The 123,874-nt window shown below is 37.9% G+C and overlaps 4 protein-coding genes across 4 annotated transcripts; 1 reads left to right on the forward strand and 3 right to left on the reverse strand.

The window, feature by feature from the left end:
• Positions 1–11,073: 11,073 nt before the first annotated feature.
• Positions 11,074–61,514, forward strand: sorcs3b (sortilin related VPS10 domain containing receptor 3b). Its single transcript, XM_082143953.1, has 27 exons — positions 11,074–12,007; positions 30,357–30,424; positions 34,298–34,397; positions 34,500–34,658; positions 34,830–34,903; positions 37,355–37,419; positions 40,089–40,207; positions 41,754–41,843; positions 41,927–42,106; positions 43,005–43,151; positions 44,241–44,343; positions 45,413–45,489; positions 45,641–45,732; positions 47,654–47,761; positions 48,050–48,167; positions 48,598–48,731; positions 50,406–50,519; positions 50,781–50,952; positions 52,017–52,203; positions 52,488–52,621; positions 54,597–54,720; positions 54,879–54,991; positions 55,695–55,826; positions 57,165–57,264; positions 58,760–58,865; positions 59,085–59,320; positions 60,596–61,514. Exons 1-27 carry the CDS (start codon positions 11,420–11,422, stop codon positions 60,655–60,657), a joined length of 3,702 nt encoding a protein of 1,233 aa, XP_082000079.1. The 5' UTR covers positions 11,074–11,419; the 3' UTR covers positions 60,658–61,514.
• Positions 61,515–76,367: 14,853 nt separating this feature from the next.
• LOC309479016 (kelch-like protein 10) lies at positions 76,368–109,629 on the reverse strand (the record flags this gene model as incomplete). Its single annotated transcript, XM_082142861.1, has 9 exons — positions 76,368–76,491; positions 104,902–105,026; positions 105,148–105,239; positions 105,522–105,638; positions 106,192–106,341; positions 106,555–106,752; positions 107,262–107,681; positions 107,904–108,396; positions 109,583–109,629. 9 exons carry the CDS (start codon positions 109,627–109,629, stop codon positions 76,475–76,477), a joined length of 1,659 nt encoding a protein of 552 aa, XP_081998987.1. The 3' UTR covers positions 76,368–76,474.
• LOC309478972 (kelch-like protein 10) lies at positions 76,503–86,012 on the reverse strand (the record flags this gene model as incomplete). The annotated part of the gene is made up of 7 exons (XM_082142818.1): positions 76,503–76,635; positions 76,757–76,848; positions 77,137–77,253; positions 77,429–77,578; positions 77,792–77,989; positions 84,959–85,378; positions 85,593–86,012. 7 exons carry the CDS (start codon positions 86,010–86,012, stop codon positions 76,503–76,505), a joined length of 1,530 nt encoding a protein of 509 aa, XP_081998944.1.
• A 7,042-nt stretch (positions 109,630–116,671) lies between the features above and the next one.
• Positions 116,672–119,746, reverse strand: LOC309479017 (kelch-like protein 10; the record flags this gene model as incomplete). The annotated part of the gene is made up of 7 exons (XM_082142862.1): positions 116,672–116,899; positions 117,021–117,112; positions 117,400–117,516; positions 117,692–117,841; positions 118,055–118,252; positions 118,685–119,104; positions 119,327–119,746. 7 exons carry the CDS (start codon positions 119,744–119,746, stop codon positions 116,767–116,769), a joined length of 1,530 nt encoding a protein of 509 aa, XP_081998988.1. The 3' UTR covers positions 116,672–116,766.
• Between the last annotated feature and the right edge of the window lie 4,128 nt (positions 119,747–123,874).

Genomic DNA, 123,874 nt, shown 5'->3' on the forward strand with positions numbered 1-123,874 from the left:
AACATCCAACTCCTCAGAGCTGGACAATTGCAGTGTTGGTGCCTCCATCGGGGCTGAAGAAACCGCAGCGCGTGCTTCCGAACCCTGATGAGAGGCACTGGGTCTATCAGAAGGAGACTGAGATAAGGCAGAGCCCATCTCAGCATCCACTGATAGATCCATTTGTGAACCCCAGGTCTGTGATCGACGCCGTGCCTCGGCAGCGGCGGGACCAGAGCCCTGGGGAACGCGATCCTGAGCGCTCTGGAAGAACGCCAGGCGGGATCGGAGCGTACGCAAAGGCAGCGCGTCACAATGCTCACAGCCAGCACCCTCGAGTGCTGACTGGGCATGCTCCTCTCCCAAACAAACAACACAAAGGATGTGAGTGTCCCCACCCGTTAAATAACGCGGGCAGGGGTGCACACACAACGTATACTGCTGCTTGCTCGCCATACTGAATATATATATGATATAGACAGACAACACCAAATATACAGAGACAGATTTCACACAGAGCGCAACTGAAGACTCAGAAAGCTTTCGTTTTCTGTTTCGGGCTGGCTTTTATAGCTTCCTGGTACGTGACGTCACCCGCCTCTGACGTTCCGCCACACCATTGGACTGATTTTACATGTGCTTCAAGACGTCATCACGCAAAGCGTTCCCCATAGCGTCAATTTCGACGCAACGCGAGTTCCCTTGAAAGGGAACTCTCAGGTTTCATAAAAATATAGGCTCTATCAGTTTTTGAACTAAAGTCTTAAATGGTTTGGAACTACTGAAGGGTAAGTGATGACAGAATTTAGAGTTTTTGGGGGGAACAAATTAATAGAAAAACGTAGTGTTATGTTTAAAAAAAAAATTATACTTTTTTTACCCAGCTTCTTCAAGTTTCCATGGCGTGTGACATTTGGAACCTCATTATTTTGTGATGCTAGGTAAGAATTGTTTTAAATTAACGTTATTTGTCTGTGCCAGTCGTATTTTTGACACAAAGTGTAACAGCACGTCTTTTTCAGTGCAGCAACATTTGACCAATCAGAGCCAAGCTTTTCGAAGTCGAAGCAGACTCGAAGAGATGAAGATCTGCCCTCAGATGTTACTGGTAAGTTTTAGTTGCTGTTTGCATAAATAAATAGCTCACTGTTTAGTTTTTTCCTAGGTGGATAGGTCTAAAGTCTTTGATAAATCTGTTTAAAATCTATGTGGTGGTGACATTTGTCTGTCTTAAAACAACTATAAAACATTGTCCAATGCATCTAAAACACAATTATAACGTACAACATTATATTTCACTAAAATTAACCTAGGGTCCTTTGGACCATGACCTCGAGCCAAACACCTCTCTTTGACAAAAAGGGTAAATTTGAGATCGGCCTGTAATTGACTAATTCTGTAGGATCAAGTTGCGTTTTTTTATATTTTTTATAAGAGGTTAAGAGGACCAATTAAGATGGTCTTCATTAGGTTCAACACCTGTATGTGCTGCTCATGAAGAACGACAGTGCAAGTAAAACATTTTCCAATTAATCAAAAACACAAAAGTACTTAAAGTAACAAAAATAAATATTTCATCACCATCTGCCATCAAAAAACCATGGTACATGAATATGAATATGATTTTGCATCTGGTACTGTATAAGCATCTGATGGATATGGTACTGACACAATAAGCTGCTTTTTGAAAGCCAATTTTGAGAAACTTCTGCTGAGTCATGAATCGTTTTTTAGATGTAGTTTGTATTTGACAGTATGCGCCTGGCATCTGGTTCATTTTTTACCTCTCACTTTCTCTCCTCATTAACACAACTGCCAACATAGTTTTTTATTTAAATTTTTTTTAATAATAAATATTACACCAAATTACAGCAATCTATTTTTAATATTTAATATAAAAATATATATAAATATGAAGCTACTTTTGCCATGTAGTGTAAAAGGTTACTTTCTCTAAACAATAGCTTCCAGCTTAGTTTAGCTAATTTTTCTGTAGTTTAGTTGGTAGCTTAGTAAGCAAAATTTTGAGTAGCTTTCCCAACATTGTTGAATATATAACCTGGGGGTACACTGCATCTTATAAACCCTTTTTTTGTCCATTGTCATTATTTGAATGTATGGTTATTATGCAAATATATAGAGTTATGGTTCTTACAAATATTGTTGGTCTTTCAATAACAGAGAGGTAGACATCACTCTCTATTTCTCTCTCTCTCTCTCTCTCTCTCTCTCTCTCTCTCTCTTTTAATCCATTGCACATCTCATAGGCTCTTCTTTTGATTTATGTCTATTAAGGGACTCATATAGAAAACAACTTATTTATTGATTTGTTTTCCCAAAGAGCCAAAGTCAATCTGATAGTATTGATTCATGCTGTGCCTTGGAAAAACATTAGACGGCACAAACTAATTCACTTTATTCTATGTATCTGAAGAATAGTATTCTTTTCTGCCCCAAATGACACACTTATGAACCTCTGTCTGTCTGGAGCAAGTGCATGCGGAAGACTCAAAGAGAGTGAATGAAACTAAGTGGGTCAGAGAGTTTGTTCATTAACAGATGGTGTTTGCTTTCCAGTGGCAATAAACAAATGCACTCAGCAGAGCCATAAAGACCTGTGAATATTTGTGTGTGTGCAAGTGTTTGTATTGGTAATATGCATGGATGCCCGAATATAAATGAATAGGCTGCTCTCTGATTAAGATTTTGTGTGGCGAAGCTGCAGCTGTAATTGCAGAGCAAAGAAAAGAAGTGTGAGAGAGAAAGAGAGTAAACATTAAAACACAGAGAAAATGATTCCAAAACCCCATTAAAGACAAACCACATTGTGTGTGTAGTGGTCTTCGTTATTCATTAATAGTTAATTTGCCAGCGTAATTGTAAATGATGGTCTCAGACTGATTGTGTTTATTGCCCTCAAGATGTGTCACTGTTTTCATATTTAGTGAATTTAACATAAGATTTATTGTAAGAGGTACCAATGAGTTACTCTTATTCCTAATCACGTTGACTTGTTACATAATAAAATAAGACATTTTATTTATCATTTCACTAATTGCCATGACAATGGGTCAATACGTTTGGTGCAATTAAAAGTAAGTGTAAATGGAGCATCTTTAGCTTTTCAAATGACCTGACCTCTAACAATTAGGGAAACATCAGAATGAAATGGATCAGATTGTCTGAGTAATTTGTTCATTTCAGAATGTCTTCATCATTTACACTTCAAATGGAACACTTGATCGTAAATCTGTTGAGCACTTGATGTATTTCCTGTGGTTTTAGAAGAGCACAAAACCTTTAACCTCACTAATTGACTGGCTCTCATTGAACAGTTCTCAATAGTTTGTCTACGTGCAAGTCAAGCACTTTAAAAGGTTAGTTCACCCAACATTTTTATTTATCCCAATATAGCCATCCTAGGTTTATATGACTTTCTTCTTTCAGCCGAACACAAGTTATATTAAAAATGTCAGGACACTCCAAGCTTTTCCAAGCTCTTTCAAGGTTTATAATGGGAGTGAATAGTAACTGAGATTTTGAAGCCAAAAAAGCGCATTCATCCATCATAAAAGTGCTGCACACGGCTCCAGGGGGTTAATAAATGCCTTCTGAAGAAAAGCGATGCGTTTTTGTATGAAAAATATCCATATTTATAACTTTATAAACTAGAATCACTGGCTTCTGTACGCAAGTTTCTGCAAAAGAGTGATCTCTGACCCGACATATGACTTATTGACAAAATTGGAAGTGCAGAGGATAGAGCAAAACAAAACACTGGTCACGAATTAGAAGTCTAAAATGAGATTCTTTAAAGAGAAATGTCGGAGGATCTCAACTCAAGTTTGTTGCCCACCCCTTGAGCCCTATTTGCTTCAACCGCGAGAGGCGTCTACTCTCACATAAGCTCACGCTACTCCTACATCCTACGCCAGGACTCAACTCTCTCGTGAACGCACAGACGGACGTTACCGGAAGCTAGTTATTACAGTTTATAAAGTTATAAGAAAGCCTTTATTAACCCCCCCGGAGCCGTATGGATTACTTTTATGATGGATAGATGAGATTTTTAGGGCTTTAAAATCTGTTACTATTCACTCCTATTATAAAGCTTGGAAGAGCCAGGATACTTTTTAATATAACTCAGTTTGTTTTTGTCTCAAAGAAGAAAGTCATAAATACCTGGATTAAGGGTGAGTCAATTATGGGATAATTTTCATTTTTGGGTGAACTACTAACACTTTAAAGGGATAGTTTGGCAAAAATGGAAATTGTGTCTTCATTTACTCACCTTTGTGTCATTCCAAATCAGTTTGAGTGAATTTGACAGTTCTTCTGTGGAATAGAAAAAAGCAAGATGTTAGGGAGCATGTTCAAGCTGACTCATCTTCTACAGCTTTGTGAATGCCTTTTTTGATTAATTATTTAAATAATTCACAGAAAAATCTCTCAGCATATTAAACCTTGATACATCACAACTGGTTACAAGACATGTGAGCATTATTGACATCAAACTGACATGTAAACTCCATTTCTAAAACATCAGGGTGGAAGATTTCTGTTCACATCAGGGTGGATTAAATTTATGTCTGTTCATCAAATATCATATGGCTTCTGAAGAATTGTAATATAGCACACAAGCTTGACAGCATCCATCTCCATTTTTTTTTTTTTTTTTTTTGCATGAACCTGTGTCAAAACTCCTTTTGTGTACCACAGAAGAAAAAAGTCATACAGCTGGAGTGACATGAGAGTGAGTAAATAATGACAGGTGGGTGAACTAACACTTTAAGCTTCAGACTTTCACTTGAGAAAAAATGCTCAGTAATGTTGCCTCTGACACGCTATTTTCCGTTCTGCAACAACAAAGGCTTTTGTTGATCACGGTAGACCTTTTGTGACCTTGTTGGAGACTCTTGCCCATGTGTTTACCAACAAAATCTAGGCTCTGCATTTTAAAAATTCATCACGTCAAGAGTTTGAGACTCTTTGAATTGTCTTTGAAATCCGGAGATTTGTTCTGACTGTGAACATTACACAGATAAAGAGGAGAGAAATAATAAAAGAAATAATAAAGAAATAATACAATAATAAAAATAATAAAAATAATAAAAAACACTGCACAGATAATGAGCCGTAATGAACAAAAAGTACATTGTCTTCGTAAAAACAATTATCTAATGTTGCAACCCGGTATCACGACAAGACGTGAAATAATCACGTTGGTCCCCTTTGGAAAACGTGTAGATGTCACAGTTTAACGCCCTCAAACGTGAATCTTACACGTACCCTCAAACGTGAATCATACACGTTTGCCATTGAAGATATCTGTACAATTTCCTTACCATTTTATAGATTATAAATGTAAGATCCCTTCTACTCCCACACCTAAACATACCCATTTTATGAACAATATTAAAATGATAAAACGTATGGACAGATATGTGTATGAAAATTGCATTTTTATGAACAATATGGCATTAAAAGATAGTTTGAGCCACGAATCCTACCCCTAAACCTAACCATAACCATTTCTTAAAACTACCTAGGCAACAATTATAAAGAAAAACAACAGACAGACGAGTATAATCACAATAATTTATTTATCGTTCCTAATAACCATAATATACTAACCTTACAACACAACATCGATTCACAAAATACATCAATTTTATTAGCTTGATGTAATCCAAACCTTCAGAATCCATATATTATTTGCAAGAAAAAGATCCAAACTCAGCCCTTTATCCAGTAATCGTCATCTTGACCGTAAACGTCAAACCCCGCGCTTGTTATGAATTCAAATTCAAAAATTGCGCCCTCAAGGTTACTATGGTTACGGCAATATCAAACGCTCATTGGCTCTCGCCTCGCCTGCTTCGTCACAGATTACGTCATGCACATTCACATTTGAAATGAAGCGCGCAGCCCTCAGAGCGAACCGAACTACCGAACCGAAGACGGATTAACATTTTCATGGATTTGAATTAATAACTTAAATTCTGCTCTGTTACCTCATACAAAACCACTGCCAGAGAGGACTGCGACACATCGTCACGTGAACAACTTTTGGTACCGATTTTGACATTTTCTCAATAAATACATTATTGTGGATTATACTTGTCTGTCTGTTGTTTTTCTTTATAAATGTAGCCTACGTAACTTAGTTTTAAGAAATGGTTATGATTAGATTGGGGTAGGATTAGCAAACGTCCCGGGATAATGGTACGTGTAAGATTCACGTTTGAGGGTACGTGTAAGATTCACGTTTGAGGGTAACGTTACATGTGTATGATTCACGTTTGAGGACGTGTAAGATTCACGTTTGAGGGTACGTGTAAGATTCACGTTTGAGGGCGTTAAACTGTGACATCTACACGTTTTCCAAAGGGGACCAACGTGATTATTTCACGTCTTGTCGTGATACCGGGTTGCAAATGGATGATTCAGTTTAAGGACAGTCAGGAATTTCATTGCTCTTATCTCCCTTTCCTTTCCTTTTCCTTTTTTTTTAAATTATAAATATATCCAAACAGTGTGAGTGTTGCTGCTTCATTATGTCAGTTTCTGGTCTCTCTGTCTTTGTTGTCTGTGCAACTGAGAAGCCCATCCACTAGGACCAATGAAAGTGCTTGTGTGTGTGTGTGTGTGTGTGTGTGTGTGTGTGTGTGTGTGTGTGTGTGTGTGTGTGTGTGTGTGTTTTCCACAATACACACAATGGCAACTGCAGTGATAAAAGCTCTGCAGCACTCTCTTCCCAGGTGAAAAGGAAATATATTTAAATTGTGCTTTTTTAGACATAATATATTTAAATTGTACTATACTAAGTGCATATTAAATGTGTTATTTTGAAACAATTTCAAGTATATTAAGTGTATTTCAAGATATGCTTAAGATCAATTTTAAGCTATTTGCACTATATTTTAATATATTTAATTGTGCTTAAATGGAACCACTTCAAGTAGCCTACATTTAGTGCATTTAAGTGTATTTCTGCAGTTCATTTAAAATATACTTTCATATTTCCTGGGGGCGGCAGTGGCTCAGTGGTTCATGTAGATTGTCTACAAACCGGAAGGTTGGTGGTTCAATCCCCGGTTCCACCTGACCAAGTGTCGAGGTGTCCTTGAGCAAGACACCTAACCCCAGCTGCTCCCGACGAGCTGGATCGCCTTGCATGGCTGACACCGCCGTCGGTGTATGAATGAGTGAGTGAATGGGTGAATGTGAGGCAATATTGTAAAGCGCTTTGGTGGCCATTGGGTCTGTGAAAGCGCTATATAAATGCAGTCCATTTACCATTTACCATTTCTTAAACTAAATAAATATTTTTTTAAAAAAATAAATACATGAGTACATTACAAAAAGTATCTCTTGAACAAAATACATTATAACAAAGATCAGTAAAATGCTATGGCAGAGCTATATTTAATTTTTTTTTTTTGAAAATGTCAGTTTCATACGTATTACTGAAAAGTAAACTATGACTATTACATCACTAAATAAATAAGTATCACAATGCAATTTTCTGGGTTGGTCAAACTGAATGTAGCTGCACTGAAAAAGACGTGCTGTTACACTTTGTGTAAAAATATGACTGGCACAGACAAGTAACGTTAATGTAATACAAATCTTACAATATAATGAGGTTCCAAATGTCACTCGCCATGCAAACTTGAAGAAGCTGGGTAAAAATAAAAACAACACTACGTTTTCAATGAAATAGACCCCCCCCCCCCCCCCCCCCCGCCCCCCCATCTAAATTCTGTCATGATTCACCCATAAGTAGTTCCAAACCATTTAAGACTTTCGTTCATCTTCGAAAGAAAAACTGATATATTTTAATGAAACCCGATAGATTTATATCCCTCCGATGAATGATTCACCAAATCTGTTCACGTTTCAAAAAGTTGATCGCAAAAAACATCACCTAATCCATATGAATCAGGGACACTAAAACTTCACTAAAATTATGCTTGTGTTTAGCATATTTCTTAAAAATGTAACTTAGCGTAAATTTATTACCAAAGTACTTGTAGTGTACTTTTTAGAAATATATTAAAAGTATGCTTGTGTTTAGCATATTTCTTAAATGTGTAACTAAGCATATATTTATTACAAGTAATATATTTCTAAAAAGTATACTATGCTTGTGTTTAGCATATTTCTTAAAAGTGTAACTAAGCATACAGTAGGCTATATTTATTAACAATGTACTTCTATACGTTTTTTTAAGAAATATATTAAAATGCAATTCAATGTAATTTTAACGCACTTCAAATAAGCATGTTGGGAATACAAATGTATTATAAACATACTGAATACATTTAATTCTACGTCTTTTTCACCTGGGTTTCACATGTCTGCATAAGTGTGTGTGTGTGTGTGTGTGTGTGTGTGTTTGTGTGTGTGTGTGTGTGTGTGTGTGTGTGTGTGTGTGTGTGTGTGTGTGTGTGTGTGTGTGTGTGTGTGCAGGAGGAGACCATTTCAGTGTCTGTCAGATCTCATTCGGAGTGTCAGAGCTAACAAGCTCCTGCATGGACTGAGAACACTGCAAATGGGACACTGCCTGGAGGTTGCTATAGTCTTTGCATACACATGTGTTTGAATGTGCATGAACATACGTCAGTCTGAAGAATGTGACATTCAGGGTCTATATTTTGCAGCAGTATATTGTAAACTGTAGAGAATACTGTGTCTGTTTGTGTTTGAGTATGACAGAAGTGTGATATACTGAGGATGTGAGAGGACTAAGAGCTATGAGTCGCATATGATTTAAAAAAAAAAATTGTAATACCATTGCTGCTGGCGAACGAGTGGAGTATTCAAGGCTGGAAATCTGTAATCATAATCCTGACAGAGGCTGCCCTAAAGTAAAAATGTCACAGAAGAAGAGGTTACTGATTTATTTCCCTTGAAAATCTGACAAAGCATTGACACAGCAATAAGTGATTAGTGAAATGCCAATTATCCAATACATGCAAAACATTCCCGTCAGTCACCTTCACATTGCGAATACACCGGGCATTCCGCCAAGAAAAAGCTTGCTTTTAAAACACAAACAAATGATTTATGAAGACAACAAGTGGAAGGAATCACATTAAAAACGCTAATGCTGCAATTATTCATGCAAAATGACACACACCTTTAGCACATTTAAAATGTTCAGTTTTAGACAGAAAATGTTCTGTGCTAAGAGGTAGAAAGCCAGATTGTGAAATTGGGTGGTAACCATATTGAAAACTCAGGCAATAATCAGCGAATATGCTATTTCCCAAAAGTTATATAACTTTCAATATATATAAAATTCACCTTGAATGTGCTAATAAGTTAAATCAGGTCGACAGAACAGGTAGGTAAGTTGATGAGTTAAGACAGTGAACTGCAATACAGTTCAATAAATCTTTCTAGCGGTTAGCAAGGGTCAGAGTTCAGCTGAGAGGGCTGGAAAATAAAGCTATGGAGCTTACGTAAGTCCTCTGGGTTTTCTGTGATGGACAGAATAATATCCAGACCATCTTAATCATGGTCAAAAGAAAAAAGACCAGATATTTCTGACCTTCCTCATGTCAGGCTGAACATGCATGTTTGTACAGTATATACAGTATATATATATATATATATATGTGTGTGTGTGTGTGTGTGTGTGTGTGTGTGTCTGCATATTTTAACTCAACTGCATAAAGTTGCTTCAAACACACGCAACACAGAGGAAAGACATATTTTGCCCTCTCTCTCTCTCCCTTAATGTCTGTTTCTCTCTCTAATCATGCTATCGACAGGTTTTAAATTAATCATGAATGCAAATTTTCTTCATGCTTTCTTTCCTTAAAAATTTAAAATGCTCACTCTGTCATTCCAAACACACACATGAGAAAAGTCCCAATAGGTCCCAATGTACTGTGTTACAGTATAGCCTATAGGAATTTTCTATATTGATTTTTGCAGGTATTTTACCCTTATTTTGAATTACGTATTGCATTGTGTTTTAGGGTTAAAGTAAATGTCTGTAAATTTAACAGATTATGTCCTGGCAGAAATTGACCAGTACCTTTTTTGTTTGTTTTTCTGGATTTTTTTTCTTTCTTATAGTGTATGGAAGCCACATATATCTCAATGTACACTTTAAATGTATCTCTCTCTTATATCTGTGACTTTATTTCTTATTTTAAACTTTATCACAATTTAATATGTTAATTTCTGAGGCAGAAACTGACTTCTATACAAACCTGTGGTGATTTATTCAATGAAACACATAAAAAAATAATTTTTAAAGAATATTTTCCTTACAATGACAGTTTTTATAATGGCTACAAAAAAAATACAAAAAACAAAACAAAACAAAAAATCCACATGACTTATACATTCTGATGTGATTCATTGATCCTTATGTTGTCATGGTAAACATTAATTTGGGCACCAGTAAGCACCTTGATAAACTTAAAACTGGGACACTGATTACTCAATTTTCTGCAACACAATATCACACATTAAAACATCACTGGTGTTTATGAACAATATTGCTGTGCCATGAATATACTTTATAACAAGTATTGTTCTACATTTCTGTCTGAAGACTGAAGAAAACCTGACAACATTTCTAAGTGAACATATTAAGCAAACTAAATAAAATAGTACAATGTTTATTTTTGGTGCATTGTGGACATTTTTGAATGTGAATGTTGACTGAGTTGTTTGAAACACACCCCAAGTCTTTTAAAACTGGGAGGAACCAAAATGTAAGCTGTTAAAAATGATTTGCTCCACCGAAGCTCTGAAATCTCATTTGTATACACATTTAAAAAAAAATTACATTTAAATTCACTTTATTTTTTACATCATTTACGCCAAATACCATTGCCTGTGTGTTGAAAAAGTAACTCTTGAGTCTCCACTTTGAATATTCAGAACAGTGAAATTAGATAACTGCAGAAGAAGGAAATAATCTTAATTTCTTTAAGAACGATCAGTTTCACAGTAAATCAATTTTACTTCTACTTAAAAAATGAAGACTTATCAGTGGTTGTAATTTTGCTGTTTCTGTATTTAAAATTTGCCTCTCGGTGATGTGACAGCAGACGAGGTTATCTGATTTCCTGCTTACATATTAATATGAAAAGATGCCGTCTCGACTGCTCCAGATGTCTCTGCTCGCGGATACCCTCGGGGCCATCGTTATACCCCGCGCGCGCACCTGTCACACACTCTGCTCCCGAGCTCGGTCCAAGCCGGAGCGAGTGAGTGAGCGCGTGTCACTCAGCAGCTCCACCCCTCCGGTAACTACACCCAGCTCACATCCGACCGAACCCGCACATCAGAGACATTCACCGTTATACAGGTATCCCCTCAACGTCACTACCGTGGCGAAAAGTTATCTTAGGTGTTATTGTTGGGATTTTGAAGGAACTTGCGTGGACTTGGTAGGGTGTAAAAGGTGAAAATGAGAGTGAGGACGATTAAGATGACGGAGTGTAGCTGGACGTACTGGACGCTGTTTTTTCTCTGCGCTCTCGTGCCGCTCCCAGCGCGCGCAGATATCACTTGCACCTCGTGCTTAGCTCCAATACGCAGAAATGAGGCACAAGTGCAGACAACGGCTTTTGTCAGCCGTGATTTTGGAAGTGTACCGGACGGCAGCACTGATAAAAACTGGAAGTGGGGAATTGATGGAGCTCAACTTTCCCCTGAAGCGCACATAAAGTCTCCTTCTGTATCCTGGAGAGATACACCGGAGAACTTGCACGTATCCCAAGCGGAACGGACGAGCCCAGCTGAGGAAAAAGACGGAAAAGTTTATCCAACAAGGTTTCCTGAGGAAATCAAAGTAAACAGGAGGGAAAAGCGCAGTCTGTTTCCGTCTGACAGCGCGGCCGGTTCTCGGTTCGAGTTCAGGCGTACCGGAGGAGTTGACGGTTCCGGGAAGAGTCCGAGGCAAAATGAACCACACCTGATTACGTCCACCTTTGCGTTGTCTGGAGATTCTGTTCATAACCAGGCCATGGTGCTGTGGTCCGGACACAACAGCAGCGTGAGTTTAAACTTTATCCATGCTGCATCACATTTTAGAGAGCCATAATTATGATATAGGCTACTTGTAAAGTTAAAACTGAGCAAGTGGGTCATTTTATCTGTTGTTTTATTGTGACGGACTGTAGTTCACGCGCACGACTGGTGCTTGGCAGCTGCAAAACCGTGCACGCGTCACCATTTCTTTCAACCCCGCTCTTTCTTTATTGTAAAAAAAAAAGAAAAAAAAAAAGAAAAGAAAACCCTCTCTTGTGTGTTTACGGACAGAGACTGCAACCAAGCCGTATCATCCAAAGAGTCAGTGCAAATTCCGCGTGCATTTGACAGACCACGAATTAATCCATGAATGAAATCAATCAAACAGTCAATCTGTCTCCCCTTAGCATTAATTTCTTTAATGAATGTCTATTTTCCATAAATAATTATATTGATTATTGGAAGCCACTGGTTCTCATTTAACACCCGTCCATTCATTTTTCTTTTATTTTGATGAATTAAAGTATGTGTGATCATAATAGCCTCATTTTGCTTGTCATTATACTTTATCTGAAACTCTTTATTTAAATGGCTTGATGAAGTTTTGCATGGAAAGATTGCATTGAAGATTTTTACTGCGTGTTGTGTTGTTACTGTGCCTAATGATTTCATGTGATAAACAATACATTAGTTCTTGTTTTTAGTCTCCCCTAACATAGACATTTGCCCCTACACCCGATTAACCGTACTTATATGTTTACTTCCTTACTACACACTATGCAAAAAGAGTAGGATGCCAGAATGTGTAGTATTTATGAAACTGTAGGCTAGCAATACCCGGATGACCTACTGCATCTGCTTAGATTCTGAAGTGTGCAGCTAGTGGACACTTTTCTGTCCCATAAGTCCACAGGAGCTGAGAGAAGTAGAAATATTACAATAAATTGTCTCAAAATTGTGAGCCAAGTGCTGTAGATAAGAAAGTTGTTTCTTGTGGCTAAATTGTTCATATTTAACACCTTGTTTTTTGCGGGTGTTGTTAGTAAGTCATAGGTCAAAAGACAATGTCAACATGGTGGATGAAGTAGCCTATAAAGATGCAGTTTTTCTTTATCTGATCCACTGCATACTGAAAAAGTACAGGATTTCGGACACAGCTTTAGTCTGATTTGCCATCATCCCCTTTAGTGTTTGTTGTCTTCTTTATTAGGGCATCTGTTCTGGGATGCAGATGTTTCAGATGGACCTGCCAGAAATGCAGTTTAAGTGAACACAGTGTACAATTCAGAAGAATGAATTAATATTACTTTAATATGACTGTCATTTATTTGCCTGCTACACTTTACTTTATTAACAATCAATCTTTCATCAATAATCTATTTGCTGCATCTGCTAGAGACCTACATCTCTAGCACCCTGGGTCCTCTGCTTGTATTTCTCCATATGCTGCTGTGGTTTGAGTGACGCCTTTTTTTTATATCTTTGGTAACCCGAACTCATTCCTTTTCCTTCACAATTTCTGTGCCTCATCTGAAATATAAATGACTGACTCTGTCAGCATACTTTTTAGATTGGCAGGGTAATACCTGCAGAATTTATGTATGTGTGTGTGTGTGTATGTGTGTGTGTGCGTTTCTGCCTTCTGCTGATGCCATCGGTGTATCTTTTACCAAACCGCATGAGTGATGTTTTTGCGACGCCACAGATGCAAACTGAACGTCAGAGAAAAGATAGCATCCACACAAACTCTTTCTTCCTGTGTGTCACTATCTCACCCTGACATACACACATTTATGCATTGCACATAGACATTTGTTGTATTGATTTGGCACATTTGACACTGCTATACATAATGAAGCACCAAATTGTTTAAAGGATAACGCACTCAATAATATGTTAAAAAACATCATACACAATCATGACGTTAAATGAAAAATGAGGCCCATATGGTAGTTTGAAAAGATCCGTTTAGGAAATGATGTTAGCATGAGAAGAGATGACACCGGTAGCCTCTCAGCGGCAAGCAACAAATGAAGCCCTCTGTCATGCCAGTTTTCATCAAATGTGAAACCTTTCCTTTTGCTTCCTGTAGACACTCTGTCTTATTACCACACAAGTGATAAAGCTAATGTCTGGCCTTTCACACCTCTGTTGGACCTCACTCAATCCCTGACACACACACACACACACACACACACACAGAGTTATATTTGAACACAAGGATGCATTGGGCAATAATAATAATGACACTTTTTACTGTTACAGCCCAGCCTTCCTTAATTCTGCAATCTTAAAGGGATAGTTCACACAAAAATTAAAATTGTCAACATTTACTCACCTTCATGTCGTTCCAAACCCATAAGACTTTGGTTAATCTTCTAAGGTTTCTGTCCCTCCATTAAAAGTCCAGGTAATGGAAACTTAAAAAGATAATAAACGCATCATGAAACAAATCCATATGAAGCGGTCTAATCCAAGCCTTGTGAGGAGATATGATCGCTTTATATGATGAACAGATTCTTCAATTTTAACATAACCAAATTACATTTAATTTCATATTAGACAATGCAACATACATTTATCACTTAGTCTAATGCTTTCAGATATTAAAAAGTAATATATTTGTATTTAAATAAATAGATGTATTATATGCGCATGTATATTAAATGTAAGTATGGTCATTTCTATTGTTTACAGATATAAATTATCATATCATTGCTCAAACTCCTCTAATATGCAAAACTCAAATTTCATCTATGTGTGATGATTTTGCAGGGTGTACCAAATGAATGAATTTTGTGAAGTGAAGTGAACTTCAACAGATATCCCCTTCTTGGTGAGTAGGGCGCAGTGAACACAGATTAGGGACCATGCCATTCGCAGATATAGTCTGCTTTTTATGATGGTACTCATTTGGCAACTTACTTGGCTCGTGTTTTACGCCTTTCAAATAGAGTAACGTTTGCATGCAAGGATTTGCTTTATTTTGATGTTAGTGGCTTTAGCGACCAAATTGATCCACATCGTTCAGCAGTTTTCCTGAAGAGGAGTGAGTGTGTGTGTGTGTGCTAGAAACTGTGTGTTCTGCTGAAAGCATACTCTCTTAGGCCTAATGTCACTGAAAGCTGAAAGCTTTCACTTTTGATTCACGGCAACTGAGAGGCTGTTTGGCCGCTTTCTCAATTGTAAAAACAATCAATGAAAATCCATAAAGATGATGGAAATGCAAGAGAATAATTTTGCTGCCCCTGCAACGCCTGCCCTTGGGTCCTGATCCATAGTTTGCCCTCCAAAGTCCACGTTGACATTTTCTCTGAGAGGAGCCCCCGCAGAGCAAGAAATCATTGTAAAGGTGGGGTTTGTGTATTTCGTTGTCTAGACAAAACGGATCTTATGCAAATGTGGCTAAGGAAGCACATCTCCAGGGGAAGTCTCTCCATGGGAGTTTGATTGCGATCAAGCAGTGATTTTAGCATTTAAAAAAAACTTTCCGGCCTGCTGTGAGAGAATCGCAGATTATGGCTGTACAATCATAGGTTGCACAGGGTTTATTTTGTTTGCCTGTCTGTAGCGCTCGAGTTTCATGTTGATGCTCTGTTGATGCCCTACAGGAAGATAGCAGTCAACTATGTCCAAGTGTGGGCTTGTGCATGCGTTCGTGAAATTTTGCAAGGGTGTGTGCGCATGTGTTCATGCGAGTACACATGGCCTGCGGAGAGCATGAGGGATGTCCTTGAGTTTGGCTGTCCATCCAAATGTCTACACATCCTCGAACAATTTCACTCTGGAGTGACAGCCAAAGTGTGTGTGTGTGTGTGTGTGTGTGTGTGCGTGTGTGTGCGTGTGTGTGCGTGTGTGTGCGTGTGTGTGCGCGTGAGTGTGCGTGTGTGTGTGTGTTCTAGACCTGTGTGTCTTTGTGTCCTATCTATCTCAGGGCAGCAGAGTGGCTGAGCTTGTAGCAGTACACACTCTGACTCGGGGACACATCAAGCCTGGTTAGTTATAAAGGACTTTTCAATATTAGGGCGGTTTGAGAGGAAGTCAATGTTTTAGTTTTGCGGCAAGTCACTGCTGGTACTTCAAAAAAGTTTATTAAAAAAAGTACAATTTTTTTCAATAGTTAAAAAAAATATGTAGAACATTGGTGCACCAAGGCTGCATTTATTTGACCAAGAATACAGTAAAACAATATTATAAAATATTGTTAAAACTTTATATAATTTTAATATAATATATTCTGACCGAATACTTTATTCTGACATTCTGTCACATGATCCTTCAGAAATCATTCTAATATGCGGATTTGGTGCTCAAGAAACATTTATTTTTATCAATGTTGAAAAAACCATTGTGCTGTTTTTCAGGATGGAATAGAAAGTTCATAAGAACAGCATTTATATATAAAATATATATATTTTGTAACATTATAAAAATCTTAATTGTCCATTTTTATCAATTTAATGCATCCTTGCTGAACAAAATTATTCATCTTTCTCTTGCCAAACCTTTGAACTGTATATTAAAAATGTTTTTGTTCCAGTATTCCCTTTTCTTTCATTTGTTCAAAGATGATGAAAAATGAAAGAAGTTTCAACAAACTATGCTTTAATACTAAAATTAAGTTCTTGAATGAATGATCATGCAATCTGAAGTAGAGTTAGCCTACCTCTTTTGACATCCACCTATATGTTTTATATTAGCCACCGCCATAACTTCCCAAAACGTACTTGTCCAGGGGGGGATTTTACAGCTTCTGTCCATCTGTTTACAGACAGCAAGTCATATCCATTTACCTGAATCATATGATCAAGTGAATCTGCACATTAATTTGTCACCTAATGTGCAGAGCTGGTTGCATAACCTCAGGATTTATTCTCTCAAACCCTGAAATCTCATAATCATTATTAGAATCTACCAGAGCAATGCGAATATATTTTGTTAAACTCCATGTTTTACAGATTCATGTATTGTGTCACTTACTAATCATTTTAAAATCCTATGATTTATGAGACACAGCCATTCCAAAGTATACGAATATCCAGTACCAATATAAGTTTGAAGCTAAAATAATTTGTCATTTGCTCAGCACAGAGATTTATGGACAAATTCAAGAAAAAAAAAGAAAAAAAACAGCCCAACTCTTAACATTTCTGAAGCCAAGGATTATAAATATCTACAATTAAAAATTCTTCCTTTTGTCATTGTAAAAAATATTGTTGTAAAGCTTGGAAATCTTTTAATATTATGGTTCCTTAAAGTCATCCTTAAACCTAAATAATTAGACGTGTGATACTCTTGATCTTCTTTTGGTTATCCTGCTATATGCACACATTTGCAAAACTCCATCACTCAAATATTTGCTGAAACTCACAAATGTGGTGGTGATGATAAGTTCAGTCAAGTTCAAATTTCTGACTGTCACTTCTGTAAATGGGACTGCAGTACAACACTTTGTGCCAATTCAGTCATTTAAATCAAGAAGAAGTGACAACATGTAGACAACGTTTCTCAATGGTTAGTTGATGAATTTATGTATCTTAGGTATCTTCTAGTCATTGATTAGCATATTCTGTCTTGATAATCTATAAATCACGTTCCCGGGGGGTTCGTGATGTCACTAACCCGGGAAGAATGTCGTGTCGTCCCTACCAGCTGTTTGTTGTAGTCCTTAAAAAGCAATTTTTTAAAAAGAAAATATCTTCCTTTGCTTTGAACTTTGAGCAGTGTAACTTTGCAGATGTTGTTTATGCTCAAACAGCAACATTACACACTAACTAAAGTTAGAAAAGTGAAATCATATTCAACCACCCCTTTAAATTCGAGGTTGACCAAAAATGGATTTTCAGAGGTGGGAAGAACATCATATTTCTGATTTATAAGGTGACAGTTTTTAAAATCTGTACAATGAATGTGCTAAATATGTCCTTGGTCTTTCTATAGCCCTTTATACCGTGACAGGCCATGACAGAGCCTACAGAAGTGCAAAATGTATGAAAACTCAGGTGCAGTTACAACCAAAAATCACAATAAACCCAAATCCCAAAAGAATCCAGAAAAAAACAGTATAACTAGAAAATTTTACATTATATATGAATAAGAAAATGAAGCACAAACTGCTTAAATGACTTCAAATAACCTCTCTTCTCTTTTTTTTCATTTGTCAAAGTGAACAAGTAACTCAATGGTAAATCATGCTCATGTGGTGTTTTTTTATTCTATCTATATTAATAATTATGCAATGCTAATAATATTAGACTATAAAGAGTGATGGAGATTTATGTACTACATGTAAGATTTATGATTTTTTTCCCCCAGATGAAGTTGTATGTGCTGACAGGGCACATGCATATACTCTAATTTTCTTGGCATGCTTTGACTTTAATTTAGTGCGCTTGATGATTATCTAATCAAAATCACTAAATATGCATTAAAGTAACAGTAAAAATAAGAATATTTAGCTAATGAAAATAGTTAGTTAACGAAAAAAGAATGCAATATATTTTATAAACTAGGCTATATTTTATATTGCCCCTGAGTTTCAATTTGGGTCAATTTTAGTGGATATATGAAGTCAGTTTGGTCTTCTTTCTGAATGATCTTTATTGATTTAAAATTTAACAAGCTTATTTTTGTGAAATTTTTTGCTTACATTTTTTAAACTATATTTCTTTAAAAAAAACGCCATTATATAGAGACGTTTTCGACACATAGAGTTGATTAAGTGTCCAAATACATTTTTGGGGCCACTGTATATCTCAATAATAAAATGTGCTCAATAATAATAAGATACGTGAAAGCGCCCATGTACCCTTCACATTCAAATGTATGCAGACCAGTGACCTGTTTTTCCTTCCAATGGGATTCGCAGTGACGGATTTATTCATTATGAGCCATCCAGGCTTTGTCTCAGTACTGAATATTAATGAGCATGCAGATTAATTGTGGTCATTGTACACTTTCCAGGGATGTAGAGAGCAAGTGTCAGAAGTGACCTGAGATGAGAGATGAGAGCATTTGTCATTGGTCTTTAGAGAGAGTGTGTGTGATTCTGTGTGTGCAAGAGTGCTTGGGTATTGTGTGTGTGTGTATATGTGTTTGGCACTGATGTGTGAATGTCTTTGAGACCTGTGTGTGTCCGTGTGTGTGTCTAATTATTGGTCTGTAGAGAGTCAGCTTGTCTCTCTGTCTTTTTAATTAAAGGCAGAGGCAGCGGAGGTCGAGTGGGTATCCAGACTCTGGAGAACGGCTGTGAAAGACATAGAGAGGAGCAAAGGAAGCCAAAAAAAACAAAGGAAGTCAGATCAAAAAAAAGAAAGAAAAAAAAAAGCATAACATAGAGGTCACAGAAAATTTAGAGAGCAGGCTATTATAACCCAATTCTGCCACAGAAAGGAAGTGACATCACAGAAACGGTGTTCAGAGGCAGCAGAGATATGTTCAAGTCAAGTAAAAACCCTTCGGTGTCTTTAATGCTAATGATGCAACCTTTTTTTTTTTTTTCTTCATTCTCTTTGTTTTGACTTTGTTCAGATGGCAGCTCAGTTCAATCTATTTTTACCTCAGTGGCAAAACTTTCACTCATATTTCTAGCCCTTTAACCCCAGTGACAGCTTGTGCTAATGCTCTGTGTCAGGTCTGAAAAATAAATCTCCTCTAAAAGGCTATATCCTTTTAAAAATGACTAACACCTCTCTTTAACATTTTGTGGAGAGGAGCCATTAATATTTATCGCTTTATATGGACCAATAATCTCACAGCATGTTTTTCAGGGAGCTAAACAGCTCATTGTTTATCCTTTTAACATCTGACTTTTTATTAGAAGGCAAAATAAATAAATAATGATTTTCTTCCTTTTTTCTTCACATTTGTTTTTGCTCACTGTTCATTTGATGTGCTGCAAGCAGTCATTATAGAGGAAATTGTCAGTCTTGCTCTGTAATTTTTGTTGTTGTTTAAACAAACTAAAATGCTCTATAGATAAATATTACATGTAGGCTTTGTTACACAAGTAACTCTACACTAATACAAAACCATTAGGGGGTGCAGTTTACTTTGATTTTCCTTAAAATAAATAATTTCACTTGATTAAATTAGGAGCATTACAATATCAGTCTATAATTCAGCTATTGTACGCCTTATGAAAAGCATTGCTTAAATATTAAGTAGCCAGTTAAAGTGGTTTCCTTTTTTTAACCTGTATTCAAAAGTAATTTCAAATGTAATTTAGGCTAAATCTTTTACTATAGTTTTGCATTTTTAGAATACATAATTTTTTTTTATATATATAGAAGAACTGGTAACACTCTACAGTAAGGTCCCATTAGCTAACAGTTTTTTAATGCATTAACCAACAATGAGCAATTAATTTGTTACAGCATTTATTATCCCTTGTTAAAGTTAATAAAAATACAGCTTTCATTTATAGTTCATGTCACCTCAGGTCCATTAATTAATGGTAAAAGATACAAGTTTTAATTTTAGAAATATATATTAACATTAACTAAGATTAATGAATGCTTTAGACATTTTTTCAATGTTAGTTCATGTTAATTAATGTAGTCAACTAATGTTAACTAATGGAACTTATTGTAAAGTGTTTCTGAAGAACTCTAACACCATAGTTTAATATCAATATAATTTGATTATCTTGGCTCATGCATCAGTTTGGTTTAGTTTTTGTTTAAGTTTTTTCACTAGAAATGTTTTTTTTTTTTTTTTACATTAAAGACAGCACCACTTACTTGTGTGTTGGATTAGCATTGGCCTTCTCTGCATGGGTGAATAGTTGAGACCTGTATCTCATAGGGTTCTTCAGTGGTTTTATTATCTTTGAGGTGACATGGTCTCACAGGACAGACAGTCCTATTCTTGTGGACAAAGAAACACTCAAAAGCACATTGATTTTGTGAAGGAGAAAAGGCTTACTTCTTTAAAAGCAGATTCTATTTACTGCTTTTTTCTTTTACATGCAGATACACCCCCTATACATCAAATGGTCACTGAAGGCATTAGTCTGAAGACTAAAGGACTAAAATTGGATTGTTTTAAGAAAATCATTTTGACTTGTCTCTCTGTTAAACTAAATTGTGCATTTATTTACGCATTGTAATGGTCTTACAATGAAAATCGAATAAGGTCATTCCACTGAAGTGTAAAACCTGCATTCTTGTTTAAGCACTTATTCATGTAAGTGTTTTAACAATACATTGTTTTAAAAACAGCATGATGAATTGTATATTTTTAATGTTCCAAATTAAATTCCAATGCTGTATGATTGCCGTATATACTTTTTTTTAACTGAGGAGAACAAGTCTACATTAATGTCTGTTGTAATCAGTCGCATGTCACAGTGGTTGTCAAAAGAAATATTCAGTTGTTGGCAGAAAGGGTTGTTTCATTGTTTCAATGTTGTTCAATTGGGCAGAAAGAGAGTGAACACCTATAATCTATACATGAGGTGAGATAAAGTCTTCAGGTATGCACTGAACTGTATGTTAAGCTAAATTGTACAATTGTGAAGACTTCACTCTGTTGTTGTAAAAATTAGGCTAGTGCCAGTCCACCTTATATGCAAACTACACGCAAATAGAATAGTTTTGAAACATTTTAATTCTTATTTAGTCTTGACAAACCAATAACTCCAGTCCAGATCTCTGGGTTCAATATTAGTCCACTGTGTTTCGTTAGAAATGCCCCACGAAGAAATGTAATTTTAAGTCTGTGTCAGTATATACATATATAATCAAAATGCTCTTATGGGTGGTTAAATGTATAAGAAATAAACACATTCCTGTTCAGTCATACAAGCTGTCCTGTGAGTCCTGTCACATCACATGCTTTAGTTTACAAACATTGTACATTAGTCTAAAGTTAGTACATTTAGAGAATTATTGATGTATTTTCATATGTTTACTTAAGCTTTCTTGGGTAAACTATTTGTGGTTTCTCATTTTAGTTTCGTTAGTAAATCACGCATTTGGAAAATCCTTTCAGCTTTGTGTTTGTTATATATATATATATATTTTTTTGACAGATGATGTTAGAGCTATATTTTCATAAAGCATTTATTTAGCTGTCAACGAAATTTTGGATTTTATTTTACTTGTTCTTACTGGCAGTTTAATGTGTTTTCCCTTAATGGGTTTCCCTTGACATTTATGTACTTTTTTTCATAAAGTATGCATGTGTGCAGTCCTTGCATATGGAATACTATTGTCATTAGTATTAATGTTTATTGAAATTCAACTCACTGTATGTTGTTTGTTGACAGTGAAACGGCTCTGAATTTAATTAAGATATGGAGGTTTATTTCACGTGATACCTTTCTCAAAAATGAGTTTTAAGAGGACATCTGTGAATACACTATCATAAGTATAGCAAAACACAATACCCATACTAGCTTTATGATTTGTTTGTGTATGTATGTTGGCAGAAGCTCATGTGCCAGTAATTCGTCTGAAAAATGGAGCATGGAACATGACTAAAGATTCAAGGAGTTTTGCAACCAAAACACTTGCCCAGTTCTCTAAGCTGTAGAAGATCTAGAGAAACACTCAAAAATAAACTAAACAAAAAGTACAAGCACAAGAATACAATATAAAGGCGTATAACTGAACATATGCACAAAATGTCTAAGTTTGGTTACACATAAAGATTTATATATGTGTGTGTGTGTGTTTATGTGTATGCTTACATGAAGGTTTCTTTTTATATCATGCAGTAAAATAAACCTCCCAGCTGTTGGCAGCGTTATGAAGGCTGCTGCCCTCAGCAGAAACTTTGTGCACAACGCGTGTATGTGTGTTGTGTATGAATGTGTGCGGAAATGTGCACCTGCTTGCGCTCTAAGTGAGGATCATCTCTGAGGGATATCTATGAAGGTCATTTATATTCATACATGTATATTCATATGCAGATGTGAACTTGAGGATTAAGTTTAAGGAGCGGGATAATGTACAGAGTTTTATTATGGTCCTGTGTGGCCCCCAGGCCTTCTGTTGAATAAACACAAAAAAAGATCCAGAAGTGTGTGAAAATGATTGAAATTTCCAGCGAGGCAGAATCGAGCTATGCAATGATTTGTGGTTTTTCCAAAGGCAAAGCAGTGAGCATTAATAAAACATAAATATGAATAAGTATTCTCCTTTTCTAGGTGTGTATGTATGTGTGTGAGAGCACTCATCTTTCGCTTATTTGACTGATGAGAAAATGCCTCTCGCCCCAAAGCGCAAACTCATTCTTGAAATTCATCTATTGTGTATATTATCCCCATAAACTCTATTTCATGCTATGAGTGTCTGCAGTTCTAATGATGCTGTGAGAACTCTGACATAGTCGCAAACACAAAATACAAAGAGTCTTTCATTTACCTTGATGGTTTATCATTAGAGTATGAGACCCTACAGCCCCAAATAAACCACTGGACACAAACATGCACTAAGATTTGATTACTCCCGCTGAATTTATGATACTTCCATTCAACATCCCCACCTTTTTTATTGTAATACTATATTCAGATATATGAAGCATACAATAATACAGCTGTCTTTTATTAAAATAAACCATTTAAAAAAATCAATTCTACTTTTTCATTCCATCCCTTCCCTCCATTTTGCAACATATTTTAATGCCTTGAGGTTTATTGATTCATATGGCAGCTTCTAAACACGATACTCAGAGAGCAATAGAAGACAAATTGAGGAGGAAACACCATGAAAGGGAATGAAAAGAGAGGGTAAAATGAAAAAGTAAGGAATGTTGGATTGATATTCAGCACACTCCAAGAACACATTGAAACTGATTGTTTCAATTCCACTAGAGCTAAACTGATATATTATACCCCAGTCTGTTCATGATCACTGGATTTATGAGAGAATAAAGATTCCCCCGTCCTTTGTTTTTTATTTAAATTGTGAGCATAAATTTCAGTTTGGCACTAACTCTGCGGGTATATTACAGTACACAGAAACAAATTAGTGCCAAAAATACTGAGATATGAGCTGTGAAGTCCACCAGAGAGAAACAAAAGTCACAATGTGCTGCATGACTCCTTTGAGAGCAGAATCGCAATGAAAGTGCCTCTTTGCTCTGCCGAGAAAAAGTATTGCAATGGAGAATTCAGTGTTCTATGGGTTCTGTAGAATGTTCAGTGCTTTACTTGGAGAGCATTGAGCTGTAGGAATACCATTGGAACAATGAGCAGGTAGTTCCATTTCATTTCACCATTTTAATTGATTTCATCGGAGTGTTTGAGTGCATTTCAGAACATATAGACTTTTTAATCATCTACCCGTGTTAATGTGATTTTGTTCTTTAGGGTTTCGGAAACGGTTTTAATTATCGGCTTCATCAAAATTACCACTTAAAATGGGTCTTCATGTTTACTTGATTTGTTGTGTGTGCAATCCCAGATTGCCGCTGTTTGCTCACAGGTATGCAGGTGGTATTGCTATAGGTTATTTTATTAAAAAAAAAATCCTCAAAAAACCTGCTGGTGAATCATGAACCTCTATAGTCTGTTTTACTCTCCAATAGGGTTGATTGTTATACTGGCACTAAAAAAGTAATTTAGCACATTTCGTTACCTGGCTCAGTCAACAATGGTCTGCTCTTTAGGATAGTTTGGCATTTCAGGCATTGTTACTTGATTCATTAAATGTTTTTTTTATTTTTTTATAACGCATTTGTGTTTCAAATCTGACATTATAGCTGTTTCATTTTGTAGTTTAGAAATAGAAAAATGAAGGCAAGTAGATTACGACTCTGTTTACAAAAGACATGGATCTAGGGTGACCACCATCAAACACACCAAATGTGGGACGATTATAAGTTTGTGTGGGACAATGTGGGACATGTCACCAACACTAAAACATAACCTGAAACTGTTATGTCTATCTAACTTAAGAATATATTAAACCAAAAACCTCATATTTTTAGAAAGGATGTGAATTAAAACAACCACAGCAGGCAACAAGTTGATAAATTCTGTTAAATTAAAATTTTAATTGACTGAATTATCCATTTGTTTTCTGACAGGGAACAGTGTGTGAACAGGGGTTAGTGTGTGAACTAACACTTAATTTTTGGGTGAAACTATGAGATTATTTATTAATTTTTGACACTGAATCTCACGAAATATTGACTTGAATATATCTGACAGTCAGAGCTTGGTTTCATTTCAGTGGTGTCCTGAGGCTGTTAATGCGATGCTTAAGATGTTGATTTTGTTGAGTTGCCAGAGGCTGGTATTGTACTGAAGCCAAAATTTTGGTATTTTGATGCAGCCATACCCCCCAGTTCATGTAGTTAAATCAAGAGTGTTGTCATAGTCTGGCGTTTTTTATGTTCTGTGGCTACAGGGAACTAGAAAACCTCATAGGCCTTACTCTAAGCAAGAATACCACATTCTATGGCTACAAAAGAAAGATGGAGAAAGTAAGACTTTCAGTCAACAAATTGATTTAAAATGTCAACCTGTCCCATTCTATGTATTATTTCATTTTTAAAAAGTTACAGCTTAAAAGCTGAAGTTTACAAGTGTATCATGATTTCCCATGAGTGGATTTTAAAAGGCTTCTGGTCCTCTTTGAGCATAGCCTTGAGTCTTCTTTAAAATGTCATGGTCCACAACAACATAAATAAAACAGAATAATATTAGTAGGGTGGTCACTTGGAAAACTGTAATCAATGAGGAAACACTTTTACTGCTAGTTGTGCAGTTGTTTTTGCCGTAAATAATAAGAATATTATGGTTAATGGGTCAAATATGTAGGAATTTGCATTTTTTTTATTTGCGGGGAAACATGCAGATTTCAGATCTCTAAAGAGTTGATTAAAATATGGCAAAATATGTTCAATTGAGCATAAAGTACTGCATTTTTACTGGTTTCTGAAAGAACCATCAAATTAGCCAAAGTCTTTAATGAATGAGCATGCAATGTGTGTATGTTTTAATTCTGCAAAAAATCTGCAAATGTTTCTGTGGAATTCTGCAGGCGCAGATTCTGTACCGATTTACTTGTGATTAAAAAGACTATTAAGACCAATTAAGCATCATTGTTATTCAGTCCACTGGCTACATGTTATTTTGGCTAAATGAAAATACATAAACAGAACGGATTTCAGATCTTAATGAATACTACTGAAACATGAAACTGAATCATTCTATTATAATTAAATATATAATCACACATGTAATTTCACTCAAACATTTTAAAATACTGGGCCCCAGATGAAAGGTTTATTAGTGTTTAATGTTTAAAAATGTGGACTTTATAACCTTCCAGGCTACTTAAAGGCAAAACGTGGTTAATATTAAATTCAAAACAATAAACATAGATCATGTTGTTTATGTTTTTTTTTGTTTTTTACTATGTACATCTAATGTCTTTTGTGCAATATGAATATATACATACATACAGTACACTTTTAGATAGTCATACTAGAGGTGTTACGATACCCTCATGTCACTATCCAATACATATCACGAGACTAAACTCACGATACTATATAATTGTATATAATTAACAAAAAATGTACTGTTGATTAAAATGCTACATTTAGTATTACAGTGGGGGGTGGGGAAATAGGGGTGAGCGATATCACGATTTTTGATTGTGGACGATTAAACTCACGGGATACTGCAATTCACAAAAGTTAATTATTTGCATGTGCTTTAAAGCCTTGCCGGTTAAACATTTCATTCGCCCGCTGATGCGCTGTTCTAACATGCGCTTTTTTGAGCGCATACACCCGAAGTGCACATATGCACTTAAAAGCCTGTCAAACAGCGCCTGATTGCTGGACTAAGTTATCTTTCGAGTCTTATTGGGTTAATACACTCAAATACACACAAGGTTTACATAATCACAGTTGGTTATGTCTAAAGTCAAAGCAAATATTTGAGAACACAAAAGAAGATATTTTGAAGAATGTGGCAAACTAAACATTTGCAGCCCCTTTGACTCCCAGTAGGAAAATATATACTATGGAAGTCACTGGGGACCAGCAACTGTTTGGTTATCCACATTCTATAAAATAACTTTTATTTTCAACAGAAGAAATAAGCTTATTTGGGTTTAAAACAACATGAGCGAGTAAATAATGACAATTTTCATTTTTGGGGGAACTATCCCTATTAATAAAACAACAAAAAACAAAGAGAAAACCACTCACTGCTCTGAGAACTTTAATAGTAGCTTTAATAAGTATCAATTTATAATTTATACAGTGAAGTCTATGTAGTGTTTTATTTTTATATTTGTTCATTTAAATTCTGCCTGAATGCTTCTGTTAAATTCACCTACTGTAGCTGAAAAACAAAAGCACTGTTTATTTCATTTGTATATGTTGTGTATATGTAATGTGTATCTTTGGGTGTCCTTAGCCGGTGTCTGTGCCGGTGTCCGTGCCGTTTCCATGTCCGAGTCCGTGCCGGTGACCATGCCGGTGGCCGTGGCCATGCCGATGTCAGTGCTGGTGTCCGTGCCGGTGTCCGTGCCATTTCCGTGCCGTTTCCATGTCCGTGCCAGTGTCGGTGACCGTGCCGATGTCAGTGTGCTGGTGTTTGTGCCATTTCCATGTCCATGCCCGTGCCTGTGTCCGTGCCGGTGTCCATGCTGGTGTTCATGTCGGTGCCAGTGTCTGAGACACATAATCGTAGCTTTAATAAGTATCAATGTGTAATTTTTACAGTGAAGACTATGGAGTGTTTTACTTTTATATTTGTTCATTTAATTTCTTTCTTGAAGGCTTCTGTTAAATGCACCTACTGTAGCTGAAAAAATAAAGCAGTTTATTTCATTTGTATATTATATGTTGTGTATATGTAATGTCTATCTTTGTTCTTATCTTTTAATAAAGAAAATAATGACAAAGATTTTTATCTTCGCCACTTTGGCCTAAATGTCTGCCATTCTTTTTTTATTTTATATTTTGTTACCTTGTTAGGCTTTGTTTTTAAAATAGGGACATTAGTTTGGCTGTAAAGCTCAGTCATTTGCAAAATAGTAAAACCAACATGAAAAAGAATCATGATAAAATCGTGAATCATGATTTTCCTGAAAATAATCGTGATATTATATTTTTGCCATATCGCCCACCCCTAGGTGGAAATTAATAGGCTTGGGTTTAGTGTTGGTAATCCAAAGCAGAGGACAATATTGACACCAGAATAAAAATGTTCATGATTCTGAAGCTGAAAATACAGAATTATTTTAGACGATTATGCTTGCACTCTGTCACTGACTAGATACAGTATATTTAAAATAATGTAGGCCACTTTTTACTAGAAACATAAGACATTTGGCATTATGAGGACCCACAAATTTCCCCCCATTGCATTATTATACATTATATTCAACATTGTATATAGTAGTTTAATGTAGTACTGACACTAAAACTCCGTAAACTTGAATAGTTTTCTCACACAGTCATTTTTTTTATTTTGGGTGAACTATACACAATACAGATTGTCACTATCCACGATACATATTGTTGCATTTTTGTATTGCAATATATTGTGACATGATATATTGTTACAGCCCTTGTTCATACTGTTTTTTAATGTTCGTAGGCAACAGAGTAAACATCCATTTTGGGGAAATAAAATAGTTCTTAAAGTGATTTGTCTTGCCATTTCAGTCACAAAAGCTGTAAAAAGTATTGTCATCTTCCTCTGGAAGATTCATCAGCTATGTTAGTAGCACTATACCATATGTTCTTACTCCGACTATTGTTGATTTCACTGCTACTTGTTGTCACTGTCAAGTGAGCAGCCTTCAGTGGATACTGATTGGTCTTTGCAGGAGTTGTTTCCATGGTATCACGCAGAGCACAACAAAATGGCCATACACAGCACTATAAGCTGCAATTTAGATAATCATATTTCATGGTAAAATGCAATAAAGTAAATGAAATAGATACGGAAATTATGGAAATGGAAATGTTCAGTTGTAAGATTCAGCATGTAATACGGATTTTATGACATGCCAGCTCTAGCTGAAAAAAAGACAGGAATGTTGAGTCTTCAACAATGTTGACATGTTTCGCATGTAATGAAACATTTATTTCAGAGAGAACAGAAGGTAGAGGAACAAAAGATGAATGTAATGGTGAAGCTTTTTCATGTATTTGAGGTTAGAAGAATAAAGCCACTGATCAGACCTCAGCACATTGACTGTAATATGACAGTAAGTCATTCATGTTTAAACTGAATCTGATCTTAGCTTGAACATGAACTGATCAAACCCCCCATTTATATGCAAATGTAATTAAATCTGCATTACATCCCTGCACATATTATTGACCTCATAGAAACGGACAATAGAAACCTCGACTTTGAAATTAATATTCATTTTTAGCCCCATGGACACGGGTCTCCCTCTCTCTCTCTTTCAAGAAAGAGATGTAATTAGTTCCAGTATCACGGTGGTTTTGCTGGTTCAGGAAGCTGAGTGAGTTTGACTGGGGTCCTGCTCTTTCAGATATGCTGTATTTGGATATGCTAATAGTTTGTCCTCTTCTGATTGGTTAATTAACCTGAGATGAAGCCGTCCCGTCACAGGTGGGGCCGTGAAAAGTGAAGGTTGCTCACACACGCATACACAAACATAGGACTCGGTATAGCAGTGTTAGTAAAGTCACAGACTACCGGTAGGTTGTAATAGGTTTTTCTATAACAGTCGTGTTTGCGTCAGCATCCGTTTCATGAATTATTACTCGATTTTCTTTTAGGTTAATGACAATACTCCTGTTGACTGAACTCTCATTAGGGAACAATCATGGAGTGTGAAATGAAATATTGGACCTTTTAGTCTAATATTCATTAGTGTGTGGAGTGGACGCGATACTGAAGACTGTGTTCTCACACAGACACGGACGCAAAGGGACCACTTACTGTCTTCTTTTGATTCAAAGTCTCTCTCTATCCCTTTCTTTTTATGGTAAAAACTCACAGTGGAAAGACAGATGCTTGTTTGTTCGCTGTTGTTTATGAGTGTGTGCTCAGAATGTTTTGTCAGTTGGGAAGAGCAAAGCTTTTACCTGCCACGTTTCAGCGTGACATTTGACAGCTTGAGCGTGTTTGTGTTTTTAGCGTATGTGTACAGCATCATGGTTTTTTCTCTCGCTATTCTCTTCCCCTGATCATCATTACCTCCATCAGGCTGTCCTGGCTCTGAGTGCATTGCCTCTTATTCTGCTGTCATCTCAAGATAATAAAATTCACACCTGATATTTACTCTCATCCATCACTGTGAGGCTGCCTGACAGACATTCTATCATTTAAGTAGCACATTAAGAGTGCTGTAGCTGGGGAAATGTGTAAATGGAGATTGCTTGGTGATTTGTTAAATGTCTGCGTGTTTTTCTTTCAGGTGATCCTGATTTTGACAAAACTGTTCGACTTTAACCTGGGAACCGTGACGGAGAGTTCGCTCTGGAGGTAAAGCCTTTTCTGTGAAGGGAAATACTGAGTTTATTCACTCCTCTGAGTACTTTGGCCATCAGTGCTCTGATACTCCTTATAAAAAATGAACTACACTTTAGCATACTTTTAATAAGAGTACCTAATAAGTAAATATAATAATATACTTTAAAAGAGTATACTTGAGTACAAAGTGAATGTTTTAGACACTTATTTGCATGTTAATTGCAATTAAATGAAGTTTACTTTAATGCCATTTCTACTGAAACTTATATGTCATGAATTAACATGTATTTTTAATTGTACATTTGAAGTAACTGTTCAGTACATATAATATATATTAACTTGAAATGTAATATCAAATGTTCACGACAGTTCAATATATTGTTATATAATTATAAAATATAGTTGTGCTTTAGTATGTTAGTCAAAACATCAAGTGTACTACTTTAAAGAATGACAAATTATTATCAAAACAATTTTGACATTATTACAGTGCACTTTTTAAAAGTGTATTTAAGTGTGTTAAGAAATAGCCATGAAATTGTACTCAAGAGTACTTGAGTGGACTTTTATTTAGTTAATATTATATTATCTGAAAGTACAGTTTAAAAAAATACACTTTAAAGATTTAAAGTACACTACAAATGCGCATTAAATAGAATCAAGCACACTTCTTTTACACAAGGAACAGCTCATCATAAATGCATGGAAATACAGAATCATGTGTTGTACACCAACCGTGTGTAAAGTTTGCCATTCCTCATGGGTATGTGGCAAGTTTTTACTTTTTTTCAGCATTTTTTACTCAGTTGTTTACTGTATAATGAGAGCACAGGGGAAATTTTATATCAGTGCTAGGAAAAGGGCAGGAACACAAAGCTTGCATTCTTTAAATAGGGGTGAACCTTCTAACTGCTGCAGCACTGCTGACCCAGCCTGAATTAAATGATCTGATAACACTGTGGAATTAGTATTACTCTTCTAGCCCATTACAAATCAACACACATTCTTGCATTAGCCACAAGTATGTTAGTGGCAAGTACACCGGACTATATGAATGGCAAAGATCTGTGATGAAATACTGCTCAGAAGCACTTTCACTGACCATTGCTGATATGCCCCTGGGTAAAGTACTTAATCCTTGTCTCCTCCTGGGACGCTCTGTACCATGACCCGGCTCTCTCTCTCTCTCTCTCTCTTTGTCATAGTGTGTAGACAATGGAAAGAAAAGAATTGCAAGGTAACTGTGTAAAGCAGGCTTATCCATAGAGAAAGAAAGCACTGACTGTACATTCTGGCACCTCACGTTTAGATTTTTTTCCCCCATTAATTTCGACTTCACTTCATAGAGAACAATCGTTTACTCATTTATAAACCTTCACTATTCATAAGACATTTTTTTTCTATCCTTTTACAAGTTGTGAGAAGCTCTTCATACTTTGGTATGCTTTTTTAAGTTTCAGATTAGACTGCAGCAGTGCATTTCTGTCTGGCTGTCTGAGAGGGTCTGAAATATTCCCTTCCCAACTGGGTTGTTTCTCACATCCAAACTATTTTATCCATTAAAATGGCTCCCAGTGAAATCTACAGTTCACTGCGATTTAAAGTACCTTTAATTAAATTTAAAAACCCTAGACCCTACATTTTTGAATGGCTAACTGGTTCTTACTAGAATAATATACTCCCTTTACTTTTATGCTTCTGCACTGTATCGTTCAGTCACGTTGGAACTTCCAACTGGGATTTCAGTTTCAAAGATGTTGAGCTGATCATTTTTTTATTTGAGTCATTTATTTAATTATTAATTATTAAAGTTTTTGGGACAACATTTTAATTTAAAGCAGCCTGAATTATAACACAACATTATCATCAGTATTACTGTAATATAACCACCTCTCTGCATCTTAAATGTAATTGTTTTAATGTACTCTGTACTTATTATAGTTATGTGTTTGATCATTATCCACTTATTAAAGCTGTGATTTACACAAAACTCTATAAATACCACCTGAAGGTAAATGGAATTTAACGAAAGAGTAATTGTAGCCACAAGCGAAAAGTGATCATCATCAGTACAGCTGATATTTGGTTGGACTTTTGTCATTTTTAATTAAAAGAATAATGAAAACAATATTGCAGTAATTAAAAGGAATGCTTGATATGTTTTGGGAGATATGTAGTATGACATCATCCTTTATCAGCATACCATCACTGCAAATCCGCACATACACACAAACGCTCATACATACACACACTGCAATCACCTTGAAGGAAGGCTTTGTTTAATTTCTTTTTGGCTGCAAGCCCTGATGAGATTTCCTCTCCTGGTGAGTGTCACTCAGAGAGGGGGGAGTGAGCTGGGGGGTTTACAGAGAGAAAAACAGAAAGCCATTACCCAACTTCCACAAACAGAAATGGCATAAACAGGAAATGAGGAAGAGGAAAGTAAAGGAATGGGAAAGCCGATGAGCGAGAGATGAGGAACAAAGAGAGAGAGAGAGAGAGAGAGAGAGAGATAGACAGTGGGGGGATGTGGCATCATGTTATTAAAAGAGGTGAATGTTAAAGCTCAGCTTGCAGGCTGTAGTAAATGATGTCAGTAATAACAGAATGAATGATTAATGAATGTTGCTGTAGGCGGCATAAAAGGGTAGAAAAAATATGAAGACAAATCACGGCTCATTCAGAGGAGCTAGTTAATCACACTCTTGTGTGTTTTAAAATAAAGATACATGCTCTAAAAAGTATCCAGCCTTCCCATGCAATTGCTAAATTACACACACGTACCCAGGCGTATTTGTCCTGAGAGGAGGAGTAATGTCCTCTTGAGTACAGGGTAGATCTGCCAGAGGAGAGAGAGGGAGTCTGACCAGACTAGAAACGTCAGAGAAGCGTTTTAGGGCAGGCACTCAGCATCGTTTGAGGGTGCTCAGAGAACCATCTTCCTCTTCACCTGTGCTGCTACGGCTTACACAACCCAAATAACCTGAACAGCTCCGAACGGCTGTGTAATTGCATCCGATGGTAAAAGTGTCAGAGTATGAGCACTCTCAGCACATTCAGAGATGAGCACTCGAGGAGATAATGCTTCAGACGACACCTACACGTGTGCTTCTCGAGCACTGCATCGCGCAACTGTCTGGCTTAAAACCATTAACATTATTATACTTGTAAGAGTTCGGCAGACTCTCCTGTCTGCTGTCGTACCTGCCGGAGAAGAGACGGTGTTAATGAGTTCCGATGGAACGGAGACGCTTGCATACACAACAGCTTCAGTTAATTAGGCCAATGACTTTTGAAAATCTCAGCTTCACTGCAGCTGTGGTGTGCCGTGCTCCAACACGTTGAGTTATAGCGCTCATGTGGGTGATGCGGGTTCTAACATGGCCCATGATGTTTCTCGTCACCCTTTGTTGTACCCGTCTAATATAAAAAGCCTTAAGCCTGTGTCCACATTATTTCGAGTTTTTGTCCTAGCCAGCTGTGATGGCAACAAGGGATGCGCAACAAGACATTTTGGACGTTTGGTTTCTATTTCTGTTCCGCTGGGAAACAGGATCTTTGTGAAATCTCATTGGTCCAAAATCCTGCTTCACATGTAAATTCAATATTACACATAATGACTCGCTTTGCACTGAATTTTTACATTTAGTGAGGGCAGAAAAATTACATGAATTACACACAGGTTAGATAAAAAATTTCTCAGCTCTTCCTTTTGTGTTTTCACTTTGGCTTGTGCTTTGTGTGAAATCAAATGTCTGTGTGGGTCAATGACTCATTAACTAACATTGTCTAATGGGAGCTTGTTGTAAAGTGTTACCGTATTTTTAAATAATTAAATAAATAAAAAATATCACATTATTGACCTTTTTGTATATGTATTTGTAGGTCAGTAGATTTTGGGACGACATATGAGAAGCTGACGGATAAAGTGATGATAAGAACCATGCTGAGCTATCTGTACGTCTGTCCCACCAATAAGAGGAAAGTAAGTGTGTTCAAATGCATCAGAGATATGGATGTATAAAACTGTCAGATAGAAAATATCCAGCTAATATAATTCTTGCTCCCACTCCCCTCTCTTCCTCAGATCCTGATTTTATCTGATCCGGAGGTGGAGAGTAGTTTACTTATCAGTTCTGATGAAGGAGCCACTTTTCAAAAGTTCAATATTAACTTCTATATCATGAGTCTTCTGTTTCACCCTACGCAGGAGAATTGGATACTGGCCTATAGCCATGATCAGAGGGTATATACACAAACACACACACTCACACTCGCACAGCCTCGAGAGGGTCTAGTTCTACTGAACAATTAAAAGCAGATAATGTGGATAATTATGTGTGAGCGAGATAATTACCTTTGTTGGCTGTAGTTAGGGATCTTACAGTGAATGTGTCTATTTCTCTTTTGGCTGTAGCTGTATAGCTCAGTGGACTTCGGTAAAAAGTGGATTCTTGTTCATGAGAGAGTAACTCCGGGGCGATTCTACTGGTAAGACTCTCTCTCTCTCTCTCTCTTTCTTACACGCATACATACACAGACAGAGTAATTTTTTTTTTACTGATCATCAATCTCATATAACACGCCTACAGTACAATTTCACACTGAAAATTAATCTGACTGCAAGAATATACCTACACACACACACACACACACACACACACACACACACACACACACACAATATCACATACTGAAAATTAATCCAATATTAAACCCACTCTCCACGTCCAATACACTGACACTGATAAACTTATACACACACTTTCTATGACACTTTCCCCTCTCTCTTTCTCTATCTATCTCCATTTATCTCACTGTCATGTCACTTCCCTCTCCCCCGTGCTTCATGTTATCGTATGTGTGGAATTTTGATCAGGTTTTATATTTTAATCCCATCAGTGTGAGCTTGCGTGTGTATGTGTGTGTTTGTGTGGGGTGTAGTCCCATATAACAATAACTGGTTGCCCGTCACATGCTCGATGAGCTGTGGAGATGGGCAACAACATGTCTTCACCCCTGGGTTTAACATCCCTCTGCACACACACACATTCCTCTATTCCTCCCTCACATTCCTCCCTTCAAATATATATAAAATGCATCTTTTTTGTTGTTGCTGGTTTTTGCACTATTCTGCTTATGTTTGTGTCACCTGAAGCCCTGCTGTGTCCGGTTTGGTGACTGCAGAAGGGGAAAATGGAAGAGTTATAGCATTGGAGTTATAGCATTGGACTATAATGGGTCTCAGTATCAGACTGTGTTTGAGATGAATGTTTAACGCCCTTTAATTATCTAAGTCTGAGTTACAGTAAACGTCTGTCTGGGACTGAAAGAGATGTTTAATCTCGGTCAGATAATTTTTTCTCAGACTGAGATATTGAGAAGATAAATGAAGTTGTTTATATCTAATATTATTTTGGTAAAACTTGAACACTTTCAATAAGCTTCAATTTGTTAACATTAGTTAATGCATTAGGTATCATTAACCAGTAATTAACAATATCCTCTTCCTGTCCAATCTGGGTTAATGTCGGTCAGATTGTTCATTGTTACTTCTAATGTTAATGAATTGAACTTTTTTTATTTATTTTTATCGCAGCTTGTTTTTTGTTTATTGTGAAATGTTTTTACAAAATAAAATTAACTTTTCTATTTTAATATATTTTAACGCTATATTACTCCATGCAGTTTTCAGTGTCATGATCCTTCAGAAACCATTGTAATATGATGTTGAAAACAATGTTGAATATGATGTACAATGTTGAAAACAGTTGAGTTGCTTATCGTATTAGTGTAATGCATAGATTATTTGATGAAAATTCAAAAGAACAGCATTTATTTCAAATAGAAATATTTTCATTCTAATTGTCTTTACTGTCACTTTTGATCAATTTAATGCATTCTTGCCGAATTAAAATATGAATTCCTTTGAAAAAACTGATCCCAATCTTTTGAACAGTAGTGTTCATATAATTCTGCATCGTAGATGAGTGAATTGGTCTTACTTTGATCAAGAACTCATTCCATATATATATATCTGATATAGCTCAATGTCTGTCAGTGATGGACCACTTCCTCAAGTCTGACTCTTGAGAGTGAGGCTTCAATTTTACCTTTAATTTCATTGTCTGCCAACTCGAGGGACAGAGAATTCTGCAGTTTGCAGCTGAACATAGAAGTCATTCAAGTCAAGATCACCACGAGTTTATGTTGAGATCATGAGAAAAATACATTGTGATCTCAAGAAAACAACCTTTTTGGAACTGATGGAGAAGTTTAGAAGAAGGGGTTTAATTTGAGACATGCAATGAGAGAGATGTTCAAATTCAGACTGAGATTAATATTAATCTGAGATTGAGAATGTAAATGGGGCTTAATATCAAACGAGGGCTCTGTAAAGGTGGAATATCAGATTTTTACTGAAAGGTTTAATTTTGGATTGTAAGAATGATTTAATATCAGATTGTGACTGTGTTCAAACTGACTTGGTAGAAAATATGGATAACAAAAGACAAGACGTTAAGATGATTAAAAACCTCAGAAAGAGGATATGATAGTGAATGTGTGTGTGCGTTACAGGTGAAAAGAGGTAAGAAATGAAAGTGTGTATATGATGGAGAATGGTTTGTGGGAGTGAGGTGTGTGTGTGTGTGTGTGTGTGATTAATTGCTATCTGAGCAACAATAAGGATTCACTGGAGACAGACTGTCTCCTACTGGAGCAGTGGAATTATGCTGTCCATCACTACCCCTCCATCCTTCCCCTCTCCTCTTCCATCACTCCATCACTCTCATGCTATTACCGTACTCATCCGTCCGTCCCCTGCTGGCACCTCCTTCTCTTTCCTTCCTTCTTCATCTCCTCTCCACTGGAGCCCTTCCTGATTGTTTTCCTCTCCTCTGTTCTTTTTTGTTTTCTGTCTGTTTCTTTTTTCATTTTCAGGGCTCTGAGTGGTCTGGATAAAGAGGCAGACCTGGTGCACATCGAGGCTCGAACTGACAGTGGACGTTAGTCTCTTTCTTTTCTTTCGTTTCCCTATTTTGCCCCTCAGAATATTTTCTTCCTTTCTCCTGCTTTCTCAGTTTCTCTCTTCCTCCCTTCCTTGCTCTCTCTGCCTGTCTTTCTTTCTTTCTCCCCAGCCTCCTATGCTTTTTTTTGTTGCTGTGTCGCAGTGAAAAATGAACAGATGAATTGTGGACAACAGTAAATTCAATAGTAAATGGTTCTGGCTTCGTTCTGGCAGACTCTTGTGCTTATGTTTTATCCTTTTGGGACAGTGTTGTGCATTAAGCTATATTGATATGAGCCTGACACAACACAACAGGCCCTAAGCTACAGACAGTTTAACAACAACAATACATTTAAATGTGTTATGAGTGATGCCGTGGTTATACCAAACTAAATTTGAAGCACAGGCAAATGGAGAAGGTGCCAAAAACTTATTTAGTTTTCAAACAGGGTAATTCCGTGTCAAATCAGCCAAATTTTGGAAACTTCTCCTGCAATGAATCATTTTCAGTGACTGAAAACCAAATATGGTTAATTTTTCTTAAGACCAAATGATGTTAACCTAGAAATGTATATTTTTTCCTTCTATCAAAGAACATGACAATTTTAACTATTTCAGAGCCAAAAATTCACTGAAATGGTCAAGATGAGGCACATTCATTTTCTCTCAATAGTTTATTCAGCTTAAGGGAAATTTGGAAGAAGGGTTTTTGTTTATTTTATCTGATTCTGGAGCTACCAAGAGCTAATAGACCGGGGGAAAGCAACCACACTGCCATAAGAGACATGAAACTTAGGTCTATTAACTCTTGGTACCTCCAGAAAAGTTGACCAGAATCTAAAATGATATTGAGATATTTTTAGTTCTTCTTCAGTTACAGACACATACATTTTTGAACATTCTCCATTGGCATATAATGCAACGAAGAACAGAATTTACTAATTGACCTACCAATCTAACAATGCTGCTATCTTTCTAAAGTAATTTACTCACCTCTGTAATTTGTCTTTAAATTTGAGGTGAAAATTTTTATCACTTGCTAGTCTTGCTAGTCTTTCTTCAGAATTCTTTTTTTTTTTTTTTTTTTTTAAAACCTCTGGTTGAGTTGACATGAAATAACCCAGTAGTAATCAAGCCAGATCTTTCAGTCTGTTCTGCAGAAATATTTAATGGGCCAATTTATCTGTTCATGCCTTGACAATAGGCCGTAACGTTAAATTATTGGCTTTTCAATTCATACGTTGCAAATTTAATTCATTTGGCCACCCCACAGGAAGCTGAATTGGAATGACAGGAAAAGGAATTTAGTGAATTGCAATTGTAATGCATTCTAGGAACTGCAGTCGTCTTCCACTGTAATTTATTGACATCTGATGATATAATGACGTCTGTATGCCTATAAACTTTTAAACTTCAAGGCTTTTAAACTTTCAAATGGCTTCCTTGCATTTAAATTGGAATTGGAATTATGCATCCTATTTTCTACTTAAATTCAAATTCAAGTGTCTGAACACTGTCTGAAATACTGGTTGCATTTTTGCCAAGAAGTTAAATTCCACATGTGAAACATGGAATCTTTAGTTGCTCACATAATTTATAGTTGTGTAACCTCAATCTTTATTACAAACCAAGGAGTTTTCTAATTTATTGAACTAGAAAAGTTGCAATGCATTGATGAGAAATACAGCACAATTAACAGGCACAATTGTTGGTTTAGCTCTGGGGTGCAAAGCTCAATTCCTGGAGGACCACAGTCCCACAGAGTTTAGTTCCAACCCTGCTCAAACACAAATACCTGTATTTTTCAAATAAGCCTGAAGGACTTGGTGAGCTTGATCAGGTGCATTTAATTAGGGCTGAAGCTAAACTGTTAAGGGCTGTGAGTTTTGCACCCCTGGTTTAAATTAAACTTTACACATTTGAGATGTTGTCATTGTTACATCATGCAACTGACAGTTAAATGAATGGTTCAACAAAAAATCTAATTCTGTAATTATTTACTTTCTTTCTTCCATGAAACATGAAATAAGAAATGTTCCAGAATATACTCACAAAATCTTATCTAACCAGTGAAAGCAGACTGTAAACAGGCACTGTCAAGCCCCCAAAAGCACCTTAAAAGTAGTCCAAATAATTTGTGCAAAGCTTTTCATAAGAAACAAACCAAAACTGCTTTACTACATGAACACTAAGTACACTGTATTTATTTTTTGATGTAAGTACATAGAAGTTAAAGACACCTAATATAAAGTGTGACATGTAAGTGATTAACTCGCTATGTTGAGGGTTTTTGTTCAGTGATACCTGAATCAGGAAAAGAGGTAATAATCCTAATCTGTTGTTTCTGTATGGGCCTCTTTTTTCCCTTCTCTCTTTGCTCTCTCCTTTGTTTCTCTGTAGTTTTACTCCCACCCCCTCTTTCTCTCCCTTCTGAGTGAGGATGGATCGCTAGTAGAGAGACTGATAATGGAGAGCACTGATTAATTTGGCTAGACATAGAGATGTGTGGGAAGTTTGTGTGTAGGTTCTAGATTGTGTTTGTTGTGTGGGTGTGTGTGTGCCAGCGAGAGTGAGAGATATTGATCATCTGTTTTTTATTTGGTGTAGATCAAGGCGTTCTTGTGCACAAGCGTATCCTGTGTTGATAAATCTGTGTGTGTCTCACAGAAATGCAGTATATTACCTGCCGAGCACAGAAGTGTTCAGAGGAGAGTAGGCAGTATCCATTCAGTGGCCGAATTGACACCAACTCCCTCGTAGTGCAGGACCAATACATCTTCTTACAGGTACAGAAGTGTGTGCGTTTCATAAAGTGCGTAAGTGTATGTGATTTAGACTGGTGTGGGAGATACCAAAAGTGTGTGTGTGTCTGTGTGTGTCATCTCTGTGTGACTCTTTTTATAGCTCTCCTTTTATCTCTGTCAGTGACGTGTAAGTGAGTGATAACCACTAAAACCAGCCTCTCCATCTTTAACATCGGTCCAGGGGAGGACAGGACAGGTTTTTGAGTGAGAATCCCAAACCTGGACTCTCCTCTGTCAATACAAGTGACTTTCTTTTGACTTTTGTAGCTTGAAGCTGTTGGATTTGAGTTGACAGAGAATAATGAGGATATTGATTCGAAAAGCACAGGAACAAGAGACTGGCCGCCACCCCACACCTCTCGCAGGAAAAACACAGTGTAGCACCATCCTCACCCTGTAAAAGTGGACACACACGCACGCACGCACACACACACACACACACACACACACACACACGCACTGCCTCATTCTTTGAACATCTAAGCTCTATTGACACTGGATCAATCGGAGCATTAGACCCTAATGCAATGTTTACAACCTAAAAGAACAATCTACTTGATAAGAGTGTATAAAACATGTGCGTCTGTGTGAGTCCACCAACATTCAGTAAATGTACTTTAAAAGTTTGTCCAAAACAATTGTTCAGTCAGGACCACTTGTCCTGAAAATACACAAGGCAAAAACACATAAGCCAAAAATTGTAGTAAAAATTATTATTGCACGGTTAGCTATTTTTTTAAACATTTGGCGGTATTGCTCTGTTCTAAATTCCCCGTCCTTTTCATGAGCCCCATGAAAGCTAAGACGGGGAACAGCAGCAGCTTCTGGGAAAAAGCAGCAGCTTTTAAAATGTAACTGGGTACAAATTTAAAAGTAACACTTTGAATTATATGTGAAATTGTGAAGATAAAAGATGTACTCCAATAATCTTCGTTTTGAAACCTGAAATAACCTGTGACAAAGAAATGCTTAAAAACATAATAAAACTAAAACATTTCAAAAAGTAAAAAGGATTGCGTGAGATAGTGTTGTCACAATACTGGTATTTCTAACTTTGATACAACAGCTTGAAGAATATCGATGTTACATTTTCGATACTAGGAAAACATTGCTACAAAATTAAGGGGAATTTAAGGGCATAATAATAATAATAATACAATTATTATATTTCTAAAATGAAAATATATAACAATTGTAATTTGTAAACTGCACTGTAAAATAAAAAGATATGTTATATATATATATATATATATATATATATATATAAATTATTTTACTTATACTTTACAATACTTTTGTCATAATTTTTTCAATTGCAAGAGTTTCACCCTCTAGCATTTATAATAAGCAGAAAACCGCTGTTTCTGTGACAACATGTTGCTCACAGCAAATGCCACTGACAGGATCATGAGCAATGGAAAGTCACTTCTATGATAGACAAGCAAGCATGAGTTCTGACTGGTGTAAAATGCTGATCTCTGTTGTAAGTCCTTGTAAATGCTGTCTGTGACTTGTTTGTGTGTATCAGCTAACCACAGCAGGAAGAACTACATACTTTGTGTCCTATCAGCGAGGGCCCTTTAGGACCATACAGCTTCCTAAATACTGTCTACCCAAAGTAAGACATATGACACAGCACTAGCTGTCACAAAAAGTTGTCAGATGAAATGTATGTGGCTCTAACAGCTGTTCTCCATGCAGGACATGCATATTGTCAGTACAGATGAGGGGCAAGTGTTGGCAGCAGTTCAGGAATGGAATGAAAATGACACCTACAGTCTGTACATCTCTGACACACCTGGAGTCTACTTCACCCGCTCGCTCCCAAACCTCCGTACCTCCCGCGGTCTCGCAGGAAACCTAATTGTGGATGTCTACAAGGTCTGTGAATATGTAGTATTGCCTGATGGTGCTTGCTAATTAAGTTAAGAAATGTAACATCTTGAATGTTCACAAATACATAATACATGTAATTTCACTTAAATAGCAATGAAAATGACCTATTAATTGTCATTTAAGTGAAACTACTGAAATTAGATATACAAGCTTGATAAAAATGATCATTCAAGAAGAAAATTTTAGATGGCACTTAGAGGCTTTTGCATCTGAACTCTTCACATATTCCCCCAGTTTCACAGACAAGGTTTAAACCTAGTCCCAGATTAAAATGCATGTTTGAGCTGTTTTAACTGTAAGCAACTTGCACTGACATTTCTTAAAATATATCAGTGCCATTGTTTTGTCTCTAGATGCACACCAGTAATGTTTTGTTCTATGGCATGTTTATAAAAGCTACGTAAATGTCCTAATTGAACTAAGGCCTAATCCTGGGTTAATCTATGCCCTGTCTATGAAACCAGGCCATTGTATGCAATTAGAAAAACTTTTGTAATTAGCATGGCTTTCTCCAGGAATTTTTCTAAAGTAGAACAGGGAACTGTGTAATGCAGCACAAAACAACAATGTTTGAAGTTACGACATTAAACACTATAAATACAAAGAAAGAAGAAAATCTGATAATGAGAGCAACTGAAAACATCCAGAAACTGTAGTGTAAGCAAAAATGCAAAGAGAAAGGAGGGTTATCTGTAATAATGTAGAACCTGATATCCTTTCGCGCTCCTCTTTTGGCTTCTAGCCAAAGAACACCAACTAATATATGTAAATAATAATAATTATTATTATTATTACCGTATATATATTTTATTCATATTATATTGAACACAGAAAATGGAAATGGAAATCTAAGTAGTTCCGATCATTTTTTCCTGTCCTATAGGTGGCAGGTGTTAGTGGGCTGATCATAGCCAATAAAAAAGAAGACACGCAGATGAAAACATATATTACCTACAGCAAAGGCCAGACATGGAGATTACTACAGCCTCCGGCAAAAGACACTACTGGACATGACATCAACTGCAACCTGGTGAGAACTGCTGGACTAAATTAATACAGGTATACATTTCCATGAAGACGTTGCCAAAAAAAAGGCATAAATTACCAAAATAAAAGTAGGTGAAATACTATTTAACATAAAACAGCCATTAATAATGTTGATCCTGGTACAGTGTCACAACCACAGCCACTCCCACTCCCACTTTTATTAAAAGAAGATACACCCACTATATACATTGCATTATACTCAGACACACCTACTTGACTGTGGTTAGACGAAAACAAGACATTACAGTGTTGATGCACGGTTCACGTTTGATGCATTTTTACAGTGGAGCCCTGTAAAGAGGAACTCTTTTAGTCTCACGGTGAGATGAGGGTGGCCACCAGTTACCAAACAATAGCTCTGAATTCACTGCTTTCTGATGGTTTGATTAAGACACACTACCTTCTCTGTATCTTTGTAATGACTTTACTGTTCTGGAAGATTGGTGATTTCAATTAAGACATACATTGAACAACTGGAGTTGATTTATCAGAGGATCTCAGAAAATCTTAATTACTTTTTTTCTGCTGCACCAAAAGACAGTTGGTTCTGTGTTTGCACATGTGTTGTCATTCTTTAGAAACACAAGATGAAACAATTTTTTTTCCAGTTCTTGTGCTTTGGGTATTTTGGGACTTATTACCAACTTTAAACAACCAAGAAGAATTCAGAACAAGAATTCAGAAGCTTGTACACACAGCCAACTTGTGAGAACAATAGTTTGCTGCTTACTTGCATATGCAAATAGTTTTGAATCACTAGGGGGTTGATTGCATTTGTTTTACTGCATTTTTGACACTGTATTGATGCCGAATTCTAATTGGCGTAATTACATTATGATTTTTTGAAGCTCTAATATCAAATATTTGATTTTGTTAGTTTCCGCAAGAACTGGGTCACACTAATTGTAAGGGATACTAAAAATATGGACAGAAGCCGTGGAGATCCGAAACGGATTAATTTGCACGGCTTTTGAAAGCTGATGCTACAGTCGGTTGATGCAGGGGATATTATGGAGATAAATGTAAATGTATTGAAATATAATTTAATACTGTGTAATGTTCTAATTTTCAGCCGTCGTGCTCACTGCACCTTCACCTGCAGATGTCTGAAAACCCCTACACACCTGACACTATCTCCACCAAACACTCCGCTCCAGGGATTATAGTGGCCACAGGTGTGTGTGTAACTGTGCCACTTCCTTTATTGTTTTTTATGCTTGTTGCATCTTAAGTACAGTCCCCCAAGTGTTTCTGATAAATTTGAGTGAAGAACGCATGTAAATGTGCGTGCTTTTAAATGCAGATGTAGTTTAAGTGGCCACATCATAGATGTAGAAGTTGTTACATCTTTCTGTTTTGCAGCTGCAGAGTTTGGCATGATTGGAACAAAAACTCATTTCACGCTGTTCTTTTGCTTGTCAGATTCATTATAAAGTTATCTTCAAAACTCAGGCCTAAATAGCTTCCTGCATGAGTATAGATAGATGCATGCTCAAAAAGTTAGCCATGCAGATCACGCAGAAAATATGACCGGTGTCTTCCACATTCATAATTGCCTGTCATGTCCGACAGCTGTTCCGCAATCACTTTCCCATGCTCAGAGTTTATAAATATGGGATTTTTTTTGTTTTGTCAATGCCAGCAGCTTTACCAAATGTTTTTCATCAGGCGTCATGATGATTATGGTCTTTCAGGGCACTCATACCCAACTGGCATTAACCAGTTGGGTTATATATAATAGATTCACCATTTGTGATGTGGAAGCGAGCTATAATGCACATACGTGTTATTTTTATGTTTCTTAGAGGTTGAATTCATATCAAAATCTGCCAAACTTCCAATACTACTGAATAGAATGTCTACTTCATAAATTGTTTGAAAATTGTGGAAATAATGGATTTTTCTTTACAGTGTCACACAATATAATGTGGGCAACGCCATATGGGAGGGTATTTGGCGTCAAGGAATTAAAAAACCTCTGTCTTAGACTACGAACTGTCTTGTGACTGACAGATTTGGATCAGCTATGTTCAGTTTCTGATCAAATGTGAGAAAATGTATGAATTAAAATTCAACAGTTTTGCCTTTGTAGTGCAGTATAGAGCTTTGTTTTTTAGTTGTTTTTTACCTGTTGGAATCCTATTATATTCTATTATGTGAAATAGAATAAAATCTCCTCCTCCAGCATATGTATGGTTAATAATAATACATCTGTCAGAGTTAAAGCAGTATTTTTCCTCTCAGGTAACATTGGGCCCGAGCTTTCCTTCTCTAATACAGGAATGTTCATCTCCTCTGATGCCGGCAACACATGGAGACAGGTAAACCGCTGACCTGCTCAGAGTTGTTGACTATTGTAGTCTTAAAATAAAAGCATCTGGTCTCTGATCACCACTCACATTAACTGAAACACAAAGAGACTGGATGCTGAATTACCTTGCAGGTTTTTGACTCTGTTAACACTGTCTTTAGATCTTTGAAGAGGAGCACAGTGTCTGGTTTTTGGACCACGGAGGGGCTTTATTAGCTGTTACACAATCTGCTGTACCTACACGCCATTTATGGTAAGATAAAATGCATACAAACACACAGATTAATAATAAAAGCAGATTAATCTTCACAAATTATATGTAGGCTATGTTATACAGAACACTAGAGAGATAATGCATTTCTGAGTTCATTGCAGTTCATCTCTAACTTTTTGGATGTTTTTTATTCAGACTAAGTTTTTGAAGTTCCCTCATGCTTAAACGTCAGCTTTTATACGGGGACTGGTAGATATAAACAGCAGGCAATAGGTCTTATCATATCAAACATTTGGAATCCTTTCAGCGTAAAGTGCCTGTCATGGCTTTGTAGTGCAGGTGGTTGTGTTTGCCAAGGCTTTTATGCTCATGTTGGGGAGGGTTAAGGTTTGAAGTAGAGGTGGGATTCGGTGGGCTTCCGTTCACATGTTATTCCTGCCACGTCACACACGCGTGGCTTTGATGTACTAAGCTCTGAAACGTTGTCAGGATCAATTAGGCTGCGGAAGATAATTTGTATCCTCCTGTGGGATGCTGATGTTAGAACAGTAGTCTGATGTGTGTGCGGGTGTTCAGCCATCAACTTGGGTGACTTTGACCCATATCTACAGCAACAGAAACACCACACCAGAAAATCTTTACTTTCTACATTACAAGATGCCATAATGAAGAGACTGTTACCTCTGTTGAACAATAAAATACAGAGAACAGTTAGCTTTTAAAAACATTGTGAAGTGAAGATATGCACATCGTTCAACAGTTCTGAAAGAAGTCTCTTATGCTCACCCGGGCTGCATTTATTTGATCCAAAATACAGTAAAAACAGCAATCTTATGAAATTTTATTTGATTCTAAATAACTTTTCTATTTTAAATATATTTTATATTATATCATTATGTGATGGCAAAGCTGCCAATTTTCTTTTGAATCCTTCTAATCCTTAAATCATTCTAATATGCTGATTTGGTGCTCAAGAAACATTTCTTATTATTATCAATGTTGAAAACATTTGTGTAGCTTAATATTTTTGTGAAAACTGTGATACAAATTTCCAGAATTCTTTGATGAATATAAAGTTAAAAAGAACAGAATTTATTTGAAATGGAAATCTTCACATATAAATGTATTTACTGTCACTTTTGATCAATTTGATGTGTCCTTGCTGAATAAAAGTATTATTTTCATTAAAATAAATCTGACTCCAAAATTTTGAATGATGGAGTGTATAAACAATAGATGTTGTTAACTATTAAAAGCATGAATGCAGAAATGCACTTTCTGCAGACTCGGCAAGATTAACTTGATCTACACAAAGATCCCCAAGAACACAACTAGCGCATAACTAATGTGTAATGTTTAAACATTCAACGCTCAGATAATAGGACAAACAGGAGGGCTCTAAACACACTAGAATAAATGTCATTGACACAATCAGGGACTTTAAAGTACAATATATTCATAGAAAGAACAAGATCTGAAAACAAAACACACTGAAGAGGCACTTACACAGAGCAAAATAATAAATGTAATGCAAAGGACAGAAGGAAAGCAGAATAAGGCGATGCAACAGAACAATGAAATGCAAAATGGACTGAATGTGTAATGAGACATAATATACATTATACATGACTAATAATGATTAGAGTGTAATGTAAACACAAGTGGGGTATGGTGAATAATTTTGTCTTGATATTTTTCAATGAGCATATATTAGATTTGATTTTAATGTAATTATGCAGATGCAGCCCACATTAAATGTTAATGCAGTGACTCCGCAATTACTTGTTTTTGTGGATCTGCTAAATATTCTCAGATGGCTGAACAAATGCATCTTCTATTTTTATGTCTTTGTCAAATGTGCACTGTACATTAGGGTTAGTCTAATCAGACTAACTAATCAGAACATGAACCTAATGTGCTTTGTCAGTGAAAAGAAAAAGATTTGTGTATGTGCGTCTAGGATTAGTTTGGATGAAGGCCGGCAGTGGGACAAACTCAGCTTTTCATCTACACCCCTATTTGTTGACGGGGTTTTGATGACTCCAGAGACTGAGAATCGCATCATTACGTAAGAATCATTTTCTCAGACAAACTTATCTAAATAGTCCAGGAGGTGTCAGTAATGAACCCTCACTTGATTGGGATCATTATTATCAGATTAAATCTTTTCTTTTGCAGGTCTGGACTAGGATCCTGCACACTTACTTGTACTGACAGCAATGTAGTTTTACTGACACTTCCTATTAGTCCTTTACAGATTTGCCATAGCAAAATGTGTCCTTTTGGTCCCTTAGCAACTGTAAAGAATGTAAAAGTAAACAGATCCTGTTGTACTTAAGCACCTCTGTCCTCGTAGATTCTTCGGGCACTTTAGTTACCACTCCGACTGGCAGCTGATAAAGATTGACTACAGCTCCCTGTTTGGGCGGAAATGCACAGACGGAGACTTTCAGACATGGCACCTCCATAACAAGGTTGTCACCTCACATTTATCAGCAAGCCTTGCTGTTCGGTCTCTCAACATTCAACATTAGTTTCTTTTGGCACTGAATTTGCTAGTAATTAGGGTGGCACGTGAGACTATTTTCATATCTGGGGTTACATGCCCAAGCAGAATGGAAATTAATGGTCGTAATGGATTTGCAACAGATCTAGCCACCACCATAATGTTGGTGACATGTTGTCCATCAGCTTTGACTCTCACTTGTGTCTTTACAGAGTCAGCCTAAATTGCATGTCAAATCTGTTTTCTGGAAAGCACAATACACTTTTTAAAATTCATACAAACTATTGTAGCCATCCTTAGCTAAGCAGAAGGAGTGTAACATCTAATGTAACTGGAAAACTGCGAGCCTATTTTGGAGGAAATCATGTGAATAAGTGACATATTTATGTGCATTTAAGGGCGAGGTGTGTGTGATGGGAGAGAGACAGGTGTATATGAAGAGGAAGCCTGGCACACGCTGCACTCTGGGTCGGGAGTATTCTCGAGTCGTTTCAGCTGAGCCCTGCATCTGCACCCTCTATGACTTTGAGTGGTGAGTCACAGGCATGCATACGTGCACACACGCGGAAATGCAGAGCAGCTGCTTTTCCAGTGGAGGAAATGAGTGACAGTAACTCTTGCGGATCAAAGGACTCAGTGTTGCATGCAGAGAACAAAAGCTGCAGGGATCCAACCAATTATACAGATTAATTAAGTGGTATTTGAATGTAAAAAAGCAAGGTTTTTCTCTTCATCTGTCCTTCTTCAAACGTCTGCTCAGTGCAGCTTATGATAATGTTGCAGTCGCTACATTAAATTAGTTTGCTCTTGAGGCGGCAAGGTAAAAGCCTGGTTTTACATCGGTCTTTCATAATCATATCGCAATACTGATGGATATGTCTTTACAAGCCCACCACGATGCACATGGAGAGACACTCCTGCGCTGATCATAACGACGACATAAATCTCTCTTGTACCGCACACAGGCTCCATTAGAGTCGTCTGCTCTTAGGCAAATTACACATACGAATGAGAGGCGCGCAAAATTAGCATAATGTCAAATGATTAATTATCTCCAAATGAATAAGTAATGAATATTTAAATGGATGATAAATGTGGCAGTGATCTGATTAGCCTGAAGGAGCTGGTGTTACTGAGTTTAGCCCTGATCCGCTGCAGCAGTTTAAATGTTGTAAACTCAAGTCTAAGACTTTCGTTCATGTTCGGATCACAAACTTTTTTGAGTTTGAAATCTGAGCGATTCCTGTCCCTCCATTGACAGCTAAGCAACTACAAATTTGACGCTTCAAAAAGTTCATAAAGAGATCATAAAACTAATCCATATTAATTAAGCGGTTTAGACCAAATTTTCTGAAGAGACACGATCACTTTATATGATGAATCGATTGAATTTAGGCTTTCTATTCCCATATTCTACACTACATTTACTATAATAACTTCCATTAAATACCAAAATAGGGTTGACTGTCTGATTCCAAGTCAGTGTTGTTATTGGTATCTAAAACTTTTGAAAATAGTTTTCGAATTGAAATATAACTGAAATAAAATAAAATATAACTATTAGATGAAAAACTTAAAGGTATAGCGGAGGATGTTTTACTTCCTGGTGGGTAGTCTAAACTATTGGTCCTCCTAATTGTCAATCATTCTGGTGAATCAATCAAACTTTTCAAAAAGTGGAGAGGGCGGGTCTTATCTAAAATTTGGAAAGATCCTCCGCTATACCTTTAAATAAAAGTTGAAGTTTGTGTTGAATTACAAAAAATACTAAAATTAAAAATAAAGCCAAAATATAAATATTAAATAATGAATACAAACGGAAAAATCTAAAATCTAAAAAAAATATTAATAAATACTACAATAGTATATAATTCATACAAAAAATTACACTGTTCCGAGTGCAATTTAGTGATTTGAACTGCTGCGGTTTAAACAGATAAATGAATCAGCTAATGTGTGGCAAGTTTCTTTTTTTTAAGCTTTCATATAGACAACACGAATAATACAGTGAAAATTTTAAAACCGGTTTTTAGTGAATCCTATGGTGCATGAGAGAGACCTTGAAAAACCTTTATTTTGCAGTGTATGTAAAGTACATTCTGTATAGTATATATTCAAGCCACTTCTCTCTATAGACTGCTGTGGCCTTATAGAGTGGAGCTTAACCAAACTGAATAATTGATGTGTTTTTATGATTTCCTTGCAGTGATTATGGGTTTGAGAGACAGGCCAGTGGAAAATGTGCACCTGCATTCTGGTATGATGTCAATTTACCAGCACACACCTGCAGCCATGGACAGCGTTTCCGCAACAGCACAGGGTAACACACACACACACAGATGCACAGAGATACACTGGCACACACACACACATTGCAGTATGATTCATAGATGCAATATGAATCTCTTTGTGACATCTTCTGTTTAGCTTATGAAGTAATAGCAGTCCTGCCCTAGATTGCCATATATAGCCTGCATAAGATTGAGTACAACTTTTTTTGTTTGTGTATCAACTACATGTGTTTTTGTGTTTCTGCTGGTAACAGAGATGTTTTCTAAAGTATTTGTGCATGGCGGTGCAGGTACAGGAGAGTGCTGTTGAATAACTGTAGAGAAGGTCTGAAGGATACACTGAGTCCCAGAATGCAACAGTGTAAACCCATAGCACCAAGTGGCCTACAACTGAGCACCATCAACTCTCAGCTCACTGCTGTACTGGGAACAAACATCACCTTCAGAGTAGCCTTGCAAAATGTGAGTTAGCAGCTGCACACACATACAAAGTAATTCATTTAGTAAGGTGTTGTGCTTTACATTAATGGTTCTCAAACATTTTTAGGTGAGAGACCATTTCAAGAGTAAAACCAAAACCCTAAATCTCATAAAGGTGTCTCATTCATCAATCTTGTCTTGAGCCACCAATCCACAATTTGCTAGACTGCTGTTTTGTTATTTTTTTCAATGAAATTAACTAAACTGCTTCTAATGAACCTTAACTAGCCAACTCACTAGCTAAGAAGACCACTTACTGTACATACACTACCGTTTAAAAGTTTGGGGTCAGTAAGATTTTGTTTCTAAAGAAACTAATACTTTTAATTAGCAAGGATGAATTAAATGTACCAAAAGTGATTGTAAAGACATTTATAATGTTACAAAAGATTTCTACTTCACTTAAATGCTGAACTTTGTGCTCATCAAAGAATCCTGAAAAAATGCATTACGGTTTCCACAAAAATATTGAGCAGCACAACATTGATAATAATAAGAAATGTTCTTGAGCAGCAAATTATCATATTGTAATGATTTCTGAAGAATCATGTGACATTGAAGTCTGGAGTTATGATGCCGAAAATTCATTCTGTATTTTGGATCAAATAAATGCAGCCTTAGTGAGCATAAGAGACTTCTTTCAAAAACATTACAAAATCTTACGTCAATCTAAACGTGAACGGTAGTGTAAAACTTTATTTATGGTAAAGCACTAATGCATTATAGACAGAACATAAACATAACTGCTTTGAAACAATGTGTATTGTGATATAATTTTTTTACTTGACTACGGTAACTGTGACTTACATTATTAATTTACCATAAAATAAATGTTAACAGTGAACCTGGTTTATTTCATTGTAATGAGCTGGTTAATTCAGTGTTAGTGTCAGTTATTATTATTATTATTTAAATTTTTTTAGATCTAATTTTTTTTATCTGCCAATCAACTCACGGACCACAGTTTGTGCACCACTAAATTAGCCTCAATGTCTCTCGAAAACATAGAATATATCTGCTTTTTTCTTGTCTTTGTTTTTTTGTAGGGTGACTCGTTGTCTACAAGTCTCCATGTGGATTTTGGAGATGGCATCTCAGTGTCATACTCCAATATAAGTCGCCTTGGTGACAGCATCACACACACGTACAGGGTCGCTGGGATATTCAGGGTCACCGCACATGCTCAGAACAGTCAGGGGTCTGACAGCAGCTCTGTCTATCTGCACATCACTAGTATGTACATGACCACACTCATATATTTCTAAGAATTGTAATTTTCTTTAAGAAGCCACTGCCATCACTGTAAAGAAAAAAACACAAAAATCTGTCACAGAGACTGCTGTCACACTAAATTACATCTATGCCACTCACTGCACATCTAGACAATCTATTTCTGAACCAGCTCTCAATGAAGGATGTGTAGAAGCAGAAATTGCTGTTGTGTACGGTGCTAAATGTGATCGTTATTGACTTCATATTGTGTCTGATGAGATATCACGTCCGATGTGTCGTGTTAGGTCCCGTGGAGCGTATCTTTCTTTCGACACCGGTGGTCGTCATCAGAGGAAGAGAGGCCAACCTGACAGCAGTGCTGTGGCCCAGTCAGCCCAAGACCACTACCTTCTACTGGTGGTTCAATAACAGCACAGAGGTTCAAATGCTGAGTATTTGTATACATGTGGCCCAGAGGCCCAGATCAGTTAGGCAGCTATTCCAGTATTACTTTTGACCTCTACCAAAGCAAAGGCTCTGCAAAAGATATTGTGCTTGCCAGGGTCAGAGAGGTAAACCTGTTTTAGGATGGATTCAGATTGAGGTCAAATAAGTAAAAAGCAAAGCCAGGTTTAAGTGGGGGAGGTACACTGTTTTCCCCTTTGCAGAACACCTGCTACCAAAAGAAACAGAATAGCTAAATTCTAACTCTGTCAAAATAATTTTTGTTGAATGACAGGCATAGTTGGGAAAACACAAGGGGAAAATGCTTCCAGTTAAAAAGCCCAGATAGAATTTTAAGATCTCTTGTCATAAGGCAACGTTTTATTGGGCATTTAATCTACCGTTCCAAAGTTTGGAGTCTATGATTTTGATTCTTTTTTCTTTCTTTTTTTTTTTTACAATTGATACTTTTAGTCAGCAAGGACAAATTAAATTGATTATACTAAAGACTTTTATAATGTTACAACATATTTCTATTTAAAATAAATGCTGTTCTTTCCAGCTTTGTTCATTAAAGAGTCCTGGGGGGAAAACGATTGCGGTTTCCACACTGAATCAAGCTTCACAAGCATTTTCAACTGATAAGAATAATAATAAGAAGAAATGTTTTTGAGCACATAATCAGTGGATTTTTCTGAAGGATCGTGGGACACTGAAGACTGGAGTAATGTCTACTGAAAAATCATCTTTTTGATCACAGAAATAAATTACAATTGAAAATATATAGTATATTGAAAAAGAAATCAATTATTTTAAATGTAATAATATTTCACAATATTACTGTTTCACTGTATTGATCAAATGATCAAATAAATGCAGCTGTGGTGAGCATAAGAGACTTCTTACAAAAAACATGATATCATCTTACAGACTCCAAACTTTTGTACAGTACAATATATTGTCAATATTGCTGGCATTTAGTTTTTGCCTCTGTTTTAATTATTGCTTAATGTTCTCAAGATTATCACATACTTTATTCTGGTTTCTGGTCTCATGCAGAATTAGGGTAGATTTATTATTGGCATATGAATCACTATTTAATTATGCTTTCAAACATCACTGAATTATGTTTCTAATCACGCAATGAGATCATTCAGTTCAGGTCTACCTAACATTTCTGATATGAAACACAAAAAGTGGCAGTGCAGCTTTTAATGGTTATGCATCGTTTTGATTATCAGGATTATTTTAGAGTGATGCAAACAGAACACAGTTCCATTGAAAAGCATCAAAAATGTTGCCCAGTTTTGCAGTCCAGATTTGTTTTATAAGCCAGTTGTTTTTGTTTGTGGTTGCATTTAATGTTTAATAAAGTAATAATATACACCAAAGAGTGCAGCCAGGCAAAAAGCAGAGCCTCCAGTGTGTTAGGGATATTAAAAAAAGAATATACTTGTGAATAATTTAAGTGAAGTAAATGCATTAACTTAACCCATTATAGACTAAAAGTACAATGTTTTTGTATTCACTACTTTCATTACCATGGAATACTAGGCAGCATTAACGTGTTACCGCGTTGTTTTGAATGAATGTGAATGTTAAAATGCCATTTATAAATGTCATTCTATTTTAGTGCTGCTGCCCAACATCATGTTCCAGAACAAGCAAAAATAGATCAGCAAAGCCCTCCATATTATTACAAAAACATTTCACAAACGGAGTGGCATGTTAAGAAATACTAGGAAAAAGCATGAAGATTTCCAAGACCAATATATCTACGGAAAACCCCGAGATCAAAAGCATGACTACTGAACCATGAAACACAGCGGGAGTTTGGTCATGTAGGGCTGTAACTGGTTTCTGCTATAAATGATTCTGCCACTCACAAATCAGTCAGAGTTGTGATTTACTTTCCTGTTTCTCTGCCTAGCTAAATCTGAACCGAACATCTCCCATGTGTGTGTTTTTAGCCACTGATCACACTGGAAGGAAGTGTTTCACACACATTCACACGAGAGGGACCTAACTCTGTCACCGTACAGGTGTCGGCAGGAGGCACAGTCCTACAGGATGTGAAAATCATCACTGTCAAAGGTGAAGACCTCCTGTAGTCATGAACACTGCAGTGTTCTTTGAGATACAGAATGGGATATTTTTAGCTTCGCTGAGAATTGAAAACATACTCAGAATTAAGAGGAATTTTAGGCAGAGCTTCTCTGCAAAAGAATAAGTCTTGTTTCTCTCATTCCTAGACTTCTTCCGTTCTTTACTGCTGTCGTTCTCTCCTAACCTGGAAGAGCACAACCCGTCGGTTACCGAGTGGAGACAGGACGTGGGGCGGGTTGTCAGGGCAACGCTCTCTCAGGTATACCGAGCTTTAAGTCCATCATCAGTTCCTGTTGGAGTGCTCTGTTCATGTCACTGAAAAGAACTCATGAAATTTCTTGAAAGGCTGCTGATAGCTCACCACGCTTCCTCTCTCTTTAGCTATTCTCTTTCCTTTCTCTCAAACGCTGCTGGTTTTAAGCCTGATGGCTCTTTCTGGGCTCTCTGGCGAGGTTTGTGTTTGGCTGAGAGGCTTTACGTGCTCTCACGCATCCATCTGATTTCCCCTCAGTCTGAGAGCGAGAGATAGGGTAATGTAGTGCTACTGGCAAGAGTGAATCACAGGAGTTCAGAGTGAATATTGATGCGGCAACTGAGAGACTCTAAAGCCAGTCAGCCAATTAAAGAACAGAGCCAAAGAACTGCTCCGCAGAACTCCATTACAATGAGTCGCTCAAGCACAAATATAATGGTCTCCCAATACCTCTGCATTTTCAACTTGAACAGTGCTTTCAGTATGGTTACACAACATCATATCATAAATATTACAACCATCTCGAGATTCACTAGAATGACTTATGATTTGCAAACATTAACTGAGATATTATTAATGTGCAAACGGGCATGAAATGATTGACTAGCTTTTATGCATGAATTAGATCACGTCATGAATGTTGCATGCTGATAAATGTAATGTTTATTAGTGGATGAAAAATATGTGTGTGTGTGTGTGTGTTTTCTAGGTTTGTGGCTTCCCTAAGGACCAGTTGTTGGTGTCTGTGTTTCCTGGATCTCCAACTGCCGCTGAGCTCTTCATCCTACCTGAGACGAACCAGTCGGCATTCAGATCACACACAGAGGAGCAGCTTGATAAGGTAAGAACCACACACAAACACACACACACACACACACACACACACACACACACACACACACACACACACACACACACACACACACACACACACACACACACACACACACACACACACACACACACACACACACACACACACACACACACACACACACACACACACACACACACACACACACACACACATATTGAAATAAAATGCTTTGCTATGATCTCCCCAAATGACAAGGTCTGATGATTGATACAATCTGTTAAAATAACCTATTATGATTCTCTGATGGCTAAATAAATTATAGTGGCAATAAAAACAGGCTTTATTACTAGTGAATAAAACTTATGAAAAATACATGCACTTACTTTAAAAATGTCATGGGCTGAATTTGTAATGCCTAGAAACCATAAAGGGAAATAAAAACTCCTGTCAAATTAATACTTGACAATAATTCAGATTTATGCTAAAACAAGCACTATTTTTTTATTGCATTTTCAGCTAATATAGGGTGATGACCTACAGGGTACGGCTTTCCGAATGAAAAATTGTATATGATCATTTAATGATATTTTAAGTGGCTTACGAATGATTAATATTCACAAATAAAGCCTTTTTGCAGCCTTTATAAATATTGTTTTGATAAACTCAACACAAATAGACTGCCGTTCAAAAGTTTGGGATCTGTAAAAAAAAATCAGACAGAAATGAATACATTTATGACAGTAAAGACATTTATAATGTTATACAAAATATTTCTATTTCAAATAAATGTCGTTCATTAAACGTTCAATTCATCAAAGAATCCTGATATCCACAAAAATATTAGTCTAACTGTTTTTAACATTGATAATGATAAGATGTCAGCATATTAGAATGATTTCTGAAGGATTATGTGACACTGAAGACTGGAGTAATGAAAATTAAAAGCTGAAAAATTAAGATTTGCCATCACAGGAATAATATTTTTTTTATATATATATATTAAAATAAAAAAACAGTTATTTCAATAATATTTGTAATAATATTTCATAATATTGCAGCCTTGGTGAGCATAAGAGACTTTCAACAACATTAAAAAACTTGCCAACCTCAGACTTGTGAACGGTAGTGCATGTTCAATTAATGACCGTGATTTTAGTAATCAATTTAGTAATAATTTACACACATTTACTGCTTTAATGTTGTAACATTGCGTATTAAATATTTCATATAATGATCTGGTCGATTAATACAAGGCTTTTCATTACAGATCATTTAGAAAAATAACAGGTTTCAATTAGCACTTCACTATTTTAGCCCTCCTATTCATCATCATCTCTCACCATCATCTTCCTCTTGTTTCAGATGTTGGAGGTCTTCATGAACGCTTTAAATCAGAACCTGATCCAGTTTGATCTGAAGCCTGACACGCGGGTTACTGTGTCTTTGTCTCAGCTCACACTGGGTAAGACCTGAACACAAGTTTCTGTTCCTAAGGATTTAATAGGACAACCCATGTTCTCAGATGACCCTTCCAGAGGAACAAAAATGCATTTCACTGGTTCTGTCCGTGGTTATAGAGTTTGTTGTCTTTTGTTATGAATTACATTAAACTGTCTGACGCATTGTGTTCTGCATTTAATTGCAGCCTCATTGTGGTAAATTACAGCGCTGCCTGTGGTTATGTGAGGTGACTTTATGCTTCTATGGTTATATAAGGTACACTAAATGATTACTTTGCTTACGCTCCATTGTGTCAAATCCTTCAAACTTCTCTTGGTGCTAGAAATCCTAGAGAACAGATACTCTACCCTGGACTTTAGATTAATATTGATAATGCGGAGCCTGTCTGAGCATGACCAATATAGTGAGTTGGAAATGACATTACAGGATCATAAAGAGTGTCTCTCTGCCACATATAATTCTACCCTTTTCAGACACGGCCATTTGTCTTCATTGCTCCGAACAGGAAAAGGTTCAGATTGCCTCCTGCATTCTGCCGAAAGGTCACAATCATCATGCGTCAACCCTCAAAGGGCTGAAGGATGGACTGCAGTGCGTGTGTGTGTGTGTGTGTGTGTGTGTGTGTGTGTGTGTGTGTGTGTGTGTGTGTGTGTGTGGTGAATGAGTGAGACAGTTTTTAGAATTACTGAAATGGACACGCTCTGAGAGACAGCAAAGAGATTTGTGGTCAACCGATTATTTTTGTTTTCACAGTTGTTGTTTTTATTTCTGTTTTTAGAGATTATTTCTGAGAAAAGAAAGATTTAGAATCATTGCTAGCAAGAGTTATTGTGAAAATCCCAGCGATTTTAAGAATGTCAGAACAGTTAAATCTCAAAGAAAATGATTGTTTTTTTATGCAATGATTAAATGATTTGATTGTCATTAATGGGCATAATACATTATGAAATGGGCATTACATATAAATATAAAATTATTGAAATAAATGTATTCAACTACTTGCTATATTGTATTTGATACAGCGGTTTCAATATGATTAGTCTATATAACCAATGTATGAAAGATTAAGCATAGTAATTAGTCATTTTATAATATCAATAATTACATAGTTACATATAGTTAATCGGACAAGTTTTCCTATACAAATAAATATATGCATTGTCACACGATGGAGGACATTTTGGAAATTATATTGAAAGTTTTTGGTGAGAGTTTTTGGGGTTTTTGGGGAAAGTATTGAGGCCTTAGAACACTATCCGTCAAACAAGCATACATCATTGTATGCTAAAATACCTATTCAAATTATAAGAAACCATCCCTCATTTAAAATGATACATTTTTTGCAAGAACATGCAATTAAATATGAAGTACATAAAATGCATTTTTCATAGATTATACATAATGAATATATATATATATATGCATTATATGCAGACTTCAAGTTCACTGTGAGATGAGACATTGAGACTAACTAAAGTTATGCTGTCTGCCTGCAGCACCTCTGGTGGACTCCAGTGTTCTCCCCAGTGGCTCTGCCATGCTTTTACTGGTTTCTCTGGGCCTGGTGGGATTGGCCATTCTCTTCATCTACAAATTCAAACGGTAAGCCTCACCTCTCCCAAATCCTCCAATTCTGCTCAACAAATCTAGGCTAATTATGGCGGACTGTTATTTTCAAATGCCCTGGAAAAACCAGCCAATGCTGACAAATGATCATCACTTACTTTATTGACATCAGTAACAGTTCCTGTACTTGGATTAGAACAAAAAAAGTGCATCCAGTTTTTTTCCACAACACTACTTTTGGTTCCGTCTGCTCAGTAAAATCCCATGGATCCATGTGGAGACAGAGGATACCCATGAAAAGGAGCCTGAGATGATCAGTGCTGTCGAACAGGAGAAGAACGGCACACGTACAACAGCCACTTCGTTCACATCATGCAGCACACACACCACACACACACTGTTTCCCACGAACACTGGAACACACAACAGCTTCAGCCATCTGCCACCTTCGAGAGAACTGATGGAGAAAGAGCTGGAGGCTCAAAACCCAGGTGAGAGAAGTGATCAAACCATACACAACGCATGTTCTAGGTCATGTCTAATATTGCTACTGGAGGGCCACTGTCCTGCAGAGTTCAGCTCCAACCCTAATTAAACACACCTGAATCTTCCAGGCAGGTGTGATGAGGCAAACTCTGGCCCTCCAGGACCGAGTTTGGACAGCCCTGTTCTAGGTTTTGTTGAGTTGTTGTTTACTTTGTACACCGACGCATGTATCATTCCTATTTTGCACCCGTGCACAGTGGACTTTTCCCTCTACAGACGCACGTCGGTATATTAGGAAATTAACTTACGCTCCCGGGGGCTGTTCAGCGCAAACGTTCCCTGGTGCTATTTTGCAGGTTTAGAAAACAATTCCGCCACTGACCAGGAAAAACCTAGTCTAAAGTCAGTGGCGCGTTGCGCATGTTATTCAAATGCTATTTTGAGGGCGCATGCTTGGCCATAATCAATGTATGTCCTCGGAGTGCTTTTTGACCCACCAAAGTAATTTCATAATTATTTTTAAAATACGGATAAAATGTACTGCCGAATGCACTGACAAGCATTTATTGGACACTAAAATTTACTTTGATGTAATTTCTATTGAAACTTGAATGTCATGTATTTAAACATATTTGCAATTACATATTTGTAATGATGAATTTGCAATGTAGTGCATTTAAATTATATTAACTTTAAATGTAATGTCAAATAACACACTACAGTTAAAATTATAATCAAATACTTTACATGTGCATAGTATGTTAGTCAACACATCAAAATAAGTGTTCTTCTTTAAAGCATGATAAATGTTTAAAACTATGTACTTGACTTTATTACAAAGTGCACTTTTCTAAAGTTTACTTAAGTGTGTTCAGAAACAGTCATGAAAGTGTGCTCTCTTTAAGTACACTTGAGTGGCTTTTTATTTCATTTATAATATATCATCTGAAAATACAGTTTTTAAAAAATATACGTTTAAGTCCTTTTCTGTCACTTTAATGTTTATAAAGATGCGATTTGGTGCTCAAGGAGCATTGAGAGAGACATGCTTGTTTTGTGGCTATCTGTTGTTTGTAAGCGTGAGGTCAGTGCATGGACCCCAATTCATTCATTCTACTTTTATTACTCTGCTGTCAGGGAATGTGATTGTCTTATGAGTGTTTTTGATTCACAGTAATCAAGGACTGATCTCATGACACTGAGGTGGAAAGCATTGATCACAGAGTTGCCCTTGCCTGTTGGTTGCAATTACTGTGAATTTCTGCTTTGTGTGTGTTTAGGAGGCCTTGGGGTTGGAGAGCGGCTAAGGACCAGACAGATTCCAAACTGCACCAATGTCTGAAATGAAGGAAAGTTTAATGATGAAATATCAATTGTATAAGATGTATAATTATACCATTTTCCCCCTTAACTTTTCTTGTTATTGTGGTGCTTATGCCTTTTTTTTATTATTGTGGTGTTTTACATTTGAGCTATATAAATAAACAATTACTTAAGTGTTAATCAAGGTATTATTAATGATAGGTGTAAATTAAATCAAAATCTCTACTGAAAACATTTAGAATAAAATTTTATCAGCTCTTAAGTAGTAGTTTCTTTCAACCCAATACAATTCTTTCTTAAAGCGATCTGCAAAACTGATCTATTCTTCCTAAGCAGGGGCACCAAATTCCTTTTGTAAGAGATCATTCTCTGCATGCTAACTTGTAGATATATTAAGATTATCACATTTGTAAACAAACAGCTCACTTTTAGAAAATCAAAAAGTCATATGCTACACTTTCATACAGGAAAATCAATATTTAATCATTTGAAATATGCTTATAGTTGTATAGTTATACAATGTATGTTTATATTGATGCTTACCTCACCTGAATTGATAGTGACTCTGAGATGTTAAGAGGTCATAAGGAGCATGGTTTTAGGATCAAATAGATGTATATGGCACAAATAGAGGTTGGTACCTTCATCTGTGTAGAAGCCTCATCTGCTGAACGTGTCCATTTGTGCCTTGGCAATGTGTATTACTATTGTAAGATGGCAACATATTCTTATTTTGGTTCATATTCACAATACTGTATTCCTAGAAGTATACTCATTTGGGCGCATGTTTCATTGCTGCTAATAGCTGACAGCCAGTTTTATATTTGACTGTGAACTGAAAGTCACTTTAATCTGAATAAATGTATTTTTACATTATTGACTGCCCACTGATTCTTTACAATGGATTTTAATGACATTTCTATAGAAGTGGATGGCCTGTGTGTCCCAATTTCTCTAGGCAATTTCCAACCACCCATCATTGTTTCATTTCTCCAGTAAATAGTCTAGCAGATGACCTGACACTGAAGAATATTTAATAGGATCACGCTAAATGAAAGGAAACAAAAGAGCTTCTCTGCTGAAATGAAAGTAAACACTGTGATTCAGCATAATCTCCATTGTGCACCATTCCAGGTATATTTTCTGTTTACTGTCAGTTTCTTTCCTGTATTGAAATTTTTTGAGAAGTTTGAGTAGGACAAATTGAAGAGCTCAGCCTTGAAACATGGCAGTGTGAAACACCTGTAGTGTGGGATCAGTCATCTGTATTTTATTATTTTCCCAGATATATATTAGTGAAAAGTTAATTTTGTCAATTTTTAGGAGTACACTGACAGAAATGACTACTTTTATCTTGCAAGGATGCATTAAATTGATCACAAATGACAGTAAATCTGTTCATCAAAGAATCCTGAAAAATATTAGGGAGCACAAATGTTTTTGAGCTCCAAATCAGCATATGTCCCAGGTCAGCTGTAGCGATGATTCCAACAAAGATGCGTGATGCAGAAAGACGATCAAATAACATTGGTCACACTTTAGATTAGGGTCCAATTCTCACTGTTAACTAACTATTAACTACGACTAGGGCTTAAATGCAGAGGTAATCAATATAACAGGGAACAGGTGTAAGAATAAATAAAAACTATAACAATTGATGGGTGACTAGAATCAAGACAAACAATAGACCTTATTCAGAGCAGTGCCATGATTGGTGAAAGCAAGGCTGTGACAAATATACTTACCATCTTCTCAATGACATCTGCTGTAAAAAGCAGTATTAAGCACCCAGATCACTTATAATTTTCCAGAGCTCATGTTGTCGAGTTTTTTGTCGACTGAAATGTCTTGGAAATATATTTTTTGCAATGTTTCGCAAGTAGAACAATCCAAAAACACATTAAATAACAGTACAACCCTCAACAAGAGATGTATGTCTATCCCTCACAGCCTCATTCGCTTTCATTCCCGTTAAAAATCAAAGATGGCGCTGGTGTGAATAAGATCTATGAGAATGGAAACTAAGACTAAACTGAACAAAACAATGTGACAGCATATTAGAATGATTTCTGAAGGATCATGCGACACTGAAGACTGGAGTAATTGTGCTGAGAAATTAATATTAAAATAAAAAACTGTTCTTTTAAATTCTAAAAATATTTCACAATAATATTTGTAAAACTGTAATTTGATTATAAATATATCAAAAAGTATTACTAGTATATTGGTCAGTGTATGAAACTACTTTCAAAAACATTAAAAAATCTTACTGACCCAAACTTTGGAACATTGCAGCCAAACTAATAAGAGAAAGATTTAATTGAGCAAATTCATTAATCTGTTAATCACCAATTTTGTCAGGAAACTTTAAATTGAAATGTTTCATCATATTTTGAGATGGACACAGGGAGTGAAACAAAACAGGAAAGTCTTCAGTTAGGATTTTGACTCCAGGATCTGCTAAAGCTGTTCAAAGACTCGGTACACAAAGGAAATGCAAACATGCCTCTATTCAATATCCACCCATAAATGTGCAGGCTGCTGGTCTGGACAAAGGCTGTCTAAATATCCTGCACCACAGTAGCCTTTAGAATGTCATATTTTTCATCATTTTAGCTCTCTCTCTCTTGCACATACACAGACACACACACACACAGGTACAACCGCAGACGACTCACATATCCAGCAGTTTCTATAGCTCTAAGCATTTTTCAAAGTTTATGCGGTTGCATTTGAAGATTAAAGTTCAGTAACCTGGACAATAGAGCACTCTGCATGAAACAAAGTTAGCTTTATCTATTCTAGGGAGTCCCAGTGGTCATGTTTATGTGATAAGGGAGAGAAGGCTAGAATGAGAGCTTGAGTGATTTTATAGTAAAGCACACAGAGCTTTGCCTCCAAGGACTACCGCTTCCCTTAGAATCTCATTTACCATTATGATTAAATGTACAGCAAAGAAAATAGTTGTATGTCTCGCCGCACACTCTACGCTAAGTGTTCAGTATTTTGTAGTGATGGGCCTACTTTAAATTCAGCCAATATTCACATGTGACCGGCATAATTACAAGTTAATGAGACCGTACGTAAATTGTGAAACTGCACGTCCCATGACGCAGTAGGCCACTTCACATTATTGTGCAAACTTGTTTTGCAGTGTTTGATTAAAAATTCCCCACTCTACTCAACTAAAATAAATAATGTATTTTGCCCATTTTATTTCCCTATTTGTGCATTAATGGATCTTTGTGTAGATAAATAGCAAAAAAAATTATAATAATAAGCATACATTAGACTATACTGTCAGCCAGAAAACGTTGCTGTAAACTTAAGGTTTCAGACTTTCAGCAGTTAGTGCATTTCAACTTCCATGTAACTTTAAGTTTTGGAAAAAGACAGACAGCTGTCACGTTATAAAGTCTGAAAAATGAATCTATGTCGGAGTGATTGAGCTTCGGCTGTCAGCACATGAGAATGTGTGTGTGTGAATATTTCTTGTGTGTAGGCTACTTCCTGTAGCTGACGGACTGTTTAGGTTTCAACCTTTCCTGCCAGACTCATCACTGCCGCGTATAAAAAAGATTTAACATTTTCCAAAGGTCATCCTGCGCTTTCAGAGATGGAGAAACATTGATAAAGTCAGAGGGATTATTTAATGTCTGATGAATTATTAAAAAGGCCTGTTTTGGTTTGAGTACTTCCATCTCCTCCGTCTGTCATTACTTACGGAGTTCACCTCACACATGACACATTCATCAGGCCCGTTTCACTTCAGTGCCATTCTGACTGGCGCAATTGTTAGAAAAACAATCGTGTTCATTTTTTTATGCACAATCATTATTCATGACCTTTATAAAAAAAATACAATGAAATGAGATGTTGTCACCGAGTTGTCAAAACATATCATTAGAGCAGTAGGAGACTTTGCATTTCCTGAAATGTGGACTTTTTTATTTATTTTGATAAATATCGAACATACTAGGCATTAATACAGTATATACTATATTCACTTATGCCAAAAATAACTGCCAGGCTTAAAATTTGGATGCCAGCTCGCCTCCCAACTGGATAAAATCCAAGCAAGAGACTGATATTGGAAATATCCTTTTCCATGGTGACCTTCCAATAGACAAACTTTATGAAACGCAATTCTGTTTTATGTGCTTCATTAAAGGATATTAAACGAGATGGTTGTCCTTAGTGATATAAAACTAATGATTATGCTTATATTTGCAGGAACCTCTTCTCCCCTCAGACTTTACAGAATGACATTTTATTTGTTTGTTGCTAATGTGACCATGTTTAACGTTTATTGCATGTTAATCTGTGTAGCTGCTTTGTGATTCCATATTTTATGGATTAATATCCTATTTTTACTTAGGCAATTAGGGGAGCATGACGATTTCAAACTAATGTCCATTTTAAATGGATAAAGTGCAATTTAACATTTTGGCATAATATGCGGTTTAATCCGTAAGAGATTGATCTGCTTCAGCTATATTTATTGCTTGCTATGTTTTACTTCAAATCTAAAATATCTATTTACAGATCATTTTCATGAGAAAATGTCTAACTATGTAATTATCTGGAATAATTAAATGGGAAGACAATTGTAAATTTAGATTTTTTGAATAAAATCTGAGTGGTTCTTGCATGTGACACAGCCAGGTTGACTTGGGTGGTTGCTAGATGGTTGCTAGATGGTTGCTAGGGTGATGTGGTTGGTTGCTAGGGTGTTGCTATGCAGTTACTGTGTTTTGATGGTTCCTAAGGTTAGTGTTAGTTCCCTTATTTAAAACATTTTAATGAGAACAAAATTAAATAAAGTGAAAATGTGTGCAAAACATTTTAACACAGAACTCTAAACCTGAGATGCATCATCTTCCTTTTAATTTACACTTGCATGTAATCCCTGTGAGTTTAGAGATTTGCTTGATTCTCATTTGGAATTGACAATGGAGAGATTAATAATATTGACTTCCGATTCTAAGAGATGCCATAATGTGTGCAAACAGCCTGTAATTCAGCTTCAGTTCCCTGTATGCAGTTTGTATTTTATATTCATGCTGTGTAGGTTTGATATCGCAGTCACTGTGTATCAGTGTTGTTAATAATAAAATATATATTGTGATTGTATTTGCCATCAATGTAAATTATGCATTGAATTATGCATCGTGTTTGAACATGATAAAGGCAGGACCGGCTGAGATAGAGCCAGCTGCTTCAAAGTTAAAAGTCACTGTGCATATTTTATTTTCCAATGCACTCAAACTCACACTCATACACACGCACAGTCCAATCAGTAAAAAGGTGAATGTGACTTTGTAATTACTTAGATCTGTCATATATATCTACATATATCAACCACCCACTCTGTAATTTTTTTATTGCAAAATTTCACAATATTAGTGTTTTATTGTATTTTGGTCAAATAAATGAAGCCTTGATGAGCATAAGAGACTTTCACTTTCTTTTTTTTTTTTTTTTTGCCAAACCCAAACTTTTAAATGGTATTGTATTTTCAGATGAAAATTGTGCATTGTATCACCTAAGTAACCAGTGTTGGGCAAAGCTACTTTTAAAAAGTAATGCATTACAAAAGTGCGTTACTCATTAAAAAGTAACTAATTGTGTTACTTAGTTACTGAAAGTGATGTGTTACATTACTTTTTCTCACCTGGGTTTGGCTTGCTTGTTTGATTTTTAATTAAAAAAAAAACACTCTTCAGCAATAAAAAAAAAAAAGCGCCTCTACACTTATTCCCGATTTCTCTCAACATGCTGACAGGAGAGCTGTCAGTCAATACATTGCAAAACAAAGTAACTTGCGGTACTTATTTGAAAAAGTAACTCAGATATTTTGTTGCAAATTTAAAAGTAATGCATTACTTTACGAGTTACTTGAAAAAGTAATCTGATTACATAACTCGTGTTACTTGTAATGCGTTACCCCCAATACTGATACAGTTTTCCTCAGCAAGCCACATTTGATGATTTGAGCTATCTTTCATGTCCATAGCACAAAGGTAATAATAATAATAATAATACATTTTATTTATAGGCGCCTTTCTCAACACTCAAGGTCACCTTACAAAATCAACAATAAAACACTCAATCCATTTAACATTGAATCAGCGAAAGCAGGCAATATAATAACATAATAATACTATTTAAAAAAAAGGTAGAGGGCTAATGATTGGTAGAGCAGTACTAATGATATCAAGTGTAATAAAGACTTAAATCAGGACTTCTGAGGTGCTTCAAAACGATCAGGGACAACCAGGAACCCTGGGAAATAAACAGCCGTCCTTCATGCTCTTTTATCATCATTTCCATTACATCAAGAAGCTCGTTATCGCCAGTGTTTTTATTAAGTCTGCGGTTAATGTTGAGTGTCCGCTAAGTGAAAAGACTCCGTGATTAATGCAGTGAAGCACTGTTCTCAGATCTGTGAACTAAACCAAGCTCATAGACACACTCACAAAAGTGCAGTACAGAGGTACACAGAGGGGGGAATCCATCCTCGCTAGTGCAGAATTTCTCTACCGATTCCCCAGTGTGTCACTGCTGGGGAAGAGTCCGGTCTGACTAATGACTGTGTCCAACGTCGTATGCTGGGACCCGTTACACACACACACACACTCGAAGCGTCACTGCGGACACATATCCTCACGCACGCGTGTTAACTCCTACTCTGTGACTAATGATAGTGTCTTATGGCCCATACAAGGGTCAGTAAATCAATTACACATTCTAATAAAGAAGCAGACACATCTCTCTCAGCCTGTCACCACTGATATATTACACATACTATGAGCGAGATTGTGCGCGTGTGTATATATGTGTGTGTTAACGCTCCACTGAGGTCTTTCAGACTCCCACACCACAGTACGGACTGTGATGGAATTATACTGAATAATAATGACAATAACTACCAACCTAAATCACTTCAATGCCATCAAACTGTAATCTAACATCTGCTCATTGTTTATTCTACCGTTATAAATCATCTTTAATTAGTGCTGAGAAATGATGTACATTTCATATGTTCATTTAGACAAATTTCATCTATGCAAGCGTGAAAACCAACTGCTTCTCTCCACATAATTATTTGTAATTGCACCACGATAGTTTCAATAGTAGGCCTATAACAAGACCGAGTTACTAACAGGCAGCTGATGATCCATCCAACCAGGACTGCAAAAATGATGATACATAGGCTTTCTTAGAAAAGAAAAAATAGTGTGTATTCACACCTGTATTGTTTTGCAAAACGAACTCAAGTTTGTTTCCCTCCTTGGTGCGGATCTTTTGGGCAGGTGTGAATAGCAATCGCACTCAGGTGCGGACCAAACAACCGTACCGTACTCTTCAGAACCAGCTGAAGAGGTGGTCTCGGTCCAGTTCTAAACGAACCCTGGACCAGGGAGACGAGAGAGGACCAGGCCTGGACTTTTATGTTATGTTTATGCGTGTGCTTTTTACTTTCGTTTTGTGTTTGTTTTATTATTAAATTGTTAGCATTTCGTTTTAAAAAGTATCCATTCACTTTAGGAAAAGTAGCAATTATTTTTAGGAAAAGTATTGATTCACTTTAGGAAAAGTATCGATTCACTTTAGGAAAAGTATCGATTCAATTTAAAGCTGCATTCCATAACTTTTTTAGGTTAAAAATTATCCAAAATAATTTTTTGAGCAAGTACATAACCAGCCAGTGTTCAAAACTATCTGCTTGCTTCAGCTCGATTCAAAACGGTAAGCTTGTAATAATGTTTTTAATTCCAGTGATACTGGTGGATTTCCGTGGGAAATTCAAGCAAGTCTTTACGTCATTACGTCACATCTGTACACATAAAGAAGGTGTTCCGGCTAGTAGGCTATATTGCATGTGAGGATGTTGGAGGTGGAGATTTATAGCCTTTTCTCACAGCACTTGATATAATTCTAATTAAACTTATCAGTTTGATGGTAAATCCAGAAAGGTTCAAACAAAAATCACCAGTGACAAGATTCACCCATGGAGAATTCTTTTTTGGAAAAGTATTGATTCATTTTAAGGAAAAGTAGCAATTCACTTTAAGAAAAGTAGCGATTCACTTTAGGAAAAGTTGCGATTCTTTTTGAGAAAAGTAGCAATTCACATTAGGAAAAGTAGCGATTCCTTTTGGTAAAAGTAGCGATTCACTTTACCAAAAGTAGCGATTCACTTTAGGAAAAGTATCGATTCACTTTACCAAAAGTATCTATTCTTTTTAGGAAAAGTATCGATTCACTTTAGAAGAGGTATCGATTCACTTTAAGAAAAGTAGTAATTCTTTTTAGGAAAAATAGCTATTCTTTTTAGAAAAAGTAGCTATTCTTTTTAGGAAAAGTAGCGATTCACTTTAATAGAAGTATCGATTCACATTAGGAAAAGTAGCGATTCATTTTATGAAAAGTAGCGATTCTTTTTAGGAAAAGTAGCGATTCACTTTAAGAGAAGTATCGATTCACTTTAAGAGAAGTATCGATTCACTTTAAGAGAAGTATCGATTCACTTTATGAGAAGTATCGTTTCACTTTATAAAAAGTATCGATTCACTTTAAGAAAAGTATCGATTCTTTTTAGGAAAAGTTTCGATTCATTTTAGGAAAAGTATTGATTCACTTTAAGGAAAGTAACGATTCTTTTTAGGAAAACTATCTAAAAAAGTCTCTAAAAGTATTGATTAATTTTAGGTAAAGTTTCGATTCAGTTTAGGGAAAGTATCGATTCCCTTTAAGAGAAGTATCGATTCAGTTTATGAAAAGTATCGATTAATTTTAGGAAAAGTATAGATTCTTTTTAGGAAAAGTTTTGATTCATTTTAGGAAAAGTATCGATTCACTTTAAGGAAAGTAGCGATTCTTTGTAGGAAAATTATAAATCTCTAAAAGAATCAATTCATTTTAGGAAAAGTAGTGATTCTTTTTAGGAAAAGTATCGATTCTTTTTAAGATTCGATAGATTTTTATTAAAATCTTAATCGATTTTTATTAAAATCTTAATCGATTTTTAAGAAAAGTATTAAAAAAAGTATTGATTCTTTTTAGGAAAAATTTATTCATTTTAAGAAAAGTATCGATACTTTTTAACTTTTTAAATATCCTTTTTCAAGCTAAAAGGAAAAAATGCTTTTACATTTTTTTATAGGTCTATCAGAAAATGTGTCTTTTGTGGAAGTCATTTTCCAGTTTCCTGAGTTGTCAATGCTTTTTTCCAATGTTGTCCCACAGTAATATCTTGTATTTTCTAATGGATTTTAATAGAGTTGAGCAGCATATGTACAACTTAATCTCATTTAATTATGTTTGACTGAGTCCTATCAAACTTGGGGTATTGACTGAACATGCAGTGACATCTAGACACCAACAGCAATATTTCCGGATGTCTCTGAAGTGACACGTGATAGAAGTATGTAGTACTGTGTCTTTTAAAAGTCGAATTAAAACCAATTAAACATTAAAAATCCTTATATTCCCAACAGGTCATAGTTCAAATTCGATAAAGCCAGAATCTGAACTGTGACTAGTTAACTACACTGATTTAAACCTGCCAGCCTTGTTAACAGTTCTCATTCTCTGTTTGCATATTCACAATCATAGCCATCGGTGAGGTCATTAACCTCTTCTGGTGTCAAACTATAATAGCAGCTTGGTATTGGTACACATGTTGTAAGCAACAACACTGTTGACTCAATCCATTGCTTTAGGGCAACCCCCCCCCCCCCCCCCCCCCACACACACACACACATCCACCACCCCACCCCCATTCTCAACTGCTGCAATTCGTATATGACTAATACGCTATGGGTCATGACTGCAATGTGGAGTAATGAGCTGCCAACCCCTGTAGACTGTATTATCCATAAACACTCACAAGCGAAAACATGTTAGTTTACAGGTAGTGCAGCTGAGGGCAGCCGATATAGTGAGCAGGAATGCGAAATTGCGGTCTTATAGGGAACGAGAATTACAGTAAGGTCATGGAAGTCGTAATGTGCCCAGAGCTCGAATAAACTACTAACCTATTTAAATCTGAAAGCTTGATGTATTACAAAAGTAATGCTGCAGACAGCAGGCATAGTCCAGACAACAAGCTTTAATTTGAAAACATATATTTTAGTCCAAATGTTGAGTTATTAACATCTAAAACTATAATTCATGCATCATTTATTATTCAATTCAATATGCGTTGCTTGTCAGTGATATGTTGTTTCGCTGCACATGCAGGTGAACTATACAGAGAGTTGAAATTTCCCAATCTGCTTCCAACCTCAATGCATACAGTCAATCACCCCAAGTGATGGGTAGATTACTTACAAATTGTAGTCACTTACTGATTCCAAATTACATGACAAAAAGTTAGTAAGTTTAGTTAGTAACATCCATTACATTACACATTACTAGACTATAATACATTTTTTGATCACTTTTAGATTACTTTTGACTTTTAGATTACTTTTGACTAACTCATTTATCACATTGATTTGAACAGGATAATTATGTACCATATTGATATAAAAATACAAAGAGAAAGAGAATATATTCCATTCTTTGTTATCAAAAACATGTAGTGCATTATTACATTAAAATATTGCATTAAAGTTTCCCAGACTTGGGTTCGTGATGGAACTGCAGGGGTTTGTGAGTTTGATGAAAAGCTATTAAGTAATTTAATCATACAAATTTAAAATGCAAATATATTTTTAAAAAACAATCAAAATAAAACACTTACTAAAAAAGATTGTACCTGCATATCATGATGTGACCATTAACCAACACCAGAGAACAGTGAACTTAATTTTATTATTGACCAAACTTAAATTGATAGTTTACACAAAAAATTCAAATTCTGTCATCATTTACTCACCCTCAAGTTGTTGAGTTGTTATTCTTCAACATATCTTCTTTTGTGTTCATCAGAAGAAAGAAATTCATACAGGTTTGAAACAACTTGAGGGTGAGTAAATGATGACAGAATTTTAATTTTGGGGTAAACTATCCCTTTAAAATCTCAGGGGGTACGCCCAGTAGATATATTAGGTCAAAGAGGTTCAGCTGACAAAATGCTGGAGAATCCCTGCATTGCATGTAAATATGAAATTATGTGAATTTGTACATTTTAATCTGTTTGAAAGACAAAAGCCTTCCAAAGACAGTAATACATTGAATGACTCACTGAGTAATATTGCAAATAATAATTCATGTGTTTGTCGGGAGCTGATTAGATATGCAGTGTTGCAATGTTGAGAAAACACTCAATGATTTATGTAAATCCAGTGATCAGTGATAGTCACATGACTAGTGTCTGGTCTGTGTGTGCAATTTCACAAACCTGGAAGACCTTCTGAACGTATATAATCAGTAGTAGGCTTTTTTAGAAAGGAACATTTAAAAGATAAAAAAAAGTAGTAGCTGGGAGAATCAATGAATTTGGCTATGAATAATTTACTGCCAGTGTGAGAATAGCATAATCATTTAATCAATAGAAAAGTGACTGTAGTCTGATTACTTTAAAATGTAATATATTAGTATTTTAAAATGTAATATAATTTAATTACAAGTAGCCTACTTAATTTTTGGAAATCTAATGATGTAATTCAGATTACATGTCATTAGATACCCAGCACTTGTCATGTGTTCTTATTCAAAATATGGCAAAAACAGATGTCACAAACATGAAAAAAATGCTCACATTCCCTTTAAAAACAGCTGTCAAAAAGCAAAAAAGTTATCATGATATATTGTTATAAACTCATGCTGCGTTCATGCCATGTCGTAATTATCATAATTTATAGATGACAACAATGTTCTATTCTGAGCTGTTCGCCAGTTCAGATTGAGAATTATGCGTTTCTATGTCATCTTTATAAATGCCAAATGAACTTGTAATCCGAGTAATCAACAGACAAAATTACAATACAAGTAACAGTCATTATGCATGCCTAATTAAAAGGCTGCCAATATGCCTTTTTTTATTGAATCTTTCCTTTTGTGCGTAATATAGCTGTTTGTGCATGTAAACAATCTGCAAAGTTACAAAGCACAAAATCCAGCATGAGAGATCCACCAAATACTTTCACAACTTCTGCCCACTTTAAGGCCCATTCACATCAAGTATGATAACTATAAAGATAACTCTAACAATACCTAAATTAGTGTACACATCAACGCACAACAATAAAGTTCTGTATGCTACAAGCGAGTGCTGCAGATGTGTCGTCTGCTGCTTTATCTGCTCAAGCTCTCAAGATGATTGAATTCTTATTGGCTGTCAATGTTTTTATCATTCATCAGCTAAAAAAAAAAAAAAAAAACATTTTGAAAGTGATTCCAATATTATCGTTCCTCTCTGTATTTTTTTTTTTTTTTTACCATTATAGCTGTGGTGTGGACTTCCATAGAATAATAGCAATTATTAAAACATTTATTAGCTGTAGTGATTGTCCTTGGTGTGAACTGGCCTTTAGAGCGCCATTCCATTATTTTCAAGTTGGAAATGGGAAAATTCCTTGATCCTAATGTTTCTGGAACACAGCATTATAACTGACATGAGTGTAGCCGATTAGCCATCTTTTATCGTAAAGAATAGCTGAGGTGGATAGGTCTGCGAATCCCAAGCCTTGACCTCTGACCCCTATCTATTTATTTGAATGTGTCAAAGTATCATAGGCAAGCGAAACACATTTATACTTGGAGTTGAAAAGGAGGGTGTAAATAATCTGCCCCAAGCAATCTGAGGGCATCTGTCACATCAATCTGAACTGGAATCGGCTGAGATGAAATAGGTGGCTATGAATGGAGGATGTTTTATTCTTTTTGTTCTTGTGTTGGAGAGCGGCCTTGAATTATTATGAGATATGAGCACAGAAACTTAAACACATGCTTAAAGTATACACACACACACACACCTGCATTTGATACAAAATAGGGTAATGTGAATATGATTATGTTTGTGTGGGTCTGGTTTTGATTACATTGTGGGGGACAAATGTTACCACAAGGATAGTAAAATCTGCATTAAGCCTGTTCTAAATAATGACTTAATGATTGTGAAAATATGTTAACTGGTTTCATTGAATGGTATAGGATGGGGTAGTGTGTATATGTGGTCTTCGGGTTAGGGTTAGGGTTAGGGTTAGGGTTAGGTGTTGAAAATGACAACAACTCCACTCTGTCTAGAACTCGTCTAGGGAGGTTTGTAATAGGGATTCTGAGGAAAAGGGCAGGGGCTGACGCATATTAGACTATAACATACTCCTGACTAGGAGATTCTCCCAAATGGGAATCGGGCCCAGAGTAAAAGGCATTCAAATTAAGAGAACTCAGTTCCCAATCCATGGGGCTAATATGGGTAGGTTTAGGAGGACAATTGGTATGGAATTAGATCCAAGCTGATCCAAAAATATAAAAACTAGGGATGGGAACCAACAGGCTTAGAAAGCTAGGTTAGGGTTAGGGTAACATAAACCCTACGTTGGAAATACCAGCAATCTTGAATACCTTGATTAGCTTGTTCAGGTGTGTTTTATTGGGGTTGGAGCTAAACGCTGCAGGAAAGTGGATTGCGGGGGCCAGAGTTGAGAACCCCTGGTCTAGGGCATGTTATAGTCCAGATTAGAATGTAAAAATGTTTACGTTTAAAAATAAATAGCCTATTAAATCTTTAAATATTTGGTGCTCAGATAACCATTGTGAGTACACAAATCTAAATGGCTGTTTAAAACACTGAAGTACTGTTCAGAAACAGAAAGTACAGCACTGGGGACACGGCTGCATTTGGTTTCTGCTGTTCCATAAGCGCCATCTGCTGTCAGAGAGTGAATGTGCATTTTCATTCAGCTCGCCTCCTTCACTCATTCTGCCATGCACTTTTCATCCATGTAGTGTTGGCCTATCTGACCGTCAAGCACATTGGTCTGATGTCTGATGTCAAGTCATCTTCATTTATATAGCGCTTTTAACAATGTAGATTGTTTCAAAGCAGCTTTGTCACGGAGTGATGTCTCCGAAAGCCACCCTCGTACTCCTCTCGTCAAAGAGTGTGTGGCATGGATTGAAAAAGGATGTTCGAAACTGGGTTTCAGCTTGTGTGTCATGTCAATGGGGTAAAGTGAAGAGAGACACATCAAAGCGCCACTGGAAACTTTTATGGTACCAGAGCAATGTTTTGACAATGTTAACATCAACCTGGTGGGTCCACTGTTCCCCTCCCCGGGGTTTACTCACCTTCTAACTAATGTGGATCGAACCACCAGGTGGCCGGAAGCAGTATCATTGGCCTCAACGACAATGGCGGAGGTAGCACCTGCCTTCATCGACACTTGGGTTACGCGTTTCGGCACACCTTCAGACATATCTTCGGACTGTGGCCCTCAATGAACATCTGCGTTGTGGACAAAGGTGGCTTGAAATCCTAGGTGTGCAGCTTCACCATACTACGGCCTTCCACCCTCAGGCCAATGGCCTTTGTTAACGCTTTCATCACTCTCTCAAAACTGCACCGAGGGCCAGTCTGACGGATGACAGATGGATTGAGCGGCTACCCTGGGTCCTGCTCGGCCTGCGAACGGCTCCCAAGGAGGACCTACAAACTTCCTTGGCAGAGTTTGTGTACGGTCAGACTCTGCGTGTCCCAGGAGATTTCATTCCAGACAGCACAAAGCCCTGGAGTCTATCTTCTGAATTCTCTGCCCTCTTAGACAGAATTAATGCTTTCAAACCCATTCCTTCCTCTAAGCATTGACTGATGGTAGCTTGGATGCCCAAAGGCTCTCAGAGTATCTCTACGGCTGGGTTTGTTTTTATCCATCATGATGCTGGCGCTGGTTCTTAGGAGGGGTCGTCCAGCCATCAACAATGGGACAAACTCCAGGGAGAAATCTCAGACTGCTAAGGAGGTTTAACCTGCTGCAGTCTCACGTTACTGCACTTGTTCAAGAAGACAAGTTTGAGCTCTAAGCAAGCTGATGTTGCCTGTCTGTGAAACCACAACATTTTCATGCTTTTCTCCATCATATTTAAAAATACAGAAAGTGAGGTCAGTCTGAACCAAAACAGTGCCAGTGCAGGTAATATCTCAAACACTAGATGGAGCTAAACGGCCTTTTACAGCCAAGTATGGGACCCTTCTACTCATGTTTCATATACATTTAGGTAGATATGAAATATATTTGGTTTGGAAAATTGGGTCACGTGGAAGTAGAAATATATAATCCATAGGCTAATTATGATGGATTTGGTGCTTCTGCAGATATCTGTATTCACGCCTTGTTGAATATTTTGCTAATATTTAGTGTGTTTGTTTATATTTAATTGATAAATAGTTATTTGTTCAGACTGAGAATGTATATATGACTGTGTGCATATCTATAATAATAATAATTATTAATGACACTGTTATTATTAATATAGTCAATAATGACACTGCAAAAATTATTGTATAGGCTCGACTGTTTAACGTAACACAAAAGTTATATTTCCATGTGTCGATTATGCCTATAGTAATAAAAACCACACATAATCAATGCTTCTTAGCAAAGACTATCTATCAGTTAAATCAATCATACAAAATGTATAATCATATAAAAGAAGCCAGCAAATTACAGTAATTCATACAAAGTTTAATAAAGCAATAAATAGTTTACTCAATAAAAATAATTCTCAATATTATATGTTGGTTTGTTGAGCTGTAGAGATCCCTTGCAAGGTTTCATTTTTTAAATGAACAACACTACACCTGAGAGAAAGTTTAACATTTAGAATACAGCCTCTTTTTTGAATGCATTTATTCAGGAAATATGACTCTCCATTTGTAGTCAGACTGTCAAATCTGCTAGAAGGAGATCATTCACTGTCAGACTCGTCTTGTGTCTGTACAGTGTCTCGTAGGGCAGCATACTGTGCCATGTTAGGCAATCCTGATGCTACACAACAGCTCAGAGCACTGCGGGAAATGGCCATTTTATTTGCATCAAACCTGTGTAGAAAACAGATGCAAGGAATGCAATGAATTATAGTCTGTATTAGACTTATAGACTTCCACTTATATCTTATGCAGTGTAAAATGATCTGTGAGATTTAGTGTTTGTGGAAGTTACCATTCATCTGTCTTCTCATCGTAGCACTCCACATCAGAGATGGTGCTGAATCCATTAAAGCCTCCGACAGCAAACAACTGACCATTAACTACCTGGATTTTGAGGAAAGGAAAAAGGAAAATAAATAATGTACAGCTAAAGTCTTTAACTTTACATTAATAAATCTTACTATAGATGCAACACTTAATTTAAAAATAGTTCGAATGTTTTGACACACATTGATGATTGAAGCCTTCTACAATTTTAGGGTGCAACTTTCCAATTATTCTCAATATGGAACCAAAAAAAAAAAATTCCCCCATATTCAATATCATCAAACCATTATTGTAATGTTATTTCATAGTTTCACCAGATACAGATTTTAACTGTCCACATCTCACCTCAATGCCAAAGTTGCTGCGTGGGTTGTACATTGATGCAACATCACTCCAGATGTTAGTCAGCGGATTGTAGGCCTCCGCACTCTGCAAACGACTGGCACCATCAAAACCACCAACCTTTAAATAAATACACTTTTTATTTATGTATTCTATGCATTTGTATATGCAGATCCATGCATACATTTACATAAGTGCAACCTTTAAACTGTGATTGTTCCATATTTCTGTATTTGTGTCATGGTTATCATAGTTAATTAAAACTATAACACTGATATGTGTGTTTAATACTCACAGCATACACTTGATCTGCATAAGCGATCACACCAACACCACTGCGGCGGCTACTCATGGGAGCGATGAGAGTCCACTGGTTTGATTCAGGGTTGAAGCTCTCCGCAGAGAAGAGACACTCGATCCCAGTAAAACCACCACAGATATAAATCTGACAAACACAAAAATAACATGCATGATGTTTGTGCACAATCATCACAGATTGATCAGAAAAGCAGTGTTTAAAACACAGTAAATTTTATGATATTCATTTTCATATTTAAACCATTCCCATGCTATATCCCCATTTCACATTTCCTTCATGCTTTACAGGCATTGAGAGTCTCCAGCAGAAGAGTGTGGAATCATGGGTAAGTGCTCTTACCCTGCCCTGCAGTGAGGTGGCGCTGGCGTCACTCCTTTGTTCATTCATGGGGGCCATCATTGTCCACTGATTGGTGTTTGGATCGTAGCGCTCCACTGTTTTAAGCCGTTGTTGTCCATCAAAACCACCAATGGCATAAATGAGCCCGTCCAGAACAGCAACACTAATATAGCAGCGGCGTTCATACATGGGGGCCACCTACAACACACCAAATACATCATTGTGCGAACACACATCAATACACCATCTCATTGGTTCTGTCCTATCAGTTGCAAATAAATACAATGGTATTACTATTATTATATTTTTTAATGGTTTTTTTTTTTGACACAGTCATGATGGTAACTCTATTATATTATATTATGTTAGGATCCTGAGATATTTTGTGTGTTTGTATCAATTGTCCTTGTGTGTGGGTGTGTCTTGCTCGCTCTCTCTCTCTGTGTGTACACAAGTTTGTGTTTCAGATGGGCGTTACCTCTGGTAATCTGTGGAGGACTGTGATTGGACCAGCTACGCACCTGACCTGGATATAAGGACCGGCCCTGACACACCATGGTTGCCTTTGAGCCTCGTTGACTTTGTGCTTTGCGTTTGTACCATTGATTGTGCTTCTCTTCAACTTTGTTCGTTCCACCATTATTTTATTGAGTAAGAGTGTCGTGCCAGAGAGATAGTGTTTAGTGAAACTGTGATTGAAGTGTCATGCCAAAGAGATAGTGTTTAGTGAAACTGAGTGTTTGTTAAATGTAACTACTTCTGGTTTTCTCCTATATCTGACTATTGCCTGTTTGACCACTCCTTGGATTCCGATTCTAACTTGTCAACCTGATACTTTTTAAAATAAGCGTGTAAATGTTCTTGTATAAACATTGTTACCAGATTAAGGGATGTAGGGGGTTAGACGCCATTTTATTTGTATTGCTTTTTCACTTTGTTTATGGGTAAGGGAGTTAGGTAAGTTGAATTGTATTTTCATTTCTTTCTTTTGTTTAAGGTCATTTAGATCCTAAAAAGATTGTTTTGTTTGTTATTTTGGCCTTGTCTGCCCCTGACGCTAACCCTTCCTGGTCAATAAAAATCATGTTACACGTCATCTCTCTGGTAGTGTGACTCTCTTCCTTTTCCTGTTGCGGCTGACCCCTAGCGGTCGTAACAGAAATTGGGGGCTCGTCTTAAAAATAATTTTATTGCAAAACCAATTGGAGTTTCGTCACTGCGTGTTAGAGAAAAAGAAGAAAAAAAAAGAAAAAAAACTCATGAAATTTGCTTTGTATATTGTTGCTTGGCTAGTGGTTTTCATTTTGAGGGGGAGGGAATTCGGAATGTCTTTAAAGTTTGCACTAGAAAAATTTGCGATTCAGCCTACGTCTGAACAGTTAGATATTTGCCGTAAAAATGATCTGTTCACGATTGCGGATTTTTATCAAATCACAGTTCCTCGTGGTGCAGTTAAACAGGAGATTAAGGAGGTAATTCATAAACATTTGATGGAGCGCGGAGTTTTGCCAGAGCGGAGTGAGTCGGCGGGTGTTGCATTTCAGTTGCCGGTTTTCACAGGTGAGGGTGAGCAACCCAAACCTGAGGAGCTGGCCAGCATAGATCCTGTCGATCTAACTTCTCCGCGAGATCCTTTACTGGCGATCAGATTGAAAGAGTTAGAGGTGGAGCTGGGCAGACAGCGTTATGAGAGTCAGCTGTTGCATGTACGCACAGTTGAGCTTGAAACCAAGCGAGATATCAAGCTCAAGGAGCTGGAGCTGGAGCTCAAAACTAAATCACCTGTTCACCCCTCAGCTGTTGATGCGCTTGGCATGAACGTGAATCTACCGTCACCCATGATTGCTTCCACTCCGAGTCCTATTCCTGCACCTCGACGCAACCCACAAGTAAGTCAACCTGAATTTGATATTAGTCGTCAAATATCACTAGTCCCACTTTTTCGAGAGACCGAGGTTGACACTTATTTCACCGTATTTGAGAGAATCGCCAGCACGTTGAAATGGCCGCGGAATGTTTGGCCGCTGTTGTTACAATGTAAACTCGTGGGTAAAGCCCAAGAAGTCTGTTCAGCGTTAACGCTTGAACAGAGCTTGGACTATGAAGTAATGAAAAACGCCGTTTTGCGTGCGTATGAATTAGTCCCCGAAGCATATCGGCAAAAGTTCCGTAATCATGTGAAAACCCCTAGTCAAACATATGTTGAGTTTGCTAGAGACAAAGCAAGTTTGTTTGAGAAGTGGTGCGCCGCAAACAAAATAGTCACGTTTGAGCAGCTTAAAGAACTAATACTTTTGGAGGAGTTTAAGAATTGTTTACCCGAGAAAATCGTGGTTTACTTAAATGAGCAGAAAGTGTCCTCTCTTTCTGCTGCTGCAGTTTTTTCAGATGAGTTTGTACTTACGCACAGAGTAGTGTTTTCACCCACAAAACGTAATTTCCCTGATTGTGTTCGCAGTTCTAAGGATGCCTCTGTGGTTCCTAAGAATGTTTTGAGGGCAGACTTCACTGAAAACCGTGAATGTTTTTACTGTCATGAGGTGGGACATCTCATTTCCGCCTGCCCTGTTCTGAAACGTAAAGCTGGTAAGAAAGCTAACACTTCCAAAAGCGTTGCGTTAGTTGAGCGACCTATCTTTTCCCCTGAGCCGGTATCTCTGGATACAGCCGCTGAATCTGCTTTTAAGCCGTTCATTTTTGATGGTGTTGTGTCGTTTAACGAAGCAGACTCGGAAACAAAACGTGTTTGCATGCTCCGTGATACTGGCGCTGCGCAATCCTTTATTTTAGAGAGTGTGTTGCCATTTTCTGAACATTCAAACTGCGGTTCCAGTGTGCTAGTGCAAGGCATTGATCTCACTGTAGTTAAAGTTCCTTTGCACAATGTTTATTTACGCTCTGGGATTATTTCAGGGAACGTTAAACTGGCAGTTCGGGCTGAATTACCGGTTAAAGGTGTATCGCTCATTCTAGGAAACGATCTGGCAGGTGATAAAGTTTTCTGTTTGCCAGAAGTGATAGATGTTCCTGATGCGCACAATGAAGATGCATTGCATAAAGAATTTCCCAATGTATTTAGTACGTGTGTAGTGACTCGAGCTCAAGCTCATAAATTTAAAGACTCTGTGGATCTGTCAAAAACCTTTTTGTGTGCTGATAATTGTGGTGAGACAGAGGAAAAAGTTGATGCAGTTGAGTTAAAAATGTGTGCACTTCCCAATGTTGACTTCCCATTTGGAAAAACCATGTTAATTGAGGCACAACGTGCCGATCAAACTCTGTGTCACTGTGTTGCAGCTGTTGTTGAGCCGAGCGTTTTGCCAGAGTGTCCAGTGGGTTACTACTTTGAAGACGGCGTTCTCATGCGTAAGTGGTCTCCAGGTCATGTTAAGGATGACTGGGGCACTGTTGTTCAAGTTGTCATTCCAAAACCCTACCGAGAACAAGTGTTGAGTGTGGCACATGACCACGAGCTTTCTGGTCATGTAGGAGTTCGAAAAACGTATGATAATCTGTTGAAACATTTCTTTTGGCCTTCCATGAAATCAGACGTTTCTAAATTCTGTAAATCTTGTCATGCGTGTCAGTTATCCGGTAAACCCAATCAAGTCATTCCTCCAGCCCCATTGAGGCCGATACCCGTGCTTGGCGAACCATTCGAGCGTATATTGATTGATTGTGTTGGGCCACTACCCAAAACAAAATCTGGAAATTCCTACTTGTTGACATTAATGTGTACATCGACCAGGTATCCTGAAGCGATACCACTACGCTCTCTTAAAGCTCATGGAGTTGTCAAAGCAATCGTTAAATTCTGCACCACTTTTGGAGTACCGAAATACATTCAGTCCGATCAAGGAACCAATTTTATGTCTAAAGTGTTCACCAAAGTAATAAAAAAATTAAACATCAAACATCAGGTATCTAGCGCCTATCATCCTCAGTCACAGGGGGCAATCGAAAGATTTCATCAAACTCTCAAGTCCATGCTCCGAACTTTCTGCGTTGATCAACAGAAAGAATGGGATGAGGAAATCCCACTATTGTTGTTCGCAATTCGTACCACGACTCAAGCTTCTCTCGGATTCAGTCCTGCTGAATTGATCTTTGGGCACACCGTGCGTGGACCCTTGAAAATTTTGCAGGAGCAGATCCTTTCTTCCAATCGTCCGTCTCCAACAACGAACGTCCTAGATTATATTAGCTCATTCCGTGAGCGACTTCATAAAGTGTGGAAGCTGGCAAAACGCTCTCTTGATTCTGCCCAAGACCAAATGAAAACTCGATGCGATCAAAAAGCTGTACAGCGCTCATTCCAAATTGGAGAGAAAGTTCTTGTTTTACTTCCTGTGCCTGGTTCGGCACTTAAAGCTAAATTTACTGGACCTTATGATATTAAAGAGAAACTGAGTGTCACTGATTATGTTGTTGACACCCCAAATCGTAAGAAAAAGTCACGCGTCTGTCATATCAATATGCTGAAGGCATATGTGTCGCGCTCTAACTCTGAGAATAAGATCCCTGTTGTCACTGTTGCTCCAGTAAATGTATCACCCTCAGAATATTCACCAGAAATTGATGGTTTGAAGATGAACAGTGCTGCGTTCTCAACCGCTCGGTTGTCCAATTCAGAAACTCTATTAAACTTTGCAACAAAATTGTCGCACTTGTCCATATCTGCCCAGGCTGATATCCTAGATTTGGTAAAGACGTATCCGACTTTGTTCAGTGACTCGCCTACAACTACACACGTGCTAAAACATGACATTGATGTTGGTTCACATGCGCCCGTTAAACAAAGTGCTTATCGAGTAAATCCACTTAAGAAAGAACTGATGAAGCAAGAAACTCAGTATTTACTTAAACACAACTTGGCAGCCCCTAGTTCTAGTCCATGGTGTTCACCATGTCTTCTCGTCCCCAAGCCGGATGGTACTTCAAGGTTCTGTACAGATTACAGAAAAGTTAATGCGTTAACTAAGGCTGACTCCTTTCCACTTCCGCGAATGGAAGATTGTGTAGATCGTGTGGGTAATGCCAAATTTGTGACTAAACTCGACCTGCTAAAAGGTTATTGGCAGGTGCCGCTCACAGAGCGAGCGTCTGAAATTTCTGCCTTCGCCACCCCTGAAGCATTTCTACAATATCGGGTCATGCCTTTTGGCCTTCGAAATGCTGGAGCCACCTTTCAGCGGTTAATGTCTATTGTGTTATCCAACATATCTAATTGTGAGGTTTATTTAGATGATGTTGTGTGTCATGCTAGCACTTGGGAAGAACATCTTAAAATTTTAGAGGAAGTCTTCAAACGTCTTAGAGATGCTAATCTTACCTTAAATCTAGCAAAATGCGAATTCGGTTGTGCTACGGTCACATATTTGGGTAAGGAGGTCGGTAGTGGTCAGATTTGTCCTTTGAGCTCAAAGATTCAAGCTGTTCTTGATTTTCCCATCCCGAAAAATAGAAGAGATCTCCGTCGATTTCTCGGAATGACGGGTTATTATCGTTGCTTTTGTAAGAACTTCTCATCTGTAGCCTATCCTCTTACGGAATTACTGCGTAAAGCAGTCTCTTTCAAGTGGACTTCAGAGTGTCAATCCGCTTTTGAAGCGTTAAAAACTCTGCTCTGTAGTTCTCCTGTACTTGTTGCCCCCCGTTTTGAAAAACCGTTCCTGATAGAAGTTGATGCTAGTGGTTCTGGTGTCGGTGCGGTTTTATTGCAGACCGGTGAAGATTATTTGAATCATCCGATCAGTTTCTTTTCGAAAAAGTTTCTCAAACATCAAATGAACTACAGTACGATAGAGAAAGAGGCCCTTGCATTAATTCTCGCCTTGCAACACTTTGAAGTGTATATTGGTTCGAGTGTACAACCTGTTACCATTTTCACTGATCATAATCCTCTTACGTTTCTCCAACAAATGTCTAATAGCAATCATCGGTTAATGCGATGGTCTCTGATTTGTCAGAGCTACAATATGAAAATTTGTCATAAAAAAGGTATCGAAAATGTCATTGCTGACTCACTGTCCCGTGTCAACCAGTAAAACAGAATGTTTTATTTTATGGATGGGGGTGTTAGGATCCTGAGATATTTTGTGTGTTTGTATCAATTGTCCTTGTGTGTGGGTGTGTCTTGCTCGCTCTCTCTCTCTGTGTGTACACAAGTTTGTGTTTCAGATGGGCGTTACCTCTGGTAATCTGTGGAGGACTGTGATTGGACCAGCTACGCACCTGACCTGGATATAAGGACCGGCCCTGACACACCATGGTTGCCTTTGAGCCTCGTTGACTTTGTGCTTTGCGTTTGTACCATTGATTGTGCTTCTCTTCAACTTTGTTCGTTCCACCATTATTTTATTGAGTAAGAGTGTCGTGCCAGAGAGATAGTGTTTAGTGAAACTGTGATTGAAGTGTCATGCCAAAGAGATAGTGTTTAGTGAAACTGAGTGTTTGTTAAATGTAACTACTTCTGGTTTTCTCCTATATCTGACTATTGCCTGTTTGACCACTCCTTGGATTCCGATTCTAACTTGTCAACCTGATACTTTTTAAAATAAGCGTGTAAATGTTCTTGTATAAACATTGTTACCAGATTAAGGGATGTAGGGGGTTAGACGCCATTTTATTTGTATTGCTTTTTCACTTTGTTTATGGGTAAGGGAGTTAGGTAAGTTGAATTGTATTTTCATTTCTTTCTTTTGTTTAAGGTCATTTAGATCCTAAAAAGATTGTTTTGTTTGTTATTTTGGCCTTGTCTGCCCCTGACGCTAACCCTTCCTGGTCAATAAAAATCATGTTACACGTCATCTCTCTGGTAGTGTGACTCTCTTCCTTTTCCTGTTGCGGCTGACCCCTAGCGGTCGTAACAATTATATTATATTATATTATATTATATTATATTATATTATATTATATTATATTATATTATATTATTAAGCTACAACAATTGCTGGAACACAAACAAAAATGTATCATGGTTTTTACCACTTTTTAGACATGTAATACGGTAATACAGTGGTATTCTTTGAAGTTATGTGGAGTACAGCACATCATTCAGCACTATGGTCCATAACAAAGTACAATCCGGTACCATCACTGTACCACAATACTGTTTTGTAAAGGAAGCTAAATTAAAGTTACATGTTGACATAGAGCATTACTCACCTCATGCCAAGTCTGAGTGATAAGACTGAATTTCCTCACGCTGTTGAAATAATCCACACCATCAAAACCACCAATACAGTAGACAAACTCATCCAGGACTGCTGTACCATGATAGGCTCTGGGACGCTCATCCTCTTGAGTCACACTGACCCAGCAGTCTGCCTTCACATCATATGCCTCAATCTCATTGGTGGGATTGCCGCCGCTCCATCCTCCGATGGCCAATAGGATCGATGAGGGCAGACGTGGACGTGTCAGTTGATGCATGAGTTCTGAGTTGACGGGTTCATCCATGTTGAGGTCAACCAAAGTCTTCATTGCATTGATGATAACAGGCATGCAGGCTTCATTCTCCATCACTAGTGCATTGCACTTTACATTATTGATGAAGTAGGCTGATGTTATCAACCCCAATCGAACCTGAAGCACAAGGGAGAGTTTATATTTTCAGAGACTGTTGCAAGACTGTTACTAAGCAGTTATATGGTGTTCAACAACAAAAAAGGATTTCCAAAATGGCAAAACCCCAAAACAAAATTTCTAACATTTAACTAACATTAAAATAATAGCAGATTTTAAGAGTTTTAAGATATTTGTAATAAAATTAAAAAAAAGACAAAAATCTCTGTTTTACCTTTGGCAGAAGCACGGCAATGTGTTGCCTCCTGTTTTCTGGTGCATGATTAATCCAGTGGAGGACGGCTTCAAAAACCACCTCCTCCTGTTTGACATTCAGCTCATCCTCATCAATGATCTCCTCAAGCTGTTCCAGGGAGAGCTCCAGGAACTCCTCAGATACGTGCAGAACCTCCTCAAAGTGCTGCAGGATGTAGTGCTTTGCTTTACAGCGGAGCTTTGAGCAGGAGTAAAAGTCCTCTGTAAAGTTGCAGATGCCAATGCAGTTCTCTGGGCATAACTGTGACTCCAGGAACTGACAGCAGGTATCTACAAGACCTGAGACTAAGATCATTTCAGCCGCCACCAAGAGCTCCAACACATTCTCTTGAGTAATGTGCACAGATCTTGTGTACGCATACTGGATGATAAGAGGCATGATGTCTTGGGATATTCCTTGAATTTCACAGAAATGTTGTGCTGGGCTGCTCCAGTTGTTGGAGAAAAGAGCCCTGTGAATAAATTTGACAAAGAAATACAGACATTAATAATGAGCATATAAAATAACTTTTCGTTATTTACATTTTAATTTCAGCCAAATTTACTAAATATTACTAATTTATTATCTAATTTATAATAATTACAAATTTACTAATATTAAATTTGAAATGCTGGGTAAAACTTCATACATAGCCACTTCCAGAATCAAATTTCAAGAATGGTTTTTCCTAGATATCATAGTTACATTCATTTTTCTGGCAATACACTCATTCACTTTCGAGCATTTATATATTTGGACTTAGGCAGTTTCAACATTATAATGTTGGCAGTGGAAATTATGTATATAATTATAATCATTTCTAGGTAATTTGCACACAATTGTAGTTCAAATGCTTCTTCTCACCTAAAGTAGGAGCTGCAGCCACACATGATGATCTTGTGCACTTGAAATTCTCTGTCATTTGACTTGATGATCATGTCAGTGTGTTCGCCCAGTAAACGTGCTTCATCAAACACGTCAAAGGCTGTTGCTCTTATGTTCTCCATGTTCTCTCAGGACTGTAAATGTATTCAGTCTTCTCACCTCAAACTCTGATTAAAGTCACCTCAGGATTTTGTCTTTGTGGGGACTTTTGCTCAGGAGAGTTCTATAGAATGTCTTTGTGACATCATAGTTGTAGAGCTTGAATATATTTTTTCAGTTTGTGTCTTGGCCACATCATTATTATAGAGTTTTGTTTTATCGATTCCTTTTGAATGAAACATCTTCACAGTAACAAAGATATTAAAATTAATTTACATTTTTGAACTCAGTGACAAATGAAATAAAACATGGGATAATTAGTCATTTGAATTATGCAATCATCCAAATTTGATTGCACAACATACACACTAGTGAGTTTTTGACAGTAGAACAGATTTTTCTTGCATGATTTGACTGTAACCCCAAACAAGTTTACCAGAGGCCTGTATGAAGAGGATTGTTCTTCACAGATGTCATATTCCCATTCCATTTAAAGGTCACGCAGCATTAGGCCAAATCATGAGTGCAATGTCTTGCTTTTATTGGTTAAATCTGTAAATTCAGAATTACTGCCATAAGTAAAATTACAAATAAATGGGCAAGCTGACTTTTTATGTTATTTATTTTGTACAATATTTACAACTGGAAATATTCAACAAACAAGACTTTGAAAAGTCACTATGACACTACGGCTGTATCTGAAATTGTCCCTTACACTGTACCAGCAGTTCTCAACTGGTTTGGCCATGGGACCCACATTTTCCCATGGACATTAATTCATTAATCCCATGGATTTGACCTATATATATGGTATTATCATGATATTGAAATAAGAGTTTTCAAACAATAACAGGCTTTATATTTTTTTCTCAAAACAAAAAGAACTCTAAATTATATTTAAATCCAATAAAGTAATACACACAAAAAACTACATAAAGTAAACAAATGTTTTAAACTGATTCAAGTGTTATAAAGAATTATAAAGAACAATAGGTAACACTTTACAATAAGGTAAAGTCAGTTAATGCATTAAGTAAGGAATAATTGACGACAGGCCGTTGAATTATTAGAAAAATAATGCACACCCGAGGTGGTAATGCGGTCACGACGCGAAGCGGAGTGGCCGTTACACCTCGGGTGTGCATTATTTTTCTAATAATTCAACGGCCTGAAGTCAATTATTCCGCTTATACTACAGTTACCACACCTCGAAACATTGTTCAGATTATGTATTTCAAGACGTTTGTAAAGTTTTTGTCATTAAAATGCTCTTGTATGTAGGACTAATTTCTTACGCATCTAATCCCATGCCTCCGTTGCTAATTCCAAAACGTCATTTCAGAGTTAGTAACGGAGGTTAGAGCCGCTGATAGCAGACTAATGCTGGGGACACACGACTAGCTGACACATTCTCTGACTGTTTTCATCGACTGCAGCAGATTTTAAACACCGACTTTGAACACAGACTGAACGCGCTGAACACGCGTTTGGGCATGATCAGTCATAAGTATCAAATTACGTTCATAACCGGCCTTAAAGTGTGTTCCCGGCTTTATGCAGTTATTAATGCAGTTATTAGAGAGAGATGTTGCAATAATGAGACAGAAAAGCATATGTGCGTCAATATTATTATTTATTTATTAATTCAATTCGTTTTAATTAATTCGTTAATTCTTTTTTTTTCTATTATTGACAGATGACAGTAGACTAGCCAAAGAAATGAAACCCAAAGCCCTTTTAACAAGTAGGCCTATCAATAATTATTTATTTGTTAAATTATCTGCAATAAAAATCCGTGCTGCAGGACTATCCATTTATTTAGCCTATATTCAGTTTAATTTTCTATTGATTATAGATAGGACTTTATAGTTTATTTATTCAAATTAAACTGCATGTTTCTATTGATTGTGAAGCTAGACATTGAAAATTGCAGATCAAGCGCATGGGGCTAAATGCTTTTTCTTGTTATGAATTGTATCCTATTTTCCGTTATTACAGTTGACTACGCGAAGTGATATGGAACTGTAATGCGGTCAAGACCTGCCTGGAACTACTTTAGCCGTGCGTTTCCCTGAAAATAATGCACACCTTAGAACGTTCATCAACCAATCAGATTGAAGCATTCAACGGCCCTGTAGTATAACCAACATTAACAATGAGCAATAGCTACATTTGTTACCATAGTTATTCTTTGTTAACATTAGTTTAAAAAAAATACAACTGATCATAGTTAGTTCATGTTAGCTCAGGTCCATTAAATCCTTCTGAATTTAATAATGTGTTATTAAATGTTGAAATGAACATTAACCAAGATTAATAACTGCTTTAGAAGTATTGTCCATTGTCAGTTTATGTTAACTATAGTGAATGAACTAATAAAGCCTTATTGTAAAGTGTTACAGAATGCAGATCCAGACACAAAGAAATCCATTGAAATGTGAGCTTTATTAACAGCACTGAGCAGAATGGAGAATACGGATGAGTATGCAGTTCAAATAGACTTTGAAGAATGAGTAAAGCTTAGTAATGAAGACCTTCCTTGTTTTACAGGTGCAGGAGATCATGGATAGCTGGACGGATGGATGGATGGACGGATGGCTGGATGGACGCACGGCTGGATGGACGCACACACCTCTTCGTGTTTGGTGAGTATGCAGGATGATGACAGGAGAACACAGGAGAGGAATACGCTGGAGTACCAATGCTGGAGAACAGGTAAGCAGTCCACTTCATAGAAACAAGACCGGACAATGATGTGAGACGAGGTGTGTGCTTTTGTAGCTTGATGATGGTGCAGATGAGGTGCAGGTGTGAGTGTTTAGTACTCTGGTGAAGGTGTGCTGTGTGAATGTCTGATGTGACAGCCTGGCAGATCCGTGACATTACCGAACAATAATAAAGAACGCCTCGGTTACGACTGTAACCTCGGTTCCCTGAAGAGGGAACGAGCGTTGCGTCGAAAAGCTGACGCTATGGGAACGCTTTGCGTGATGACGTCTTGAAGCACATGTAAAATCAGTCCAATGGTGTGGCGGAACGTCAGAGGCGGGTGACGTCACGTACCAGGAAGCTATAAAAGCCGGCCCGAAACAGAAAACGAAAGCTTCGTAAAGTCTGAAGTCGCGCTGACAGGCATGAAGGAGATATGGCAAGGCGACGCAACGCTCGTTCCCTCTTCAGGGAACCGAGGTTACAGTCGTAACCGAGGCGTTCCCTTTCAAGGGAACTCCCGTTGCGTCGAAAAGCTGACGCTATGGGAACGTCTATACCAACGCCTCCATAGCTACAAATGTCTGTCCTGTGTGTAATCATGTGAGCAGCACTAAGAAGACAAAACATGAGACCCTAGAGTAGAGTCTAAATCCAGAGAGTAGAACCTGACGAAGGTGTGCGGTGAGGACCAGCCTGCCGCATCACAGACGTCCTGTAACGATACTCCTGATATAAGGGCCTTAGAGGCCGCCATACTCCTAGTAGAGAGCGACCGGACAGCCAAAGGAGAAGGCTGTCCAGCCGCCTCATAAGCCAGTGAGATAGTCTCAACCACCCACTTGCTCATCCTTTGCTTAGACACTGGACCTCCCTTGTTAGGGGAGCAAAAGTCACTTTTACGCCACAGGGCAGCTCTGTGGACATACGCGTCTAACGCCCGAACAGGGCAAAGCAAATTATTCGCCTCCTGGTCCGATTTCGAAAGGGAGGAGGACCTCCAAGTGCCACGAAGGAAACGAGATACCAAGGGGTCTTTCCCCACAGACATTCCACCCAAAGGACTGTGGTAAGCACCTATGGCCGCCACATAGACCTTTAAAGTGGACGGGGTCAGACCTGCAGTGAACCGTTCCTGCAGGAACTCCAGCACTGTACCAATTGGGCAGTGGACTGGGTCCAACCGACGGTCACTACACCAAGAAGTGAATACTCTCCACTTCAGGGCATAAAGTTTCCTCGTGGAGGGAGCTCTGGACTGTAGAATGGTCTCAACAACCTCGGTTGAGAGACCTGACTCTATGAGCTGGGCCCCCTCAGAGGCCAAGCCCACAGGTTCCACAGTTCTGGCCGAGGGTGAAATATCGAGCCCTCTGCCTGGGACAGAAGGTCCCTCCTGACGGGTAACTCCAGAGGATGCCCGTCGAGGAGGGACACAAGATCGGGAAACCATACTCTGCCCGGCCAGCGCGGGGCTATAAAAAGCAGGCAAACCCGGTCCCTGCGAACTCTTTCCAGAACTCCCGGGAGCAGAGCAACTGGGGGAAAGGCGTACAGACGTAGCCTCGGCCACGTCTGTACCATAGCATCCAGTCCAGAGGAGCTGGATGCGTGAAGGAGAACCAAAGTGGACAGTGAGACGTCTCTCGAGATGCAAACAGATCCACTTATAATTTCCATATCAGCTCCACCACCTCGGGGGTGGAGCCACCATTCCCCGGGCCTCGGCCCCTGTCTCGACAGAGTGTCTGCTCCTATATTCTGGACCCCGGGGATGTAGGCTGCCTTGAGTGACAGCAACTTCCCCTGGGACCACAAGAGGATATGGCATGCCAGCGCAAACCCCCTTGATATAGGCGACTACCGACGTGTTGTCCGTATGTACTACACATGGTGTCCCCTGAGACCTGTGATAAAGCTCCTCAGAGCCCGGAAGACAGCTAACATCTCTAGGCTATAGAATGCCAGGAACGATGATGGTCTTCCCACAGACCTTGAGATGAGCGACCCTCAGGATCGCTCCCCAACCCGTGAGGGAAGCATCCGTCGTTAGCAGTTTGCGACGACAAGGAGCTCCCAGCACTGGGCCCTGGGACAGGAACCAAGGTTTCTTCCACATAACCAAGGCACGTAGGCATCACCGCGTGACCTTGATTGTGCGAAATGGGTTGCCCCTCGGGGAAAAACCCTCTGGTCCTGAGCCACCACTGCAGGGGCCTCATGTGCAGCAGTCCAAAAGGTATCCCGTTGGAAGCTGCTGCCATGAGACCCAACAGTCTCTGGAACTGTTTGACAGTGAGTAGCTGGCCTAGCTTTACACTTCTCACAGCTGCCAGGATGGAATCGAAGCGTGGCGATGACAGGCGCGCCTGCATCGACACTGAATCCCAAACCACGCCTAAAAAAGTGGTCCTCTAAAATGGAGAAAGCACACTCTTCTTGGCGTTCAGCCGTAACCCCAACTCTTTCATATGGGCGAGAACAACATCTCGATGTTGAACCGCCATCTAATGCGACTGAGCTAAAATCAACCAATCGTCGATGTAGTTCGTGATGCGAATACCCCGGAGGCGCAGAGGCGCCAGAGCTGCATCCACGCATTTGGTGAAAGTGCGGGGTGATAAAGCTAGGCCGAATGGAAGAACTCGATATTGGTATGCTTTGCCCCCGAAAGCAAACCTCAGGAACTTCCAATGACACGGACGGATGGAAATATGCGTCCTTGAGGTCTATCGTGACAAACCAGTCCTCGGACCTGATCTGTGGCACGATTTGTCTCAAGGTTAACATTTTGAACTTGAGCTGCATGTACTCGTACAGAACTCGAAGATCTAAAATGGGACGCAATCCCCCGTCCTTTTTTGGAACTATGAAGTACCGGTTGTAAAACCCGGTTTCCCTGTTGGAGGGGGGTACATATTCTATGGCCCCTTTCTCTAACAGAGTGTTTACTTCCTGTTCCATAACCAGAACCTGCTCGGGGCCCACCACTGTGGGCAGGACCCCCATAAACCGCGGTGGGCGTTAATAGAATTGTATCTAATACCCTTTTTCCACGGTCTGCAGGACCCAACGAGAAACATTTGACAGTAGCTTCCACGCTGTCAAAGATTCTACAAGAGGTACCAGTCTCTCGAGACTGGTTTCTGGATTTTGTTGCTGTTGAGTAGTCGGTTCGTCGCCCTGTAACGGCGCACCGGCAGGGAACGACCAAACAGACTGCTCCAGCACCCTCCTCAGAGGGGGCGGGCATCCCGAGGCCACTACGTTTCCGGGTGGACCTTGAGATATGTGCTCGCCGGAGACCGCTGCGCCCTGTAACACCGGAGGCGGCAGGGTTGGCAGAACGGTCCCCTGAGGGCACCGAAGAGAGACGGCACCGTATTTTTCTCCTGCTGTTGAGTAGTCGGTTCGTCGCCCTGTAACGGCGCACCGGCAGGGAACGACCAAACAGACTGCTCTAGCACCCTCCTCAGAGGGGGCGGGCATCCCGAGGCCACTACGTTTCCGGGTGGACCTTGAGATATGTGCTCGCCGGAGACCGCTGCGCCCTGTAACACCAGAGGTGGCAGGGTTGGCAGAACGGTCCCCTGAGGGCACCGAAGAGAGACGGGCACCGTGAAAAGAGGTGTTAACCGCTCTGCTTCGGGGGGACTACCCTCATTTGTCCTGAGCCCTCAGACATCAGGACTTTTTCCCAGCAGCCTTCTTGGCGGTAATAACGGTCCGCAGATCCGTTTTACCCCTCGAAGACTGCTGGGTTTGAGAGCGCCCTCCGTGTCCCCGAGATTTTTGTGGGGGAGCACGAGAGGACATACTCTGTTTTTGAGTGGCACGATGTTCAGCGCTCTTTTTAGAGGAGTGAGGCTGCTCCCGCTCAGCAGCCTCAATGAAAGAACGGCGGGGGAGAAGTTTTTGTAATGCAGCTGCCTGTTTAGCAGCTTCCTGAGATTTAGCTACCGCACTGTTTACTGCATCACCAAATAAACCAACAGTGGAAACCGGAGCATCTAAGAGAACGTGCTTTTCTTTCTCTTTTATATCGCTCAAATTGAGCCACAGATGCCTCTCAGTGGCCACCAGGGCTGCCATAGACCGCCCGATTGATTTAGCGGTCTCCTTGGTGGCCCTGAGAGACAGATCTGTGGCTCTGCGTAGTTCAGCCACTGTGTCAGGACCAATTCCCCCGCCCTCCTCTAAATCCCCCAATAATTCTGCCTGATAGGCTTGCATAATAGACATCGTATGCAGACACGCTGCAGCTTGACCAGCGGCTGCATACGATTTATGAACCAGAGATGATGTGAATTTTGCTGGCTTAGAGGGAAGTGAAGGAGCTTTCAGGGAAGATGCCGTTGCTGGAGAGAGATAGCTCGCAAGCGTCTCCTCCACCTTCGGCATCTCCCCATAACCATATTCTTTATATTTGTGAATGGAAGAATAGTGGGATGTTTGTGGTGCATACACTCTGTATGAAACCGGTTTTCCCCACGATTTCGACACCTCGGTGTGGAGATCGGGGAAAAACGGAAGGCTTCTTCGCTGAGGCTGTGTACGAGATGGCAGGAAGCGTTCGTCGAGCTTACTTTTCGAACGAACGTCCTGCCTATCCTCTGGCCACTCAATAGATAGTCTGTCAACTGCTCTAGTAATAACATCGAGCAGTTCCTCAAACGCATGAGACTGAGGTGGCGAATCCTCAGACTCAGCTTCAATACTCACAACATCCAACTCCTCAGAGCTGGACAGTTGCAGTATTGGTGCCTCTATCGGGGGGGAAGAAACCGCAATGCGTGCTTCCACACCCTGATGAGAGGCACTGGATCTGTCAGATTGATGCTGAGATAAGGCAGAGCCCGTCTCAACATCCACTGACAGATCCATTTGCGAACCCCAGGTCTGAGATCGCCGCCGAGCCTCAGCCGCGGCGGGACCCGAGCCCTCGGGAACGCGATCGGGATTGAACCGAGCCAAGCGGGATCGGAGCGTGCGCAATGGAAGCGCGTCGCAATGCACACAGTCACCACCCTCGAGTGCTGACTGGGCATGCTCCTCACCCAAACAAACAACACAAAGAGTGTGAGTATCACCTCCCGTTAAATAACGCGGGCAGGGATGGACACACACTCTAAACTGCTGCTTGCTCGCCATACTGAATATATATATATAATATAGACAGACAACACCAAATAACAAGGACAGATTCAACACAGAGCGCAACTGAAGACTCAGAAAGCTTTCGTTTTCTGTTTCGGGCCGGCTTTTATAGCTTCCTGGTACGTGACGTCACCCGCCTCTGACGTTCCGCCACACCATTGGACTGATTTTACATGTGCTTCAAGACGTCATCACGCAAAGCGTTCCCATAGCGTCAGCTTTTCGACGCAACGGGAGTTCCCTTGAAAGGGAATCAGAACATTTGCAATCAATGTGTAGGGCAGGGGTTCTCAACTCTGGTCCTCAAGGTCTATTTTCCTGCAGAGTTTAGCAACAACCTTGATCAAACTCACATGCTTATTGATCTTATGGGGACATTTTTTTGGTCCCCACAAGGAAAACAGCTTGTAAATCATACTAAATGTGTGTTGTTGTTGTTTTTGTTTGTTTTTAAATGTAAAAATGCAGAACATTTTCTGTAATGGTAGGTTTCAGATTAGGGGATATAATTTGTACAGTAAAACAAATCATTATTTCTATGGAAAATAGAATCCCCATAAAACATGAAAACACAACGTGTGTGTATGTGTGTGTGTGTGTGTGTGTGTGTGTGTGTGTGTGTGTGTGTGTGTGTGTGTGTGTGTGTGTGTGTGTGTGTGTGTGTAAATTAGTCTACTACAAACTTCCTTAACAGTATTTATGCTTAAAGAACACTCAACAGCAGTGTACCAATGTAAAGAATGTACTGTAGGTCTAACAATGTCAGTGTGTGCGTGAGATTGTGTGTCTATGTGTGAATATTCTCAATCAAACAAATGGTGAAAAATCAATACTTTTAACCCTAGAGTGCAGGCTTGGTGGACCTAGAGACTGCATTTTCCCCACACTTCCTTTGGCTTTAAGTTACCAAATGGCTCCATATAGACAAAACAAACATTTTAACTGTCTGAGGTCTCAAAATCATCACGACTGGCTTTCGATATTTTCTTCGCAACTGCTCTGACTGTCCTGCCCTTCTTTGAAACCTCATCAGTTCCTTTTTATTAAAACACTGGCCGGGACACATCCATCTGCCTTTATTTTCCACTAGGCATTCAGTAAAATTATTATAAAGAAATCAGCAACCAACCTGCAGCATCCCATGCTGAGGACCAGCCGTCTTAACTGAAAGCAACTTGCACTGAAACACTTTAAAGAGGTCCTATTATGCCCTTTTACAAAGTATGGATGTTGTGAACTTTTGCAGCGCGTTTCTGTATTTGGTTGTTTTGTGAATATTTGTAGCACACATGTGTTGTGAAAGTGATGAAGATGTTTTCTTAATTTGAGGGTGTTTTTCTATTTGCATGTGTTTTCTTCAGTTGCAGCGCATTGAGCTCTCTCGGCCACCGTAGTAAACTCTGTATATTTGTGAAGTGTGCGCATGTCAAAAAATCTATTCTGATTTGAAGCTTGTAACATAAACACACACATCAACCTGATCACTTGTTTAGCATTCATGTAAACACTACATTCAGATTCATCAATCGGAATGAATTCAGGGTGTCATCAACACTCAAAATGTCCCTCAGCAACATTTACTAAGACTGCCTCTAACTAAAGTTTTTTTAAGGTTGACCAGAAGTCATTCACTTAAGCCATTAATCGACTAAAAGCTTGCCGCAAGGAACCGGTAAAAGTAATGATTATGAATGATTATGTCAAAAAAAAACCAAAAAAGATATTTTATTTATTTATTAATAAACTAGTGTTACACTAGAAGATAGAAACTTATTTGGGTTTTTAAAAAAAACTTGAGAGACTTAATGATGACAATTTAACATTTTGTGGGAACTTTCCCTTTAATGTTAATAAAACAACAAAAAACTAATAAAATCACTCAATGTTCTGAAAACTTTAATAATAGCTTCAATTCACGAATTCACACGTACATTAAATCAGATGTAGTAATTTATGTGTATTTGGCGTGCTGTCCGGGAGAGGGCTCAGAGCTCGGAATTTGGCCCGAACCCAGAGTACTCCCCCCTTTTGACTGGGATAGAAAACTAGCCAAGAGTGAGGTGCTGGGGTGGTGGAGGGATGCTGTGAAGTCAAATTCAAATTTGTCAAAAAGTCAAATTCACGTTTTCTGCCGTCTCCGTGTCGGAGATGGTGGTTTCGGTGTCTGAGCCGGAGACGGGGGTGCCCGTGCCGGAGACGGTGGTGTCCGTGGTCAGGCACAATTGCTTGCCTTTTGTTACTCTTATTGCTAGTTATTATTGCACTTAAGTGGCGTACTGTTAGTTTTGATTTGAGAAGAACCAGGTATTTAAGTCAGCAGAAGAATTGTCAGCAGTCAACATAGCTGACTTCATTCCAGCCTTTGCAACTCAATCTACTCTCAATATCTTGGGCTTGACTGAGACCTGATTCGTCCAGAAGATTTAGCAACCTCTGCTGTTCTCTCTAACAACTTCTCTTTCTATCACACTCCTCTCCAGTCTGGGAGGGGTGGGGGCACAGGTCTTCAAATTTCTAACTATTGGAAATACTCAACCCACTCTTCTCTATGCAATAAAAATTCATTTGAATGATATGCTATTACCGTTACAACTCCTATTAAAATCCACATTGTAGTAATTTACTGCCTCCAAGGTCAATTGGGCATCTTTGCAGAGGAGCTGGATGTGCTGCTGTCCTTATTCCCTGAGGATGGCAGTCCACTTGAACTCTTTGGCGATTTTAACATGCATCTAGAGAAGCCTAATACTACAGACTTCCTCTCTCTCCTAGCATTATTTGATCTCAAACGGCTCATCACCACAAGTACTCACAAATCAGGCAACCAGCTTGACCTAATTTTCAATTGCAAATCAAATGACCTAATGGACCTGAGTATGTATCAGTCTCTGTCTCATCCTTTTCTGTTGAAGTTCATGCTGCTAAATCTTCATATTTCCACAACATGATACACAGTGCTTCAAACACACGCACACTTTTCAAAACATTCAACTCTCTCCTCTGTCCCCCACCGCCACCACCCACCACCTCTTTAACTGCTGATTATTTTGCTAATTTCTTCACTGACAAAACAACAACCATCAGCAGTCAGTTCTCAGCTCCAGAAATCTTCTCTCCTCCTTCTCTCCCCTCACTGAGGCAGAAGTATCTAAACTTCTCCTCTCCAGTCATCCTACCACCTGCCCACCAGATCCCATCCCCTCACACCTTCTACAAGCCATCTCTCCTACACTTTTACCAGCACTCACACAGATCATCAACTCATCTCGCCATACTGGCATGTTCCCTACCACATTTAAGCAGGCTCGGGTAACCCCACGGCTTAAAAACCCCACATTAAACACGTGACTTGTAGACAGTTACCAGCTGGACATCAACCAATCTGGTTTCAAGAATGGCCGTTCAACCAAGACTGCATTACTGTCGGTCACTGAAGACCTGCGTTTTGCAAAAGCTGATTTCAAATCATCTGTTCTCATTCTTCTCGATCTATCTGCTGCCTTTGACACTGTGAATCATCAGATCCTTCTGTCCACCCTCTTATCACTGGGCATCACAGGAACTTCACTGGGTTGAATCTTATCTCACAGGTATGTCTTTAAGGGTTGCATGGAGAGAGGAGGTATCCAAATCACATTAACTGATCACAGGGTTTCCTCACTGTTCAGTTCCTGGACCCATCCACTTCTCCATTTATATGGAGCTTATAATATGACAAAATGATTTGAATTTGAATTGTGTAAATTTGAATTATTTGCAAGTGTAATCTAACTAAATTGAATTTTAGGTGGTAGTTTAAATAGTTCTGAATTTGATTTGTTTTAAACGAATATTGAACGTTTGAAATTTAACAAATTGAAATGTTTTTATGGCTGAATTTTATAGACATGTATTTTCAAACAGCTAGTTTTTTTGTTCTGAATTCGTATAGTGCAAATATTCAGTTTAAAAAAATACAGATTCAAGTTTTCAAGATGAAGAAATTCGGAACTTCAAATTCAGTTTTCTAAAATTCAAGTTCAAAAATTCAAGTTCAAAAATTCAGATCTTACAGAAAGTAGGTCACAGGTCATCCACAGGGAAGAGTAAAGGATCTCAGATAAGTCGAACAGAGCATTTTGGCTGCACTGCAGTAGTTTTCTGCCGCAAACGCGGTGGTGGTTCAAGAGAATCCGTGTATCTTTCGTTCAGTCGTTTTTTTATTTAATATTAAGAGTAGAAAAATGAGAAAACAGCTTGAGTATTAGATTTCTTCTAATATTCTAGTAATAATAGTCCGCTGCAGCAGTTGCACGGAGCTTACAAAACGCGTGTATTGCAACTATAGGCTACATTTAATTTTCTCATCAAACAACTAGACTAGCGAATGGCTCGGCACAACAGAAGACCCTAGAAAGGGCTTTCTCTCTGTGTAGACCAGCAGTTGGTCTGAATTTGCCTATTTTCTCGACTGTATAGGCTAAGTCACGTTTTATCATGAAATACGCTCTGATTTATTCCAAAGTGACTCAGGCATATATAATGCATTTAATGTTAAATAATCTAAATGTTGACTTTCAAAAGTAGGCGCGCCAAGAAGGCTATTCTCTGTATTTTGGTTCATTTTTGGTGAGCGCCAGAAAGATCTAAAGAGACCGAGACGCGCTAAAGCAGCGCATCATGTTGTTTTATTTATTTTTCAATGGCATGATATTTTGTAGTCATTTTGAATGTACACAAATAAAAATATACATTTTACTGTTTCGGATGATGTCATATTATCTGTATGACTAAATAACAAAGTAGGCCTATTAAGTTATTTCCCAGCAGTGGAACAAATCCAAGTGATGGCGCTCGCGCATCGCGCTCTCACACAACATAGTATCAGTTCTGGCGTTGCTTCATATCGCAGACTGTTCATTATCAAAATGAAACACAGTCAACCAAACATATAAAAAGTTATTCTGCATAATTTAATTGGTCTGTTGTACAATATAAAGGGCAAGCTGTGCCGCACACAGTCCTACTCCAAACATTTCCCTTGCTGTGAAGACGCTGATTTAGCCTATAGGCTACGTGTATTTTGGGACTCGACTGAAGTATGAAGCCTTCTTTATATTAATAGTTAGCATCCACATGTTACATTGCAATGAAAACTTTTGACTGAATGAGAGATGCGCGACCGTTTCGATTTAAATAAATTTGTTTAGGCTTGGCGTTTATAAAGGGCACAATATAGGCTATTTTTATAGTCTGTAGCCTATATATTATTTTATTATAGCCTAGCCTACATACTTATTTTTCATTCTTGTTGTTTTTTGCATTCATTTGTCATAAGGGAAAGTAAAATAGGCAACACATAGCCTTCATGTTAATAGTGTTTATCATGTAAATGCTGTATTTTATTTACAGGTCTTTTACACTATTGCTGAATAGGCTAATATAAAAAAAAATTCAAATAATTATGACGCCTTTCTCTCTCAACATGATCCGGTGTGACTTGCACTCATCTGCATGCGACTTATTTTCTGGCAAATACGGTCAGTTAAAAAATTTTGCTGTATTGTTACAAAATGCATAGAGTGGAGACCATTTGGGCAAAAAAACTAATAAACAAAAAACAAACATATTGTGTTCATTACCCCCACCCACATTTGGGCTTAATCACTGTTATTATTAGGAAATGTATTTAGTTGTAGACAAAATCAGTTATGTTTATTTATAAATATGAACGTACCTCGCATTTCCCGGACACTAGCCGTTATAGTCTACTTCTTTGGCCTATTTTTTTTAGCTGGCCAGTTCTCAAAATCTGTGTGGAAAAGCTGCGGCGATCTCACGGGAAAACGTACAAATTCTACAAAGTGGCTTATTCGTACGAAATCATACGACCTGACTCGTACGAATTAGTACGATTTTTGCAAAATCGTACATATTTGACGAATTGGCCAATTCGTATGAATTCATACGAATGACCTACCCCTGACCCCGCCCCTAAACCTACCCATCACGTGGGTTTAGACAAATCGTACAAATTCGTACGAGTGAGGTCGTACGAATTAGTACGAATTAGCCAACTTTTTATCATTCGTACGAATTCGTACGAATTGGTCGTGAGATAGCGTTTCGAACGCACAATGGCTTTGCTTTGGAAGTTTTTTTTTGGAAGTTTTTTTTTTGAAAGTTTAGTTGCCAGAGAAAATAACACACCGTTTTGTTTAACATCAATTGATACTCAATATTAATTAAATAAATAAATATAATGTCAGAGAATGCACAAAGCGCATCCTTTTGAGATGTAAATTATAATACATTTTAATAAAACACACAAGGCCTACATCATAAAACTCAGAAGATTATGTATTTTAATATATTATATTATAATACAAATAAAAAGGCGTCATACTTCAGTCGAGTCCCAAAATACACGTATAGGCTAAATCAGCGTCTTTACAGCAAGGGTAATGTTTGGAATAACAAGTAGGACTGTGTGCGGCACAGCTTGCCCTTCATATTGTACAACAGACCAATTAAATTATGCAGAATAACTTTTTATATGTTTGGTTGACTGTGTTTCATTTTGATAATGAACAGTCTGCGATATGAAGCAACGCCAGAACTGATACTATGTTGTGTGAGAGCGCGATGCGCGAGCGCCATCACTTGGATTTGTTCCACTGCTGGGAAATAACTTAATACTTTGTTATTTAGTCATACAGATGATATGACATCATCCGAAACAGTAAAATGTATATTTTTATTTGTGTACATTCAAAATGACTACAAAATATCATGCCATTGAAAAATAAATAAAACAACATGATGCGCTGCTTTAGCGCGTCTCGGTCTCTTTAGATCTTTCTGGCGCTCACCAAAAATGAACCAAAATACAGAGAATAGCCTTCTTGGCGCGCCTACTTTTGAAAGTCAACATTTAGATTATTTAACATTAAATGCATTATATATGCCTGAGTCACTTTGGAATAAATCAGTGCGTATTTCATGATAAAACGTGACTTAGCCTATACAGTCGAGAAAATAGGCAAATTCAGACCAACTGCTGGTCTACACAGAGAGAAAGCCCTTTCTAGGGTCTTCTGTTGTGCCGAGCCATTCGCTAGTCTAGTTGTTTGATGAGAAAATTAAATGTAGCCTATAGTTGCAATACACGCGTTTTGTAAGCTCCGTGCAACATGCTGCAGCGGACTATTATTACTAGAATATTAGAAGAAATCTAATACTCAAGCTGTTTTCTCATTTTTCTACTCTTAATATTAAATAAAAAAACGACTGAACGAAAGATACACGGATTCTCTTGAACCACCACCGCGTTTGCGGCAGAAAACTACTGCAGTGCAGCCAAAATGCTCTGTTCGACTTATCTGAGATCCTTTACTCTTCCCTGTGGATGACCTGTGACCTACTTTCTGTAAGATCTGAATTTTTGAACTTGAATTTTTGAACTTGAATTTTAGAAAACTGAATTTGAAGTTCCGAATTTCTTCATCTTGAAAACTTGAATCTGTATTTTTTTAAACTGAATATTTGCACTATACGAATTCAGAACAAAAAAACTAGCTGTTTGAAAATACATGTCTATAAAATTCAGCCATAAAAACATTTCAATTTGTTAAATTTCAAACGTTCAATATTCGTTTAAAACAAATCAAATTCAGAACTATTTAAACTACCACCTAAAATTCAATTTAGTTAGATTACACTTGCAAATAATTCAAATTTACACAATTCAAATTCAAATCATTTTGTCATATTATAAGCTCCATACATTTACACTACATTAAGTTTCTCTTATCACCATTGTTATGCTGATGACACACAGCTCTACCTATCATTTCAACCAGAAGATCCCACAGAATCTCAAGCTGTCTGGCGGACATCTTGGCATGTATGACAGAACATCACTTGCAGCTCAGCCTGGCCAAGACTGAGCTTCTCGTTTTCCCTGCCAATCAGTCTCTACAGCACGATTTCACCATCCAGCTAAGTACATCATCTATTACACCATCAAGGTCAGCTAGAAATCGTCCAGCCACCAACAATGGGACAAACCCCAGGGAGAAATCTCAAACTGTTAAGGAGGTTTAACCACACGTCACTGCACATGTTCAGGAAGACAAGTTCGAGCTCCAAGCAAGCTGATGTTGCTGGTGTTGGTGAATTCTGGCGGGACCTGTAGGGGCAGATATAAGCAACCCACACATCATTGATCCATAATTCACACATAATTAACACATCATCGACATAGACACACACATGCATATTTGACAGTCCCCTTTAAGAAGCGGGAGACTTTGAGAGTTTTGTTGATGCGTTGTTTCGATGCAGAAGTTGAGAATAAAAATACAGTTGTTTTTGGTCTCATGCAGCAATCCTGCCCCTGTGAATTTTTGATAGCTCGAAAAGCTACATCACTGCCATTGTTTTGTTGTAATGTTTTTCTTTTCTTTTCTAAGGCACGTTTAAAAAAGCGACTTAATTGTCCTAATTGAACTAAGGTCTAATCCTGGCATAATCTAAGCCCTGTCTATGAAATCAGCCCTGCGTCTCAATGTCCATACTATCCATCCTAAACAGTATATAAGATTAAAATAAGTGTTGCAAAGCATTGTATGTTGAAAAGAGTATGCCAGAAGTCCCCGGATGGTCTACTATTTCCGGTGGATTTTTGGAAGTGTGGATCCGTGCTCACTATAACAGCTAATATTACCCACAATTCACTGCTTTGGAGGAGGATCCAGTTCAGAAATGAAAGCTTTAGCATAAGTTCTGCCGGGAAGACTCAATTGTTACGTCACTTTACCTTCTCATCTATCCAATCATATTCTAATACTCGTGGTATAAAAGATTGGTACTTACACACGTTTGAGTTCGCAGATGCTGACACTTGCATTCACCTCCATCCTCCCCATCACCTCCAAGACGGATCCTTCCCTCCATCCTCCCCACCACCACCACCAGGATGGTCCCTTCCCATACCTCACAGGGGGTCGGTTGCGCACCTGCCTTCGTCTTCAGGCAGGCAGGATATGCAGAGTCCGGACCCTCGGATTGCGAGCTATGGACGGGGCCTACGCTAAATAATTGTATTGCTTGCTGGGCTGTTAATAAATGTATAATTGTCACAGTATTTATTCTCCCGAGTCTTTCTGGTAGAACTACAAACACGAGTAAAAAGTGTTCAGAAAACCACAAAATATGGCGGATGTGCGAGACCGACGGTTAAGAAGAGAGGTTTGGATAAAGGGGTTTGAGTGACTAATAATCAACATTTAAGTTGATGTTATCCGTGTTATATTTCATCTCCAACAACAACGTGAACTTTTATAAAGATCCGTTATTTAGCCATTTGCCATCGTTATGCATGAGTATGAGGAGAGTCTCCGCATGAAAGACTCGCAACTAGAGATCAACATGCTACTGCATTTCTTGATTCATAAATTGAATTAAATTAAATGTGGAGGATTTTATCTTTGACAAGATGATTGACATGTCAGTTTACGTGACAGGATGCATTTAACTAAGCGACAGAGAGCAACCGGTAAATACGCTATTTTAATAGTAAAAAGTAGTACAAGTAGGCCAATTGAGACGCAGCACAGGACATTTTCATGCGTTTCTCCGCCATATTTAAAATACAGGAAGTGACGTCAGTCTTAACCAAAACAATGCCAATGCACTGTAATATCTCAAATGCTAGATGGCGCTAAACAGGCTTATACAGCCAAGTATGGGACTCTTCTACTAATGTTTCATGTACATTTAGGTAGATATTAAATATAATTGGCATGAAAAATTGGGTCACATGGATGTAGAAATATTATAATCCATATGCTAATTACGATGGATCTGGTGCTTCTGCAGATCTGTAATTCACGCCTTGAATATTTTGCTAATAATAAGTGTTTGTTTATACTTTTATTGATAAATAGTGATTGTTTAGACTGAGAATGTATATATGACTGTGTGCATGTGTGCGTATCTATAATAATTAGTATTATTATTTTCAGAAGTCAATAATGACACTGCAAAAATGATTGTACAAGCTCGACTGTTTAACATAACACAATGTGTAGATTATGCCTATAGTAATAAAAACATAACATAATTAATGCTTCTTTAGCAAAGACTATCTATGAGTTAAATCAATCATACACAATGTATAATCATATAAAAGAAGCCAGTAAATTACAGTAATTCATACAAAGATTAATAAACCAATAAATAGTTTACTCAGTAAACAGAATTCTCAATATTATATGTTGGTTTGTTGAGCTGTAGAGATCCCTTGCAAGGTTTCATTTTTTAAATGAACAACACTACGCCTGAGAGAAAGTTATAACATTTAGAATACAGCCTCTTTTTTGAATGCATTTATTCAGGAAATATGACTCTCCATTTGTAGTCAGACTGTCAGATCTGCTAGAAGGAGATCATTCACTGTCAGACTCGTCTTGTGTCTGTACAGTGTCTCGTAGGGCAGCATACTGTGCCATGTTAGGCAATCCTGATGCTACACAACAGCTCAGAGCACTGCGGGAAATGGCCATTTTATTTGCATCAAGCCTGTGTAGAAAACAGATGCAAGGAATGCAATGAAATATAGTCTGTATTAGACTTATAGACTTATATTTATATCTAATGCAGTGTAAAATGATCTGTAAGATTTAGTGTTTGTGGAAGTTACCATTCATCTGTCTTCTCATCGTAGCACTCCACATCAGAGATGGTGCTGAATCCATTAAAGCCTCCGACAGCAAACAACTGACCATTAACTACCTGGATTTTGAGGAAGGTAAAAAGGAAAATAAATAATGCACAGCTAATGTCTTTAACTTTACATGAATAAATCTTACTATAGATGCAACACTTAATTTAAAAATAGTTAGAATGTTTTGACACACATTGATCGAAGCCTTCAACAATTTTAGGGTGCAACTTTCCAATTATTCTCAATATGGAACCAAAACAAAATTCCCCCATATTCAATATCATCAAAACATTACTGCAATGTTATTTCATAGTTTCACCAGATACAGATTTTAACTGTCCACATCTCACCTCAATGCCAAAGTTGCTGCGTGGGTTGTACATTGATGCAACATCACTCCAGATGTTAGTCAGCGGATTGTAGGCCTCCGCACTCTGCAAACGACTGGCACCATCAAAACCACCAACCTTTAAATAAATACACTTTTTATTTATGTATTCTATGCATTTGTATATGCAGATCCATGCATACATTTACATAAGTGCAACCTTTAAACTGTGATTGTTCCATATTTCTGTATTTGTCAAGTCAAGTCAAGTCAAGTTTATTTGTATAGCGCTTTTCACAATACAGATTGTATCAAAGCAGCTTCACAGTATTACATTTAAATAATACAACAAAGTTTGTTTCAAGAGGAATTTATTGATTGATAAAATTAAATTAAATATCCCCAAAATATCCCCAACTGAGCAAGCCAAAGGCAACAGTGGCAAGGAACCGAAAAACTCCATCAGGTGACCTAATGGAGAAAAAAAACCTTGGGAGAACCCAGGCTCAGTCGGGGGCCAGTTCTCCTCTGGCATTTATGAGCTAGAGGCCGGATTGTAGTTTGAACTGTGGGATTATATGAATGCCTGGCTGAAGAGATGCGACTTTAATCTAGTTTTAAACTGGGAAAGCGTGTCATGGTTATCATAGTTAATTAAAACTATAACACTGATATGTGTGTTTAATACTCACAGCATACACTTGATCTGCATAAGCGATCACACCAACACCACTGCGGCGGCTACTCATGGGAGCGATGAGAGTCCACTGGTTTGATTCAGGGTTGAAGCTCTCCGCAGAGAAGAGACACTCGATCCCAGTAAAACCACCACAGATATAAATCTGACAAACACAAAAATAACATGCATGATGTTTGTGCACAATCATCACAAATTGATCAGAAAAGCAGTGTTTAAAACACAGAAAATTGTATGATATTCCTTTTCATATTTAAACCATTCCCATGCTATATCCCCATTTCACATTTCCTTCATGCTTTACAGGCATTAAGAGTCTCCAGCAGAAGATTGTGGAATCATGGGTAAGTGCTCTTACCCTGCCCTGCAGTGAGGTGGCGCTGGCGTCACTCCTTTGTTCATTCATGGGTGCCATCATTGTCCACTGATTGGTGTTTGGATCGTAGCGCTCCACTGTTTTAAGCCGTTGTTGTCCATCAAAACCACCAATGGCATAAATGAGCCCGTCCAGAACAGCAACACTAATATAGCAGCGGCGTTCATACATGGGGGCCACCTACAACACACCAAATACATCATTGTGCGAACACACATCAATACACCATCTCATTGGTTCTGTCCTATCAGTTGCAAATAAATACAATAATACTATTATTATTTTTCTTAATGGTATTTTTTGACACAATCATGATGGTATCTCTAGTGTATTATATTATATTATATTGTATTGTATTGTATTGTATTGTATTGTATTGTATTGTATTATATTATATTATATTATATTATATTATATTATATTATATTATATTATATTATATTATATTATATTATATTATATTATACAAAGCTACAACAATTGCTGGAACGCAAAACAAATTTTATCATGGTTTCACCTTTTTTTGGACATGTAATATGGTAATACAGTGGTATTCTTTGAAGTAATGTGCACATCATTCAGCACTATGGTCCATAACAAAGTACAATCCGGTACCATCACTGTACCACAATACTGTTTTGTAAAGGAAGCTAAATTAAAGTTACATGTTGACATAGAGCATTACTCACCTCATGCCAAGTCTGAGTGATAAGACTGAATTTCCTCACGCTGTTGAAATACTCCACATGGTCAAAACCACCAATACAGTAGACAAACTCATCCAGGACTGCTGTACCATGATAGGCTCTGGGACGCTCATCCTCTTGAGTCACACTGACCCAGCAGTCTGCCTTCACATCATATGCCTCAATCTCATTGGTGGGATTGCCGCCGCTCCATCCTCCGATGGCAAATAGGATCGATGAGGGCAGACGTGGACGTGTCAGTTGATGCATGAGTTCTGAGTTGACGAATTCATCCATGTTGAGGTCAAACAAAGTCTTCATTGCATTGATGATAACAGGCATGCAGGCTTCATTCTCCATCACTAGTGCATTGCACTTTACATTATTGGTGAAGTAGGCTGATGTTATCAACCCCAATCGAACCTGAAGCACAAGGGAGAGTTTATAAGGCAAGTTTCTCATTTTCATTTTAATTTAATTTCAAACTGAAATAAAATTAGTAAATTCTAGACACATTTAAACAAAAAAAGAAATGTAAATGACAAAATCACAAAACAAAATTTAAAATTATAGCAGAAAATGTATCTTGATTTAAGAGTTTTAATAAATTTGTAATGAAAAACAAGACAAAAATCTCTGTTTTACCTTTGGCAGAAGCACGGCAATGTGTTGCCTCCTGTTTTCTGGTGCATGATTAATCCAGTGGAGGACGGCTTCAAAAACCACCTCCTCCTGTTTGACATTCAGCTCATCCTCATCAATGATCTCCTCAAGCTGTTCCAGGGAGAGCTCCAGGAACTCCTCAGATACGTGCAGAACCTCCTCAAAGTGCTGCAGGATGTAGTGCTTTGCTTTACAGCGGAGCTTTGAGCAGGAGTAAAAGTCCTCTGTAAAGTTGCAGATGCCAATGCAGTTCTCTGGGCATAACTGTGACTCCAGGAACTGACAGCAGGTATCTACAAGACCTGAGACTAAGATCATTTCAGCCGCCACCAAGAGCTCCAACACATTCTCTTGAGTAATGTGCACAGATCTTGTGTACGCATACTGGATGATAAGAGGCATGATGTCTTGGGATATTTCTTGAATTTCACAGAAATGGTGTGCTGGGCTGCTCCAGTTGTTGGAGAAAAGAGCCCTGTGAACACATTTGACAAAGAAATACAGACATTAATAATGAGCATATATAAAATAACTTTTTACATTTTAATTTCAGCCAAATTTACTTAGAGAAACAGATTAGTTTCCTATATGGGTAAAACTTCATACATAGCCACTTCCAGAATCAAATTTCAAGAATGGTTTTTCCTAGATATCATCCAACTTACATTCATTTTTCTGGCAATACACTCATTCATTTTCATGCATTTATATATTTGGACTTAGGCAGTTTCAACAGTATAATGTTGGCAGTGGAAATTATGTTTATAATTATAATCATTTCTAGGTAATTTGCGCACAATTGCAGTTCAAATGCTTCTTCTCACCTAAAGTAGGAGCTGCAGCCACACATGATGATCTTGTGCACTTGAAATTCTCTGTCATTTGACTTGATGATCATGTCAGTGTGTTCGCCCAGTAAACGTGCTTCATCAAACACGTCAAAGGCTGTTGCTCTTATGTTCTCCATGTTCTCTAAGGACTGTAAATGTATTCAGTCTTCTCACCTCAAACTCTGATTAAAGTCACCTCAGGATTTTGTCTTTGTGGGGACTTTTGCTCAGGAGAGTTCTATAGAATGTCTTTGTGACATCATAGTTGTAGAGCTTGAATATATTTTTTCAGTTTGTGTCTTGGCCACATAATTATTATAGAGTTTTGTTTTATCGATTCCTTTTGAATGAAACATCTTCACAGTAACAAAGATATTAAAAATAATTTTAAAAAAATGAACTAAGTGACAAATGAAATAAAACATGGGATAATTAGTCATTTGAATATGCAATCGTCCATTTTTGATTGCACAACATACACACTAGTGAGTTTTTGACAGTAGAACAGATTTTTCTTGCATGATTTGACTGTAACCCCAAACAAGTTTACCAGAGGCCTGTATGAAGAGGATTGTTCTTCACAGATGTCATATTTCCATTCCATTTCAGGGTCACGCAGCATTAGGCCAAATCATGAGTGCAATGTCTTGCTTTTATTGGTTAAATCTGTACATTTAGAATTACTGGCATTATAAGTAAAATTACAAATAAATGGGCAAGCTGACTTTTTTTTTTTCTACAATATTTACAACTGGAAATATTCAACAAACAAGACTTTGAAAAGTCACTATGACACTACGGCTGTATCTGAAATTGTCCCTTACACTGTACCAGCAGTTCTCAACTGGTTTGGCCATGGGACACATTCCCATGGACATTAAGCCGTGACCCAATTATTATTATTATTATTATTATTATTATTATTATTAATTTTTTAGAAATTTTACCTAATATATATGGTATTATCACAATATTGAAATAAGCATTTTCAAACAATAACAGTTTTTTTTTTTTCTTAAAACAAAAAGAACTCTAAATTATATTTAAATCCAATAAAGCAATACACACAAAAAACTGCATAAAGTAAACAAATGTTTTAAACTGATTCAAGTGTTATAAAGAATTATAAAGAACAATAGGTAACACTTTACAATAAGGTAAAGTCAGTTAATACATTAACCAACATTAACAATGAGCAATAGCTACATTTGTTACCATAGTTATTCTTTGTTAACATTAGTTAAAAAAAATACAAGTGATTGTTAGTTCATGTTAGCTCATTGATCATTTGAATTTAATGTGTTATTAAATGTTGAAATTAACATTAACCAAGATTAATAACTGCTTTAGAAGTATTGTCCATTGTCAGCTTATGTTAACTATAGTGAATTAACTAATAAAGCCTTATTGTAAAGTGTTACAGAATGCAGATCCAGACACAAAGAAATGCATTGAAATGTGAGCTTTATTAACAGCACTGAGCAGAATGGAGAATACGGATGAGTATGCAGTTCAAATAGACTTTGAAGAATGAGTAAAGCTTAGTAATGAAGACCTTCCTAGTTTTACAGGTGCAGGAGATCATGGATAGCTGGACGGATGGCTGGATGGACGCACACACCTCTTCGTGTTTGGTGAGTATGCAGGATGATGACAGGAGAACACAGGAGAGGAATACGCTGGAGTACCAATGCTGGAGAACAGGTAAGCAGTCCACTTCATAGAAACAAGACCGGACAATGATGTGAGACGAGGTGTGTGCTTTTGTAGCTTGATGATGGTGCAGATGAGGTGCAGGTGTGAGTGTTTAGTACTCTGGTGAAGGTGTGCTGTGTGAATGGCTGATGTGACAGCCTGGCAGATCCGTGACATTACCGAACAATAATAAAGAATCAGAACATTTGCAATCAATGTGTAGGGCAGGGGTTCTCAACTCTGGTCCTCAAGGTCTATTTTTCTGCAGAGTTTAGCAACAACCTTGATCAAACTCACATGCTTATTGATCTTATGGGGAAATTTTTTTGGGCCCCTCAAGGAAAACAGCTTGTAAATCATACTAAATGTGTGTTGTTGTTGTTTTTGTTTGTTTTTAAACGTAAAAATGCAGAACATTTTCTGTAATGGTAGGTGTCAGATTAGGGGATATAATTTGTACAGTAAAACAAATAATAATTTCAATGGAAAATAGAATCCCCATAAAACATGAAAACACAACGTGTGTGTGTGTGTGTGTGTGTGTGTGTGTGTGTGTGTGTGTGTGTGTGTGTGTGTGTGTGTGTGTGTGTGTGTGTGTGTGTGTGTGTGTGTGTGTGTGTGTGTGTAAATTAGTCTACTACAAACTTCCTTAACAGTATTTATGCTTAAAGAACACTCAACGGCAGTGTACCAATGTAAATAACCTACTGTAGGTCTAACAATGTCAGTGTGTGCGTGAGATTGTGTGTCTATGTGTGAATATTCTCAATCAAACAAATGGTGAAAAATCAATACTTTTAACCCTAGAGTGCAGGCTTGGTGGACCTAGAGACTGCATTTTCCCAACACTTCCTTTGGCTTTAAGTTACCAAATGGCTCCATATAGACAACACAAACATTTTAACTGTCTGAGGTCTCAAAATCATCACGACTGGCTTTCCACATTTTCTTCGCAACTGCTCTGACTGTCCTGCCCTTCTTTGAAACCTCATCAGTTCCTTTTTATTAAAACACTGGCCGGGACACATCCATCTGCCTTTATTTTCCACTGTCTAGGCATTCAGTAAAATTATTAAAAAGAAATCAGCAACCAGCATGCAGCATCCCATGCTGGGGACCAGCCGTCTTAACTGAAAGCAACTTGCACTGAAACACTTTAAAGAGGTCCTATTATGCCCTTTTACAAAGTATGGATGTTGTGAACTTTTGCAGCACGTTTCTGTATTTGCTTATTTTGTGAATATTTGTAGCACACATGTGTTGTGAAAGTGATGAAGATGTTTTCTTAATTTGCGGGTGTTTTTCTATTTGCATGTGTTTTCTTCAGTTGCAGCGCATTGAGCTCTCTCGGCCACCGTAGTAAACTCTGTATATTTGTGCAGTGTGCGCATGTCAAAAAATCTATTCTGATTTGAAGCTTGTAACATAAACACACACATCAACCTGATCACTTGTTTAGCATTCATGTAAACACTACATTCAGATTCATCAATCGGAATGAATTCAGGGTGTCATCAACACTCAAAATGTCCCTCAGCAACATTTACTAAGACTGCCTCTGACTAAAGTTTTTTTAAGGTTGACCAGAAGTCATTCATTTAAGCCATTAATCGACTAAAAGCTTGCCGCAAGGAACCGGTAAAAGTAATGATTATGAATGATTATGTCAACAAAAAAACAAAAAAATAGCAGGGAGATATTTTATTTATTTATTAATAAACTAGTGTTACACTAGAAGAAAGAAACTTATTTGGGTTTTTAAAAAAAACTTGAGAGACTTAATGATGACAACTTTCATTTTTGGGGGAACTTTCCCTTTAATGTTAATAAAACAACAAAAAAACTAAGAAAATCACTCAATGTTCTGAAAACTTTAATAATAGCTTCAATTCACGAATTCACACGTACATTAAATCAGATGTAGTAATTTATATGTATTTGGCTTGATGTCCGGGAGAGGACTCCAGGCTCGGAATTTGGCCCGAACCCAGAGTACTCCCCCCTTTTAACTGGGATAGAAAACCAGCCAAGAGTGAGGTGCTGGGGTGGTGGAGGGATGCTGTGAAGTCAAATTCAAATTTGTCAAAAAGTCAAATTCACGTTTTCTGCCGTCTCCGTGTCGGAGATGGTGGTTTCGGTGTCTGAGCCGGAGACGGGGGTGCCCGTGCCGGAGACGGTGGTGTCCGTGGTCAGGCACAATTGCTTGCCTTTTGTTACTCTTATTGCTAGTTATTATTGCACTTAAGTGGCGTTAGTTTTGATTTGAGAAGAACCAGGTATTTAAGTCAGCAGAAGAATTGTCAGCAGTCAACATAGCTGACTTCATTCCAGCCTTTGCAACTCAATCTACTCTCAATATCTTGGGCTTGACTGAGACCTGATTCGTCCAGAAGATTTAGCAACCTCTGCTGTTCTCTCTAACAACTTCTCTTTCTATCACACTCCTCTCCAGTCTGGGAGGGGTGGGGGCACAGGTCTTCAAATTTCTAACAATTGGAAATACTCAACCCACTCTTCTCTATGCAATTAAAATTCATTTGAATGATATGCTATCACCGTTACAACTCCTATTAAAATCCACATTGTAGTAATTTACTGCCTCCAAGGTCAATTGGGCATCTTTGCAGAGGAGCTGGATGTGCTGCTGTCCTTATTCCCTGAGGATGGCAGTCCACTTGAACTCTTTGGCGATTTTAACATGCATCTAGAGAAGCCTTATACTACAGACTTCCTCTCTCTCCTAGCATTATTTGATCTCAAACGGCTCATCACCACAAGTACTCACAAATCAGGCAACCAACTTGACCTAATTTTCAATTGCAAATCAAATGACCTAATGGACCTGAGTATGTATCAGTCTCTGTCTCATCCTTTTCTGTTGAAGTTCATGCTGCTAAATCTTCATATTTCCACAACATGATACACAGTGCTTCAAACACATGCACACTTTTGAAAACATTCAACTCTCTCCTCTGTCCCCCACCGCCACCACCCACCACCTCTTTAACTGCTGATTATTTTGCTAATTTCTTCACTGACAAAACAACAACCATCAGCAGTCAGTTCTCAGCTCCAGAAATCTTCTCTCCTCCTTCTCTCCACTCACTGAGGCAGAAGTATCTAAACTTCTCCTCTCCAGTCATCCTACCACCTGCCCACCAGATCCCATCCCCTCACACCTTACAAGCCATCTCTCCTACACTTTTACCAGCACTCACACAGATCATCAACTCATCTCGCCATACTGGCATGTTCCCTACCACATTTAAGCAGGCTCGGGTAACCCCACGGCTTAAAAACCCCACATTAAACACGTGACTTGTAGACAGTTACCAGCTGGACATCAACCAATCTGGTTTCAAGAATTGCCGTTCAACCAAGACTGCATTACTGTCGGTCACTGAAGACCTGCGGTTTGCCAAAGCTGATTTCAAATCATCTGTTCTCATTCTTCTCGATCTATCTGCTGCCTTTGACACTGTGAATCATCAGATCCTTCTGTCCACCCTCTTATCACTGGGCATCACAGGAACTTCACTGGGTTTAATCTTATCTCACAGGTATGTCTTTAAGGGTTGCATGGAGAGAGGAGGTATCCAAATCACATTAACTGATCACAGGGTTTCCTCACTGTTCAGTTCTTGGACCCATCCACTTCTCCATTTACACTACATTAAGTTTCTCTTATCACCATTGTTATGCTGATGACACACAGCTCTACCTATCATTTCAACCAGAAGATCCCACAGAATCTCAAGCTGTCTGGCGGACATCTTGGCATGGATGACAGAACATCACTTGCAGCTCAACCTGGCCAAGACTGAGCTTCTCGTTTTCCCTGCCAATCAGTCTCTACAGCACGATTTCACCATCCAGCTAAGTACATCATCTATTACACCATCAAGGTCAGCTAGAAATCGTCCAGCCACCAACAATGGGACAAACCCCAGGGAGAAATCTCAAACTGTTAAGGAGGTTTAACCACACGTCACTGCACATGTTCAGGAAGACAAGTTCGAGCTCCAAGCAAGCTGATGTTGCTGGTGTTGGTGAATTCTGGCGGGACCTGTAGGGGCAGATATAAGCAACCCACACATCATTGATCCATAATTCACACATAATTAACACATCATCGACATAGACACACACATGCATATTTGACAGTCCCCTTTAAGAAGCGGGAGACTTTGAGAGTTTTGTTGATGCGTTGTTTCGATGCAGAAGTTGAGAATAAAAATACAGTTGGTTTGGTCTCATGCAGCAATCCTGCCCCTGTGAATTTTTGATAGCTCGAAAAGCTACATCACTGCCATAATTTTGTTGTAATGTTTTTCTTTTCTTTTCTAAGGCACGTTTAAAAAAGCTACTTAATTGTCCTAATTGAACTAAGGTCTAATCCTGGCATAATCTAAGCCCTGTCTATGAAATCAGCCCTGCGTCTCAATGTCCATACTATCCATCCTAAACAGTATATAAGATTAAAATAAGTGTTGCAAAGCATTGTATGTTGAAAAGAGTATGCCAGAAGTCCCCGGATGGTCTGCTATTTCCTGTGGATTTTTGGAAGTGTGGATCCGTGCTCACTATAACAGCTAATATTACCCACAATTCACTGCTTTGGAGGAGGATCCAGTTCAGAAATCAAAGCTTTAGCATAAGTTCTGCCGGGAAGACTCAATTGTTACGTCACTTTACCTTCTCATCTATCCAATCATATTCTAATACTCGTGGTATAAAAGATTGGTACTTACACACGTTTGAGTTCGCAGATGCTGACGCTTGCATTCACCTCCATCCTCCCCATCACCTCCAAGACGGATCCTTCCCTCCATCCTCCCCACCACCACCACCAGGATGGTCCCTTCCCATACCTCACAGGGGGTCGGTTGCGCCCCTGCCTTCGTCTTCAGGCAGGATATGCAGAGTCCGGACCCTCGGATTGCGAGCTATGGACGGGGCCTACGCTAAATAACTTTATTGCTTGCTGGGCTGTTAATAAATGTATAATTGTCACAGTATTTATTCTCCCGAGTCTTTCTGGTAGAACTACAAACACGAGTAAAAAGTGTTCAGAAAACTACAACATATGGCGGATGTGCGAGACCGACGGTTAAGTAGAGAGGTTTGGATAAAGGGGTTTGAGTGACTAATAATCAACATTTAAGTTGATGTTATCCGTGTTATATTTCATCTCCAACAACAACGTGAACTTTTATAAAGATCCGTTATTTAGCCATTTGCCATCGTTATGCATGAATATGAGGAGAGTCTCCGCATGAAAGACTCGCAACTAGAGATCAACATGCTACTGCATTTCTTGATTCATAAATTGAATTAAATTAAATGTGGAGGATTTTATCTTTGACAAGATGATTGACATGTCAGTTTACGTGACAGGATGCATGTAACTAAGCGACAGAGCGCAACCGGTAAATACGCTATTTTAATAGTAAAAAGTAGTACAAGTAGGCCAATTGAGACGCAGCACAGGACATTTTCATGCGTTTCTCCGCCAAATTTTAAATACAGGAAGTGACGTCAGTCTTAACCAAAACTATGCCAATGCACTGTAATATCTCAAATGCTAGATGGCGCTAAACAGGCTTATACAGCCAAGTATGGGACTCTTCTACTAATGTTTCATATACATTTAGGTAGATATTAAATATAATTGGCATGAAAAATTGGGTCACATGGATGTAGAAATATTATAATCCATATGCTAATTACGATGGATCTGGTGCTTCTGCAGATCTGTAATTCACGCCTTGAATATTTTGCTAATAATAAGTGTTTATTTATACTTTTATTGATAAATAGTGATTGTTTAGACTGAGAATGTATATATGACTGTGTGCATGTGTGCGTATCTATAATAATTATTATTATTATTTTCAGAAGTCAATAATGACACTGCAAAAATGATTGTATAAGCTCGACTGTTTAACATAACACAATGTGTAGATTATGCCTATAGTAATAAAAACATAACATAATTAATGCTTCTTTAGCAAAGACTATCTATGAGTTAAATCAATCATACACAATGTATAATCATATAAAACAAGCCAGTAAATTACAGTAATTCATACAAAGTTTAATAAACCAATAAATAGTTTACTCAGTAAACAGAATTCTCAATATTATATGTTGGTTTGTTGAGCTGTAGAGATCCCTTGCAAGGTTTAATTTTTTAAATGAACAACACTACACCTGAGAGAAAGTTTAACATTTAGAATACAGCCTCTTTTTTGAATGCATTTATTCAGGAAATATGACTCTCCATTTGTAGTCAGACTGTCAGATCTGCTAGAAGGAGATCATTCACTGTCAGACTCGTCTTGTGTCTGTACAGTGTCTCGTAGGGCAGCATACTGTGCCATGTTAGGCAATCCTGATGCTACACAACAGCTCAGAGCACTGCGGGAAATGGCCATTTTATTTGCATCAAACCTGTGTAGAAAACAGATGCAAGGAATGCAATGAAATATAGTCTGTATTAGACTTATAGACTTATATTTATATCTAATGCAGTGTAAAATGATCTGTAAGATTTAGTGTTTGAGGAAGTTACCATTCATCTGTCTTCTCATCGTAGCACTCCACATCAGAGATGGTGCTGAATCCATTAAAGCCTCCGACAGCAAACAACTGACCATTAACTACCTGGATTTTGAGGAAGGTAAAAAGGAAAATAAATAATGCACAGCTAATGTCTTTAACTTTACATTAATAAATCTTACTATAGATGCAACACTTAATTTAAAAATAGTTAGAATGTTTTGACACACATTGATGATCGAAGCCTTCAACAATTTTAGGGTGCAACTTTCCAATTATTCTCAATATGGAACCAAAAAAAATTATTCCCCCATATTCAATATCATCAAACCATTATTGTAATGTTATTTCATAGTTTCACCAGATACAGATTTTAACTGTCCACATCTCACCTCAATGCCAAAGTTGCTGCGTGGGTTGTACATTGATGCAACATCACTCCAGATGTTAGTCAGCGGATTGTAGGCCTCCGCACTCTGCAAACGACTGGCACCATCAAAACCACCAACCTTTAAATAAATACACTTTTTATTTATGTATTCTATGCATTTGTATATGCAGATCCATGCATGCATTTACATAAGTGCAACCTTTAAACTGTGATTGTTCCATATTTCTGTATTTGTGTCATGGTTATCATAGTTAATTAAAACTATAACACTGATATGTGTGTTTAATACTCACAGCATACACTTGATCTGCATAAGCGATCACACCAACACCACTGCGGCGGCTACTCATGGGAGCGATGAGAGTCCACTGGTTTGATTCAGGGTTGAAGCTCTCCGCAGAGAAGAGACACTCGATCCCAGTAAAACCACCACAGATATAAATCTGACAAACACAAAAATAACATGCATGATGTTTGTGCACAATCATCACAGATTGATCAGAAAAGCAGTGTTTAAAACACAGTAAATTGTATGATATTCCTTTTCATATTTAAACCATTCCCATGCTATATCCCCATTTCACATTTCCTTCATGATTTACAGGCATTAAGAGTCTCCAGCAGAAGATTGTGGAATCATGGGTAAGTGCTCTTACCCTGCCCTGCAGTGAGGTGGCGCTGGCGTCACTCCTTTGTTCATTCATGGGTGCCATCATTGTCCACTGATTGGTGTTTGGATCGTAGCGCTCCACTGTTTTAAGCCGTTGTTGTCCATCAAAACCACCAATGGCATAAATGAGCCCGTCCAGAACAGCAACACTAATATAGCAGCGGCGTTCATACATGGGGGCCACCTACAAATAAATAGGTGCAAATAAATACAATAATACTATTATTATTTTTCTTAATGGTATTTTTTGACACAATCATGATGGTATCTCTAGTGTATTATATTATATTATATTATATTGTATTGTATTGTATTGTATTGTATTGTATTATATTATATTATATTATATTATATTATATTATATTATATTATATTATATTATATTATATTATACAAAGCTACAACAATTGCTGGAACGCAAAACAAATTTTATCATGGTTTCACCTTTTTTTAGACATGTAATATGGTAATACAGTGGTATTCTTTGAAGTAATGTGCACATCATTCAGCACTATGGTCCATAACAAAGTACAATCCGGTACCATCACTGTACCACAATACTGTTTTGTAAAGGAAGCTAAATTAAAGTTACATGTTGACATAGAGCATTACTCACCTCATGCCAAGTCTGAGTGATAAGACTGAATTTCCTCACGCTGTTGAAATACTCCACATGGTCAAAACCACCAATACAGTAGACAAACTCATCCAGGACTGCTGTACCATGATAGGCTCTGGGACGCTCATCCTCTTGAGTCACACTGACCCAGCAGTCTGCCTTCACATCATATGCCTCAATCTCATTGGTGGGATTGCCGCCGCTCCATCCTCCGATGGCCAATAGGATCGATGAGGGCAGACGTGGACGTGTCAGTTGATGCATGAGTTCTGAGTTGACGGGTTCATCCATGTTGAGGTCAAACAAAGTCTTCATTGCATTGATGATAACAGGCATGCAGGCTTCATTCTCCATCACTAGTGCATTGCACTTTACATTATTGGTGAAGTAGGCTGATGTTATCAACCCCAATCGAACCTGAAGCACAAGGGAGAGTTTATAAGGCAAGTTTCTCATTTTCATTTTAATTTCATTTCAAACTGAAATAAAATTAGTAAATTCTAGACACATTTAAACAAAAAAAGAAATGTAAATGACAAAATCACAAAACAAAATTTAAAATTATAGCAGAAAATGTATCTTGATTTAAGAGTTTTAATAAATTTGTAATGAAAAACAAGACAAAAATCTCTGTTTTACCTTTGGCAGAAGCACGGCAATGTGTTGCCTCCTGTTTTCTGGTGCATGATTAATCCAGTGGAGGACGGCTTCAAAAACCACCTCCTCCTGTTTGACATTCAGCTCATCCTCATCAATGATCTCCTCAAGCTGTTCCAGGGAGAGCTCCAGGAACTCCTCAGATACGTGCAGAACCTCCTCAAAGTGCTGCAGGATGTAGTGCTTTGCTTTACAGCGGAGCTTTGAGCAGGAGTAAAAGTCCTCTGTAAAGTTGCAGATGCCAATGCAGTTCTCTGGGCATAACTGTGACTCCAGGAACTGACAGCAGGTATCTACAAGACCTGAGACTAAGATCATTTCAGCCGCCACCAAGAGCTCCAACACATTCTCTTGAGTAATGTGCACAGATCTTGTGTACGCATACTGGATGATAAGAGGCATGATGTCTTGGGATATTTCTTGAATTTCACAGAAATGGTGTGCTGGGCTGCTCCAGTTGTTGGAGAAAAGAGCCCTGTGAACACATTTGACAAAGAAATACAGACATTAATAATGAGCATATATAAAATAACTTTTCATTTTTTACATTTTAATTTCAGCCAAATTTACTTAGAGAAACAGATTAGTTTCCTAATATGGGTAAAACTTCATACATAGCCACTTCCAGAATCAAATTTCAAGAATGGTTTTTCCTAGATATCATCCAACTTACATTCATTTTTCTGGCAATACACTCATTCATTTTCATGCATTTATATATTTGGACTTAGGCAGTTTCAACAGTATAATGTTGGCAGTGGAAATTATGTATATAATTATAATCCTTTCTAGGTAATTTGCGCACAATTGCAGTTCAAATGCTTCTTCTCACCTAAAGTAGGAGCTGCAGCCACACATGATGATCTTGTGCACTTGAAATTCTCTGTCATTTGACTTGATGATCATGTCAGTGTGTTCGCCCAGTAAACGTGCTTCATCAAACACGTCAAAGGCTGTTGCTCTTATGTTCTCCATGTTCTCTAAGGACTGTAAATGTATTCAGTCTTCTCACCTCAAACTCTGATTAAAGTCACCTCAGGATTTTGTCTTTGTGGGGACTTTTGCTCAGGAGAGTTCTATAGAATGTCTTTGTGACATCATAGTTGTAGAGCTTGAATATATTTTTTCAGTTTGTGTCTTGGCCACATAATTATTATAGAGTTTTGTTTTATCGATTCCTTTTGAATGAAACATCTTCACAGTAACAAAGATATAAAAATAATTTAAAAAAATTAACTCATAATAAATAAATTTAAAAAAATTAAAAAATAAAACATGGGATAATTAGTCATTTGAATATGCAATCATCCATTTTTGATTGCACAACATACACACTAGTGAATTTTTGACAGTAGAACAGATTTTTCTTGCATGTTGTGACTGTAACCCCAAACAAGTTTACCAGAGGCCTGTATGAAGAGGATTGTTCTTCACAGATGTCATATTCCCATTCCATTTAAAGGTCACACAGCATTAGGCCAAATCATGAGTGCAATGTCTTGCTTTTATTGGTTAAATCTGTACATTTAGAATTACTGGCATTATAAGTAAAATTACAAATAAATGGGCAAGCTGACTTTTTTTTTTCTACAATATTTACAACTGGAAATATTCAACAAACAAGACTTTGAAAAGTCACTATGACACTACGGCTGTATCTGAAATTGTCCCTTACACTGTACCAGCAGTTCTCAACTGGTTTGGCCATGGGACCCACATTTTCCCATGGACATTAAGCCATGACCCAATTATTAGGGGCCAAGCACAGAATGTGCGTAGGCACCTATTGTATCTGTTAGCGTACCAAAAATAATTCTTCTTTTTCTTCCGCTCTGGGAGTCTATGGCAGCCCATAGAACCGATCGCGGGAAAGTTGTAATGGTTTGACATTCTGATAGAGGACAGTCCCAACATTAAATACACCAATTTTGGTGTGTCTAAGTCATTCCCTCTAGCGCCACCAACTGTCCAAAGTTGCACTCATGTTTATGCTAATAACTTTTGAACCACAAGGGCTAGAAACAAAATTCTTTTTTCCTCTGATTCCTGAGCTCATGACGATTCGATTGCACCATATGCTGTCATTTTCTGTCATAATAATTTTTCCGCCATTTTGAATTTTCCGAAAAAGCTACTTTTTCGAACTCCTCCTAGGCCGTTGCTCCGATTTCCATGAAAATTGAATCAGATCATCTACAGACCATGCCGAATTCAAGTTGATTCGCTTAGCAATTTTCGAAAAAACCCACAAACAAATTTTACGTAGCGCTTGCGAAAACAGACGTAAGGCTGTATCTCCGCAACGCTTAATTGGATTCAGACCAAAGTTGGCACATGTCATCACAAGCATGACCTGAGGCTACATGCTGCGTTTCGGCGCAGCGCCACCTACTGGTCCGGAGATATGAAAAATGGCTATTTTTGCTTATAACTTCTGAACAGTTTGCCCAAAAATCATCAAATTGGTCTCGTTAGATTCAGGCCAACATGCTGAGTCGACTGATATCCAATTTTACCATATCGGCCATTTTGGCTGTCGGCCATTTTGAATTTTGTGCTAAAATGCTGTATTTTAAGAACGCATGAATGGATTGTTACGAAACATGGTATGGGTCATCAGCACGATGCCCTGAAGGAGCGTGAGAAGTTTCGAAACAGCGCCACCTTGTGGTCAAAAGTTATAACAACATTTCCAAAAAGGCTAATAACCTTTGAATCAATCTGCCTATTGAAATGCCACTGGTCTTAATAGATTCCCTGGGTCACGCTGAGAACATAGATACCAAGTTTGCCATATTTGGCCGAACTTCCTGTCCGCCATCTTGATTTTTAGTCAAAACCTACTTTTTCGAACTCCTCCTAGACCGTTTGTCCGATTTTCACCAAAATCGAATCGTATCATCTCCACACTGTACCGACAAAAAGGTATGGAATTCGTGTTGATTCGTCAAACCGTTCTCGAATACCGCGCAAACAAATTTTACGTTGTGCTACAGCTACAGATTTAGTGCAAAAGTACTAAATCGCCCATAACTCCTAGACTCCGTTTGTCCTAGACTCAAGTGTCTTACACCACTGTGATCCCTGGCTCAAGGCGGACAAAATGGCCATCTCCAATTTCAATTTAGGCCCGAAAAATGTTCTGCTATGTCGAATTTTGTCCGAAACCTACTTTTGCGAACTAGTCCTAGGTTTTTCGCCAGATCGGAACCAAACCAGTCTAGGACATTTCTCTGGACTCTCTAGATCAATAATTATCGAAAAAAAGTTGCACTTTTGCATTTGGGTGGCTGTAACAGGGTCATTTAGAAAAGGGGCGTGGCAAAATACACTAAAAATCCTATAAATCCCAAATGAAAACTCAGAACTTCACCAAAATTGATGAGCATATGTGTCAGAACATGGTGAGGAAGCATGCAGAGTTTCATGGAGATCGGACCATAGGTGGCGCTATAACTGGCAAAAAGCCTTCATTCTTATTAGGGGTTCAAGCATGAAATGCTGAAACCCTATTGTAATTGTAAGGATTCGTAAAACGCATCGTGCAGGCCAAACCGTAAGGCCTAGAGACGTGAAACCTGGCCAGATGGTAGGCCTCAATTTGGGGACAACCTATCAGAGTATGACCCCGAATGGCCCATAGGTGGCGCTACAGCGACCAAAAGTACAAAATCGCCCATAACTCTTAGACCGTTTGTCCCAGGATCAAGTGTCTTATATCGTTGGAATCCTTGGCTCAAGGCGGACAAAATGGCTATCTCCGATTTGCTCGCCCTTCAGGCGCCAATTTCGAGTAAATTGCATTTTTTTGAAAAACCTATTTTTGCGAACTTCTCCTTGGTTTTTCGCCCAATTGGAACCAAACCACTGCAAGAATATTCTCTGGAGTCTGACAATCAATAATCATCCCAAAAATTCAAAATTTCAATTAACGGTCGATAAGGGGAACCAAAATCTTTGATGGCACCAGGGCCACTTTTACTAAAACGGTTATAAATTGTGAACGGAAAGAGATTTTTTTGCTAAACTTGGGACACATGTTCATGAGCTCATTCTGAGGTCACTTGAAAAAAAATCATGACAATTGGCCAGTAGGTGACACTATAAAACGGTTATAACTTATGAACGGAAAGAGATATTTTCGCAAAACTTGGGACACATGTTCATGAGCTCATTCTGAGGTCACGTGAAAAAAAATCATGACAATTGGCCACTTGGTGGCGCTATAAAATGGTTATAACTTGTGAACGGAATGAGATATTTTCACTAAACTTGGGACACATGTTCATAAGCTCAATCTGAGTTGACATGAAAAAAATCGTGACAATTGGCCACTTGGTGGCGCTATAACAGTGAAAAAAATCATGAAAATAGCTATAAGTTCACCCAACCATTAGTCTACTGAAAATTGGCATTCAGTGTCTTTGTCCAGGGTGCCATGATAGTCTATGAGAACATTGGTGTATCTCAAAAAACTCAGTATACGTCATTGGCACAAAGCCTTGAAGGAGCCTTAAAAGTTTCAAGGAA

Source organism: Leuciscus leuciscus (assembly GCF_965113295.1).
Source record: "Leuciscus leuciscus genome assembly, chromosome: 17".
In the NCBI taxonomy this organism is placed as follows: Eukaryota; Metazoa; Chordata; class Actinopteri; order Cypriniformes; family Leuciscidae; genus Leuciscus; species Leuciscus leuciscus.

What these genes read in the sequence shown, in the direction of transcription:
- sorcs3b (XM_082143953.1), top strand. Translation starts at nt 11,420, where the DNA reads ATGAGAGTGAGGACGATTAAGATGACGGAGTGTAGCTGGACGTACTGG. An exon ending in ACGGAGAGTTCGCTCTGGAG is followed by an intron (nt 30,425 to 34,297) that starts GTAAAGCCTTTT and finishes ATGTATTTGTAG; the next exon opens with GTCAGTAGATTTTGGGACGA. An exon ending in TTCATCTACAAATTCAAACG is followed by an intron (nt 58,866 to 59,084) that starts GTAAGCCTCACC and finishes CCGTCTGCTCAG; the next exon opens with TAAAATCCCATGGATCCATG.